The sequence below is a fragment of the Corvus cornix genome, chromosome 6, assembly GCF_000738735.6.
Source record: "Corvus cornix cornix isolate S_Up_H32 chromosome 6, ASM73873v5, whole genome shotgun sequence".
NCBI lineage: Eukaryota > Metazoa > Chordata > Aves > Passeriformes > Corvidae > Corvus > Corvus cornix.
Genome location: NC_046336.1, coordinates 28,819,901 through 28,941,796, shown reverse-complemented (window position 1 = coordinate 28,941,796; position 121,896 = coordinate 28,819,901). Strand labels below are relative to the sequence as shown.

Here is a 121,896-nt window from a genome sequence, read left to right as displayed (position 1 = left end):
GTGTGGAAACCTCTGAGTAATCTGCTGGAGCCAAGAGGAAATCCTAGGGGATATTCATGGCTCTTGGCAGCACAGTCCTGCACCAGCTAGACCTTGACCTACCCCACTACAGCCATTCCCAGGTATGCCACTGCCTGCTTTCACCAAGCAGGGCTTTACAAAGTTAATTTTTTTTAGTACATACAGCTGTATGTACTAAAATTAAAATGAATTTAAATAAAATAGTGCATATTTGTGCAGTACACTGCAGTTATAAACGTTTTCTCTCTCCTCTTTGTATTGCTTTGGAGCACAAATACATTTCTCATGTATTGTCAGGAAGATCTTCCTCTTTGCAAATTCAGGTCTTCTAAAGATGAACGATCTGCTAATCTTTTAAATTTAAAACAAGTCAAAAAGTAGCACATTGTAGAAATCTGCATTAAAATCCGACATTCACACATGCATGCAAACAGTATCTTTCTGTGGTTTAAGACATAACAAAGCCCACACACGCTAGCACTAACTCTCACAATCAGCTTTTATCACAATACTTAATCTACTTTAAGCTTTTGTGCAAACAACAGGAGATCCACGGAATCTCCCATCTCCAGTGCTACATTTGATTCAATATTCACCACTGAGAAGAACAGGGATAAATACACTCAGAACACCATCAACAACTCCCTGTGATTTCTCCATGTGACCAAAGCTAAAGTTATTTAGAACACAATACAACATTTACAGAAATAAAACATTGGTCATTGGCTCTCTAACCTCAAGTCTTTTACCTGCCTTCCCGAAGTTCCAGAAATCATGTGCTCAAATACAAAAAACGAAGCAGCTGTTACCGAAATTCCACAAGCCATATAAAATGCAGTTATTTAGTACAGAAATTTCTAAACTGTGAAAATGTTTAACTTCTCTTTGGTTAAAAAGTAAGAGAGTAATAGTCAACAACACTGACCTACTTCAGCTGCTTAATTTAGAGGATGAAAGAAATTTTAATAAGCACTAGATGATTTTCCTCAGTCTTTACTGGTTGTAAAGCCTGTAAGCATGTAATATTTTTATGTAGTCTTGTAAAAGTACATTGAAAATTCTTTAGTATGTGTAGTTATATTGACCTAATGAAGTTTATCATTTCAGCCAAAGGATGTTGTTTGTGAGGCTGTTACCGGCAGGCTTCCAGACTCCTATAAAATACAGCTGCTTCATGACTCCTGATGAGCCCAGACAGTGCCCCTGGCTACCTGAAAGCTCAGTGACAGATTTAAAAATACAATCCACAGGTCACTGTCCTCAGACAAAGCTTCAGCTAGATCTGCGTGTGTTGTACTAACCCACCAAGTGCAATTTTAACATACTGTAGCTTTACACGCAAAGTAGAAAAATCTTTCACTTTAATGATTAATCAGTGACACTCTCAGGGAGGTTTCTTTTATTGCTTCTGACCTAAATATGAGCTGCAACTCTCCTGGTGCTCCTCTTTGACTCGAGGAGCTGTTTAGCCTCCCATATAGCAGTCTAACAGCACAGTGGATGTGCACTTCTCATTGCACCATACCAGAGCAAACGTGAAGTCCCTCAATTTCAAGGTCCCTAAAATAAACAAACTCATCAACACAAACCTAAAAAGCAAAGATTTGTACATAATAATCTGACTGTTGGAATGATAATTTCAAGTATCAGTTCTACAGATATCACTTAAAAAGAGTGGTAAAATCTTATCATTTTGGATGTGTTTAATGAAAATAGGCTGCAAGAAAACACAATGCATGGTGTAAAATAACAACTAACCTATAAGCTTTCACAAAATTCATTTTCTACCAGCTCTGAAAAATCAAGGCTGTAACAGAAAAAAGTGGGTTCCTTTTCTAGCCCAATTAGACATCATTTTAAACACTTGATGGCAAACACAGGTGACAGTAATTAACCGAATGATGTGCTCTCATATATTTAAGTTTGTTTTGTCTCAGAAAAAACAGAAAGGTTGTGAAGATTCTGAATGTTTTGCAGAGGTTTACAAAATGCAGAAATGCCACCCCTGTGTGTGTGTGCACGAAGGCACAGGTTGGGGGAAAGCCACAGTTCTGATCTCTGGCCTTGGAAAAAGCCATAAAAGGTCTAGAGAGAGGAAAACCTCAAAGCATCATTAGGAGTTTTGCTACATATTTGCGGTGCCTTTGGCACCCCCTCTTTTGGCATTTGTCTCCCTTCCCTCAGCCCTGGCTGCCTCAGCGCTGTCAGCTCTGCCAGCCCCGGCTCACCCAGCAGAGCCCAGCTCTCGAAGCACCGAGCAAAAGCAGCTCCTCCCGCCTTGCCAATCCCTCCATCTGCTGCCGCAGCAGGGGTGCTGGGAAAGCTCTGCTTACATCTCACACTGCATGTTGCTGGAAATTTCTGCCATCTGCTATTGCCTTTCCTCCCATGCTTCACAAAAATATCGGTGACTAAAGAGAAAGCAATTCCTTTATCAGATGTTTTAAAGTGGTGTCAATTTGAACCATGACTTTTTTTGGATTGCTGTTGTATTCATGCGAACATAACAAATCAGCACAGATTAAGGGATAAAGATGCAAGGTCAGATTTATACAGCTAGCAAATAACGAAATATATTCAACAGCCTACCCCGAACCTATTTCTTACAAAAACAATTTTTTAAACTGTGATTTGGATGACTTTTGACCCGTGTGAACAACACATGATTCTCTCCCAAAGCCAAGCCCTAAATTCATCACACAAGTTATTGCACTGGAATGTAACTTCAAACCACAGAGTATCCTACACAAACACACCCTGCCTGTGCCCAGGCAGCACCCAGAGCTGGAGACCGAGCACGCAGCAGTGCAGGGGACCCTCCTCAGGGTGCTCTTGGATTTCATGAATTTGCACTCACGCTGACAAGCCAAGACTTGGATGAGGCCAGATATGTAATTCAAAATACACCTGGCTGCAAAGAAGCATTTTAAAGCAAGGAAAATCAAGCATTTGGAGACTTCAATATCCTCTACAGTCCCTCTGTGGTCCAAATACAGGCAAATACTCAGCCACAAAGTCAAACACTAAAGGCTGTCAGGATGACCCAGCACAGAGACAACCTATTGCTGAGGAACAGCAGACCCAAACCCCTGATATGAAACACCTCATCATGGATACAGCAGACAGAACAGAGGGACCACACTGCCTGATGACACACAGCTTTACAATCACCCTGTTCCTTCTACACAATTTTAAGACAGGACTTACCTTTGTGGGTGCTCCGAGTGCACTGCTCCTCCTGCTTTCCCTCATCTCTCTCCTCACCAGGGCCAGCACTCTCCTTTTCCAGGTGACTCAGGCAGGTGCTTGTGGCAATGGAGGCAGCTGCTTCCCACACTGTCCACAGCCCCAAACCACTGCGCTGAGGAGCTCCATCCTGCCCAGGGATGGAAGGGGTTGGGAGCAGCTCATCACCAGAATGGCTCCATCTTGGCAGCTCACCAGGAGCCCCTCCAGGTGCATCTCGACTCCCAAATGGCAGCTGGGCCATCCTCACCACTGTGTGCTCAGCTCTCTGGCCCGCAGGTGTGAGGGGAGAGGCAGCCCCCCGGTGCCGTGTCTCTTTGGCTGAAGGCGACACCTCTGGCAGTGTCTCCCGTGTCCCAGCTGTCCAGGGCCGATTCCGAACCCCCCCTGGACAGGCCAAGGTGGGATTTGGGGCAGGGGCAGGTCCCTGGGGCAGCAGCGGGGCTGAGGGTCTGTGTGAGGGGAGCGCGGGGCTGCCTCAGGTGGGTCACGGCCGGTTCCAGCCGGTTCTGCCTGGTTCTCACCGCCCCTCTGAGCTCCTCAGGGGCTGAGGCGGGAAAACGCTGCTGGGGGCAAAGGGAGGCTGTGGGGGCAGAAACAGCTGGCAACAGGGTTAATGTCCCTTTGTTTCTCACCACCCAAATGTATTTTAATTGTCAAGAAATGAAGTTAATTTTCCCCAGGTGGAGTCCATTTCTCCTGTGACAGTAGCCAGTAAGGGATGTCCCCATTCTTATTGCCACCCACCAGCTGTCAGCCGGGTGTGGCCCTGCCCCGCTGAGGTGGGCACCTGACATTTGGCCAGAGCTGGCCCACCACAGCTTGGCCACACCGTAACAACCACAGCAATAAAGCCTCTGTGAGCAGTCTCCCATAAGACACCCAAATCACAGCAATAAATCCTGTCCTGTGAGACACCCAGCTTGGGGCTGGGACAGGGATGGATTACCTGGAAGCCCTGCAAAGGGGGATAGTGAGAGAGAAGGTAAACCAGCCAACCAGGCAGCCCATGAAAAGAGTAGAGAATGGTTACAGTGATTCAAAAACTTCCAGGAAGAGGAGTGAAACCCCATCTAGCCAACCCACAGGGACAGAAATCAAAGCATGACTTGATTGCAACCTAAGTATCTCCTTGGGGAAATCTGAGGTATGATGTCATGTAATTTATATGACAAATATTCAGAAGGGGATTGAAACAGATTCTAACTTTATCTGCATTTAAAGTAAAGTTAGACTTTTTGCCTAGAAGTGAAGCTCTCCATTCCAACCCGCACTGAAGATTGGCCAATCACTGAAAATGAAGAGTGGGGATTTTTGTTGTCATCATTAATTGAAAACTTTCCAACACTTTCTCAACAGATGAATGAACCCACACTTCTATAATATAGGCTTAATACTTAATGAATAGAAATTAAAAACAATAATGAAACAGTGCTCTTCAGAGCAGTGATTTGGTGATGTTTCTTAAAAGGTGCACCACACAGCTAATAAGCAGTGCACCACTCCAGCTAATAAGCAGTGGCAAAGCAAAGGTTTGCAATATTTTGTGTTCCTTAAAGACCTGTTGCAGTAACACTTCCCAAAGTCAAATATGGAGACTGTCATCCACAGTTTTTCTAATGGTTGTTCATGTTAACCTTTGACCATCCAACTCCTCACTTTGTTTATAACATAGCAATATTACACCTCCAAATAATAAGAAATTGTGCTGGCTCAATTCTTCATTAGGATTATTACATAAAGATAGTTGTGAATACTGCAAAAGGAAAATAAACCATTAAGAAAGCATTTGCCACTACTGGGTTCAGTTATGGGTCCCCATGGAGTAAAACTCACCCTTATGGAGATTTGGGTAGCTGCCAGGATATAAACCGTAACATTTGGGTTGACAAATCTGGGGCAGTCCACTTTATTTACCAGGAACTGAAAGAACTCTACTTGCACCAAAGCAGCATGAGCAAGAGACAGCTTTTATGGGAAAAGGAAGACCTGAAAATTCATACTATTTTTTGTGCTGCCCTTCCATTCTTGAGCATGAAACACACAAAATAATTGGTTCCCTTGGGTACACAGATTAAAAGCCCATTCACCACGCAGCACAAAGCTTCCCATTTCTGAGCACGTGAACATGTAGCAACTAGACATTTCACACAGCATCTTATCAGGTCTAGAAGCCTGGAGAACTAGTTTCCAAAAACTTCAGACAAGGTCACAGCATGCACTGAGGAAGTATTGCTCTACCATGGATTTCTTTTCTGTGCTTAAACACAGAACAATTTCACCAGACTTACGCCAAAGGAAAAGTTGACCTGGTGAAGAGTTAAGAGGTCAAGCAAGAAAGCTTTCAACATCTTTTTGATATCTCTGCACACCTCCCATGTTGAATAGCACACGAAGACACACTGGAGTGTTTATCAGAAAGTGATTTGCCTTCAGGAACCATAAAAAACTGGATTTGTCTTCTGCCAAATTTTTTTGAGCTTGGAAAATCTCAATTATGTAAAAAATATGCTTTAAAATGGAACACTGACTTATCTGCTTTCGGGAAGGGAGGTGGAAGGGACACAGCCTCTGTGATTCTTTGTCATAACATTCTGGGGTTTTCTGTATAAACTCAAATTCTGAAATGTCTATAAAATTTCACTTAAACCCAAAATAGACCAAGGATACAAAATACAAACGATTCCATTTCTAGTATAGCTTTGAACAGACAATGCATCTTCATGTAGTACTTGATTTAATGCCCATTTTATCACAGATGGTATAATCACCAAAATGGAACACTTGAAAGGAATTTGACAAACAGAACCAGATGTAAAACATCTTGAAGCTTACAAATTCATCACAAAGATTAAGGAGGACTTGAAAATATGGGGTTTCAAAGCTTCCAGCAGACCAACACATCTGTTCAGCCCAGAAACGCTTTCCTACTTCCTTGTGTGTTAACACAGTGAGAAGATGCAGTAGGAACTAGATCAGAAGCAATTCTGTTTGGGGGGTTTCATTACCTTGTCTCTGCAGCAGAGCCAGGGCACAGAATAACCACACATAAAATGCAGCTGAAGAACATGGATGCATTGGCCTCAGGAGAAGTATTACAGGCAGGTGGGAAGCAAGGAAGAAATGTGCTGTTGTACTCCAATAATTAACGTTAAAGTGGAAGTGGATGGACATTAAAGAATCCTTCTGCCTATGAATAACTGTGCTTTTATTACTGGTTAAGGGATGGGCCCTGTGGAGTCACTTTGCAAAATCATTTTTAAACTGCAATAATAACACCATGCAAAAGGATGCTCCTATGAATGTTTTAAAAAAAGAACCAACCAAGCAAACTAACTAGTTTCTTTACTTAATCTTCACAAACAACTGCCCTCCTGAAGAAATTACGCCCTTGTCTACACCAGCCTTGTAACCACAATGTCCTGTTTATGTTGTGCTTACACATTTAATTCCTCACACCGGCCAAGGATGATCATTAGCACCTGTATCCTCACTGCCACAGTTTTAAAGTCCACCACAAAAAGCAAACACTAGTCTGCCTGAAAAGTTAAAATGCCTCAAACTTCCCAAAAACACTTGTTTGAAACTTGAGTGCTGATCAGAAGAGAGCAGACACTTGAGCCAAGCATGGGAGAGCCAAGATCTAGGAGAGGTGAGCAGACACCACCAGCAGCCAGGAAAGGCAGCAGTGCCAGAAGTGTTATTTCCAGTCTCCAGTCATGACTCTTAAATCCTTCAAAAAAATCTTTCAAAGCTCTCATCCACTCTAGTGGTTCTGGATACTGTCCACATTAATCACTCCTAGGAAAAGAAGAAAACGTTATGCTTGTGCAAGCAAAAAGCTCATCAAGCTGCATGCAAAATTTAAAAGTTTGCCCTTTCTAGCATTTGGAGTCCAAAAGTATAATGGAAAGAAAGCACTGAGTCAACAGCAGAGCATCTGCAACCACTTTCACTGAAGATGGAAGACAACCAAGTGCTGGAAGCATGCTCAGGAGGAGCCTTCCTTCGTGACAGATGCCTTCAGCATTCCAGTTTGCTGGCTATTGTCACCACTTGGTTCAAAGAGAAACAGTGCTGGCATAAAGCTAGTTTTAATATAGCTGCACCAAAATATCTCTTGCCCCGCAGGGAATAGTTACCTAGCTGTCTCCCATACAGTTTCCAAGCAAGATTCAAGTCTGTCAGCAATTTAACCTCACCACATCAGATTTGTACTGATTTCTAGATGCTGGGCTACATAAAGAGATCGTGTAGTGTGGGAAGAATCAGCACTCCTAGTACTCAACTGTCAGTGCTGAGCACCCAGTGCTTATTCAAGCTACTTCAGAGTAAGGGTTTTTTTGGTACCATACATTAGCAGCTTCTCTCTGAGGTGAGCTGTGGCATGAAAACAGAAGTATATTCTTGAGGAACCAAAACATTTTTCATCTGCAGGGTGGAAAACTCCTGCTAAAGGAAAGGGTTGTGAATATTTTGTTCTATCTGTCTACAGAAGGTTTCTTATGCTCTCAATCTCAAAAAAACTCACATCCTCTTCACTTCTATATTGTATATACACAGCATAAGATTCCAGTTCCTGTGGATGGCTTTAGTTTTGTGACCATAAACTATTACCATGTGCTTTTCAGGCCTCTTCAACTCTTCTGTCCTTCATGGGTGACAAACCATGTTTTTAATCACAGCAAAGAAGTGTAGCAACATCCATGTCAGTTTATGGTCAAAGGGTTATTAAATTAGTAGCAACATTATTAGAACATTCATCAACCATTGTTAGAAGTGACAAATTTTTACTTCGTTATATAATTATTTGGGGATTTTTTCCCTCATATTATGTTTTGCTTCTTCCATCTGTAAGTTTCCATGAAGTTGCAACACAGTTTTGGCACAAACTGGGTAATTTCCATCACAATGTATTCATCTTTCTTCATATTTTCATCAACATCTGGAATCATTCTGCATTTCTCAGAGAAAATATTCCCCAAATCTTATTCATTAGAAGAGTGGGGAAATTTGACACTAGATGATGCTCTAACGCAAAAACGTTCTACAATGTTTGAATCTGTTTCTTTAACAGTACACTTTCTTCAAAGTGAGAGGAAAAAAATTCATCTTTCTTAACCTTTAGCTCCTCCTAATAGCTTCTGTCAATATTCAAAATTGGCAAGTGTGACTGTTCTGCTACTTTAACTTTTAAAGTCTGCTTTATTAACTCATGAAATAATGTAAAACATTAAAACTATAAACACTATATAAAAGTACATCTGTAGCACAGGAAACAAAGGTAAAACTCAAATTTTCTTTAATACAAACCTATCATCTACAAAAAGCCTTTTGTAATTTCTGGGTTCTTGTTACTTCTGCTCCAGATACTATCTTAACCCAAATAAAAATAAAGGAATTTTATACAAGAGCACAAGTTTATTGTGTAGTTTTCAGATTATAAAATACTCCTCACTCACAACTACACCCAATTCAAAGAGTTGTTTTATCTTTAACCATTCTAGAATACCTCCCCCTACCTGCTCCAATGTCCTTACAGCTCACCACTTTCAAAGCAGCTGTCAACAATATTGCAGACACCAATCATGCATATTGCAAAATTTTCTACAAGTTTCCCAGTTTTGCAACTTCTGGCATCCTCAAAAATTTTGCATCAACTCCAAATAAAACCAAACCTTCCTTCTGCTCAAATATGTGTGATGCAAACGAAGCTGGTTATTCAAGGATAAGACATAGCTCCAAGTGTCCACACTTGCCTGGAATCAAATACTCCTTGGCTTACTTCACAGCACAAGCACAAGTTTCTGAATACCTCTGCCCATCACACCTGTACTGACCAGCTTACAACAGAACTCATAAAACTTGTGCAACTGCGTTTTCTAGGACTTTGGAAAAATAAGTGTCCTCCGGCAACTCTTTGATTGGAGTGGGGCCCAACAGCAATGAGAGATGCCTCACTTTTCATCTTGACAGAGCTTGGAGGCTCCATCTATTTTCTCTTGTGTATCGGCACCATTTCCTAGAACGCAACTTTCTGTTCAGACTGAAAATCACCAGTTTTGTTCCACTGACTGGTAGCAGAGACAGACATGCCCAGTTTGTTCAGGGAGCAATCCAGCTGATGCTGTGCCATGCCAGCTGCTGGGAACACTGCTTGCACCACATGGAGAGCAGCCAACAAGCTCTGATGCTCCATCACCTCCTTCTCTCTCCCACACCAGCTTTACACTCTGCTGACTGAAGCCACTGGAAGCAATATGACCAAATAAATTGTCCACAAAGGAAACTACCTTGCTTCACACTAGCTCACTATTTGTCAGACATCAGAAACACTGTGCAGTTTGCAAGCCCACCTGCCTGTAAATTTCCATGTAATTTATGTCAATGCCTGGTAAACTGGTGCTCAGCACCACACCCTTCAGTTGTCCTCAGCAGAACAGTTTGCTGACCTATTTCCTTCACAGACTTGCTCCCACACCTGCACTTCTCAGCAGGTACTCAGAAAACTCACAGATTGTTGCAAGGTCAGTGAGCCAGGAACAGCCACTGAAGTGGAGAGCTGTGTCTATAAAACAGAGACCACATTAGGCTGGGATAACGAGATGCCTGAAAGCACTGAGTGAGGTAGAGCAATACCGAACCTGTATGAGCACCTGTGGAGCAAAGAGACAGGACTGACTGTATTTGTTGTGTGCACATTACCTCAGTGTGACTGCTGTGCCTCTCGCCAGGCTGACTGGTCATGTCCCAGCAGCCCAAAGAAAGAATTCCTTTTCTTCCCCCCTACTTCTACACTGGAAGTGACAGTACAATGAGCATTGTGAAAGAACATACACAACTCTCTGCTAACCTGACCAAAACAGTCATTAAAATGGGAAGACCAAAGAAAGAATACAAGTCATGAGCAAACTCCTAAAACCTGCTATTAACTCCTCTTAGATTAAGGAGAGGCACCCCAAAAAAGCATTTTCATTTAAAAGCTAGACAAAGACACTGTATGTGATATAAAAAGAACAGTAAAACACATGAAACATTAACATGTGAAAGAAACATGTTGCAATTATGTCAAATACTGCTTTTTATATTTTATTAACAAGCAAGCATCCCTGGAACTGGGTCTATATAAAAATACTTCATGAACCAATCAGAATACAAGGGAGTTATATAAATTTATTTTATGCAACACTGATTAGTTTTGAAAATTTCCATTTTTAATGTTTTAATTTCAACTTTTATTTTTTAAAAAAATCACTAAAAGGACACAACCCACAAAAATACAATCTGTATCTGCTCTATATTTACAGATAACTGGTCACTATTAAGGCACAGATTTTAAACTAACATTTTATGTAGCAAGTCAAATATTTGTGCATAATGTAACACTAACAATACGATACACTGTACTGTTATTTTCCCTTTGTGGAATCAAAGTAAGTGAGAATTTTCTTTACTTCCAGTGTGTTCTTTTTTTTTTTTTTATGTGAAACCCTACTGAAAAATAATGTTGTTCATGGGAAATTTTCCACTTTGGTGTAAATGAAATAAGCACTGCTCAGCAAAAGACCACATCAACTTAATACTGTAAGAAAATCAGTTTCTGAGTATAGTACCGTCTGGATACATAGCACGTACTTAAAAAGACTAAAAATCTGAGTGTAAAGCTTTAGGATGCTTTTAGGTTTAGGCAAAATAAGCAAGAAAGGGGTTGCAGAAAATTCTGTACAAAGTGTTGCTGAATATTTATTTCATTAAAAATATTTCACAAAATAATGAGTCTGAATACAATTTGATTTGTAAGCACTGGGCTTGCAAATGCAAACATTTAAATGACAGCTTATCTGTAAGCACATAAATAGTCCCTGTGAATGGAACTATCTGCATGCTTAGGAGTAAGCACAAGTGAAAACAGCTTTAGAATGAGAAGTTGTGGCTTCCAAGAGGGTTTCCATGAAGTCACTCTTGCCTGTGTGACACACGTCCACACAAATCTCTGACACATGGATATGGACTCTTGGTGTTGGGCACAGGAGCTTGGTGTGAACAACTGTGTGAGTACCAGATACAGTTTTAGCCAGTCACATCTGCAGTACCATTTTTAAACCAGACGAAGCTGCTACTGGATCTACAGGGGAAGTCACCCAGTTATACACCATTAAGTAGATATGGCTGAAATGAGCACTGAGCAGCAATTTTTAGCTAACCACAAGACTTTATATTATTGCTTGGTCTATGCCCTCAAGTAATAGTCTCTTTAAATTCCCTTTGTGTGTGCAAATTTATCCATACATCATTTTGCATTCTCACCTTAAGAGAAAGAATTATCCATGGAAAGTGTCAAAACTCTCTCACCCATTTTTGCATAAACCCCAACTACTGTAAATATTATTCTAATGCCTTCTGTTAAGAGCACTTGACAGTGGTTTATGTCCATCTCAAAAGGCTTGTACACTGAACATAAATAATACATTACAGTAGAGGTAAGGTAATTCACAATATTTCTCATGGGAATGCTTTTCAATTAATGCTTGGAAACTACACATTGCATTGCAAAAAGAGGCACTTTATGGATTCCTTCATTACACTGAAACCCTTCATAAACCCATAACACAACATCTGTAAGGACAGAAGAATAACATTGCCAAATTTTTTGGACTTTCACAGTATAAGAATGCAAAAGTTAGCTCTAGCCACTTACAACATGGACTCTTTCTGTTGAACATAACTTGTTTCAGAAATAGTTCATCTCCAAAGTTTCAAACACTTCTGCAGCTGACAATTACAAATCTAGATCAAACAAAACAGATGCTATTACACCTATTTTATGTAGGTCACTTCATTGCTGCATGCATAGTCATGTAAGAAATACGAGTCATTTATTAAATGGCAACAGTGCTGTCTTGTCAAATTAGATTAGTTGTCTGTTTAATCAAACTGACAGCCCAGAGCTCTAGTTTGATGAATGCCTTTCAGTCTCTACCATAAATCTGCAGTAGATCAGTTTAATCTGTTACGTATTGTAGGTGTATAGAATCTAAAAATAAAAGTCTGATATAAATAAGTGTCCTTTAGTGGCAGGGTACTAAAAATAGCCCTTTGCTTTGAAACAACCATTGAAAACAGTTTTAGCATAACAGGCAGCAGTTAAATATGTTGACTGCAAAGGGTTAATATTGCAAGGTCCATTTTGGTCTTTCATTGCATCTGTTACAGTGAGTATTATTGCAGGCAGCATTAGACTGCTTCATAAGAGCATAACAGGACTGGTCCACTACCAAGTGACTTGATTTTGGAACAATCTCTTCAGATAACTACTGGGGAGACAGAGAGAAGAAAACCAAAAATCTGCGTAAGAACCAGTTTCTAGTACCATTATAGTGAGATGTGACTTAATGTAGGAACACCTGAAAAAATTTGATTAGTGCCAATATAAAAATTGATATGGAAATGAAAGAGAGAAATAAATTTCCACAGGACAAGAAATCAGAACACGTAAAGTGCAGAAAGACCTCAATAATTATTTTAAGCAGTACCAGAAAAAACCATCTTGATAAAGCCAAATCTATGCTCTCTGGCATCCCAGCTCTTCATTCTTCCTTCATTCAACAAAGTACAAAATTCAGTGCATACATTATAGTTATAGGTAATAAAATACTAAACAAAGAACCCTATATTATTATTATTATTGCAAATTCTGTCCAATCTACAAGAGTAAAACATAACCCACATTTGGTGTTTCAAAAGACAACTGACAAAATGTGTTCTCTCTGATTTTTTTGGCACAGTACTGTGCAGACAAAACGCTTTGGTCCTTGACACCCAAACTCCCAAAGTGCAGAGGGTGGTGTGCAGTGAAGGCTGTCCACAGGATTGCCATGTCCATCTTTCCAGCTGATTTCTGAGCCCAAGCTCCTGCTACCAGCGCCCGCTGACACTGGCAATGTCCGAGTGATACTGGCGCGGCAGTCTCCCACTGGCTCCCCCTTCCAGGAACGAGGCACGGATGTTGGATGGGTCAAAGAGCTTTCTTCGGTTTTTGTTCAGTTCTGGAGAGGTCAAGCACACCCACAGAAATCTCCCATCAGAAATTCATTTTAATGTTTTGATCTAAACCAAATGCAAAACTTCTGTTTAAAGGAACAAAGTATTTTAGACAGACACAGTATGCACTGAAAATATCTGTGAGGTACTCCTTCAATTAACAGTTCAACAGGATAATATGAGTGTCAGGTTAAGACTCAGAGGGTCCTTGGGATGCAGGCATCTACTTGGGGCAGTTCTTATTTCTCAATGGTATAGTGTGAAGCAGATCCTTTTTTGCAATATTGATTTAGATCAAATTGACATAGCTGGAACTTAAAAAAGTTTGTTATAATATTCAAAGGCTGCAATCTTCCTGGAGGCACAACCATGCAGTGTGGACTGAGATTGACAGAAAAGCTTACTACTAACTTGATAATTTCTCAATGCACAATTCTTCATTTCAACATAAAACTTAAGCAGTATTTTAACAAGGACTTTGAGAAAAAACAGATGCTCACCTGTCATTTAAACATGCACCCTAATCTTGTGTTAGTAATAACTCATCCAAAATATTTTTCTTTCCCCCACTTTCCTGTTCTTGTAAACTCTGTGCTAGATACAAATCCCCGAGAGATTACATAGATTTTCATGACTGCTACTGAACTAAGTACATTTGCAAACCAAAAACCAGAAAAAAACCCCCACAAAGTCCCCCAAAAGCAGGCACTTTTTCCCAGTAGGATGACTGCTCTGCTAATCAATAAAATGGGGGTAGGGAACCAAAAGGTTGAAAATGCCAGTTCTGACTGGTATGTAGTGCTGTTCAGACCCTGCAGGGCCTGTAATCCCAGAGATTCCTGGACCCTCAAGTTCAGGGCATCAAACTCCTGCTGTGAGCTGAACTTTCTACCAAGTTCCAGCTTTACAGGACTATTCCAAGTGAGCTGTTATGAGGTCATGGGAAAGCTCTGTAAAGCCTGGGTTTAAGCACCTGTCGTGAGGGGCAAGCTAATATCACCTCTGTGGACTAGACCCTTACTTTTCAGTCTTTCCAAGTCATTTTTCCTTTGTCAGCTATAAACACACAATTTGAGTGAGAAGAATACAAACAAAGCTTAAAATCAATAAATGGTACTCAGTGTTTTTTACCTGAGATTGCAAGCAGCATTTTTCTTCTGGCACCAAAAGTGGTAATTCCCAACTCTTTCAAATCTTGATCAGTAAGAGTAAGGAATGTCTGCAGATCAATCTAGAGTAAAAAGAAATAAGAAAATTATGCAAAACAAGTCTTTCCACAAAAGTATTAAGTAATACATGTGGCTCAGAATAGCTTCATTTTTTTTTTCCTGCTGCATTTTACAGTTACTCTGCCAAACTATTCTTTGCATGTAAACAGCAATCATGGCTTTTCAATGGCTTCTTCACACAGTTGCTCAATTTGCTACATTTCTGACAGAGAAGGAGAAATTAAAAAGTAATCAGTTCTGGAAAAGAAGAGAAAATTAGTTACTCATATTTATTTATGAGTCTTGAGACTTTTAAGTATTTACCACAATTTTAAGATTTATGATCCAGCTTTGAAAGAACAGCTCATGAAAATCCTGTCACAAAGTGAGTTCTAAGTGGCTTTTGGTGAAGAGACAGAACAACTACTGCTGGAAAACATCCTACCAACACCAAGGTGCCTCTTGAGGGAACACCAACCTCTTGCTGCTGGAACACATCTGTGTATTTGCCCAAACCAAGCTTGCTGAAGAGCTCAGGCAGATCAGATCCCTTAAACAAACTGTTGAGGTTACAGCCATTGCTTCCTGTCAGTGAGGAGATGCAGTCCATGTAGTTACTGCTACTGAGATAGTGTTCAGCTGAAAGGGAACAAGTGCACTTTTCAGACACATCACAAAAGGGCATCGTTTTCCACCAACATTATATTCAGCTAGCTCATTAAATTTACGAAGTATTCAAATCTTTATTTCACAGGGAAAAAAAAGCTTCTCAGTGCTCTAAGAGAATGAACAGTATAAAGCAATTTTTTTGTTAATTAAGTTCCAGTGTTTGTTTTCTATAGACCTACTTTTGTCCAGCCAACTCATTGCTGTTTCTTTTATCCTTTATCCACACATTTTACTCTCTGGGAAAGCTACAGCTGCCATAGAACATTTTCTTTCACTGCCAGTGTATTCGTGTTTCTAATTTTCTTCTAACACACATGTAAATATAATTTTAATCTTCATTTATTTTAATTAACCTAGAACTTCCATTGTTGTCCAATTAGGTTGAAAACATCAATAGATTGATTTCAAATAAACGTGTCATCTTTTTAGTTCTTCAAGTACTTAGAATGCGACGTGCAGCCATTCACAGCTCAACTAATGTGCTTTTTAAAACCATGAATATTTTCTCTAATTGGAGTTATCCTTTCTTACCATGTACAAATTTTATTATCTGTGTACTTTGGGATTTAGGTTTATTCACCTTTAAAAGAAAATGCAACAACAAAAAGTATAAACAGCCACAGTACTTATTTCCCCATAAAGCAGATAGGTAGTATGGACTTACTATTCTCTACCTCCACTTTTCACTCTTCCAGAAAAGCATCTATTAAGTTATTAAAAAAATGTAAGTTCAACTAAAGTAAAATTTTAATTCGTAAACTTCAAGCATCGTTAAAAAAAGTAATTACAAAACATACAGCCTGTGTCCACAGAAAGCAGTATTTAAAATCATGCTAGGCCATGCCAAACACATGGACAGGCTTCTGTCCACAGAATTGCCTGGGTTGGAAGGGACCTTAAAGCCCATCTCATTCCAACCCCTGCCATGGGACACCTTCCAGTATCCCAGGTTGCCCCAGGCTCCATCCAACCTGGCCTTGGGCACTTCCAGGGATGGGGCAGCCACAGCTTCTCTGGGCACCCTGTGCCAGGGCCTTACCATGCTCACAGGGAAAATTTTCTCGTAACATCTGACCTAAACCGATTCTGTTTCAGTTTGTAGCCACTCCCCCTTGTCCTGTCACTACATGTTCTTGCAAATTTTATCCCCATGAAGAGAATCATGCTTTAAAAATCAGTTTCAGCATGGAATATCACTTCACCAGTGAGCAAATAGCCCCATAAAGCCCTGGCTGTTGCTGCACTGATAACAGAGCAGTATGAGAGCAGTCTAGAAATAAGCCTTTGTAGAGGTCTGGTTTCAGTATACCTTGAAAAACCCACTCCATGACAGCAAAGAGTTTTTAAGCAAGAATATCTGGCATTTGACAAATACCCTTAAAAGTTTTCCTTTAGGACCATTATTTGTATATCATGTTACACAAGCTTGCACTTCTTTGTAAAAATTTGTAAAAAAAAAAAGGTAATTATTTATTACAAGGTGTCAGTAATTTAAATCCCTAGTGAAGTCAGGATACATTCATATCAAAATAAATATTGATATCAATATGATTACTTTTTTAAAATCAGATGATAAGAGCTTATTAACCTGATTTGTTTTGTTTCCGTTTGGGGCTGCCAATTGAGGAGACAAAATCATGAGCAGTGGGTCCAAGGCCATTCCGGTCTCTCCAGTTATCAGATTCACTGCCACTTCCCAGGTGCTCCCGACTGCTGGACCGGGAGAGAGACATGGATGAACCCTGCAAACAACAGGAAGAAAATCTGGGCTGAAAACAGAGGTTTCATTGTGACTCAGATGTTTTCTTTGAAGCAGCTCAGTTAAAAAGCAGCTTTTAATGCTCGCAAACATTCTTTTTGGCAGTTGATCAATAGTCAAATAATTGCAAACCGGACACAAAAACAGCAGGTGTGCTTAAAACATATGCAGTTTACAGTTTTTAAGCAGGAGTTATTTAAAGACCATGATTCAAAATAAATTTCTCAGTATTTCCAAGTTTGTTTCCAAAACAATTCCATGGCATCAAATTCCCACACAAATTCTAGACAAAGCAATCTATTGACTACATCCCTTCACAGGGAAGAGAACATAACAGAACATTTATCTGAAGATAAGTGGATCAAGTACACACTACTTGACAACAGTCTTGCACATAATACAACAACAATTCTGCAATGGCTTGTAAATTTGTAGTTGTTTTGTCTGTGATCTTTTAAAATAGGTTTTCATATTCCTGTGAAATACTTATTATCAACTCTCATCACTGTGGGTGAGAACGTAGCAATACAAGGCAGCAGCATTCAGTGGCAACATACCCAAAAGAAATTGACGTTATAGATATCACATACTTACATGAGCTAAAAATTGTGGAAATGAACAATTTAATTCTATAAACTTGCACCAAATTGTGACTGAAAAACATCACTTAGGAGGCAGCAATCTTTTACACTATTCAGTAAAACTGACACCCCTGAAGAAACACTGTGTTCTTGGTTAGAATCACAGACCCACTTAGAGATTTTAGACATCAAGGCCTGGGAGAAAGGCCCACTCCAGCTCAACCAACATAGAAAAGTAATCGCAGATTTTGGTTGCATCTTTTTCTTTCCCCGGTTACTACTGCATTACATGTAGCCAAGCCTACTGCATGTACCTGAATGGCTCAAAAAGTTGACATGTCAAGTGGAGAACACCAAGGCACATTTTTGTCCTGGCTGAATATTTCTTTTGCATTAACAGACAGTATATCCTAGAGAACTATGAAGTCCCCTTCTTTAAGAAACATACCATTTACATTTTATATAAGCAGGACAGAAAAAGGTGTCTCTGTGGAAGCCGGGAAGGATTACAGCAAGGAAGCACACTAAAAAGCAACTTCAGAATGCCTTTGAGAAGAAGGGAACAAATTCCCTGTAAGATTCCCATGCTGGGACTCTTCTGAAGAGACTTGCTGGACTCTCTGCTTTCTGCCTGGGAAAATTCTGAGCCCAGTGCATAGTGCAAGGAGAGACAGCCCTCCCAGTTCTCTGCACAGAAGGAAAGATGAGCTGCTCGTTCTACTGTTCTCCTCCTCTGTGCAGTGATACACATCATATAGATTATCTGTCATACATACACAGTTTTCATTAGGTTACTAAAGCCCTGCTGCTTGCTTGCAACTACTGGGATGTTTGCTCCTTAAGTTGTTTGAAGCTGCTTTAAACAAAGATATTTTAAGAAGCAGACCTCTATGCTCTATGACTTGCCTATAAAACAGATCTAACTTTGTGTTGGGCTGAATGTATTCCATATGCCTTAATACTTATGTAAGAAATACTTTTCACCATAAAAAATATTTAGAACAGGTATCCGCAAGATTTTTTTTCCGGAAGTTATAGACATATCTCAAGAGAAACAACTTACTGAAAGTAAACTTCCATTACAATATACTTTTATATACCTCATATGTGGTGGTCATGGAAGGCTTGTACGATACATGATTCGCTCTTCTTAGCTCCTTGATAGTTTCTGCAGGCATTGATTTAGAGAACCCCAAACCACTCCATGTATTTGTTGGAGTTCTCACTTCTGTTACCACTGGCTTCTTTAACATAGCTGAAAATACAGAGACAAATCAGTAAATCTCAGCCTTAGTAGAAGTACTGAGAGGATAGGACTGAAATCATGTTTGCTAACAGCTTGAGCCCAGCACACTCTAAACACCTCCACTTGCTACACAGCTTGAATCCTACCCTTCCTTAAGGCAATTTACTCTGCCAGAAGATAGTTAAGTCCCACAGGGCTGCATGGAAGCCAAAGAATCGTATCTGTTTCAAAGAGAGAAGCTTCTGTTTTTCTTTTAGTGAATGGGTAATTTGGTTTATTATTTAACAGGGTCAAAGATATGGTTAAGCCTCTTACCAATTCTACAACTCAATTTATCCCTGAAGCAAGAGGTCATTTAGCTGATGTGACAAACACCTTAAAGTTAAATTTGCATCCAAATAAAGGGAAGTATTACAGTAATGAGCTCTCTGAAAACAATATTGGTCATTTGCTCATGGATTTACTTACACATCCCACCTGCAAGCTGCTTACACTGTATTTTATACTGTGTTGGTATTAAGAAATTTTTGGAACATAAAGCAAATGTTTCACTACCACTTCCAGATTTTATTAAAAACTGGATTACAAAACAAAGTTCAGGAAACCATTTCATCTCAGTATCAACAAACTTTTCAGAAGTCACTGTTCATCCACATACCTTTGGTTGCTAGTAGTTTCTTCTGTTCATAGTCAAATGCCTAAAAATGAAACACGCAGAAGATCATTTAATTGCCATTCTAACTAAATGTCACTCCAGTAGTCATCTCTTTGTGAAAACAAAGGTTTGCAAAGTGGCCACTGAATACATCTAGGAGAAACCTGAAATACTGCACAGTAATTTCACAGTAGCCCAGTTAGAGCCCTAGTTACTTAAAGTGTTCATTGAAACATAGATAAAGATTTTAAATAACTATCTGATTTCCATTTGAGCGAGGCTAAAGCAGTATATTTACAAAATGCTTAGGAGGAATGAATTTTTCTTCAATTTTTTTTTAATGAGACATCTTTCAAGCATAGTTTCTCTCCTTAACCATCTATTCTTGGCATTTAAAACATTCCTCAACAGTACGAAAAAGGTAATATATCTCAGCAAGTCTAGCCACCACAGTTATTTTTAATAATCTTTCAGGTTTACTTCTCCTTCATGCATTCATTTTGTGAAAGGAAAAGAACTTAAGTTTTGAGATAATTCAAAGAACTTTTGTATGTGTTCTACCTGTGTCAGTGGAAAATGTGAAGTTTAAATACCCCTGATTAAACAAGCTACACTTTGTTGAACTACAAATCAGGAAATCTAAACACACAAAACTACAAAAATGCTGTATTAGCCTGAAGTGTTACATTCTCTACTAAAAATAACTAGAGGAATAACTAAGGAAAAGGGCTGCAAAACACTAATCTTTCTCTTGTTCGACTACTCCACACAGTCTGGTTATGCCCACACTCCAATAGATCTATACTGAAAATAATCCTGTTACTGCTTCCTGACAAAGGGGTCTCCTCTCTCTTTGGGGAGAGTTGCAGTAACATGGCAGTAGTTTGTATTTGTAGGCTGTAATTAACCAAGTTAATTAAGTATGAGAAGGTGTGAAATTTATTTTGTAGCTATAATTCTCTTGAAGCAACAATGTAAGACTTCTTACAGGCAAATGATGGAGACAAATACAGCCACCCAACTTTGTGTACTTAAACTTTTCTTACTCAAGAGAAACGAAGAGCTTTTCTGTTCTCAAGACTTTTCATTGACAAACCACTCCTCAGTTGAAGCAGTTGATGGCTTGGCTGTGAATACTTTTACTGAACTGGTAATGACAATTCAGCCTCCAGTCCCCAATCACCTCTGCATTCTATGGTAACTTCACTCTGCAGTATCAATATTTATGCCTAATTGGCTTCATTCAGGGAGACCTACCTGCATATTTACAAAGGAGGGCTGCGGAGCCAGACGCGCTCTCTCGGAGTTCTGCTGGGCGGCTGCCGCCCGCTCGGCCGCCCGCTCGCTGCCCGGGGCCTTCTTATCAGCCACGGGGCTTTCCGGGGCACCCAGCTCTGCCTCGGAGAGCAGCCTGTCCGCAGTGCTGCGGGGACAAAGGCACTGTTAGCTCAGGCTGCTCAGGCTGCCTCTGCGCCAGCAGCGAGCGCTCAGTGCGGTTCTGGTAACTGGGCTTCACCCGGACAAGTCTGGCAGCCAAACTCAAGACATGTCCGTACACAAAGATCTCTGCATTTTCAGCAATATTTCCAAAAGTTTCAGCTCTCCTGTACCTTTTTCTCTGTCAGTGAAGGAAAGCAGTGTTTCTCCTTCCTGTATCACTAAGAAGCATAGTTTACAGATTCAGTTTTGAACTGTCTGGGGTCTGGAAATATTGCATGTAATCCCTACACAGTGTGATTTCCCATTTAGCCTTGCTCAGGCCAGCAGTTCAAACAGGTTCACACTCGTAGGATAAAGAGAGATTGCATAATAGGGACTAAGAAACTTGACATAGGTCCTACTTGCTTTCACAGCTTCAAAAACTGCAGTCCTACATGCCTACATTACCTCTCAATGCAATTTTATTTTTCTAAACCTTGGCCGCATTTCAGGCCTACGCTAGAACAGTATAAACTCTTACTTCAAAGCAAAGTGATCCTGTTTTTGAAGCTGTAAACTACTACCCCCAAGGAAACTGTGGAGCACTATGTCCTCAACAAAAAGAGCAAGACACACAAACAACCGAATTTGGTTAGCAGGATTCCTTGGATTTTTAAACTGTGAAAGCAGAATTAATGAAATACATATCATAGCCTTAAGAGTGTAAATAAATGAAGCAAAAGAAAATATGTGTCTCAGAAGAGTGGTGATAAACAGTTCCCAAACAAACAGTGAGAACATGAGTATGTCAGACAAAAACATTGCATTTAGAACAAAACCTGTGTTGCCAAGATGTATTATGACTCAAATGAGCCTTTCCCACTGCTGGGTCATTAAAGAGCCAACCCAACCAAAATCATTACTGAGACAAGTGTTTGAGAACATGCTGCTATGCCCTGAACGCAGCTTTCCTAAGAAAACAGCCTCAGGTACACACAAAAGGAAAAAGCTGTCAAATTATCCTCTAAGCAATCAATAAAGAAGGAAAGTGCAAAAATGTATACTTTAGAAACAGGTAATGAAAGTTCCTCTGACAAGGATCTCCGTTCTTTTGTGGGAGAGAAAAGACATTTTTTTAAACTCAAAGACAAATAGGATGAACAAAAAGCATTCGAAGTCTGCAGTTATCAGACAAACTGGGGGCTAAATTAATGCCTAACGTGATGGAAAATCAAGGCCAAATTAAATCAGTTCTTTGAGTATCTTATGACTGAACCCTCCCTTCTATGTACAAAAACACGTGAAGTAATTTTGCATTGTGAAAGTTCCACTAATCTGTGTTTATACACTCAGCTTACTGTAAGTGGGAGTTTTTGGTGCCTTGCAGTAATTCCACCGTTTGCCTCTTGGCACAGGCCTGCTTGGAAGAGCTCATCATCTGCTTCAGGTCACTGGTGTTTGCTGAATGGGACGGACTGCGGGGCATGCCCACTTCTACAAAAGCATCGTTGCAACCTACAAGGCCAATAAAAGGAGAGTTAAACAACCACCCTGCTGTGTCCTAGTGAGCTTGCTGCAGGAATGATAACTATGGGAGAAAACCTCCTCCTCCTCCCTACAGGACCATCTTCAGGGATAACTCTTTGGTCAAGGTTAAGAAGTCAAGATGTGTATGTTCAAATGCACAAAAAAGGTGTCAGTATTCACATATATAGTAGTCACACTAAGTATTTCCTTTTTTCAAATATTTATTTTAAGTAATATTAATTAATATTAAACGTGAAGACTGACAATTCAAAGTGACTAAGTATTCTGAAGAAATTTGATTTTATACCCGGTTTTAATAGACTTTGCCAGGTGCTCAGGTAGCTTCTGCTGGAATAAGAGCTCCCCCCACTTCAAGTATCTTTAGAACATGTTTTCACAAGCTTCAAGTGGAACTGGCTTTCCCTCCCTCCAAGAATGATGGGGACAGTTAAGCACTTTAGCTTTTAAAAGGCAGTATAACTGAAATGCTGTTGCAAAACATGCAAATAAAATTGTTTCCCAGTGTCTAGGTTAGATCTACACAATTTCCTGCAAAAACCTTCCCAGAGACATTAATTATTTGCTTTTGTTAAAAAGCAAAAATAAAACATCATTTAAACCAGAAGAGTTTAGTTACCCTCTGAGGATTTTAGTATTTTTGTACAGCAGCTTATCTCCCTCTGCTCCTAGGGAATAAGTAAAATGTTGCAAGTACATTTATGTTGATTTAAGGTGTTTCTATCAACAGCACAGCTCAGTTACTACAGGTTCTATTTACTTTCTTTGACAATGAATCTGAGATCCAGCAATCTTTTCCTTAAACATGGTTGCAAAAACAACTCTCAGAGAATATCTTCACATTTTTGTATCGTGAACTGTACACAGACTGTACAAACACTACCAAACAAAGGAATGCAATATCAAAATCTTACCTTCTTCACTATTTGCCTTGGCAGCTACTTGTTCTGAGGCCCCATGAGCACTTGTTTGCCTTACTGCATCACTGTGGTTTGTGGTCAACACATTTTCTCCCAGCGATGTGGCAGACAGTGCAGCATACTTGATATTTGAGGCCTGAAAAGATTGTCACAAATCACTGAGGTGATTTTTATGCTTAAGGAAATATTGAAACAATTTCCCTTTTCTATCTGTGTAGGATAACAAGGAATCTATTCCTGGAGAACAGTAAGAGAACAGTATGTTTGAATGTTCTATTTTTCAATCTTTAAGTCATGTTCAAATACACTGCTGTTTGTTTTTAAACTTAGAAGCTTTATGAATCTACTAATATAGCTAGTTTTCTCTTTCAGCTTTTCTTAGTAGAGGTCTAGTACAAAGAAATCTGGTTCTCCAGTATAGTATCACTTACCTTTACATGACCATTTAAAGAAGGGGAGCCTTTTTTGCTTTCTGATTGCATGCCATTAACATGGACTTCAACAGGAGTCAAGCCTGGTGGTGGAGATGGAGTGTTTTGACCATAATTAGGCACTCCAGACAGCAGAATACTAGTTAAGGTTGCTTGGGCAGTAGATGGTATCATTAGGTGTGGAATAGCAGAAAAACCTGTAACAAAATTTGGTTATGTTCTGATTAAGTTTCTCATTTAACTTCCTCAGGCATTACACTACTTTATATAAATCTTTATGTAGCTATAATAAATTACTAAAAAGTTTCCATTAGAATTGCATGCCAAAACCATAATGCTTTATCTGGGTAGGTTAACTTCATTTTCTACATAAAACAGATGGAAACACTGCATTTGACAGCATGTCATATATTAAGTTATAACTTTAAATTTGCATATTTATTCATCTGTGCTAAGTAAGTGTAGGAATTAAGGTTCCAAAGAATTAATGATTCTGGATTTGTCAACTGCCACTCTAATGACTTGGTGTTGCACAGTTCATTTAATTCACATTAAACTTCTACCGACCTGTGGTGTTTGTGTTAGCAAGAGATGTTGCCCATAATGTGGGACTGGGCGTGCCTGAACTTGGACTCTGCAAAGGGCTCACAGAGCTATTGAGGGCATTCAACAGAGAGTTTGGAGCAGTTGAGGTGTTGACTGACAGGGCTGTTGGACCTAGAAGGCCTGCAAAAAATCATGCAAGTAAATATTTAGTTAAGACTTACAGGAAAACATTCTTCACAAAAGTACCAATCGAAAAGAAACAGAACAAACCCCCATGAAGTGGCACCAGCCTGTATTTCACAAACAAATTGTAACATTAAACCTGCTGTTCATTTGGTGCACCATGCTTGTTCTTAAACTGGGCATCATATATCCAAGGAGAATTGGAGCATCTTTTATGTCCTTCTACTTCTCTTGTCATAACAAAGAGTCTGCACTGACTGCTTCTCAGCCCTGGCATCCCTTTGCATCCCCTCTGTTGCTTCTGATGGTTTGTTCCAAAGCAGCATCACAGAGACAAGAAAGCACCTGTACTGCACCACCTCACTTTCATTTCACACAATAACGTTTCTCTCAGAAGCTCCTGTCAATTAACCACTACTTGCACACTAACAGCTATTCAATTCCTTTTTGCACCTTCGACACAGGCTGCAAATCATCCCCCAAATGCACTGATCAGTCCCAAAGCATTCCCCCAAACCAGCTCTTTGTGTAAGACCATTCACAAAGCAGTTCAGCACTACACACTGAAAAGGTAAAAAAACCCAACCCCCCAAAGTGCAGCATGACAAGAACAGTCACAGAAGCAGCATTAAAAATCACAGTCAAATGGCACAAACACTTTCTCCTGTGTGACCCTAGGGAAGCATGTGACATGGAACTACACAGCACTCCCACATGGCAGTCACAAGGGACAACGTTGGTTACATGAGAACTCAGAGTTTCAAGAATTTGTGTCAAGATTTGTCACTGGTTTCCTTTGGGACTGCTTGTTTTTTCTATCTATACACTTCCGGTACAAAGGTATTTGCAGAGCTTGAAAAAAAAATAGTAATTCCAGTCTGGACTATGAGCTGCTTCTACAAAATTATGTTAAGATAGGAAGCTTACTCATTTCTGTCCTAAATTTCAACTGATAAGTAAGGTCTAAGCTAGAAGCACGTGGATCCCTCAATTACAGTGAGATACTGAACTGAAATGTGGTGTTTGCTATGCTAACTTTCATGGTATTGTTGACAGGCTTCAGTACCCACCCAAATTCAGGACAGCCTGAGACATCATACACCCAAAGAAGCTGTAAAAGCCATGTCCTGCCTCACCTGTATTTCCCTGCCTTACACTTTCAGCTGAGTGGTTTGCGTGTTTCCATAGATTTTTCTACAGGGATGAGTCCCAAACCTGATTACAAAAGCCTTGGAGAGGTTTTATAACAACCAGAAGCTGTTGCAATTCTCCAATGCTTTAACACGGCTCCTTACGCAAAACACACATCTGCTCTTTTTTCCTAGTACAAGTGAATTAAGTTTCAAACAAGCCTATATCAAAAAAATATAAATATAACGAATACATACCAAGTCCAGTGAGTCCTAGCCCTGCTGAGGACAAAATATCCAAACCAGGACAAGACAGACCAACAGGGCATGAGACAGTAGAGGGATTTGATACTATGGTGACTCCGCTACTTTCAAGTCCCAAGAGGCATTTCCGTGCCTCGTACATATTTAAGGCATTTCGTTCAACGCTTTTTACAATCACAGACTGCAGGGAAAGAAAACAACACCAACAAAGGAAAACCAGTGAGTAACACTTCTCCTTAACACAGATAGTTCTTCATACTCCTTCATGGCTACCACAACCACAGCAGTGTGAGACAGCATGAGCTAACATCCAGTAGCAACTATCCAAATTCAGGAAGTTCAGGACAGTAAGACTAGTGATTTCATAAGGATTTGAAGTGAGAATGATGGAAGACCTCTCTAAGAAAATTAATTACTATCATATCTTGGTCCTTTTTGGTAGACCAAATGTTAAGCACCTCAAGAGCTAGAGAGCCGAATCAATAATTAATATCTTATCTTCTCTTTTCAAGCTTTGTAGCTTGAAGTGGACAAAAAACCTAGTTGTTTGTATTAAATTCCCCTACTAAATTCATAGCTGTCTGAGAATAAAGTAGTAAGTGCCTGGAAAATGAAATTACAAAACCCCATTGCTTCTTGTACATTCTCTACAGGATGTGTCTTTGTATTGATTTTATATATCCCTACACAGGGAAGCTCACATACTGACACAATGGAACGATCATTTAAAATTTTAAAACTTCTCCCTGCTTGGGCATTGTATACAACATGGATGACTACAAGAGTCCCCTATCCATACTGGCCTGAGTATTTTACAATAAACACCTCCCACTGCCTTTATCAGTATATTCTATACAAAAGCTAATTTCTTCATTATTAAGCATTTAATAAAAGTCAAAACACCCTAGAGCAGAGCTGCTGGATCATTTAAACTGATATTTCAAGCATTAAATACATATGGCTTTCACAAGTTTATGATCCATTAAACTGGGGAGGAAGAGCACAAATATCAACTCATCAGCTCTGAAACTTTGCCACGAAAGCCTAAAAGGAAAATATTAGCTTTGTACAAACCTTGCTTGGTTGCTTTGGCTTAGGCTTAATGCTTATGAAGACATCTAACTGCTCCATTAGCTGTGTTATAAACTGTGGTTCTACTTCAATTTCTTCCTTCATATCAAACATGAGCACGAGGGGAAGGCAACCCTGAAAAGAAAGGCACAAAAAATCCTAGCACTTGTAACTGACCATTTTCCCATGAAAATGTTAGCAATAAACTGAACTGTAGATATTGTAACATTTACACATCATGATGCAAGGAAATTTCTGTAAGTTCAGAAAAAAGAGCAAGGATGAAATTTTAGGGAAAGCTATTTCCTTGTATGCAGGCATACAGGTGTATCTTCCTGCCCTGGGATGCTAAACAAACAGTTTGGGAGCACAAGGGTGAAATGTTTTACTGAATATTTGACATTCCAGTCTGCACATACGCACCCTGAGTAGTTATTTATACAGACTTAGAGGGTGCCTGGAAGATTCAAATTCAGAAACCATGATTACTTATTAAACCAGAACCAAGTCTTGTCAGGAACTGATGGCAGGACACTCATACTAAAAGTCTCCCGTCAAACTATTTGAAATAAGGATACATACTTCTACAAAATCTCTAAGTTACCATTGCCAAAGTCTTAACTTTTACCTTTCTCTTCCCCATTCCAGATCAGCTACATAAATATTTTCTAGGGATATGGATAACACCTGTAACACACTTAAAATACTAAAGCTTTAGCATAAAACCCCCCCAAAACTGAATGGTCCTGTCCTCCCACATTTTGTCCATTAATATTCACATGTACAAAAAATGTGCACATACATTAGTACTAAAATAATGGCTAAAGGCTCCTGTGAAGCTTAAAGATCAATATATCAAAAACCTCTACAAATAATGACATTCAACACCAGAGCTATTTTTATAAAAGGCCTCATGGAATTGTCACTATGGTATTATAAAGAAGGTAAGACTGCAGAATGAGTAATTATTTCCTATGGTTTCCCAATTTCATTGGAAACTTGCCTACATGGGAACTAAGCAATTCCTGACATTTCCCCTCAAAAGAAACCTATTTACCTGACAAACATAGAAAAGGCAGGTTGGCAAAATAAAACATAACCTGTCACCCAACACCCACAGAACATTTCAGAAATCTGCCTCTACTCAGAGGCATATTGTTATTGTAAATTTAAATCACTTATGCGGCATTTATATTACCAAGGTTATTTTCCAAGTCATGTTACCAGAGATTACAAATACTTTCAATAACTACAAACACTGACAAAACCCTGACAAAAACTGAGCTGTTTGCAGTGTGAATAGCAATCCTTCCTCTCTGTGGCTAATTTACATTTGACTTGTAAATAGATGCAGAGTGAGCATATTTTCCGTGATCTGGCAATTTTTTCCCACAAGTTTCACTGAAAGTATTTACCATGAGATATTGCCTGGCAAGACAGACAGACTCAATTGTGCCCTGGAGGTAGACAGTGGATTTCTTCTGTGGGTTACTGGGGTCAGGGAAGTGGATCTGAGCACCAGTCCTCTGCATGATATGTTTGATGTTGCTGCCGTTTCGACCCATCATAAAGAGATGATGCTGCGCTGCGATGTCGAGCTGTGTGCTCACAGGGATTGCAGAGGCCAGGCTCCCAGCCAGGTGCTCCAGGAGCATGGCTGTTCCTTCCTGGGGGGAATGGGAGAAACCAGTGAAACAGTGCTTACAGGCACACAGAACAACATCTCTGGTTGCTTCCTTGCTTGTCATGCGCTCCACAGGCAAGATAAAGAAAATATTGTTGGGTTTAAAACCAGGATTGATTTGTTAAAGGTAACAAATGCACCAAACTCTACCCACTACTCCCATTTTATGGCCAAATGCAGCATTTAATTGCCACTCTGTAAAAGGCAGTAAGACAATGCTGCATGGTTTGGTCCCAACAGGGACCATACAGGCAGTTGCAGTCAACAGAGATTTATCTGGGTAGGTACACTTGCAAAACTTGGCCTTTCAGTGTTGGGCTCAGATGTTCTTACTGGCTTCAAATACACCCATCTGGGACTGGATCAATCTCTCATACTGCCAGTTCCTAACAAGAACACTTTCATACTTTATTAAGATGAACAGGCTCCTGGCAGTTCCTTGCCTTGGCTGTCAAATTCACATCTCCCAGTGCTGGATTTGCAAGAGCAGTTTTATTGACTAATTGGGCAACTTCTAAGGTTATTTATTTGTGTGCATGAGAAGAACTCAGCATGAAGAATTTGAGGTGGGAAGTGTTTTTGTTTGCGTTGTTTTTGAATTAAAAGATGGGTAAGATCAGCACATATTCCAGGATTGCTGGAAACCTGAAAGAGTGCACAGGAGATGAGCACCAGATGAAAACCTTACCACAAACAATGCTAAATCCCAAACTTGAAACTATTTTCTGTGCATTTTTACACTTCATTTATATCAATTAATATAGGAAAACATTCAAACCCTCAGGGTTTGCAAGTGATTATAAAATAACATGTACTGATGAGGCAGGATATACCATCTTAGACATCTAAATTATAAATATGTGACATTCAGAAACCTACTCAAGAGCAGAGATTACCTTCACAGCACTAGTGTTGTTTTGTGACCCTCTGACAATGACTGTAGCACCATACATTCGAGAGCGTTGTTTGAAGGAAACTGAAATGTTGTATGTCTGACATATGTGCTGAATGGTTGGAGAATTAGGATCTGGGATGGGTTGGAGAATTCCAGCAATAGGCAATTCAAACATGAGTACCAATGGAAGCAGCTCCTACAACAGTAATGAAGAGTAGATATTGAAAACCAGAGCCATGCACACTAAAAATGCAACAGTTTTATTCCTCAGTCATAAGGTACAGGTCAGTGATGATTAAACTGACATAACACATCCTCTGCCCAGAGTTCATCGATAAAAATATCGTACTGTCACTTGGAAAAAAGCACCTCTTTTTCCAGGGATACTAGAGTGGGGGTTTTTTGCATAGGCTTTTTTGAATTTTGTTTGGTTGATTTTTTCCTCCAAAATAGCAGGAGCATTTGGAACAAGGTTGTGTGACATGTCTGGCTAAAAAAATTGCAGTGAGCTTTTGCTAATTTATTTGACTTTTCATTATCCATGCCAAAATACACTTAAGAGTTGAAACTAGAAGGAAAAGATAGAAAATAGCTACATGTGGAGAATGACACTGAATTATTTACACAAATTATACATGAAAATGGTTAAAACGTAAGAAGCTGAAACTGCCTTTCCCAAGTCACAGATTCACATAGGATGCCTGAGATTCCACAGGCCATCTGTGGTGGGTAAGTTAAGATGTAATTTTCTACACAGTATGGAATTAATTTACATCTTGCTTAGAGTGTAGACTTCGTGTTCAAGACCCACCTTGGGCTAGTTAAAAATTCGGCCAGAATGTGAATCACTGTTATAATACCCTGGGCATGTTTCTCATATGGATACTCACATTTGTTCCTACATTTCTGCTGTCACTACACAGAGGCAGACAACCCTAGGGTTCCCCAAACTATGCATTTTTTCCCTGTCAGATGTTTTCAAGTGGACACTACAAAGAGCTAGAGCATTACCCGAATTCTGACTCTTGCAGACTCCACTCCAGCTGGCTGTCCTGCAATAGACACCTGGAAGAGCAAGAATATAGAAAATATTGCATCATATTTTCAAATGAGGCATGGAAAAGTTATTCAGATAGCTGTGCTCTCCTTAAAAAAAAAAAATCTAAAAAAAAAAATCAATACTTATTTCACACCTGGCAGCACCTGAGAACTATAACCAGTATTAAAAAAATAATCTCTGCATGTTACAGCATCTAGGTTACATATGTTTAAGCAACTAGAAAAAAAGGATACATCAAACAATACAGTGGTTTAGGTCAAATAATGGAATTACTACTGTATATATATGTTCAAATGCTAATATTCAACAACTGTAGGTTTTCTTGAATGTTTTGAAATTACTCTATTTTGCTCAGCAGCCATTAGGATGCACAAGAGGGAATTCTAAGTACAAGGACGAGAGACTTGAAAGTAAACATTCCACCAACATTAGCAGCAGGAAAGATGTACAATTCAGGCTCAATGACTTACTCCAATGAAGCTGAACTCTTACAATAGGACATTCATTTCTGCTGGCTGTCTGCTAAGTTTAGTCTTCAACTAAGTTACACCATAAGCAAAAAGCACCAAAAAAATCAATCAATATGCTGAATAAGTCATGTGTTGAACAGGAAAAAAAAAAATTACAAAAGCAGATTTTTTCCTACCACTTCCCTACCATTCACACTAAGTTGTTGACTTCCGTATGTGCAGAGTAATTCTAGCTTAAAAAAATTAAAATGATTCATGAGCCATCACAAATTGTTTCCATCTGTTTTTAAAGATTTGCTCACTTAGGAAGCTCTGTGCTTTCCACACTGAGTAAATACCAAAAATCTATTTCCCTGAACATGAACACACCATCCTCAAAAAACCCAAATTGATGAGAGAAGTTTAGAAATGTTTTATACTCTCAGGAATTGCGATATAAATGAGCTCAGTACTAAACAACACTTACTTGGTTGCTTTTCTCTGCTTGATTGTTCCTATTTGAGTCTGGAAAATGGATATGGCATCCCGTTTCCTCCATCACTTTTTTAATATTATTGCCACCTTTACCTATCACATGAGAATGTTCTGTATGTGAAACATCCATCTTCAAGGTTACCCGATTGCTCTGGAAATCAAGCACCCACGGTTAGACTTGGTCACAGCAGAACCCGAGTATTTAAGTTTTTAAGAGTAATGTAACTTCAAGACTGACACTCAAAACTGTATTTCCGAAGTATTTTTGCCATTGCTTAACTTCTGCTCAAGGATGTTTTTAATATTAATCAGTTGGATGTTAATTTGGTCTTGTTTCCTTTCTAGTGAGGAAACAACAAATACCCCAAAAGATGCATCTTCAAAAAATGTCTGAGCCATTTAAAATACCCCCAAACTTTCATCAACAGTGACTTAAGTGCCTTTTTGCAATTTATTCTAATTTCTTTTAATTCAGTGTTCTTTCAACTGAAGCCACGCACCCCTGTTTGATCTGAAAAGATCACATTATGAAGACTTTGCAAATCAAAGCCATGGGACCAAGTAACGGTGTTTTTTCTTCCTTAAATTTTTTTGGTACATGAATTTTTAAAATACACAAACACTGCCTACAGCTATTCTTAAAAGCTCTATTTTTAACAGCCCATAATAATGTTGTTAAAAGTTGTTCAACAAGTGGTGCTTATCACTTGAGCGTTCCCTTCGGCAATCTGCTCAGAGAACCAGGAGGGTGTCATACAACTACACAGGAGCCATACACACTGCCCCAAAAGGGCTGCTGATGAATTAAAATAATTTCTGATGAACAGAAGGGACCCCATGCCAAAAATCTAGATGTTTTAGAAATTCTGGTCCTGATGTTTCAGAGTGTAAGAATTAGGCAACAGTTAAACTTTAAACTGCATAAATGCTCCTAAAATTGAATTTCAAAGAGGAACAAAATTTTAGGTTCTCTGACGTGGTTGCATAATCTACTGCTTGCAGTGAAGCTGTATTTCAGATTTTAAAGAAAAACCTCAATTCAATGAACAAGCCACTTATGCTTTTAGCCATATGGCTGGAAATATTATTTCTATATAATTCAGATCTGGAAAAGCTGCTTTAAGCAAGCCTTTTCTTGCAAAATGTTTAAATATGTGGGTATGCACCAATATCAACATCTGCAAGGCATATATTGGAGACTTTGCTTCAGAGCGTCCATAAATACCTTCTCTTGAAATGTGCCTATTAAAGAGATCAATGTCACCACAAAATTAGGGGCTAAGGTGTCATTCTAAGAAAATTCTCTTACTTTTGTGTCCAAGACAGACATGATTTTCTCTTTTGCTTCTTTAACATTTTCTTTTTTCCCAGAAACTTTAATATGGGGATCTATAAAAGAAATAAACTTGTAAGAAAAATACAGTAAAATAGCTATAAAAAAATTTCCTCACCGCTCAAATCAATTTGAGCCCCTTATTTATAACCCACCGATAAACTGTACCACCACAGCCTTTGGGATTCAGCTGAAGACCAAATGTCTTATTCCATCCCTTCAGCCCCACAATTAGGATTACCAGATGAATTTAGTAAACACGAGTACCAACTTAAAATAAATAGAAATCCAAACCCAAATGTATATCACAGTACCATAAACACTGTCTGCAATAAATTATGCAGCTAAGGTCTTCTCAAACAAAAAGTAACAGCGGACAGCTCAAAGCTTTTTGGCAGCCCACCAAACTCAAACTCTCCCTCATCATCACTTCATTATATTTAATTAGTCTCTAGAAATATCCTTTGCAGTTCTAACCTGGCATTAAAGGTGTCTCCACCTAAAGTCTTCTGATTGCTGTTATCAAATGAAATTTAAATAAGACTTTAATAAAACAAATCGCTGAAGTGTAAAGTACAGAAATTAGCAGGAACACCAGCTGATGGTGGGTTTTGACCAGTGAGATCTAAAATTTTGATTCTATAGCCCACATGATAATTTTCAGACCATTTCCCTTAAACAACATAAGGTGTTGGGCTGAGCTACCAGGTGCAGTTCTGATCCCATAATATACACCTGGCCAGAAAGTACAGACCCAACTCTGGAACTAAATCAAGTATCAATTATTCCAAGTGTGAAAATCACACATCAGCCAGTTTAGCAGCACCATCTGGTGTCCAGGAGCACGAAGTGCCACAGTGCAAAATCACTGTCAAAACATTAAATATAAGTTCAATTAAAACAAACAAAGAAATGCCCAACTACCACCCATATTTATTATTAGTAGAAACAAGGGTACGATATTGCAGGTGATGCCTCTTTCCCCTGCTCTTGAGTCATCTGCCCTATTGCAGTGATCTTTTCTCCTGTGATGCAATGGACTGCTCTCAAAAAGAAACTCTCAACCCTCTTCTCACTCTTGAATTAATGTAATTCATTATGCTAGACAAATACATACATCTTAGGGAATATAAAAGTAAATATATTCTCAGTGGTAGGAGAAAACAGCTGTAATGCAATGTATCTGCCTTTCCCATCATCTCAAGTGATTGAAATCACTTCCCTAGTAAAGAAATATTGAATAATACAACTTTAGGTTGTAAACCTGTACTATTCAGCTGAAAATTGAAACTCGAAGTCATGCCTGGATACTCTTTTCATTCCAACAGTAAAAATAAGCCTCTGGTCTTTACCACTGAGAAGTTCTGAGCACATTCAGCTGGGGATAAAGAAACACTCAAGGAACAGAGGATTCACTGCCAAGTTTCATGAAAGTCAAGAAAAATGCAGCATTTTGAGTTCCGAGAAACAGAAATATTTTATTTTTCAAAATGGAAAAACTGTAGTCACAAAAACATCGTACGCACATAGAATCTACAGAAGCTTCAAAAATCTGCTGCTTCAGCCTTTCACAATGGAGCAAAGTAAAACAAAAACCCAACAAAATAGTCTTAAGGGCAAATTTTCTTTTCTTTTTTAAGTTGTCAGGAAGCCATGTGGTTCTAATGCATTTAAGCTGTGAACGATATTTGAAGTGGATGTCGCCGTCAGAAATTCCCAGCAGCAGATTCTAGCACACTGTGTGTGCTCCAAGTGCTCTTTAGATGCAACCAGGAAAAACACAAGGCCAGACCACCACCACCACTGTGGAGCTGCTTTTCATGTATCCACAAACATTCTATTTAAATACACATTTGATTATACGTAGGAAAATTACCTGAAATCAAGCCTGGCATCCTCTTAGTACCAAAGGAGATTACTATCATTCCATAATACTATTTGCTCACCCATGGGTGAAAATACATTTCAGAACACCCGTTTTTTCCATTTCTCATCTCAGTTGGACATCTCTTTTCTGTTGATAGTGACAGCTTCAGCCAAACATCCTGTATTTCTACACTTATTGTTTATTCTTTTTAGATGAAAAAACTCAGTTGCTCACTTTAAAAACAAAGCCAAAGAAGAACACACAAAGCAAGAAAGAATCCACTGATGCCGGTGATAATTCTAAAATATGCTACCAAATCTTTCAAAATTGATCTTAAGTACCCTTTCCTTACTTGACTTCTTCCCAAGGACACAGTGGTTGGAAATGTAAATGAAGCAGGTCAGTTTAAGTTAAAGAAATTTTTCCATTGAGAGCTGTTCACTCTTTCCTTCAGTGAAACACTATTTAAACACAACCTCATCAAACTTTGCCTGAAAACAGTTACTTGTAACTAAAAGATTTTGAAGTATTTGAACTGGACTTGCATGAGTTCAAAGCACTTGGAAACTACGTATGATCTGCTGGGAAACTCAGAAGTACACAAATAACAATCAACAAACAGATCATGTCAGGGATCAATTAAAAATTGAGAGACACAATTAGATCATAATAACCTGATTTTCTGTGTATTACAGAAACTAAATTTCTTAATATAGCTGTGGAAACAAATAGCTTGTTTGCTTTGCAGCTGATTCCACAGATTAACAGTTACATTTAATTTAGAAAAAAAAAATCCTACTTTGTCTTAGTACTAAGACAAGATTCCTTGTTGGATAAAGCTCTACATTTAATATTTGAAATACCTACAGGTGTGAGGGCAGCAATGCACTGTCAAAGCCCCCAGAAATATTGCTGGCACACTCAGAAGTGTGAAGAGGACTGTCAGGCACAGAACTGTAACAAGTTGTGATGCGTGTCCAGTACTGACGGTGCAGAGAAGCACGAACTGGCACTCCAGCCGTGATCTACACTGATCCACGTGGCCACAGCACCTGCACCAGCTGGGGCCACAACAATGCCACTTTTTTCCAGGTGATGCTATGTCATTCCTCATCCCTAAGGAACACCTAAGTTTGATACCTGTTCTTACTGGGGGGGGGGGGGGGGGCTGGGGGGAAGGAATCACACTTTTTTTTAAGCTCCTGAATACAACTGGAAGTATATTTCATGTAAAACCAGAGAGAGAGCAAAGAACAGGTGCCTACCATAAATAAAGACACGAGACACCCCAGCTCTGCAAACTATTTGCAAACACAGAACAAAGGCTTCAGAAGAGGTCTGTGTGCTAGAAGCATACAAGGCTTTAACACTTTAAATAAAGTGTAGTGTCAGACCCTGGAAAAGGTTTTTAACTCTTAAGAAACAACATGATTAGTGTCTTGCAAACTATTAAAAATGCCATTGTATAGTGAACCACCTCTTCCATCCATTTTGAAGGGCAGTATATTTTTCTTAGGAATGGAAAAGAAAAATTTAATTTCAACAGGCTTTTCCCTGTCCTTCTCGAGAACGGAGGAATATTTACACAGAATAGAAAGCTGAAGTTACACAACAGACACTGCTGGAAATTTTTCTCAACAGTCTTCATTTTGCCAGACTCCTGCCTTCAAGTGGTCTTTTATTGCTCCTATCCTCAAATTCCTCACTCCACACTTTGGCAGAGTTTCACCTCCTCAGTCTTTGTCCACAGCTATACCAGCAAGCCTCCAGCTCTATTGCTGCTATTGTGTGTCACACTTCAGCAAACAAAATAAAATTCCTCCAAGCAAAAATATGTCTGTGCCAGTGCAAATGCATCTACACCAACTCTTGCCAGGCAAGAAATATTTCAAATAATTAAGCCATTTAACTGTGTAGGCCTCTCCTGCAGTCCAATGTACATTTAATATCTGGGGGAGCTCTTCAGACCACAGCTATGCATCCAGCTTGTTTACAGGATGAACAGCCTTGACTTAAGCAACACAAATACCACTACCCTAAAAATAGCCAGACAACTGGGCAACACCAGGGCAGATGACAGTCATTCCTAATGAGTGGCTGATTAAAATCTGAATAGCCCAAGAGTATTACTGAACTTGAGCCATTCAAACAAAAAGACAAGAGACCCAGCATTTTTAAGGGACAAGTTATGGAAGTGTCTGACCCAAAAGTACCAGCAAAACACACCAAGTCATGTGAGAAGTTAAAATAAAAAGAAAAAAACCCAAATTAACAGGCAGAAGTTGGTATGTTCTCATCTGAAAGGGCAAGTACATTGTTTGCCCTACAACAAGATGAAGAAACACAGACCTATAAAACAAGCAAATTTAAGCAAAAAAGGTCAAGTAAGGCTTCCTATAATATGGAAAAAAGGATAATTGAATTGAAACAATTTATTTAATGTTCTTAAATTAGGAAATACTGTGTGCAGTTTTAGGAGTGGATATTCACTCACCAAAGTAGATGATTGGTAACAGTCAAGACAGACTTGAAATAGGCTCAGACTATTGCTGTGGAAAAGCAACATCAAGGCTAAAAGCAGGCAGTAAATGCTCAGGAGTAAGGGCACATGCAAAGGAGCTCGACTGAATAATCAAGTAAATTCCTCACTTGGGCACTTGGTGCTGTTGGCTTACCAGCTTAAAAGAATCCTCGCCCTCTCTCCAACACAACTCAGGGCACTCACTTCTCTTCCTGGTGTCTAAACCACAGAAGAAAAAACTACTCATGTGTTAAGGCAGAAAGCAATGAGCCATTTCCTACTGCAGACTCCTGAGTATCCTCAGATATCACTCAATAACAACATGTGGTTTTTTTGTTTGGGGCTTGTCTTTTTTCTTCTTTTTTAGTTGAAATTAGACTGCAGATTTATTGTCTCTGAACAAGATTTCACCCAGCTACTTGGGCACGATCAAAAGGCTACCCGGAGCATCATAAAACTCAATGTGGGCTGCAAGCAATTAACAGTGTCTTCAGAGGAGACATATCCTGAGGCTCTGGGCATTCTGGGGCATCTGTTTGTTGTGGACAAACAACTGATTATGAAATGTCCCTGGGAAGAGCTAAAGCCACTGCCTATATGTGTGCACACATTTGAAAGACTCTGTCTTCTCAGCATTTTCTCACTCTTAACTTTCCCCCCTTACTGGCATCTAACTCCATCTTTACAAGGATTTCTGCTCAGAACACAAGAAGGAAGCTGAGAAAAAGTAAATACTTGTTGCACTGCTCCTACACAGCTCCAGGAAAGGCAGTTCACACACAACTGTTCACTCCTTTTACATTCTGGTTGCTGCCATGCAGTCACCTGAGGGGCATTAACTACCAGAGCACTGCTTTTCAACCCTGCCCTGTAAGAACTGTGTGATGTGAAGCCAGCAATCCCCTGCTCACTCCTCTCCACCATTTATAGTAATACAATATATACATATATACACACAGGCAGACATACACAGATATTCACGAAGCACAGACTGAGCAACACACTGACCTCACTCACACAGAAACTGAGGAATGCAGTGCAACATCTGGGAGAGCAGAGAAAAGAATCTTGCTTCTCAAAGATTTCAGTGTAGCTCAAAAGAAGACTTCAGTATCTGCAACAGGCTACTTAAAAGGGCTCTTAGACTAAAATATCTGTTTGATGTAGACTCACAAATTAGAAGAAATGAGATGCCCTTGTACATCAATTACAGCTGAATGCCACATTTGGGTCTCTTAGCAGCTTTAAAACATCCCAGCAGAACACTGAAAATTCATGTTCATAATGCCCAGAATTAAGTGAAAATTAGCCAGAGACATCAGATAAGCTTTAAAAATTAGATTACCTGTACAACATTATGTTTGGAGAAATAAACTATTGATGACTGGATTTCGGACCAGTGACAGAGGAAATGAAAAGACTTCTCTTAAAGCATAAGCAAAGAGGGAAGACAAGGAAGAGGTAACAGATCATATGGCAATTTAAACAGAAAAGTGATGGGGTTTCAAGGGAGAAGGGGAAGGCCAAGGTGGAGAAGAAAACCTGGAAAGAAGAAATGAGAATGAATTAATTGTAATCACCCAGACACTCCATTTCAGTTACATAATTTCAGTTTCTTACCACTGTGATTAACTTAAATTCCTTATTTTACTTCTTCTAAAAAGAGCCTTTAGGGACATTTTGCAAATGCAGTCAGCCACCAAAAGGCACATGCCATGCAGCCCTTCTGCTGCCTCTTGGGCAGTTGCTCTTCAGCCTTCAGCCCAAGTAGCCACCCAAAGCAAGGCAATCTCTCAGCAGGACACAAAGTCTGTTATGGCCTATTTTTTTCAGCATGGACCCAACAAATTCACAGTTCATTATTTAAGTGTCTGTTGCCATTGTATTTCAAAGCACAAACACAGAATCACAATGCCTGGGAAAGAAAATAAGAAATAAAGAGAAGAAAAAAGCTATAGTATTGTAAGATCAGCTTAATAGAGGCCCTAGAAAACAGACACAACATTCCTATCAGAAATAACACCACTGTATCTCCACACAGCCTCATACTCAGGGTTGCAATTCTGATGCATAAGCCATGAGGTAATTTTAGTTTCTCACACACACGTTTTCAAAAAAGTCCTTGTGACTGTGTTTTTCTAAATAAAAAACATCATCTGACTCGTGAGCCTCAATTCACACCTCAGGCTCAGCCTTCCTTGCAGTGCTCCCACATCCAACCCCTGGCTACTGCTGCACCTTTTACTGTCTGATTGCTCTGACTGACTGCACTCCATCGTGTGAGCCGGTCTGGACACAGCCACTGGAAGGGATGAACTCTGTGGCTGGACCAGGAGGATGCAGTTAGTCTTCAGCAAAGACTAATGCACTATATAGGCCTGAGTGAGCAGGGCAAACAGAACTGCCCTCTTGGGAATCAGGATGGAATGAAATGTTAGCAGAAAGATAAAACCAGCTGCCTCCCAACAGGACATCAGACATCTGGTGACTAAAGGCACAGAGTGCTCATAGAATATTTTTGATCACTGTTACTGCATTTGCAAAATACTTTACCTTCTCTGCTTTAGTATCACACTGTGAAATGAATTTTCCACAAGAAAGTTTTCCTTTCTCAAATTATTATATTTTTAGAGGTTATTTCAACTGTATTCCTGATGAACACAGTGAACAAGGTAGTTTTTTTTGTTTACTTTGAGTTTTCTAAACAAAGAAAAATGGCAGGTCCAATAAAGAAACATCTAAACTGTCTTCTTGAGCATTACTCAAGTAGCAACAGGTACATCAATTAGATGAAAATGATGACAAACCAGTTGTCAAAAATGATGAAAACTCCAATCTAAGCAGATTACTTCTGCTGCCTAGTTTTTCTTCCCATGTACCAGACACTAATTACATTGCTTACAACAGATAGATACTGAATAAGAAAAACTTCCTGCAGTCTTTTTTGAAGCTGTAAGAAGTCATTTTATGAGACAGAGTTACATCATTGACACACCCATCTCTACCTCTTGGGCTTGAAATTTGATATATCAATACATATTTTAAAGTTACGATAATATTAAGCGTATGAAATTTGACTCAAAAATTGATATGCTATCAAGAAATTTCTGCTATTGACTGAACAGGACTATTTCTTTCATTACTTTTTAAAAGCACAAGGTACACATTTTTTTTCCAGCCAGCATGGCAATGTATTGGCTTTTTCCATGCACCACTACTGAGCAGGCTGTAGTCACCAGGAGGAAAAAGACAAATAGAGACAAGGGAAGTAGTGTTTCCATCTTCCTTCTAAAACCCCTTGGGATGCACCTAATCAACAGAAGCATTACCCATCTGGTGACAATTGGTTCTGAATACTAAAACCTTTTAGATGCTTTTATACTAACAGTTTATTGTGTGAATACTGATTCACACATTTTAATCATGTAGTAATTGATCATTTCTTAGCTTTTAGTGTGGCAATATGTATATGGCACTGTAACAGCTGTTACATTAAATCTTACATTAAAAGGTTTTTCTTATTCACAGATATTGAATTATTTTCACCAGTATAACAGGCAGTTTGTAGCTGATTTGGGAAGAGAACCTTCATCTCCTGAAGAACAGTGACCTACTTAAAAACTTCTGGTTTTCTTCTCAGGGAGGGGCTCAGAGCAAGCAAACACTGCCCACACTGCTCCTCTGGAAGGGTAACTTCTTTGTGATAAAGTGAGAAATGAAAACAGCAAACACCTGAAAGATGTCCAGTGTTGCCTTTCAAATCAAGAAATCGTTCCTGAGCTATTCTCAGATGAATTTTCTCTGCATCACTTCTGTCCATCTGTCTCTCCCCAGTATTAGACTAATAGCAAAACTCACCTCTGGGAAATTAATCACCTATTGAGCATCTCTGTGATGTGAATTTCAGCAGTCATTCTGATAAATTGCATTCTGTGTCCCAAAAATTGAGTTTAAAGAGCAAGATGGGCATCAGAGTGGAACACCCCGTCAGTCTCTACTTTACATGGAAATGCAGTGCAGAGCACATTGCAGGGTATCTGCTTGCTAGAAGCTCCAAAAAAATCCAAAACCAATACACCAACTAATTCCAATTTTCACTGAAAGATCATGACAAATTTGTACTCTCAAGTAATTTAATTACAGCAGTAAGTTTATATTACTACATTCCAGGGCTTGGAATTCCAGTTTTACTACAGTTACTGCCAAGCACACTCACTGGATGTTAAGCCCCTTGACAATTCCCTTCATATTACAACTGTGTTTGTATTTTGCCCCTCCCTTGTCTGGCCAAGTGTAAGCAAATCGCTGTTCTTCACAGAAAACACAGCAAGCCCTGATCAAAAGCAGAAAAGCCCCAAATCTTCCTACTCCTACAGGAATGAACAAAGTTCAAATCACTCTTGTGTAAATGTACTTAAAGCACAATGCCCACCTGCTGGCTCCTTTGCTACCTAGCATTTCCTTCAACCATTCACCAGTGTGACCATAAACACATTTTATCCTCCTCTGAGCCAGTACAAATTCATGACTTTAAGCTCTCATGGCTGCAGGCACACACACCCCGAGCACAGAAACACTGGCAAGACGAGCACAAACGAGATAAAAGGCTGAAGCAAATGTGACTTTCTTTCAAAGCCTTCTCGCCTGTCACCTACCCCGCAGGCGAAGCGCGGAGAATTAATGGCCGGGGCTGTCTGCTGAAGTGGCAGCAGGCTGGAGGCTCGGAGAAGTGACTCCAGTAAATGAGGGATTTGCTGCCAGCTGCTGGCACGAGGGATGCTGCGGATTTGTGCGTGTCTAACTGCTCGGATCAGAGAGAACCAACACCAACTCCTGTGGCCGAGTTTCAAATGGCCTGGGATGGTCTTTCTGTCCATTTATTTATTGCAAAACAGGGAGGAGTCATCTGTGCTTGAGTCAGCTGCTCCAGAAACAAAAGAAATAAACAAACTTGTGATCTAAACACAACGGTTCTTTAATTTTTAAAGTACACAGTTGTGGGGTGTGGGGGAATTTTTCTTCAGAATGTAAGAAACAGTATGCACTGACAGTTTCTCATTTGCAGAGAAAGTTAATAAAAAGCAGATGGAGGTCATAATACAGCAACTACAATACATGCTGTAATTAATCTGGCACTCCAAACAATAAACACAATGTCAGCAAGAGACTCACTTTAAATCTCTAAGTCAATTACGGACTGATTGCCTCAGCAACACATTACAGAAATTATTGACCATTTACAAAGTTGCCTTGGGGGAAGCAATCCTTCATCTGTAACAGCTACTCTGTAGGTTAATTAGCTAACCTAGCAGCGAGTACCCAAAGTGAATACTTGGAGAAGTATTTAAACTAAAGAGATGCTTTCCCCTCAAAATATTCACAAGCCAAACATCACAAGCACAGAAAACAGCAGAATTTTTCCACCTTTACATCTCACCCTGAGAAGAGCAGCCACTGGCCAAAGAAAAACAGGGTAATTCATGTGCATGCACGCATTTCAAATGGCAAAATATGCAAATACAGTCACTCTTGGCAAATTATAAAAAAAAAACCAGACTAGAAGAGAGTGAGGCACAGGAAGTTTGTGCCTCCAGACAGAGAATATGTCCGCTCAGAAAAACGGTGGTAGTGTTGTTTCATTTGAAATGCTGAGAAAAATCACAGAAAATCATCATTCTTTCAAGTTCTACCTCCACATTTGGAAGGGAAAAAAAAAAAAAAAAATCCTAGTGTCAGTTTCCCAGTAACTGCTTCAATATAGAAAAAAAAATAATTACATCCCCTTTCCAGCATCTCCTACAAATATTTCATGTCCCACCAATTTGAACCAGGAAAGTGTAGAGAAACTGTTGTGGACAAACAATGTAAGTCAGCTGAAAATTGTCCCCACAGTTTAGCTGTCTAAATACTTGTGGGAGAAGACAAGTTTTCCAGTAACTGCAGCAAAATCAAATTCTAGCTCATGAGTATGACAAAAAAACCCCTAAAAAGTGATAATTCAATCAATAATACATTTATATCATATTCAAAAAGTTGCCTTCAACTGATTTCACTTGGGTAAATTTCAACCAGCATTAAAACAAAGGAGTTTTGTAAATATTTGTGTATTATCCCAGGCATGAGAGTCACTTCAAAAATTACCAGCAAACACTAGACTTAAAAACCAGAGAATTGCTTGAGAGAAACTAAAAAGTATGACCTAACACTCCCCATACTCCACCACACCAGTCTAACTCTTGAATGCCAGCGCTGGGCATAGGTTTTTGTCAACATTTTAGTAAGCAGCTATGGTCTCACACACCTCACACTCTGGATGACCTTTAGCCTGCCCATGTAAAAAACAAACAAACAAAATCAAAAAGAAAAGCTGCATCATTAGGCTGATTAAGGCACTGGCAATTGAAAGAGGTCAGCAAGACAAAAATTCATCTTAATATCAGGAAGTGAAGAGCATCACTTCTCCCCACAGCTCTTGCTCATATCTTTTCCCTACCAGGGGATGAGAACAGAACAGCAAAGGGTGCCACTTGCAGACACAGCTTTAGGAGCTGCAATTTAGGCACTCAAATCTAAGTTAGCAGATGTTCATTTTCAGCTGCTGCTGGCAATGACTGGGGTTAAAGTTTTATTTGCAAAATTAACAGGAGATGAAGAAAAAGAAAAAATGCAAAAAATATCTGTGTCTGTCATTGTACATTAGGGAGACAAGAAAAAAAGAATTAATGGCCAAGAGTCTCTTACTTCTTGACAATTTCTCCGTTTGGGCTGATATGCTGCTTATACTGCTGAGAAGTAATTTTCAATATCATGAGTCAGCTGATTAAAAGCATAACCCATTTTGCCATAGCTTTCTTATCTTTGTCTGGCATTTTACCAATAATTCATGCTATAAATGGCCTTCTCTATAGTAGTTTCTTTTGGTTTATTTTTCTTCCAACCCCATCACTCTGGAACTAACTCCATCTTTACTTATGGAATCCAAAATCTGCTCCCCTCCCAAATGCACCCATGTGCACTCTCATAGTTTTTCTACAGGTATCCCTTCTTGCAACATCCTTCAGTAAGCAAATCCACAAGAAAATAAAAGGATACTGCACCCAAATAGCCACTTTCATTATTCTTTCCCCTCAGAGAAAGCACATGTTCAATCTGACAATTCAGATTTCTTTGATGTGACCAAATGTGCACCCATGAGCACCAATTCACCTTTGCAACCCTCCACATGACAGCACCCAGAGGCAGGAGAGCTGAATATGAGCTTTACTGCTCACTGCACTCAGAGCAGTAGGAGCAGGAGAGGGGAACTGTACACAGGAATGCATTTTGCACATGTATAGCTACAAATTTACTGCTGGAAATCTCAGTGGGAGCTGTTTGGCATTAGAGTACTTTAAGCCAATTTCACAAAACAGCTTGCACTTTCCTGAAGCCCAGTATTTTCTCAGCTTACTTTCTTGGCCACTACTCTCCTCCAGCACTGCAAAACAATGTTTACATTATTTGACATTGCACTGGACACAAATCCCATCAGCTAGATGAAAGCTGCACTCAAAATTAATCCTTTTTATTGCCATCTTGGTTTACTTGCACACATTCTAATTCTGTTGTGTGATTTTTTAGTAGAAATTGCCAATATCCTCAGCTCCCATGGACCAGAAATTCATGTTTTGCATTCCTGGTATTTTAAGTCATATGTATGTTTTGACACAAGACAAGACATCTGTTAAATGTTTAACAAATTTAAATTGCAGCCATCAAAACTACATCTTTATGGAAGCTGCACAAAGACCTCAGATGGGAGTAGTGACATATTAGACACTGAATCACTGGTCTAGGACAGCAATGAAAGTACACATCAATACTGTGGTATTTACCAGCTTTTCCCTAGGATATTAATGAAGTAAAAACCTCAGAATTGTGTTTGATTCAATTTCCAAGACTAGGATATGTATCGGGAGTTCATGCCAGACACCTCTGAACACAATCCTCCTCCACTTTTTGGAATATACATTTTCACCCAATCCTTCCACAACATCTTCCTCTTTTGCACATCCCATCTGTTTTCCCATTATCTCTACACCACCTTTGTCACTAACTCTTTATTATTCTATTCTTGCAAAACCCTAATTTCTTTCAAGACCCTCACTCTATTCTCACATTTGCTGCCATCCCACTTACTTCTTTCCAACTGGCTTCAGTCTCCTCATCAACCTCTCATTTCCTCTCCATGTCTCTCACTTTCCCCATTCCACTTCATTCCCAACTTTGTCCTTTCCCACAGCTTTGTTCCCATTAACAAGAGCTCATTTGCCTTCCCCTTTCACTGGAGTTAATACAAGGAGAAGATGTTGCCAGCAGCTCTCTGTGACTGGCCTTGGTTGGTAAGCTCTGCCAGACGGTTTTGGTCTTGCTAGTTAAACTAACCCAATTCCAAAGCCAAAACTACTGGAGTGCTCAACAAACATTTACCATAAAAACACAAATATTTTTTAAACATTAAAGATCTGGACCAAGAAGAAAAAAACTCACCAGAACACTAGCTATGCCCTGGATTTTGTTCTCTTTAGATCTGACTTGCTTTATAGAAAATGTTAGTCTTGCCAAATAATCAAAGAATGAAATGACCAGAAAGCTTTATACAAGGTTAAGTTTGTACAGATGAAAAGCTTAAAATTCAGAGAACTGTATTACAGCCATTTTTCAGATATTCCCTCCTACTGCTATTTCAGAAAAATCATATGATTCAAATTACAGTTTCCAGAGGAAGTCATTAAAGAGAATTTCTATCAATGATGGTTTTGTAAGTTTGCACTCGGTCTTTGGCACAGACTCTGTCTATATTTAGAATGCACAATATAAAGAATGCTTGAAATCAAAGTAATTACACAAAAATATCAAAATTTTATTTGTAATACATCAGATTCACCGGGAGAGGATGATACTCACATACACTGTAATTCCAGAAGGTTTCTAGGACCTGATCAGGGTTGGAGAGGGGAATGCAGTAGCCAGCCCTACCTGCAAGTGCTCCTGTCCCCAGGAAAGCCTCTTCGGGGATGGCAGCTACAGAAACATCATATCAACAAACTGGAAAGACTCTAATTTTTTTGGTCAGCTACAGAATATCACACATTAGGTATCATTGCTTCAAAGTATAAAAAATGTAGTGTTCTCACCAGTAATATTCAAGGACATATGATTTTTTTTTCCCTCTCCAAACTGTGACAAGACTCTTAAGAAGATTTCTGTTATGCATCTTAGTTTCTCTATGCTTTTGAGCACTGGAGGGTTCTGGCCTCCTCCACTCAAGCCATTTTTTGTTCCAAATCAAAGCAAAAATTCAAATCATGTTTACTAACCTGACATATCACTGCCACTCACTGAACAATGCTTAATGCATAACTGGTGCGTTGAAATTATCACCCTCAGTTATTCATATTAGTGTCAGATATTTGCACACAGTAATGCATTATTTTGGCAGCAAGAACTTCCCAACATCCCTCTAAGCCTTCTCAACCATTAGGATTTAAACACATGGAAGCAAGAATATGTTATACTTAAAAGAAGATGAAACATGACACTTGACCTTTCTTAACACTTTTCCAACCAAACCCAGGAAAAAGTACATGGTGATAAAAGACCAAAAATGTACTATGGACACTTGACACCAAGGGCTCATCTTCTCTCATGAAAAATACTCAAGAGGATGAACAATCCCTTCTCTAAAGGAAAAAGTACTAGAGTAATGCAAATAGCATTAGTTTTACTGTAACAAGGTCAAGCACAAAAATAAGTTTAATGCCATTCTAAGGAACAGAAAAAACTTGTAATTTCCCAGACCATGTACCAGATCTGACTGAAATTTTATTTTATGAAGCAACTGCATAGATAAGAAACCATCTTGCTCTCCCCACCCCAAATCCTGCCAGCATTCTCAAGAAACATTACTGAGCACCCTTTATCTCCTGGCATGAGTAACTTTCAATTCCATTGCAGAATCATATGTGCAATTCATCTACTTTTAAGATATGAGCATATATTTTTTTAAAATCTACTTATATACATAGTTATTAGGTGCATAATTGCATAACAGGGTGAATCTTTTTTCCTGTTTTTAGTGAGACCAAATAAGAGCTGCAAGGGAATTCTGCTGCACTCAGAGAGAGCTGACACAGAATACCCAAACCAATGGTTTTGTTGTCATGGCACCAACAAGGAAAAGGCATTTAAATGCCAAGATTTTTAAGAAAACCTTTACTGAACTGGTATAAAGTCAGACCCACAACTTTATACTTTGGGAACCAAAACTAAACAGCTTTAGGAAAAATTCTGCTGACAAAAGAGCACTGGCCCCCATAACCCAGCAGCCCTGAATGCCCCCTGCGTCAGTGGGACTGGCACCAGGGCATGCCAGGCTGCAGGGCTGAGCTGCCTAGCAGGGAGCTATGGAGGCAGGGGACAGGCTGTAAGCATGCACATGACAGGAGAGGGAGAGAAGACCACAATTGTGCTGTTTGCCAGCAGTGAAAACAATCCTGTCTCCCCTGATTTCATTGCTAGCAGAAGTAGTTACCAGCCTTGCCTTTCCAAGTGCTTGGAAAAGGCACGCATGAGTGCACCTTTGTTACTCACAGAATATGGAATGAGGCTGTCCTGGGGTCTGGTGATCAAAAACCATTGTGCCCACTGCCATCACATGGAATTGTCTCAAACTGGTGCTCTGGGATCCCTTTCTGCTTACAGATGGGAAAGACTCATGAAGTAAATTCAAGAGCTCATTTACAGCACCTTTCTGTTGCCCTCTGTGTAACCAGGTGAAAAGCTCCTCTCCTGAGGGAACAGGTGCCCACAGCAGAGTCCCCAAACCACCACCTTCCTCATCCCACTGCAGCAGTTACGGACAGGGGACTATTTCCCTGCCTCTAAGGGTGGAGATCCACATGAACAAGGGAAGCACCCAACAGCTCTGTTAGGGCCTAGACCTTGGAGCAGCAGCAGCCACTGAGCTGCCAGCAGAGTTCCAGCTGGGATAAAGCACATTGCCTTCTCTGCAAGAATAACTCTGTAGGATGACTTTGGCCAATTTGAGCCCCCACTTCCATTGATCTGCACACTGAGATCAGTGCTTAGACTAAACAAATTAAACCTTGATTGTGAACCAATACAAAAGTTACCTCTGTTTGAAAGTGCTTAACCATCCAGGAACTTCAAAAGTTTAGGTGCTCTCTTCTCTGCATCACTCTACATCCCTAGCTAAAGGCCACAGAACAGGAAGAGTAATCACTCCATACATTTTAGGCTCCTACCAACAGTTAGGGTACAGCCTTTCAGGACAGTTGGCACAATTTTCAAAAGCATCTTAGTGGGTGAGAAACTCAAGTTTGTCAGAAAAACTCCACATTATCACTGCAGATCTCCAAGGGCCTGATTAATTCCCTCACCCCCTTTTTTTTAAATTGGAGCTTAAGGCTCTAAACCAATTAAGTGGCTATTCATAGCACTGAATTTAAGGTAGGAAAATTAGTTGATTATATCCCACATTTACTCCATCGTTTTGGTTTTGGGTTGTTTTGGGGTTTTTTTGTGAGAACAGCAGAAGCCACAATTACTGTCACTAGAAACAGCACACAAAGATTCGAAAGTAGGTCAAGAGCAGGAGTTGACCTGAACTATGTAAAACTACTGTTAGAGTCCTTGTTTCATTAACAGCTCTGAAGCATTTGGTAGTCCCTGGGATGCTGTGTGACCTTCTCAGGTGAGGCTCATTCAGCATTTAAGACTGACTTGCAAAATAAAACTCAGCACATTGTTGCATTTACAGAAACATATATTATCAATTGCTTTTACAGTAACTTACAGTAAAGAGTGTTTTTTTCTTTAAAATTGATAAATCAGCAACACAGATAAGTAGTGGCAGGCACACAAGCAATTCTAGCACATGAAGTTGTTTTGTACTATTCATGACATTTTTATGTACTTTCAGAGGTTACATATGGCTACAAATGAAGAGATTGCAATTTTAGAAGTGAATGAAATTATAGGAGGACTTGTAAATCCTATTCACATGAATACTTTTACCCCACAATTTACATGGGGGTAGTCTTTGGAAAAGTAGCAGGATTCACTTCTATATTTAAAGAATTAAGATCAAATCAAGTGTAACTAAGAAAAGTAGCTTCTGTAAGAAAATGTTTTCATGCAACTTAAATCGTCTCTGAAATATACAGTACTTAATTTCTGGAGTTTTTTCACAATACAGCTAGTTCCAAATCACTTTTTAACAAAATTAAAATCAGGCACAATATATATGCATTGTGAAAAAGGGAAAAAATTAACTAATGTCTCTTCAGCCCAGAATAGGGAAATTGTTTAAGGAAAACACTTAAAACCTCTGTTATGGCTGCAACTATATTAAGAAGGAGGAACATAGATGTAAAGCCTTAAAGAAAAGGAAAACACCAAAGACCTAAAAAATAAAGGAAACCTAACAGTCATTATTCTATATAGAATCACAGGATCTTTAAGGTTGGAAAAGACCTCCAAGATGATCAAGCCCAGCCTTTGACTGAACACCACCTTGTCAGCTAAACCATGGCAGTGAGTGCCAGGAGTACTTGTTTTTTTGAACATTTCAGCAGCTCCACCATTTCCCTGTCCCAACTCTTCACTATTCCTTCAGTGAAGATATGCACAAAACCACATAGAGCACATCTACTTAGGAGTTACATAAGACAAAGAAGCAGATAGCCTAAACTATTAGGCAATTTTTAGTTGCTTTTATGCTTATTTGACTGAACTCAGACTTGGCCAATTTCTTGGGGAAAATTTCAGGTTATATAACTGCACTTTGCAGACATGCCAGCCTCCAAAGAACACCAAGCCACCTGGTATTTAGAGAAAGATTAAGTGTGCAATGTAAATTTAGTGGCATAGACCAAAATCCTCTCAGTATTTCGGCAATCCCAACGATAATTGAAAGCAGAGAAATCTATTAATTCCCCTAAACTTTGCATTTACTATAAAATACCATCAATGTAACAAGAATCTCCTGAAGGAAGGGTTCAAAACCACTTGATGCTACACAAGTCCTTTCACTCTACTCAAAGTTTCTCAACATCTGCCTCACTGAGCCCTTTGCTTTGCTCAGGGGTGTTCTGGCTTGGTGGAGTTTTTGGGTTGTGGTTTTTGGTTGGCTGAGGGTTTTTGTGGCAGGAAGGAGAATCTAGAGACTTCCAGACACACTACAACAGGTTACAGTGCTGTTTAAAGCTCATGTGACTCCTAGAGAACAGTGCTGTGCAGGGTTATTAACTCTTCCATTGCCACTGACATTTTATAACAAAATACTAGGTTTGGACGGAAGCATTGACAAAGTCCTACCTGCATCCATTAATCCGAGGTGGTTTTTTTGCACTGTGTTTCAGGAATGGCAGTCTCTCCGTTGTACAAATGTGGGATTCAGCTCAGTTGCAGTACCAAGAGCAATATTGCCTAATGCTTTAAGCAATGCCTAATATTGCCTTATGCTTTAAGCAATGATGTAATCCCTCCATGGAACACGTGTGTAAATGATGAAGTGCTCGCACATGGGATGCTGAACTGGCAGGCACAGCTCTGAACTGCTCACATATTAACCACTCCTCGGATATTTTACTGCTAGAGGTTTAGCATTAAAAGCAGTCTGCACTCCTTTCAAAAAAGACTATTGAAAAACTGAGTTGAGAAAATTAAGTCTTTTTGAAAAGAAAAGTAAATTATCTGAAAAGCCTACAATCAGATTTAAGATTTGTCAGAAAGCCTAAGGGAAAAGAATAAATAACCTGGTGTTTTATTTGCACACTTTCAGAAGCCTGCATGGCCTGATGCCGCAGCTCTTTGTTCTCTCCCTCCCTGTTTCATCTGAAAATACAAACTTCAGCTTCTATCACAGTACTGGGAAACAACTGAAAGTTGATTTAAAGGTCTGAAACGACAAACATTTTAACTTACTCTAGATATCCAAGGCAGTAACTCACATCCAAGTTTGGCCTTGAGTTCATTATGCAGTGACATTTGTTTTAACAAGAAAGGAGGCTCTAGCTTTTATCACAGTGCCTCCTGGAGCGGGCAAAGTGCTTCCCTTGTACCTAAACAACATTCCAATAAATGAGAGTGAGGTTTTACTAACTTGGCTGAAGTCTCTCTGTAGTTACTTGCCTCAAGTGTGGTATTACAGTTATTAACTTCATTGTGCACATTACCTTTGCAGCTTAGGATGCACAGAGGGAAATAGTTGCACTTGGCTTGCAAGATAAGGTGCAAAACGCAAAGTTTAATGAAAAAGTGTGAAACCAAATTGCCAGGCAATGAATGCCAGCAGGACCCTGTTCTAGTTATTGCTGCCTACCTTCCAGTGCCTTCAGTACCTCTATGTGCCTTGCTATTCTCCTTGGATATGAATTTGACATGCTCTGTACCTGTGTTTGAGATAGACTAATGAAAAATGGCATGCAGTGAATTGTTTTGGTAACAGAAACTAGTTTAAATTTTTTAAAGTTATTAGAAAATATGAAAGAATTAGTAAAAAGTAAAATCAGATGAAAAAAAGTACAAGCAGAACATGGACCAGATTTTTATTGACCAACTTAAAACGCATCAGTGATAAGAGAGGAAAAATAGAAAAACAAAAAGCAAAACAAAAGACCACAAAGCCAGAAACAGCAAATAAGAGGTGAAATAAAATAATAGCAGCTCAAGAGAGAAAGAAAAGATATAAGATGGTAACTTCAAGATATGATATAGATAAAAAAGAGCTGGCAACTAAAGAAAATAGAAGAGGAATGAAAATATGGGAATAATAGGAAGAAAAAAGAGCAAGAGAAGTCCTTTTTAAAAATGACTGGTGGAAGAGACCCCACAACTATACCTGTTCTCTAAGTTCAATTTATCTTGAATTTCCCCTTACCAGCTTTTTTAACTTCCCAAAATATTCCCTGCTCCAACTCTCTGAACATCTTCCTGCTTAGGGCCACTAAGTTTCCAAGAGCTGAAGGGATTCTTATGGTGGCTGTTAGCCAAAAGCTATTTCAAGGCTGTCTGCATTCTGAGCACACACATATCCCATAATATCTTTATGGCTGTTGAAATACAAAGGGACACAGGGGTTTGGGGAAGGGAGAATTTGGAAATAAAAAGGAGTAAGGAACATAGGTGAAATGTGAACTTCCATATACCCATTTCCTAAACAGCTTCAATACCCATCAACAAGCTCTGCTGGTGAGTAACATGACATTCACCTGCTCCCAAGGCATTAAGCATTCCAGATCCATACAAACAGATGGGGAAACATATGAGCACATAAAGTTAGGGTTCAAACAGATAGCAAATGCACAAGGAACTCCCCCTCTCCAACATTAAGAGTTATCCACGGCTAATTTTAAGCCATCCTGGTCCCCCATCAGAGCACCAATGACAGCCCCACAGAAAGGGCTGGAAACAAGAACAAGACAGGTCAGTATTTTGGGAAGAGAGAGGGAAAATCCCATGAGCTTATGCCTGTTTGGAAAGTGTTTGTGGAACTACAGTATCTGACCATTTAGGATTTGGCAATCTACTCATGCTTTTATACCACTGAATAAATCTTTAAAAGACAATTAACAGCATTCCTAAGGAGAAGTAACTACAACACAATGAAAAAGCATGTTGAGAGCAAAAGTAACTCTCTCTCAGTCTGGTCTTTAATTCACCAGACTGGAGGAGATCTCAGACCTCCAGACCATGAGGCTTTGGTATACTCTGAGCTCTACAGCACCAGCGCAAAGGAGAGCAAACCACGCCAGTGCCAATTCTTTCATTACTGATGGAATCAGCCATGAAGTGCTTTAAACTGTTCACTTCCCTCCCTAAATCTTCAATGTTATGGGATCTCTGTGCCAGCCTGAACAAATGGCTTGCTTTAAGATGCTATAGAAGATTTATATGTTTGTGTATTTTCTAAACGTTTATTTCAAAATACTTTAACCCTCCTCATCACTAGAGCAAGGCTGCAGCATCTGGTGTTCATTAAAACCAGGAAATTCCTGTTTTGCTCTTATGAAACTGTTGAGAGTTGATAATTGTTTTGGTTGGTTTTTTTTAAATTTAGCTTTGCATTGAGGTATTTTAGAAAACTCAAATAATAAATATGATTGAGCAAATTTTTTAAATCTGCTTATGCTAAATTCAGACATCAGTCTTCCGCAATTCAAAAAAAACAATCAGAAAATATTTATCAAATGTAACTTAATGAATTACCATTATGATACTTATTAGGTAGCATTTTGGACTCCTCAATTTAAAAGCTGTAATCCATATAACAGAAAAGCGATACAGAAGTTCACAAGTCATTTACTCTTGGTGCTTCAGCTTCATTACAGCATATTTTTTTTCTACAAGATCATGAAAGATTCCGCATCTTTTACAGAACTTAGTCTTCGTATCCTTGCTGAACCTTGCTATGCACAGCTTGGCTGTAAATTTCAATACCTTTGTGTTTCAATTCAAAACAAAACATGGTGTATCCTTATTGATTTAGTATCAGTGGTGTCTAATTAGAAACTGTCAACAGCAGGGAGAAGAATGATACATTAAGCCCTAAGCATTTCATGACAGATTGACCAATATTACAGCAAGAAAAGAAATGTTCTCCTAAAGACTGTTTTTCCCCTGTATTTGGAGGAAAGCTGTGAATGACCTAAGGCCACAACACACAGAATGCAAAGCTGCTGAAACTGCAGGCAAATTATACTGCAAAATAACACAAAAAATCTGGTATGTCTTGATTATGATCGGGCCCCGTGTAAGGCTGGGGTAAAACACTGTCCACCCATAGATGCTGCTCCCTCACGGAATGACTCAGGCACTCAGTTCCCAGCCAAGGAGACAGGCAGAGATAGCATGTTCTGAGTTCAAGTCCCCAGAGAGCTGGCCAGTTATTTGTTGCAGACTCTCCTCTCAATCACCAAATGTCATTAAGTGAAGCTAAGAGTATGTTAAACGCTTGGAATATTTCCCCCTATATAAACAGCTGCCGTAGCTGCAAATGGAAACTTACAGAATTGCAAACAATTGGTATTAAGTGTAAACAGAACATATAAACTACACTTTATTTCACAAGAAATAGGAACCTCGGGGTTAAGGGGGTTCTTTGTACACATGCTGTAATTTACTATCTTAGGTGTATATATACACAGCTTAGCACACCAGAGCTGGCCACAGAGTACAAATCTCTACAAGAACTCTACAGCCACCCTGAAATCCACAGGCATTTGAAACACTTTTTTTAATAGTACAGCATATTGCTAAAATGTCTAGTTTACAGCCCATCACTATCTCACTATCTAAGGTTTCTTTTGGCATGAAGACTTTCCAGGATAATCATTCCCACTGCAGATCCACTCAGTATGCCCAGCTGTAGTATGTGTTCCCTTTCCTCAATTTTTATCAGCTCGTAACTCTCAGCTGTTTAATTTCCCTTGGTATTCAAATTTGCTCCATATACTGATAGAGCTTCCCCACGTTACCTTCCACTTGAGGTCACCAATAAAGAGGTTAAATTAATCTACTTTAAACCTGCATCTCCAAGTATCAATGCAGAAACCCAGCCAAACCCCTCTCTTACCCCTCTTTTCTTGGCCTTTCATACATGCTTTTCATCTTCAGAACTAAGTCCATTTAAATTAGGGAAAAAATTGTGCAGGCACCACTTTATGTCTTTTCTGTCCTTGGAAGAAAAACAAACTCTCATGCCTGAGTTTCCTGAGGAGCTTTAGGTGTGCATCAATTCATTGCACCTCAGGCACAAAGTACACAGAACTCCTCAGGTCTGCACTGAGACCTTGTCACTCTTGCATTGCTATAAATGTTAGTCCCACATATTAATGCCTACATACATAACACTGGCATTTTTCCGAATCTTAATTCCTTCTCCAATTTTCCCCCCTTAAGTGAGAATCTTTTTCCACACAAGTGGGGATAAGAAAAAATGAAATCAATTTGGACTTCAATACCATGTGGGAAAGTACTTCAGAGACAATCTCACTTTACACCATAAAAATTGTATTAATCCTGCACCTTTCTAAAGAGATCAATTTTCTTCCCATGAGATGTTATTCATTTTCTAAGGGTTAACCCACACCTCCACCTATACATTATGTACATAACAGAGAAATTATCTGAAGTTCACGTTCTTGGTTTTTAATATGGATCATCCTGAACAGAAGAAACATATGCAATGTTAAAAATCACTCCCAATTTAATTTTTTTGTGCAGAAGACAAATTAAGTGATGCTTTCAATCAGTCACAGTTATGACTCCTTAAGAACAGAGCAAGAAGGTTTATTTCAAAGAGAGATGTTCCAGACTGCACACTCAGTTCACACGAATAGGCTGGACTTCCAAAAGAAGCACAATTTAAAACATAATACTGGTCATTCCTAAGAAACAGCTCCACTTAGGTTTCTTGGAGAACTCAAAACAGCATGCAGGCTGTCCCTGTCAGGGACACAATGAGTATTTACTGTTCTGCTGGGCTTGGCCAACACTCATCTTTGTACTCTACAGAAACAAACATAAAACTACACAGAACACCCACTCATCTAAAATGTTACCAGAAACACCAACTTTGGCTGCTGTAAAATAAAGAAACTGTTCTGATTAGATACACAATTATACAGCAGAAGGCACACATGCTTAATACATTAAGTACAACAGTATTGATTAAATAAAGTACCCACAGAATTGCAAGCTCCTTAAAATGGCTTTTATATATCAAACACCTATATAAAGCCAAGATAACTTCAATGTGAAATTTCTATAAGAAACAGTAGACTGAAATGAAAATACTTCAGATGACCAGTATTGATGTGTGACTAAAAATCCAATTCTTTATTCTGCAGTTTTACTACTCCAAAAACTAATCCCACCTTGTAAGAACAAAATAAAATACCTTTTTTCGATTTTGCTCCAATCTTCAACTTTGATGGCCAAGCAATCTGTGTATTTGTTTCTTCCATAATCTATTAAAAAGAAAGCATTTTCAAAAAATTAAGTTTTTGTTTTTCTCCTGCAAAGGCATAAGTTCATTTTCTGAAAATACGATGTTTACCATTTCTAAATCTGTTGATTATTATTACTTTTAAATAGCACAAGCCATTAACTGCTTCTCTGGTTTTCCTGAGAACTTTCATCTGTTAATAAGTGTGGCTGAGTTCTGATCATCCAAAAGAATTCCACAGAGCAAACCCAAGATGCTTAACAGCTTCCATGAAGTTCAAATGACCAGTAATAGCTACAGCAGGCTCTACTTCCATCTCAGAGGGAATTTCAGACCTTTACAATTCAACACAAATATTTCTTTGGTTACCTTAGAATGGTTTTTAAGTAAAGCCTATCAAATTTAAATCGAGTCTTTCGAAGTCTCTGTAAGTCAAGATATATTGATTTGCCTCACCTCTACCCAAAAGCAGCTTTTCATTATAAGCTTATCCAGACTCCAGAATTTTTACTTCTTTGTTTAGCAGATCAGAGCAGACATTTGACAGCATTTATTTATTATGACACAGTGTGCAACCTATCTGTCCATCTCCAACCAGCCAACAGGGAAAAGCTATGCACACACTCCTGTACTGTGAAAACCATGCAGTCATTCAGCTCAGGGTCAACTCTCATTCTGTTGCTGCCTTTGGCTCAGTGAAAATTCCACCAGCCCTATTACAGGCATATTGTACTGAAATTTCATCCTGGCACAGAGCTACAGTGCTTCACAAACCCATTTAGTAGTAACACAGGAGAAGGAACTGGTTGACTTCAGATATATGAATGGAAATGCAGCTCCTAGAAATGCTGGGCATGTCTACTGAGACTAAAGGACTCCCCTTTTATATTGAGATCTCACCAACAAGCATGATGAGCTCATACCTCTCATCCCACTTGAGATGGAATGAAAAAAATTAAAATGTCAAAATAATTAGCAAAGCCACTTCCAAGAAGAGAACTAATGCATTAAGAAAACAGCTACCATACCAGTAAGTTTTCCATAACAGTATAATTCAGAACTAAGGCAGATTTCTCTAACAGTTCTTAATTCTTATCTTCTACCTCCAAATCCCAAGGACACAACAATTTCCAGATTAGTACACCATATGGAAAAACTGAAAGTGTCAGCCAGACTTCATTATACTATATTTTTAGTTTCAGCAACTATTGGATAATAAGTTACAGCTGAAATAAAACATTTTCAGGAGGGTGAAATTCTACCAGAAACATATATATACTTTTCACCATTTTTCAATCCAGATGTGAAAAAAGCTATTTCAAAGAATTCACTTGTCTCTGATAATAGGCTTTGGGCCAGGGTTTTTTTTTTTTTTTAATTGTGCAACAGGCAGTGAAATACATACAAAATTGGAAGGCACTAGCTAAAAGGAAAAGGGAGATGCTAAAACAAAGAATGGTGTAGGACTGAGTTACAGAAGATCCAACATGAAAGGAACCACAAGAGAGGAGATAGAAGAAGAATGCATGCCATTCAAGACAAGTGTTACATCTCACCCGTCCTTTACGCTCTCAATAAAGGTTGGAGACTTCAGTCTTAAAAGAAATTAAATCCTCCCTGTTTCTTACGCTAAACTAAAATAAAAGGAAAGCCCACAACTTCAGAGATGCACATTCTGGGGACATATGAAAAAGATGCATATGAGATCTTCAAAAGAAAAGCAGTCTGACTGCCAGCCACTGAGATTTGGCTATCTAATATCCTTAAGCTCTTTGCAGAATGCAATGCTAAAAATTGCCACACTGGACCCAAAAGAGAACTTAGTTTGGTCACTACAAAGACAAGTTAATCTCCTGTCTTAGTCAAAAAAAAAAAAAAAAAAAAAAAAGTCAGTATGCATTTAAATGAAGTACATTTGCTGAAGTATCAAAATGCTCAGTCTGTGCTGGCTTTCAACTCCAGGCTGTTAACTTTACAATAAACCAGGGCTTTCATAGGAACTCTTAAAAAGAAATTAAATTACACCACTTACTTCTTAAAGCATTATTGTATTTAATTTACTATTTATGTATTGCATTTATTATAACAGCAGAGCACCAGAAAGAAAACAAGGAACTAAGCTTTTACTAGAGCACTTAAATTTGAAAGTAAAGATGATACTGAAAACTCCGTAGATCACTGTTGCATCAACTTTTTTGTTCAGTTTTACCATTCAAACCCAGGCAGTTTTAAGTGCCAAGATTTTTTTTCCTGAAATAAATTTGGAATCATTCCATGAAAACCTCAAGTGCATGTTGCAGTGGAACAGCTTTACTAGTGAAAGCTCAGTGTTATGCCCCATACCCTGAAAACAGGGGTTCTGCTCTCACATGAACAAAAAAAGAGAACTCACAAGTACTCCAGCTATAATGCATGTGTTCCAATTGTATAAATACTTGAGTTACATAACATTTAGAGGAAATTCAGCCTAGGGATGACTCAGAGTTCATGATCTCTGCAGAACAGCACCTCTGCATAGCTTCCCTTATTTTCATATAAAATAAGTGACAGAGTGAGTACTAATCAGTGCTCTCCTGGCCTTGAGGGATCAACTGACCACAGGGATCAGGCATATCTGGCAGCAAGGTTTAATATCCTAGTAAATAACCTCAAGCTTCTTCTCAAAATGAGGGAAAACATAAGAAATTGTCTTTCTACAACTTTCCTTCCTCCCCTTTCCCCAAGTGTAATTGTAGTGTTTATGAGCCAAAATATGTAAGCTATTCTCAGTGGAGAAAAAACAGAAGAGGACAAAACACTGGAAGACACCAACAAAACAAATCAGACTGTACTCTGACCCTGAAAAAAACTGGCTCTAGTTGCAAATCATTGGGCCTTCAAGACAAAAAAAAGTCTAACTGTAAAGCAGCTGGAAGACAAGCTTTTGGCTTCCTTGTATTCCAGCTTGAAAAGTTTACAGTTTAAGCACTTTGGGGAGTTTTTACATTAAGACAGTAAGAAATGATTTTTTTTTTATGCTGTATTTTTTGTTTAGCTGATTTTGGATGGAAACTGGAATGTCCTGAATGCAACAGAACCAACCAACCAAAACTCCCCCAAAGCCCACAAGTATTTCAGAATTCAAAGGAAATACTTTACACACAGTAGATGAACAAGAACAACATATATAACAGACCTTTCTTCATTTAAAGCAAGCACATTAAACCAAAGTATTATTCTTTATAGTTAGTGTTGGTAAGTTACCTATTTCTGACCTTCCCACCTTTGGGATTTGGGTATCTTGGCCTTTTCTGGCTCAGTTATTAATCCCAGTGAAAGGAAAAATGGGTCAGACAGGAACCTGTATCTACTACTGGGTTTCTGCAATTTCCCAGCCTGAATTCCTTCCCCACTTTCCCCCCTTAAGTGAGATTCTTTTTCCACACAAGTGGGGAAAAGAAAAAAATGAAATCAGTTTGGACTTCAATACCACCTGGAAAAGTACCTCAGAGACAATCTCACTTTAGACCATAAAATTGTTATGCCCAGACTCTGAATACTTGGTTTCACAGACTTTAGGTGCTTATCTTGACTCTTCAGCTTTCAGAAAAGTCGTCTTAGTCCCCTTGGCTTGTATGCACCAACAGCTGTATAAACAAGTTTATTCTTACTGTTTATTTGAATCATGGAATATAACTTATATGAAAATTTTAAATATATATATTTCCATAGGAGCAGGAGAAGACCTGATGGGAAGAGTCACAGCAGACAAGTGACATTCTGCATGGGGTGATCCTTAGCTCTTCCTCTTGCAATGCATAAGGGGTGATGCAGCACAATCTGAGAGGATGACTAATCCCTGAACGTGACTTTTGGCAGCAAGAACAGAGCAATGGGTGTAGCTGGAACCAGAATTATTACATTTAATGGTTTGTTGGTTTTTTTTGGTTTGGAGGGCAGGAGAAAGCAAGGCAAGAACAAGGATGGGAAGGAAGAACAAGACACAAAAGAGGGTTGTGTGAAGTTACCCATTGTGAGTTCCAACTCCAAAACTGGTGAGGCCAGAGGAAACACTTGTATTGCCAGAGCACATCAGTGGGGCAGCATCAAGGACTACTGATTTGGTGAGGAAATTTGAGGAAAATGAGGAGTTAAATAAGAGATTACAAAACTTAGCCCAAGGCCTGGTGCAAGTATGTAGCTCTTATGGAAGTCTGGCCAACATTTGGGTACAGCAATGGATTCACATCCCAAGCCCTGTTGTGGTTTCTTTTCCCCTGAGGTGATCTCCATAAGGAATTCCAATCAAGAATTCACTGTTTGTCACAGCTACTACTCCAAGTTAGACAGTACAGCCTGACTCCACAGTGTTAGCACTAATTCTGCAGGTGAGGACAAGGGCTTGTTCCTGAGGAGCAGCAATGGCACGTGGCCCCAGGCCCCCACACATTCTAGACTACACCACCCAGAGTTTCCAGCCCGTGCTTCTGCATGGCAAAGAACCTCATCCCCTATGCAGGGTGACATCAGATCCAAAATCAAAACCAAAAAACACAGAGAATTCTTCAGCAAATTTTTTCTTACTTTAGACTGTCAATACTGATAGCACACACGTAAGTGTGAACTGTTTAAAGTACACAACCCAACGATGCACGGGGAGGACAAGCATCAAACTCCAGCTGTGTGTCTGTACAGAAAGGAGCAGTAGGACAACAGGGCTTTCCCACACCCAAGGACACGAGTGCCTGTGTGTCTTCAAGGCAGGGCTCCTGATTTTCCCATTTTATACTCCAACTGTCAGAAACCCAGACCCATTTTCAGAAAAGTACCTGCAGGTGACTGCTTGGCTAGTCCTCCTTCCCTAATTTCACCTGTCTAGGAAAAGTGTAATATGTCATTATTTTAGATGATACCCTATGGAATAAGCAGTGTGGATAAGGATCAATACTCTCACATATTTTTTTGTCCACTGCAAGTCATTTGCTTCAATACTGCAGGAAATTGATCATCACCTACTCAGTTGTCCACCTCTATTACACTGATTTTTATTTCAAGTTTTTATTAAATGCTAAAATAACTATCAAAAAACATTAAAGTGTTTCTGATTGACATATAAAAAGGGAATAGAAGGAAAACTTGCCTGCTTCCCATTCGCATACTGCTACCCAGCTTCATGTCAAGCTAAGCAAAACACCAACATGCTTCCCTACAACTTCTCATGGCCAATACTTTTGTGCAGACTGAGACTTCCACAGAGCACTGAACAGGCTGTTTTGTTGTTAAGGACTAATCCTAGCCCCTACTGACTCAACAAATTCACCATCTTCACAAGGTATTCACAGCTATTCCTAAAGACCTTATCAAGAGCTAAGGCAAGCATGTGCAGGATGAAGAGGTATTGAAGCTAAAATGAGAGGTCAAGGTTAACATCATAGGCAACATATTTATTCATAGCTTTGATCAATGGGTATCAAAACTCATATACTAATGAACAGATTAAATAGAAAAGCAATAAAGGCAGCAGAGTAAAAAACATCACCTTTACAACTCAAACTTTCAGGTTTACACATAAAAGCCCTAAATCACTAAAGATGGAATTGGGAAAGCTGCCTATGTGGCTATGGCTTTGGAATTTTTATTGTTTCCCTTTCCAGTAAGGGATTTTTAGCCTAGAAGGGGTGAGAACACACGCATGTATGCATATACACACTGCATCTTTTTTAACCTTCACTTCACCTGAAAAGAACTGAGATGATTCTTAAAACAAGGGTCTTGTTTAAGCAAATATTGCAGTATTGCTGCTGCATCCAAAAACTGCACTAAGTGAACCTTCTGCAACAATAACATTTACAGATCTTTGTACTTAACAAATACAGCAAATAAAGTTAAGTGAGAGTAAAAATCAATCAATCAAATGCTCTTACCTATGAAGAAACAGTGAAGCCCTTCACTTGATTTGAATGTGTTGTTTACTCTCAATGGAAATATTAGTCAAAGGTCACAGGTAACACTTTCGTTTTAAATAAATGACAAAGCATAGTCAAAACCAAAAAAAAAATACTTAAGCATGCAAAACAATGATCTATAAAAGTATTTGTCTGAACAGCATTAAGAATTTACACAATACAAAAGAATTCTAAGAAAAAGTATCACTGAAAAATGAAGTCCCCACAGAACACTGTTAGAATACCAACATGCATCCACCTCTCCTCTCTGAAAGCAAAATCAGCAATTCTGTTCCTTACAAGCCAGAAACCCAGTGTATGTTCTTGACTTGTATCATTCTCATACTTGTCTCCTCTTTATTAATTTTTTTCCCCCCCAAGGTAAAATGTACAAAAATTTCTGAGAAGGAAATCCCTCCTCTATTTTAAGGGAGGGTTTAACTCTCAGAATTAAAAGCATCAAGCACCTCAGCTGAGACTATGGTGACAAACCACTTAACCACTCCTTCTCTGTTGCTTTACAACGCAAGAGATCTTGCACAGTGTTAAGTATAGCAATAAAGTGGCATAAAGTTGAACTTTATCAACTAAAACTTCATATTACAGGTCAAATCTCAAGACAGCACCCATTGTAACAGAAGCAGCACAGAGGAAACTAGAGACGAAATGAAAAAAATAAAAATCCTTGTAATTACTCCATTACTTTAGCAGAACAGCCACTATACTGCAGATGGGACAAATGCCATTTTCCACAAAACCGAAGCCTTCCCACCACTTAGCTCTGCCTGAACCAAGCAAAAAGTTAAGTAAGCATTCTTGATTTACCTTTTTAGAGACACTGATCCAACCCAAATAGTCCCCTTTCCACTGGGTGGGGTTTTGCCAAAAGGGAGACAAATGTCTCAATCCCAAGATTTCCTGCAAATGTTAACTTCCACTGACATTCTTTCAGCCCTCTAATCCACGCTGCCCTCTCCAAGCAGTTGCTTCCTCTTCCCGGGAAACTAAATGAGAGGAAGCTCAATGTAAATTGGATGCCAGCATTCCCATCCCAGCCAGGCACTTGAAGCCAACTCTGGAAACGTATGGCCTTAATATATCCTTGTCTCATGCTATGAGCCAAGCTCTCCATCAAGAGGTTATTTTAATGCTAGTGCAGATACTGATTTCCACCCAGAAATCTGGAATGTGTGGAACCAGTTCCTGCAGCTCCAAACTGCTCCTGTGGTTGAAACAGAGACAAGACCCATGATAATGTCTGATCACCACCAGCTCACGAGGTCTCACCACCAAGATAAATAACACGGGGAGAAACCGAGAGCTGAGTGGTTGCCATCAGAAATGGAAATACAGCCCTAGGGGAACTACAGTTACAAATAGCAGCTTGGGAATAGTCATGGCTGAAGACACATGGAAAGCCCTTCAGAAGTTACTCCTGAACAAGAATAATAATTAGCTTGAGACATCTTAGTCTCAGGTCAATGATTAATATTTTTAATGCCAGAAAATGCCCTAAGCCCCTTGCATTTGAAGCTCTAAATACATTTCATGTTCAGAGATTAAAATGGAAGACTGATCAGTGTTCAGTCTGACCTGCTGCAGACAGAAAATTAGCTTTTAAATAGGTTTATTTGTATCAGAATATTCCAGCTATTCTTACAAAATGCATACACCAACACTGTGTGAATATATTCACATGTAAGAATATTGCAAAAGTTAGGTTTGTCCCAGATCAGCATAACAGGTATGTTTCAAAGATACAAGAGAAAACACAGGATGTTGCAAACCAAGCTCTTTTATTGTCTCAGATAAGCAAACAGGACTTGAGGAAGTTTCCTTGCTGCCTTTGTTGCCAGAGCCTCCTAAACAAATAAGAAGTAATGCACATTCATTAATAACTATTGCATAGAGGATATTAACAGAAATATGATTACAGATGCAGTTAGATATACCTGTGTTTCACATCTTCAAATAATTGCAGAGGGGTTGGTGGTTTTGTTTGTTTTTGGTGGGTTTTGTTTTCTTTTGCTTTTTGTTGGGGTTTTTTGTTGGTTTTTGTTTGTTTTCTTTTTTAGAAAAGAAACTACTACTGTTTCCAAATACCTGTACTGAAAGATCAATTGTTTTTAAAGGACAGTTTCACCACATCATGCTTCCAAAATGGCCTCAGTAACTCCTGAGGTACTAATCATTTAATAAAACTCGAAGCTACAGTTTAAGCATGTTACAGGTAAGGACAGGAAGGAAAATGAAGAAAAGAAACCACTAGTCTTCCTTTACACTCCAAAGCTCCTAATAATTACCAGAAGAGATTTTGGTACACACATGAAACATTTGCTCAGTTGCAACTTCACAACTCCAAGCATACTTGTCTCCTTCAGGGAATAACAGAGTCTGCAGTCAAGAGAAACATGAGCACTTAAACAGTCTTTTTGCCTAAATCCAGAGATACCTTAAAAACCCCCAAGTATCAGCAACTGGACAAATGCATACAAACACCACTTCTGTTTGCTTAAAAAAGGTACAAAAGAAACACAAAACAAAAGAGTGTCAAACACCTGGGAACAGTAAAACACACAAGTTACAGCTGGCTGGTAGTATTTTGCGCTTCTCACTCTGCAAATGAACTCTTAAAAGCCAGGAAAGCCAGAGCTGAGGAGCCCCTCCAGGCATACTCCCAAAGCCCCTACCATGTACCCACTGAATAATACTGAAATGAAGCACGTGGATGTGACCTGGAGTCAAGCACTTGTGCAGAGCACCATGAGTGCATCACTTCCAGTCACTACCTTCTGCATGTGCAGTCCCATGTCAGCCCAGGAACTCCACCCAAATTCCACTAAAGCCATGGTCTTCATCTATCACCCACCCTTCTGCTCACAGTCCCTTGAGAAGGCTACAGACACACTCTTGTCCTGAGAAGTTTCACAGTGAAAGATTATCATCAGTGTCAAGAATCCCAAGTGTTGAAAGAAAAAGAATAAAACCCAACTTGATGACGAGAGAGCTAAAAGCAAACCAAAATGATGCATTAAATTCCTCTCTGTCCACACGGCCGACCCTCACCTGTTTTGGATTACAAACTCTTCAGGAGAGAAACTCACCACCTTCTTACCTTTTATATAAGAGTGCCCTGCGTATCTACAGTGCTACATAAATTATCTGTTCCCTGGAACAATGTCCTGGGCTTTGCTGGGGAAAGGGCCTTGCTTCCCATGAGGCATGAACCAGATGTTGTGGAACTTGGTGGAAAAAATCCACCATCAACCAAAAATGGGCTTTGGATCAAGAACATGTAATAACTTCATATTATGTATTCCTCTCACAGAATAAATTAGAACAACAATTTAGAGAGCAAGGTCCACAAGGATCTTTTACATAAATAGTATGTAACACAACAGCAAAGCAATCCGTGTTTATTTAGGATTACCTGTCATTGAAATGCAGATCCGAGAGCTCTACAGAGAAAACTATGCCGTTATTTACTTATTTTTTGCTAAATTAGTAGCTCCCAGTGATTTTGAAAAATCCTCATTAGATGATGTTAGCTTTTCCCTCATCTGAAGCAGTACTAAAACTTCGAAATATTAGAAGAAAGTATGGTAAAGTCTTCAGACTTTTAAAAATGACACTACCAAAAGACATTTATCTACTTTTCACTTGAATTCGGGACCAGAGGAAGGGACACTTCATCACCAGACCTTCCCTGCCACCACAGAAATACTAGCTGAATTTCACCAAGACTTGGGGCTTATTCTGCAACTGCATTATATGTGCTTATTTCTGCTAAAATGCTCAATGAAATAATGCATTTTGACATTTACATTGTTATTAAACTCTGAAAGTTGATAGGAACAGTTCAGATCCACTGAGATTCTGCATAATTATGAAAATCCAAGTAATACTGCTTTCTCACATGTTTCAAGACCAGCAAAAGACTGCTTAGCATCAAATCCCTGTATTAACTTAACTTCCTTTAAAAACTTCTCTGCATCTTAACAAACCAGGCTGAGTCCCTGCCAACCCCCCAGTCCCAGCCTCCTCTCTCCATCCTCCTGGTCTGCATGCCTTGGCATATGGAATCACATTCCCGAATTTTTGCCTTGTCATTTGTCATTTCAACATTCATATGAAAACTTCTTCCACCTCACACACACTTCCACCCAAGAGCTAACCTCAGCACACTAAGGCTAGTTCATCAGAATACACCAAACATAGCATTATTTATGCAAATAATACCCTCAGGTTCTACATGTGTCCCTTCAAGGATGCACTTCCCCCTCCCTGTTCCACTCAAAATCCTGCCACTAATGTCCTGAAGTCTCACTTTCAGAACTGCTTTAAAAAATGCCTCTGCTGCAGTTTTGAGTTCATATGGAATTTCTGAAAGTGTCCCGCTGCCTTCATTTGCAATGTGTTTCCAATGCTACAAATCACTTTCTTCCTCACTGCAACAACCTGAAACACATGAAACGAGTCTTCATTTTACCTCCACATACTCTGCCTTACTCATTTCACATGAGAAAGGAAAAGTTTAACTCTGATTAAAGGAAATTGCGCAGACAGAGACGGTGAGTAAGCTTATGAGCAACTGTCCAAAGATTTCTTCCAACAAAAGAGAACTCAAAGGAGATAGTTTCCATCTGGTTTTATTAGCTGTAGTATTGTGTGTATGTGCTTAAAAACTTCAGAAATCTACACTGTGGAGTTGCTGATACTGTAAGAAGAATGCCAGTTAAAATGAAGCAGCTTTAACCCATTGCAGCACGCACACTGTGCCTATATAATAATTATGCACAAATATGACAAGATCTAAGTGCCGAGATAGCCGCTTGGATGAGTGTGGATATGTAGTGCACTCATTCACGTGCTTAAAGTTTAGCCCATTTTGCTTTCCTATTAAAGGCAACACAGTATTTTCTGCTATTACACTAATAGCTATATAATTGTAAGGTACATCATATCTACAGTAAATAATCGAGTAATCAAATCCATGCATCAGATAGACAAGCCACTCCAGAAGAAATATTTTATCCACATCTTTAAGAATTATGAGCAGATTTATTCAAGTGAGAAAAAACACTGTGGAAAAATGAAGAATGTGCAGAATGAAGCATAGGCTACTATGGCTTAGCTTTGTTTCAGCAAGTAAAAAATCCCCAAGCATTTTGATAAAATCCTAAGGAGGAACTATTGACACACTCTCCCCTGTGCACACCAGTATCAGACAGATAAGCACAAGTATCACATTTGGAAAAATAACTCTCATTGTCAGTCAAGAACAACAGAAATCTGAAAACCCAAACATTTTGGCAGCATATATACTCCTCCTCACCAGCCTTTATCAAGGCATCCCACAGTCACATGCAACCTTTCACATCTTCCTGTTTGGAAGTACTACTTAAAATTATACGGAAAACAGGAAAAATACAGCAAACTGCTTCAATGAAGAAGTCAAAAAGGAGTTTCAAGGCATTTCAACATACAGCATCAAAGTTTACACTGTCTTCTCTGTGCTAAAGACAAAACAGCTCTTATTAATTTTTTATTAAAATTTTTTCTTAGCCTGCAGCACACAGATTTTTATTAACATAACTCATAAATAATGTTCTTTACACTATTATTGAAAAAAAAAAAAAAACACAAAAGACCAACCCCTCCTCCCCCCAATACCATGCTGCTTTGTAAAAATAATTTCCAAGTCATTACTCCTGACCATGTTCCTCTTTGTAGTTTAGTTGCTGCAGGACTACTTTTTCCAGTCCTTCCGTGCCTCTGTCCAACCACAAACTTTGTTGAATCATTTTGTGGATTGTGCATTTCTTTCTTAAAAGGCCTTTGCATTTCTCAACCAAATATTTATGCTTTCAACAATATCACAGTAAGTTGCAAGTCAGTTTTTAATAATAGGATGCAGCATTTATCCACAAATAAAATCCTTAAGACCACCTCACAACATCTTCTGGGTTAACCCCCACTATTAAAAGCATTACAAATGTTCATCATGCATATTTTAACATTTTCAGTTAAAGAATTGCTAAAACTCTTAAATTGTTTTTCTGCATGGATAACAGTAGCATAGACCAAAGAGAACCCATTTCTCATCTCATTCCATGTGTGGCTGGTGGCAAGGAGACACTTTAAATGACAAAATAATTTTTTTAAATTGGTCAGTACAGTGGAAACTGCACATGAAGTTTAATTAGTTGATCACATGCATGAGCAATAGGTATATGTTTTGCCCTCTAGTCAGGTGCTGTTATAGAACTGAAATATCTTTCTTACCTTCTGAAAAAAGTCTTCCCCACTTTTCCCTTTGCCCTCTGCAGCAGCTGTAAAACAAAAGCAGGATCTGGTTACTAAATACACAGGAGAAAATTTGCAGGCTTACATATAGAAATCCTCAGTGAGTACACGCTACTGTAAAATAACAACTCTGGGTAATTTTTTCTCATGCAATAAACATTTGTCAACAACTGAGTAATACGCAGACAAACCTTTTACAAGTCACTTTCCATGGCTGAAGTCTGAAGCGTTTGTATTTGCGTACTGGAGCTCTAAAATACTGATACATATTTTAGTTACAAAATACACATGGTCTAAGTGGAACAATTTAGTCACACTGAGTACTTTGCCCTCCAATTCTACCAAGAGCAGGATCAAAAGAAAGCTAGGAGGGCACAAGACTCGCTGTATCAAATACCACATTATGCAGGGATCTCAAGAGCAAGACCTGGATTATCTCCCACTTGTATTTAAACCCATAACTGTAAGTTTAGTTAATGCAAATTGCTGCACTTAAAATGATACAACTGTTTGCATATAGCTTATGTTGTAGTTCAGCTGTGTTGAACTAGCAACCAGTTCAAAACACAGTAGCTCAAACTGATTATGAAGAGGATAACTTCCTTTTTCCTGGAGAATGGGATGCCTTCAAAAAGAACTCCAGGTGCAGAAAAAAGTTTCCTGGATGGTACAGGATTATCGAAGCAACTTATACTGATGATTGCTCTGTATTTCTCATGTACAAAACAGACCCCTTGAACTAACCCCATTACTCTGGCTTCAAAGCTATGCTTCAACTACTTAGTTCTGCCCACTCCTCCAATTACATAAGCAATTCCCAACTCTTAAGAAACTGTTAACTCAGCTAATGCAATGTAATAGCAAATCCAAGTGAGCAGATACAGCCTGGAGGCACGAGATGACTTCTCCTAGCCCAGAGGAAGCACTGCCACTACATGTGAAACAGGCTTCTCAAAATCTCAATAACACCACTTAAATACCACAGAGAAAGAGTATACTAGCAAGTTTTATCTAGAACAGTTCAGAAGTTCATGATTCAGCTCCAGTGTCACCAGAGCAGAGGAAGAGAATGACGACCATCAAGCATTCATCTTGCTGCAGGGCAATTCCAGACTCCCCAGTTCCACAAGTCCGAGCAAACAAAGCCCTGCTTGCCTTCAAAACCCATAGGTGCCTGTACGAGAAGAGCACACTGGTGCATATTTCACCAGAACAAGGTTTTCTGGAAGCAGAGAAAACAGTTGGGGAAGATTTGTTTTCCAGATTTACAAGCTAATGATATGAGCAGAAAAAACACAACTTCCTTGAAGCAGCCCCTTGATAGGTGCACATTGCTTGACATGTTTTCCATTAACTCAGGAATAGCTACAAAATGATTTTGGGAAGCGAGGAGTACCACCACTCTATTTCAAGTGGAACATAGGACCAACATGCTTTTAATCAGAGGGTACAGGAGATAAACTGGAGATGAGAACGTGACAGATGTGTGGCTGAAGTTGCAGTTATGAGAATAAACAGATTCTGATCCAGCTGCAAATGCACGATTTCCAAACTGAATACAAGCAAGAGATGGCTTAAGATAATAGCAGTGATGCTCTGCAGGACATTAAAGTGGAATGCTGACAAAGTGGATTCCAAGCTTTTTACTGTAGGTTTATTTTTAATATGAATCATTCTGGTGACCTGATTTACAGCTTGGCCCCACCAACAACTGATGGCACAACAGATAGAATCCAACAAGTACGGACAAAGTGGGAAAGAATAGGGAATGAAAACATCCCAAAATGGCTTCACAGGAAAAAAAAAAAACCACAACAGGAGAGACAAGAGGAAAGTTGGAGCAAATGGCACTTCAGAAAAATCTTTAGTTAATAACTAGTAGGTTTAGTTATTATTGTTTCATCAAACTATAAAGACAGTTTTCATTAGAGCTTTTCAGCACATAAGATGCTTTATGATACCCCATTTGTCAGGTCTCATGATATCTATGAAAAGGCAGGGAAGACTGTATGGTGGTTTTTGGAAAGAGACTGAAGTTGAAGGTCTGTACCTCAAAACAGTTCTTCACATGAAGAGAGATAATGCAGTCTGTTGGTATTTTGTCACTTTGTGTCCAAGATACAGCATTATTAAATCCAGGAAGAGGTATGCCTCTGATCATATCTCATTTTTCTATATTAATCTAGTCATTACCATCTCCATTATGCATTGAATTAATAAAGAAAACATGCTCAGAATTGTGGCTTATTGTGTTACACTTAGAATGACATATTTCACTATAAAGAACAAAAAAATGCCTAAAAACTTGAAGATAAACTACACAAATCAACGTATGCTTCCTTTTAGGTCAGCTATTTTCCAGCTATTGCCTCCCTTTCCCCTCCTTTCTTTTATAACTCTTGGTACCAATTACCTACTTACTTCTTCATTTTACTTCCTAAATTTCCTCTTGTTTTTATGAGGAGCAATTACAGTTAAGAGAATTTACATTCTATCAGTAGTTTATGAATTTTGTGATGCTACCCACAATCACCTACATCTGCATCTATGTTTAGTCCCAAACAAAGTACCTATATTTAAGAAAGCTTGTAACATCTGTCTGAAATGTTTATGATTCATGTGAAATTACCTTGAAGCCTTTCTGCTCTCCAAAGTAGGAAATACAGTCCTAGCACTTCTGAAAACAGCAGGAATAGCCAAAGCCAAGAGGAAATTTACCCATTTCTTTTATAACTGAAAGGCTAAACAGATTCTGCTAAAGCAAGACAAAACCAGCATCTTTTGTAGGGAAATGGGCAAGAAAAGCATTCCAGAATTAGGAAATTTATGCAGAAGCCATTAAAATGCAAACCATTTACAGTGTTCTCTACAAGCAGATGCAATTTAGAAAGTCATTGAGGTTTACCTCAAATCAGATAAACAGAGATAAAAGCAAACTTGAATTCGTGTTTAGGAAAAAAATCTCCTAGGTCATCACACCCCAAGATCAACTTTTCTAAACAAATCTTGAGAGTATTAACCCTGACTCTCAAAATAAACTTCAGCTTTGAAATATCATATTAAGAAGCTCACAATATTTACATATGACAGTGCACTCTGGCAAATTATTTTTGTAATCTTAATGATAATAATTAGAGTTTTAGTATAAAATCAGGATTTATTCAAAAAGCAGTAATTTTTCAACTTCCCAAACCCCCAAGACAACAAGCCTTTGTGGGAGGCTGAGGGGGCCAGCAGTGCTGTACCTGTGCTGCAGGGAAGGCACAACAGAACCCATCCCTACTAAATTTGAAATAAACTTTCAGATTTTAAAGGACAAAGTTTCACATTTTCTGAAATTAATGAATTCAAAATAGTACACCAGCAACAAACAACATAAGGGAGTGACATTATTGCCTGGCATGTGCCTTAGGAGACCACTCCACCCTTCTGCTGGTGGTCCCTGTCCCCAAAGCAGGTTTGAGAGAAACCACAAGCCAAACGCTAATTAATCCAGTTGTACCTGACCTCTGACTGACAAATTGATTCGTTTCTGCCAACTCAGGAAATACTGTTTTCTTAGAAAATAGCATTTACTTTATGATATTAAATAATCACTTAACCAACCCTCACAAAAACTAGGATTACTTTTACACAAGATGGCTCCATTGGTTTCAGAAACACAGATGAAACCTATGTAAATGTGCATAACAAGCATTTTATATTTTAAGCTATACTCTGTTTATTGTAATTTCTTCCATACCATGAAATATTTTATATTAGATTTTTTGCTTTTCAAGACATATTGGATTGCTGAGGTTTCATCCAATACAAATATAAAACAGTTGGAACAGGTGTTAACTGTTATGGTACCCATGAAGTGCACCATTTGTCTACTTAATCACCAAATCATAAAAAGGCCCAATTGTAATTTCTTCTAGGTTCACGTGGAAAAAATGAATTTGAGCTTTCACTTCAAACGTTATTTTAATTATTAAAAAAGTTATTACAATACAGGTCATATTTTACAGGAACAGAACCCAAGATACACTGATTAAGTCAAGTCTTTAAATGAATTACCGTAACTTTGCTGATCTCACACATCAGTTTTGTGTCTTACCTTCCAAACTCTTGAAGCTGTTATCAAAAACTCAATGTACCATATGTTGATGACTTTGCCTTTACAACGAATAGTGCAAAAACTACTTCCTCTGTCTGCACTGAAAGACTACATTTTTAAGAGAACAAAAAAGCATATTCTGCTCTTCAGGTCAACTATGAGGAAACAAAATCATTCCTTGCATCAAAGTAATATTTAACATGACAGATAACTAGATATTATTTTCATAGTATCAAGACAAATCAACTTAAGAGGGTTTCAAGAAACTGTAGAATAATATATCTGAAGGTAAGTGCTCAATTATCCTTCACTTTCCTATCCACTGAATGAGAAATATTTCATAACACTAATGTCAAGAATGTCCTCATGTTATTTTGGTTTGGTTTTTTCTGAAACTGCCACGGAAACATGCTAGTGTACATAACAGTGTTGATTTTTATTTACTGCTAACTTTTTAAATGAAATGGACAGTTATTTATTGAAAGCCTGAGCTGTTTCTCCAAAGTTACCAAGCTGCTGTTATACACAAAGAAACCCAACCAAAACCTTTTTTCATTGAACCAGAAACCACCTGACAAAATGATTGTGTTTTCCTGTGCACCAAGTCAGACACTAACCCACACATGCTCTAAAAGCTTGCTTATATCAAGCCAAGATAAAGAATTCCACCCCTATGACCACAAAGTTAAGCCAAATTGCTGAAAATATGCCTTTAGGAATAAAAAGATAGAGCGTACATTGTTAAAGAAAAAAGTCTGACCTTAAATTGAATTTGCTGAAATCCAAACGAAACAATTTTCCATTTTTCTTGTAATTGCAAAGCCAGTCTTACTTAAAGTTTTCAGCTTAGGAACTAAAAAGTCAGAGACAACTCAGCTAAAATATACAGCCTGGCAAGAGAAGTAACAAGGCTTAAACAAGCAAGAAATGTGCATGAAAAATTCAAATATTTGAGTCTGTTAACTGGCTTTTCAGTAATATAACATACTCTTTTTACTTTGTTATTAACTATAATAAACTTCATCAAATAACCTGCTACACATAGCAATCTCACTATTTTGGAGCCTTATGTGGCTTCATGGAGTTTTCCAGAGTTGATGAATGAAAATCAGACATTCAAATTTTCTTAAACTTCTATACAGAGCAATCTTCAGATTTTGAGGATGCTCACTATAGACAGATCAGAGTCAGCTGGAGGTACCAGTAAAGGGGACTGAGCAAAGGGACCTAAAAAGCTCCAAAATTCTTGGGACATTACTGGAACATTTAACAAACAAGAAAAAGAGCAAACTATACCTGCCTGTACAGCATGCTGACAAATAGTAATGACAAAGTCAGGGCCTGCATGGTAACTGGAATATTACAGAAACTATCCAGTATCTACATATTTCGTGACAAAGGGACTCTTGGACTGAGGGTGAAAGTGTCAACTTTTATTAACGAGTCAGGTAAAAAATTTTAAAAGTCCAAACAAAAACATCCATGATACAAACTTAAAATGTTTATAAGGGAGCACTCCCCCTCTGTTAGAGCAGCCAAAGAAGAACTGGAAGAATTTCAGCACGCTCAGTAAATGACAATAAATAGCCTGTCAGGTATCTGGACAGTTTTGGGTGGGTTCCACTGTATCTCCTCCTGCTATCAGGAACTCAGTACACAACTGCTGAGCTATCCACAGAGAGTGGAGCTAGTGGAGCAGACGTGCTCCAATGTCTGACAGACCAAAGCAGTGCTGGGAACGAAGCAGGCTGAGGCTAGGATGCTTTTCCCTGCTGCTGAAATACAGTATCAGTGAGCCCCCTTGGCCAGCCAGGGTCCATGGCATCTTTCTGGACCCTTTGCCAGCTGGAGGAGGCTCTTTGGATCAAGGTCTGTGTCATCAGAATGTAATTGTAAACACAGACAGGTAACACGTCCATAATCTTCATTCTCCCCTTAATATTAGGCATATTCACTTATGAGAATATTAACTTTTCAGCTCCCCTGAATACTAAATTAAGATGAAATCATTGATACTAAAATTAGGATTGTTGGCAGATAACTAAAACCAATTTTACAACCAACACTCATGAAGCTTCACCCATCCATCATTTGTGATGATTAAAGACAACAGCAACACAGAGAAAAAGAGAAAGCTTAAAATAAACTACACTTGCTTCCATTAGCTCTGCATACAGAATGCAAAAAAAAACCCCAACACGTGCTCTGAGGGCCAAAAAGACATTGATTTTGAACAAATATTCCTAGAGATCTGCTTGTAGTATTCACAGGGACTTGACAGATTTGGTGACTAAATGCTAAGGGGAAAAACAAATAGAAAACAAACAAAAAAACCCCCTTGGCTATAGAGAAGGCAATTCACCTTGTTCATTCCACCATCAATATTTTTAGAGTTGTGTAACTATAAAACTCTAAACCCAATAATTTAATACATAACAACTGTAAATTTTAGATATCTGACAGATTTTTCTAATTTCACAAAACAAATTTATCCCTAGGGAGAAAGCTGTCTGCCAAGACTCCGCATAGAAATAAGTCTGCTTGTTTATTTATTTTTAGAGACAAGTCACAGCTTGAAGGCAGGCTGTGAAGCTGGGGTTGCTTTGGGAGCCCCTTCTTCCTTGGTGGAAATCTCTCCTTTCAAAGGCACACATGGGTGCAGCTCACCCCCACAGGCACAGAACGCTTCCTGATGTGATGAGGATGCACGAGATTGAGGATTTTAATGAAGATAATGAAGTGACTGCTTTGCTTCCTGCCAGTCACTCCAGAACAAAGCCAGGAAAACTGAGTAGCTGTCAGCACTGTATTATTACCTGATTGAAACTACTCTATTAGCTGATGCACTCAAGGACTTCTGCTGCTTCCTACAGAAGATATGCCAGCTGATGAATCCAAACAAATTTTCAAAGCCCTTCTGAAGTCTCGATTTCCATGACTGACAGAGACTAAATCAATGACCCTGCTTCTGGGATTAGCAGAGGGCTTCTTGGAAATTGCTTAACTAATAAAATTCAACTTAAGTCAACAAGTAAAACAAAACCAAACAAAGCACAACTTCACTTAGGATTTCCTGAAAGCGTAAGGAGTCTCAAACGAACACAAGTTTTCCATTTCAAGTTTGTAACCCCTTTGATGGTACTGTGAAAGGAGAATATCCATCCAAACAGTGTACCCAGCTGCCAGACTGTAGGAAAGGCGATGAGAATTCCAAGAAAGACAGACTTGTTAAACATTTTTCACCAAATAATTGCACTACTATCACCAGATTTTTAATTACAAGCAACATTTTTCTTCCATTTTAATCAATGGAAGATAGCTTTTTGACACCTAAATAACAGCTGAGTTGAACACTCTATTTCTAGGTCCTCTTAAGACAGAAAATTTCCATCTGTGCTACTGATAATCACTTTTTTACAAGTGAGCCTATCAAACAGTCAATTATGAGACAGTTTTGCTAAGATCCATTAGCATAAGTGAAACCTGATTAAAACCTTAACATTAAGTACATTAAACCCCTGTAGCTCACCCCAGTATCTTTCCCAGTTTTGAGAAAAAATCTGTGAAAATATACTGGAGACAGTAGTAAAAAGGGAAGAGAACAATTCTATGACTGTCATGTTCATAAAGCATTTTAGCTACCTACATAAAAAAGAATAAAATATCTGTGACCTCAGTCTTCCTTCACTCTTTGCCAAGCAGCTCCCCCTTGAGAGATGCAAAGTGGAATCGGTCACATCCAAAAAGTGTCAGCTATACTGAGATGTGTAAAGGAAAGGTGATGTGGTTGAGCTTCTATTATTTCAATCAAGGAGTTAGTTAATTGCCTTCCCTTCCTTCAAATAGGCCTTTCAGTATTTCAGTTTTCCAGGAAATTTGGAACCCTGTAGCTGAAATGATTGGCTGGCCAGGAACAATTTTCACATTGTATTAATTTGTTCCAAATCCTTTGTAGTCAAAAGCTGACAGCAGCAGTGTGCAGCCAGCCGTGCAGGCTGAGAGAGCACTCTCCCACTTTAACAGTTTAGATGTTATCAATTCCCTTGACCAGTTATCCAAAGAGAGGTAGTTTTGGAGGAGACAGCTGGAGATGGGCAGCTCTAGTAGCTCCAGGAAAACCTCCCCAACACACCATACTGCTGTTATCATTCTAAGCACAGCAATAAAAAATATGAATATTTATGCCAGCAACTCACTTTTTTCCACTGCTCTAGGCTTCCCCTCTGACACAAGGGAAGAGACCGAAGCAGTGTGGTAGGGTGAAGCCAGTCCAGCCCTTCCTTCACCCTGCCTGCCTCAGCTGATTCCCCCATTATTATTAGTGCATGAGGTGCCATGCACATAAGCTGCACTAAATATGGAGGTTGTGGTTCCCTAGGAAGGTATTTAGTAGGAAAAATATTGAAGACAAAGACCCAGGATGTAGCACTTTGCCCCTTGCCTTCAGTGTGGCCACTTCAAACACTCCAGAAGGAACAGGACAGCTGAGTGAGCTGCCCCTGTGCTGTCACACATCTGGAAATGGGCCAAAGCATTCATGGAAGGGTCAGAGAAGTAAGAGATGTAAAGCCTGGCATTTTTTCTTAAAAGCTCTGCAGTGGGACTGCCTTGAGTCACTGGATGTGACAGCTCAAAAAAAAAAAAAAAAAAAAAAAAAGCCTTTGAGTGCCTCAGGAGGCAGAACCTCCCTTGCTGCCAGTGCCTGACAGCTCCAACAGCTCCAACTCAGCCCCCAAGCCAGAGTATCCATTTAACAGAACTCCCTGTTTACAGGGGGAAAGAAAATCACAATATCAGAAGTGCCCCAGGGGCTGACAGAGGATACCTGCCAAATACAAAAGCTCTGCTCTCAGCAGATTGATTGCTGGGGATATTCTTTCTATTTGTTTAGCATTCAACTTTCCCTCAATGCACAACCACTTGTCAGGTATGAGTACAGATACTGCATGATTCATTGCATGGGAGGGGAGAACGTAGCAAGGCTGTAAAAAAATTAGAAACAAAAACCCTACAGATTTGGATAAAAATGTACACAATCTTTTTCTGATGGTCCTGCTTGTTATGAGTCATTCACAGATGTGGAGTTACAGGAGAGAAGCCAAGATTAAGTCAAAGACAAAGCTTTATACAGGAAACCAGTTTAAGTCTGTTGCAGTGCAGGTTACACACTGAGCTACAAGGCCTTTTCCAACAGCAAGGAGACGCTGACTGTATCTGGACCCATTGTGCTGAACAAGATTCTGGAATACATCTGACAGGGACAAAAAACCCCCATTATTTGGAACTACAAAATCTCCTGCTTTTCTAAAATTTGACCAACCCCACACTCTTCAGCTTCATGGATGGAGTTGGAATATTTTGAGAACAAAACAGAGTTTCCTTTTTTTGTCCAAAACCCACTCTCTCTTCATTTCTGTCTCTATCAGAAGAAAAAAAAACCCAAAAGCCTCGGAATTTTTAAAGGACACATATTGTGAACCCTTTTCTAGGCATCTGTGCTCCTGTTTCTGCACGTCTACACAGCTGGTAACACTTGCCAATCCACACATCCAGGCTGCTTGGCATCTCCTTTGCCCTTAACCTGAGAATTTCAAATTTCTGCCTTTTTCTATTTTGTATTCATCAGTTTTAAAATCTATTGATCGCCTTAGATGTAAATTCTTCCCCAGATAAAAATCCAATTCAGGCTTCTCAGTATATTTTAGTTCCAGGTTGTGAGGCATGTGACAATAGAGGAATTCTAGCAGAGGGCTGCTCAGTTTAGAACAGCCAATTTCCAGTTCAGGGTACAACTGAGAGTCACTGCTGTACACTAAATTTATAATATGTTAGACTACTGACAATACTACTGAAGCAGCAACCACTTGACATCAGCTGTTGCCTTGAGTATTTGCAAAAAGTAAATAGGGTCCTTTTTGTATCTTTTACTTCCCCTAAATGAAAAAAAAACCAAGTTTAAATTTACATCCAGAAAAATGTAAACCCACTTAAAGACTTCATGAGAAGGATAACTGAGCTATAAACCAGCTTTAAGTAGCAAAGGACAAAAAGCTTAAAAAGCCAAGAAGAAAAGCATAAGATAAACAGATTTATGTAAGTACAGGCATAAACACTGGGGCAAGGCACTGATGCATTCAGCTAATTTTAAAAAATGAAGACAAAGGTAAAAACCACACTTAAACATATAACCCCATTTGCAGGAATACACTGTATGTCTCAATTAATAGCTTTAAATACAAGAAAAAATGGTGCCAATTTATTCTTAGACACCATCATAACCTAGATAACATTTGAAGAATGCAAGCTCATTTGCTTGACTCAAGAACCAAAACAATTTATTCAAGTAACATCACTGAGGAAGTTGCAAAGCAGATGTGTAAAGAGAGAGTGGGATGGATCCCCCCAGAGGGTGGAAGCAGAGGAAATAAACTCACCCATGCATCCAGTTTAGAGCTGTGCACCACCACAACACAGTGTGCACCAACTTGTCACCCATTTTCCCATGTACTTGCTAGGCAAGAAATCCAAATTATGTATCAGCACAAAAATACAGTGATATAAGTTACTTTGCCAAACTCAAGTTTACTCACAATACCAAGATCTTTCTGCTTTTAAGAAACTAAGGAAATGAAATAATTGTTTAGGTAAGAAGATCAAAGCACAACAGAAGTCTAGACCCTTCTGGTAAAGGTGAACAAGTTTTATTTTCACAGCTGGTTTTATGTGCACATTTTCATCAGCTACATGAATTTTTCTTATGAACAGTTCCCATGTTAAAAAACACAACTTCTGTATACAGCTGCCAAATTATTCTGTTTATGTGCATGCATGTAAATAAAAAGATGCACATTCCCAGTGAATGAAGAATGTCAAGCTGTAGAATTATGATTTCTAGACACAGTTTACAGTAAAATAAAAGGACTGGTTTACATTACAGTGGTAAAACTTAGCCAGAAGCCTGGCATCCATACCAGCTCCAATCACACCACATTAGGAGATGTGGACTGCATAAGGTGTTAAGAATAATCTATTAGCTTTTAATTTAGAATTGTGGACTTTTAGCAAAAAAAGAGGACAGCTAGCTTAAGACAAGCAAAAGCATTCTGATTTTAGGGTGTTAAACAAAAATAAATTAAACCAATTATGTTAGTTTTAATCTCCCAAGTTAAACTACTCCACCTGGGAAATCCTACCTGCTTCTTCACTGAGGCAGCACTACAGATATAAACAGCTCTGGACTCAGACTCAGCAGATGTACATATCCAGAAAAACAGTGCTCTAAGCTGGCACCAGGACAAAGCCTCTTCTGGACAAAAAGATACAACTCCACAGGAAATTCTGCACTTCCACTAGTAGCATTTCTTTTTATTTCCCATGAGTTTTTCAAAGTAAATCATCTTCTATGAGAAGTTCGCTGAATGTAGCAAATCCTTGCAAAATGCATGTGAACAATAATTACATTCTTTTACCATCTATTTCTCGTTAATTTTTCATCAATAACTACAGAAAACCTACAACAATTTTCTCTACAGTGGAAGAGGAGCTGAACAGGAGGATAAATCATGTTGATACTGTGTTTAGTTTGCTATACACTATTTCAGAAAACCTGAGTATTCTTGCCAAACCAAGGGTAAGATGGCATATACAAGTGGAATTTCAAGTTACACAAGCAAGCAGCAAAGTCACTGTTTCACTGAGAAGTGCTTTACACTCCAAAAAATGCATGATGGCACAGGTATTATGAAATTGAGCTCATGCTGTGCGTGACAGAAGCAAAGGAGAGAGACCACAAGTTATTCACCTAAAGGTTTAAAAAAAACCAAACAACCAAAATCTTATCCAGCAGAACATACAGTGATATTTATTCAAATACCTCAATGCCATGAGATTTGTCCCTCAAAGATCCCAAAGCTCTTTCTGAAATTGAACACAGGCATGCTGGAAGCACACATCACTAAAGGCTACACGTGGATGAGAAGTTTTAACTGCCTCTTGACCTTCAAGCACTGATCTAGGTTGTTAGCCCTCTTCACATGGGGACTGCTCCTAAATTTGGCTGATCTCAAGAAAACAAAATTAGTCAAGGATGCAAATTTAGCAGTACTTAAATAAAAATAAATGAACGTCTTAGAGGAATAAAGATTATTACCAATTTTATGGCTCAGCCATCAAACCCTGTAGGTATTTTTGGGCCATGCTTTCATATACATTAACATGCTCAAGTTAATTTTTCTTGGTTTTCAAACTACATCTTCTGGCTGCATGGGAGACACACAGCTCCCCCCAGCCCAAGTCAATAAACAGATGAGTTTTTACAAAGCCAGCTGCATTAACCACTGGACTCCTCGTGATTTCCACCTCCTAGAGGTGAGGTCCTGCCACAGGGTAGCTGAAATGCTCCCAGGGGACTGCAAAGTCCTGGCAACACCTTTGAACTGCTACACTTGCAAGGCAAGAGAAACCTTCATTTGCGCTTTTCAGCAGCCAGGAAGCAGCCCTGCAGAGGGGTGAAACCCCCAGTAGTCGCCTGGACTGCTCAAACCCATCCGAAACCTGCTGTGGGCATCAGACTAACTCTAAATAAACATCACTTAGGAGTGTGTGTACCAAGACTTGAAAGCCAGCCTTTGTGGGCTGCTGAACCTTTTATTCAAACCTTATGAAACTGAGCAAGGCGTTTGAGGACCAGGCAGGAAGTGGAAAGCTGAAGTTATGTTGCCTACACAAACAGGCCCAAAATATGTTACTCAAATCCTGAGATTCCTTTCTTTTCAAGCACAAGCAAATCACTGACTACACTGTACGATCTCAAAGACTTGCATCTGGCCCCCTGCTATCTAATTTGTATTTTTATGGACTCAAAACTATTTCTACAACTGCTGTTTACAAGAAATATATAAGTCAGGAAAACTCTACAAAGCTGCATTTACACAACCTTGTGATACAGTGCAGGAAATGCTTAAGCTAAATTAATGACCACAAGTAAACAAGAAAGCATTGTTTTGTGGTTAGACAACTGGAATTCTGAGTTACACAACTCAAACTTATCTAGAAACCTTGACTATTTCTGAAATTAAATTCCCCTTTTTTATGTTCAAGACTCAGGAAAGTCCTGCTTAGAAGAGCTGATACTATACAAACCCCTTTAAGTTCATGCAAAATAAACTGGAAAGAAACTTGTAAACTTAAGGGATATAAAATGTCAAGTGTGGGGACGTGAAAATTTAAAACAAAGAATGTGCAATTTCTGCCAAAATCTAGAAAAACAAACAATAACAAGTAAGGAATTAATATTAGGCCCACTTCTGCCTCCAGTTCCTGCATGGGGACTTTAGCTCAAGAAATATCATATTTTTGCAAACAGAAAGAGGCTTAAGTAGCAAGATGTTAGAACAGATGATTTAATGCAATCCTGTTTTCAGGACTTTCTTACCATTTTTGCTCAGTGTTACTCAATTTGGATCTTTTCCGTAAAAGTTTATGTCAGTGTTTTTTTCTCTGTATTATGTCAAGTATCAACTCTTTTTCCAGTAACAAATACACAAACAATTCTTTATCACCAAACACAGAATGACATTACCACCTGTTCATAAAAGCCACTATGGGCTGAGCATTGTGTAACATCTCTCAACATGTTGCACTTGCAAAATATCCCAGTTTTTATAAATATTGCCCATGTGTCTCATGCTTACATAAAGCTTTTGCCAAAACACTCACTTTCCAAGTGACACGGAAATCTTAGTAATCTGGAAGGAATGTCAGTGAACCAAAGAGAAAAATCAAGTCTACGTTCAAACCTTGCTATTTGCCCTGTTACCTGGCAGTTGGTGATCTTAGGAGCAATCATAATTAACTGATGTAATTAATACATACATCCAGATCTGTTGAGGCTGAGCTGACATAGGACACTTAGCAATTTTATAGTATCTTTTATAATCAAGGAGCATAATGCCACTCTCTGGACTCAATAGCGAATAAAACCAAAATCACAGCCAGTTTTTGGACAAAAAAAATCTTAAAGTGTCATCTGATAATTAGATAAAGATTAGATTGTTATGGCAGCATAAATTAGACTGGAAACCACAGGAAAGCAAGCTTTTACTAAACCAGTAGAGAACTATTGATGAGGTTCTTTTTAAAACAGGCCAAGAAATAAGTGCCATAAAGCATCAACTTAAGTATCAAGGAAGCCTGGCAAAAGGAAAAATATTATCCAAAAGTCTTTAAAATCAGCCCAGACAAGAGCCATACACAGGGAACACTAGCAAGAGATTGCTCTTGAGAATAATTCTAGCTAGGAATGATAAAGACAGCCAATACAGGAAAAAGGGCTCTTTTATTTATTTATGGAGCCATGTTTGCTCCTGAGAAGTCCCTGTGTGTGATTCATATGATATAAAAAACAAGCAGGCACATACATAAGGTACTTCCAATTCAGTTACACAAACAGGGTATTTTTAATTTGCAGGAACCACATCTGTATGCTGGTATGTGGGAAAACAAGAACACCATGCAAAGGCCTGATTTCTCAACTCAAACAACAGTTTTGTTTCAAACAGGCAAGGGGGCCTTGAACAGCAAACCTTCCTAAGGAAATACAGTCCACTTGAGAGCAGGGGGAAGTAGCTCAAAGTCAGCATTCCCAGACATAAATAAGCATGTACTGGGGTCAGCTTGCTGCGAAAGAAATGAGCTACCCATCAATAAAAAGTGAGTGACTACATGTGTGTTTGCAACAGCCATCAGTAGTTTCTTCAACCAAAACCAATGTGTTTTATGTTCAACAGCATTAACAATAAACCAAGCCCTAAGCACTCAGTTTTGCTGAAGAGTAAAAATATAATGGCACTGTTGCCACTTGACAGCCAAGGGGATCTTAGCTTTGTATTTCAGTGAGAAACAATCACCACCACCACCCTGGAGCACAGATTGGTCAATACCCCTTATGTGCCCACATTTGGGTACTGTTTCCAGTGAACACCAGCTAGTAGTTCATTTTAAAAACAAAAATAAAACATGCAACAAAGCCTTGTTCTAGTCATAAGCAGATCCAGTTAAGAAATATTGAAAAAAATTGCTTTAGGTTTTCATTCTCTATCAAAATGTGTAGTAGATGATGAACAATGAATAGCAGGAGCAAAACCCCCCCAGTAAGAAACACACAGTTTATGTAAGAGGTGAACAGGCTGTAACTCAGCCTCTCTCTCTGATGACTATTTCAAGCCATGTAATTTTTCAACACCAAATTGCAATGCATACAGGAAAGTATCACAATCACAGAAAAACCTGTCATTTTCCAAGTCCTCTGTTACTTCCTCTAAGCTTTATCAGGCCCTCAGGAAAGAAGTCTTTCACATATTGGGTGAGATTTAGAGTTCTTGGAAGTTCCACAAGTTAACTTACAAGTTAAAAAAAAATAAAAATAGGTAATAGTAAATATATAATATATAATAAAACCAACATAACGCCTAATGCTTTTAATTTAACAAAAAACTCCCTCCACAGAACAACCTCTTAAACTGTGCTGTTCTCAATATATTGAGCCTCTGACCTTCATTTCAGCTTTTTTAATCACACAGAGCAACTCAGGATGGAAAAAGCCAGGTCAGTATTCCCACAGGTTTGCAAGAACTATGCAAAGCCTGGAATAATGCTGAATAAGCCACAAAGCCATCCAGGAGAAAAATAAAAACAAAACAAAGCAGCAGTGTACCACAAGCTGAAAACTGAAAATTTAAGGCTATTATTTCACTTAAAATTGCCAACCCAACAATTATTTTCCTGAGAAAGGAAGGAGAGGATAGATCACGGAGCCCTTGAATATGAAAATGCCTGCTACTGAAGAACAAAAAAGTTTAAAAAGCTATGACAGCCTTTGCTCTTCGCCATCCAGAAAGCTCTGCTTTGAGAAAAAAAAAAAAAAATTGTCCACAAAAGATTCCTAACATTCTTCTTCCATTACAATTATATAGATTTCAAGATGTTCCACAATGTGAACCAAAGCTTTGTGCAGAAAGCAGCCAACAGAAAGAAATACGTTCTTCCTGCAGTTAAAATGGATTAGCTTTAAAACCAAGGAGAAAGGGAAAAAACTGAGGACTTGCTGCTCTAGTTCCCCTGCTGAATGTTTGGAAAGTTCATGTTTCAGGAGTCTTTAAGCAGAGTAAACAGCAGGAGACTGCACTGGAAGAGGAAGAAGGTTAAACACTAAGTTACACTGGTAGAGTCAGAGATCTTGAATCATAAATGTGTTGAGAAAGGGTAAGAACAAGTCCCCATACAGGGAACTGAAGCTGTGCTCAGCCCTGCTGTCACACAGTACATGCAAACACCACCAGGGAAAATGGGCATTTCCAGTTCAGAAAAACCCTCCCTACAGTGGAAGCATCCACTCAGAATAAACTACACTGTGCCTCCTGCAGAAAAATGGCAAACACAGCCCTACCCACACATGATAGGTATTAAGCAAAGCCTCCTACTATTGACTTTATTTAACTGGGTCTTCCTAGAGTTGCAATTAATCCCTAGGAATTTTCCAAGTCCCTAAGTTTGCAGAGACTGTGGGTGATTTTTATATCAAGTCTGCCTTTACAGTTGAAAGAAGTCGATATACTCAGAGAAATGCAAGCCCAATATTCAGAACACCATCTCCTGATATTGAAATCCAGATATTCTAAAAACAGTAAAATTATAAACACATGCACCTTATTTACTCTAAAGACAATATATACCATCAATAGCACTTAATCTTGAGCTCAAAAATAATACAGGAGTGTAACTATCAACTGCATATAGTTTATTGCTTATATGCAATAGCACAGGGATAACCCATCAGATGTGGCTCCAATCTTCACAATTCATGCTGTTCTTCAGATAAACATGACAGTACTGTGCTTTCTACTGTGCCAACAATGACTTTATCACTTAATTTATGCTTCTTCCTTCCTGCTGTTTTTTTCTTTTTTTTTTACCAGTGCTATTTCAACAATTTGAGCTGTCCCTTTAAAACACAATTTGGCTATTGTTTGCTTTTTTTGGCACATTACTAAAAATAATGAGGCAGTGCATACAATTAGGACTAATTAATTTGTATGGAGACCAGTAGATTGTTCTGTAGGGACAAGCATGTAGGTTTATAAATTACTCTTGTGGAGTAAAGTTCATTGTAACAGCCAGAAGTTACAAAGAAGCTCACAAGACTCTGAAAGTCTCTGCCTATCTCAACCACGTATAATTTAAAAAAAATCCCAAACCATAAAGAATTAACAGAGGTGAAAGTCTGGATGGTGTACTCCATTTCTGGAGTTCATAAGCCATTATTATTAAGACTGCCAAAAAAAGCAACGTTTCCTGTTTGCATTTTTTTCTTCTGTTTTGATTTTGGTTGAATTTGGGTATTCTGTTACAGGTCAACTGGATTTCACCATAAAATGCTTTTCAGCTCTTTAAGTTGTTACCCTGAAATCATGAAACTGCTCGGCTACCACAAACCCACAACCTTGGCAAAACCAATGTGCAGAAAGTAGTACAAATCCTTTCTGTAAGTTGATGAAAAATAATCACCAAATTTAAGGTGTCAGAAGAAAAACTTTGTTTTAGAAAAGAAAAGCAAATTTAGTGCCATTGCCTAAGCTGTCACAGTGAAATGTTAGCCAGCTCTCACTGTGCCTACATGAGCCCACCTGACCACAGATCAGAGAGGCTTCTCCAGAAAAGGAAATTATTCTGAAGAAATATTGCTGAAGGAATAGCACCAGGGAGCTGAGCTAGCTCAAGCACCTGTCCCCCAAGGTGTTCAGTGCCCTTCAATCTCTATATTGCAGCAATTAACCAGTTCCTGCCAGAAACATCCCAAACTAGTGTGTAGTTGAGCAAAAGGAGCTGACCTGGGATCCACCTGCAGCAGTAACCACCACTTACAGAAGAACAAACAAGTGTCATTACAGCACATTAAAAAAATTGAATTCAAAGTTATTTAACTTACCAGAAAAGGTGTCTTCCTCCTAAACAGGATCTTCACCTCTACTTCTGTCCTCAATAATGTTCACATACTATCTGTCTAAATTCAATAAGGTTTAACTCATAGACTACCTCAAAATAAAAATTGACTTTGTATTTCTGAACTAAAAGAAATACAGCCCAAGAGCAGAATGTTTGAGAAGACTACATCACTTGGGAATCACAAGAGACCACAAAGATAATTTTATTTTATAATTAAAACAGAGAACCATGTTTTCACTTGTGCTGATGTTAAACTCTTTTGCAGGACATAAAATTACTTAGACATTGTTAAGAGCACATTCCTACTCCTTTGATTATTAAAATGATGGAAGATGGGTTAAATTACAACAAAATGCAAAATACTAAGGACTTTCATGTGTTTCAGAATGAGAAGCTTCATCTAGAAGTTTACCATTACCTTCACATCACCAGGTAAAATTGATCTACTTTAAAAATATGTGTATTCCCCCAAATATTTTTTAATCATTTGCTAGACATTAAGATGATGAGTAGAACAGCACAACACCAATCCCTTACAAAGTGATACTCAGCTGTATGCAAAACTACACTCCTAAAGTCTCCACTGTCATCCAGAAGACTGCAAAAATTATTTTGTGGCTGTGGCTCTTCTCTTTAGATTAGAACAATGCAAATCCAGGCTGACTGACACCTGACCAGCAGCTCTACACCAGAGTCCTCCAGTTCACATCTTTAACGTGGAAGTCAGCATGCACTGAGCCATCTGACTTTGATTTATTGCAGCAAACAAAATGCACCCAAATATCAAATATCCCAACCATCTTGCCACTGCCTCCATGCCAGTGAGGCAGGCCTGATGAACCAGAGTAGCTGTTTTGAGACACACATCACACGGAAAGAACCCCAGCCGAGGTGGGTACACAGCAAAGCATCTACACCAAAGCCTACACTCAAATGTGATGCTCACCAATGATCTATGCTATCTGAAAGGGCAGCTTAGGAGAGGATGGAACACAGCTAAGTGTTCATCCAGCCCCTGCAGCTTCCCAGCTCTCCCTGCCTGCCCTTGGCCTGCTCTCACTCACATGAAGCAGAGCAGCCCCAAGTCTGGGTACCAGCTGCAGAAACGCCGAATGTGCTCCAAGGGATCTCGATCCATCACGCTGCTGGGAGGCAGCAGAACAGAGCTGGTGAGTAGTTTCTCCTCCTCTCCGCCCATAAAACAGTACAAACAGAAAGAGAGTGGAAGAGAGGCTGAACAGAAGCACTGAGCAGCTCCTCTCCCGACAACGTGCCTGGCTGCCGTGCGATGTATGGGGAGATCCTTCCTGTGCACATCCAAAGCTACTGGACTTTAATAATCCTCTTAGTCACGTCTCCGTTTGCCTCTTGGGTCCCGAGATTTCCCACTTTGCAAGTATTTCCTATCTGTCTGAAAAACTTGGCTTGGACACCCTGCACTAACCCTCTGGTCTGGCTAACCTGCATGGGCAGTTGTGTAAATCTTTCCTTTAACTCAGCCACTCGCTGCTCCCACGCCTCACTCAGCCCTGGAGTGGCCAGACCCAAGCCACTGCTCCACTTGGAGGATGAACATTCCTTTAACTCACGCAATGCAGAAAGCAGGAGCAGGGAAGAGAGACACCAAAAGCAGCCTCAGGCAGCACAGAACTGTAGCACGAAGCTGACAGCATTTAATTCTTTAGCACGTTATTAAAACCAGTCTCAAACTCTCTGCTGGCTATTCAAGCCTGGAGGGAAGGCAGTGCCAACAGAAGCTCTGCAGTGATACAGGAGAGACACCCAATGAAAAGATTCCTGCAAATATGCAATTGATATCCTCTAAGGAAAAAAGTGTATTAACATTTTATGTTTTAATTGGTTTGTATTACACTCTCAAAACAACACTAACCCTCAGCTCTCTACATAAACACAGGAAACGTACTTCCAACTACATACAAACCAATTAAAAAAAACTTCAGTCAGATACAATTTATCTGTTGTCTGAGTTTGCATCTTTCAAGTGGTAAATACCTAAAACTATACTTAAAATCCAGCAGAATAATATTCTAGCACTCACTCCCTTCAAACATTTACAAGAACACAGAATATAAAGTTTTGTAAATGATTAAATATATACAAAACTTTACAATAAGCCAACCCTACTCTTTTTTTTTCCACAGCTTAAACGATTCCTCATGTCTCAAACACTGGAATGACTTTCTTATTTCTGCCAAGTCTCTGAACAATCTAAAGATGTCACTGAAGACCACTTAAAGTAAAAAACCTGAGTGCTGCTAAGCAACCCAGAAAACATCATTACATGTTCAATTGTTTAGTGCATTGAAAAATTTCACACATATTGAGAATCCATGTATTCTGCACTCTAATGATGGTAATGTCTTCCACAAAGAGGAAGAAAAGAAAATTCTGCAGAATAAGTTCGTATTTCAGAAAGGAATTGCTTATAAAGAACTAAAGATTTGATCAAATTTACTCACTGTTTCTGCACATGGAACAGATTAGAAACAGATTCTCTCTTATCCACTATTTTATACACACTCCGGAAGTAAATTTACTAAGGAGAAACAGCACTTGTGTTTGTTTAACTAAAAAATTAAAGACATAGCAGGATTCTTTTCCACTATATAAAACAGTATCTTAAAAATGTATTCCACATCCAGACTCTTTAAATCAATGCTATTTTAACTGCTTCAGCTGCATATAAACAAAGGCCATCTAATGTAATTTAATATTTCACCACTCTATAGCACTTCTCACCCATGGATGTGCTTTACACATCCAGGAAAAGGGAGACCAAGTCTCATATTCCTTCGATGAAACAAAGGACTTCCATATCACAGCAAGGGTGACATGCAAATGTATCCTTCATTTCAACTACACATAAATACATATGTATATTTTTCCATTTAAATCTAAGTATTACACACACAGAGATATGGTTTTAAACACAGGTAATTTTAACCTCTTTCTGTTCGGCACATGGCTCATCTTTCACTCATCATGGCCCTGTACCACAGTGTTGTGTTCTGTACAAGAACTCTCTTACAACAAAGCTCTTGGTTTAATTACCCTGCATCCCACTTTATAGACCCTCAAGGAACACAAACCTCACCGTAAAGGTCATGGGGAATATCTTCAGAAGACAGCAATCTAACTAAATGTAAGAATGTTTCACTGCATCACTTATAATTGACTTAATATTTATTTTGGAATTATTTTTTCCATCTCTCAAGATGCTTGGTCTTAAGTTACCAATCTCACATATTCAACTGCCATAAATTTATTGCAGGCACAGCCTGAACAGAACAGAGCCAATCAAAATAGACATAATCAAAGCCCTCCATTGACACCAAGGGATTGGCAATAAGGTAAAAGGCAAGCTTAAAGGTTAAACCACTAATTCAGAGTGGTTAACACAGATTTCCCTAACCAAAGTTTGCTTAAAATGTAAAAAAAAAATCACCTGTATGTAGAATTAAAAAATGCTTTATAAACAAAAAAGGAAGAGGTGAAAATCTATTTAAAACTTTGGAATACATGGTAACATCACCATGGAACCTTAGACTATCAAAACAATCAAGAAATTTAAAGCTTTACATAGCAAGGTAGAACAAGAGACAACAGCAGATGCTGATACCCAGGAAGTTCCACCTGGACATGAGGAAGAACTTCTGATGCCTTGAAATGGCTACCTGAAAACAGAGGCCAGACAAGATTAAGAGAATAAAAGCAGGTATTTATTGAAGGCCTTCAAAGGTACACCTTGGGCAGTGAAGAGGCTACACCCAACAAGTACCCTGGGACACGGGTTTGTCACATTTTATAAGTTTGGTCTATTTGTGTATCAGGGTTAATTCTCCAATAACAATTTCAGGCAATGAAGTAATTACCTCAAGTGTGCCCCCTGTTCAGAGGCTTTAGTGCACATATTTCAGGGCCTGGGACAACAAGGCATCCTTGAAGTGCAAACCTAGAGAGGGTTTGTTGTGTCCAACCAGAATGAGAGAACAGTAGCTAACAGGCTGTATGAAGTTTCAGAGTTACATAATAAGCAGCACAGGATCTGAAAAATATAAAAGTTAAAACCTAAGGCATCACTTCCTTTCTGTGCAGTGACCGAGCACTGGGACACACTGCTCAGAGAAGGTGTGGAATATCCCTCACTGGAGATATTACAGACCCAGCTGGACACAGTCCTGTGCCATGTGCTCTGGGATGAACAGGGAGGTAGGAATAGATGACCCCATGGTCCTTTCCTGACCCACTGTGTGACTGTGAGGTAAGGACAGCACAGATGTATGTACATGTTCCAGAAAACAAAAACAGCACTTAAAACAACAGGATAAGCCACTAGTGTTACCAATTTCTCCCTCCAATTATCTTTTAACATTGCTTCTTTCAGACCAGATTTACTTGGCTTCATACCAATTTTCAGATATGTTGTACTACAGACCATTTAGCTCAACTTGATTATAAAAATGTTGCAAGTTCTCCTCACAAGGAAATCTAGCATAATTCCTTTCTAAGAACCAAGTTTAAACAGATGAAGCCCATGATCTGAGCTGTTCCACAAGCAGCAGAACGGTATTTTGGGTTTGTTCTGCTTGCTATCTCATCACTAATATGGATAATTGTTGAAGCTTTTACACATACTTTGTGCCAAGTAAGTGAGAAAACAGCTCAATCTTTTAAAGTACATAATTTGAATATGCAGATATATTTCACTTGAATGATCTGGAATGAGGCTTCTTTTTTTCTTTCCTTGATACTCTTATTTATAATTTTTTGCTTTCAAAACCTCTGTAATATTTTAGCAGCTAGAGAAAAACCCTGTGGCATTATAACTCCTACAAATAGAAGTTATTTTTTGCAAGTTAAAAAGCTGTAGAGAAGGACTGATGAAAGACCTAAAAAAAATTATCAACCCATAGCTTCTTAATATGTTGGGCAGGGCCACAGGAAAATAAACCAACCAACCAGAAAAACTTTTCTATGAGATGAGGGGAAAAAAAGTACCTATAAAAGCCCCAGTATAATAAACATTCCTCAGCATCTACATACTTCAAGCCTGACAATAACCACACAAGCACAATGATTGCTGCTTATTTTTCCTCGAAAACCATTCTTACAGACCTGATTCGTCTTTTTAGGGGGAAAATGGAATCAAGATTTTGCAAAGCCTCTGAGTCCTGGCCTGCAGAGACATTTAGTAAATGGAAAATGGATGGCTCATGCCTCACTTGCATCTACACGTGTTCCCAACAGGCAAAAAGCCAGAAGAGGAATAGGGACTCACTGCATACATTCATATTTATGAAAAAGCTTCTCCATACAAGTTTATCTAATTTTATACAGAAGAAGTATTTTTCTTGAGTTTTACTGCAACCTTTACACATCAGGCAAGCCCTGGAATTGCATCAGAGTGGGGAATGCAGATACCTTGTGGCTGGCACCAGCTACACTGACCAGCTTCCTATCTCTGGGAAAAGGCTCAGCAGTCAAATCAGATGGGGCAAAGAAAAGCAATTTTTTCGAAGTCTCAAAGCAGCAAACCAGAGACTATTCCTTCCAGTCCAGTAAAATTTCTACCAGGCTGCAACTGAGCCCTTCTAGAAATGTAACGGCTAAAACATTTAACTGCATACAAAAGCATCGCTAATCAAGGGCTAACTTCATCTTCAAAACATCTTCAGATGGCAGATTGTGTGGGTGTCCTGGAAAGCACCTCCTCAAGTGACCAGTGTGCCCCAGAAGTTCACAGTCACTAAAGGAGTGGTGCAAAATCTGATTTTTAAAGTTCTAGGAAATATCAGCCTGGGCAATTAAAAAAAGAAAAAAAAAAGCTAAGTAATAAAAAGAGTTTTACAGTTTTACTCCACAGCATTTATAAACTGTTGATCTCAAGATGCCAAATTCAAGACACAGCTGCTGGCAGCTGGCCACTTGGGAGGCAGTCAGAATGACTGGAAATCTCATGCCTTTTAAATGCATCATCTATTATTGTCCTTCTCACCATAAGCAATACATTCATAAAGATATTTTAAAAGCCTTTCAAGCTCCAAGGAAAAGAAACCTGAAGAACAAGTTACCTCCTGTTCTCCCTCACATGCACAAGGAAGACACTTCCAGGAAGGATGAATTGAGCAACATGTACTTCTGTGGTTTACACAATGGCATCCAAGCAGTAGAGATAACAGGACTGCGCTCCAATCCCAGCTGCACTCCCAAGTCCTGTTTTCACAGCTTGCTCACATACCATCAGCAGGAACACAAAGTTTAGTAGGATGTAGTGTGATCCAGAGCACAGAGTCCCTGAACTACACCACTGGAACCAGCAAGGCCACTCCAGCCCACAGCCAGCTCCCACTGCTCAGTCATCACTGAACGTGCAGTTAGTTTATCCCATCCCTGGGAACAAACCCTGATAAAGCCTCAGCAAAATCTCTGGCAGGTGAGAAGCACACAGAGCTAACCACAGCTACATCCTTGCATGATGATCATTTCAAAAGCTGTCTGAAGGCAGCAAAGCAGCAGCACTCAAGTGCTGCCACAGCAGATCTGTGTCCCAGCTCAGCCAGCCAGGCTGCAGGGACCTTCCAGTAGTGCTCCCATGGGCCAGAGCACCCCAAAACTACGATCTGCAGCCAAACACAGCACCCAGCATCCCTCGTAGGCATGAGAACCAGGACCCGCCCTGGCAGCTGCCTGTCCCAGCCATCGCCTTCCCTTCTTGGGGGCCAGCACAACCAAATCCTACCAGGACTGTTAAAGCTGGGGTGCACAGACCATTTTTCCCAGCAGATGTTTCTCAATGCCCTGAGGAAGGCAAATTGACCCCTAACTCAATCACAGTTTTATCAACCCTGGAGTACACTTTCAGGCTGCAAACTGCTATTTTTAATACTGGTATCTAACCAAGGATTTACCGAAAAATGTATTTTTAGTCATCTTCAATACCTAACATTAATAAGCACTGTGCTTTAATATTACAGTCCAATCTCAGATTTAGTATTTTAACTCAACAATTTAAATTGTAGTTAAGAATCCTTTGATTCCTTTGCTGTTCAAAAGAGACAGCAGTGACCTCACCTCAGCACTGAACACTGCAAAACCTGAAAAGTCTGCAGATTTAATGGATTATTTCCTTTTCAGAAAAAGGGGAAGAGTCATAAAATGACATTTTTCTGCTTGTCCTGTCAGGCACCACTGAGAAGACTCTGACTCCATCTGCTTATATCCTCTGACACACACAATTCATACGGTCTTCCCTGTGCCTTCTCAAGATTAAAGATAAACAATCCCAGACGTCTCAGCCTCTCCTCCTGTGTCAGTTGCTCCAGTCCCCCCTCAGCACTGTAGCCCTTAGCTGGATTTGTTCCAGAATGCCCATGTCTCTCTGCCACTGGGGAAGCCAGGGCTGCACTCCTGATGTGTCACCAGCACTCCTGATGTGTCTCACCAGGGCTGCACAGTGTGTCAGGCCCCAACCTGGGGCAGTTATTTTCTCCCTTGGTGCAGCACTTCACATTCCCTTTTGCAGAACTTTGTGAAATTCCTTTGGGCCATTTCTCCAGCTTGTCAGGGTCCCTCCGAATGGCTGCCCTCCATCTTCACATCCATGATTAATTTTTCCTTGCAAGCAAAAAGCCCAGCAAACCAGCTCCTGCTGTGACCTCCTTGATCTGGAAGCTGTCACAAAATCATTCCAGAAACCTCCTCCATGGCTTGTGTCCTGCCAGGCTCTTGTCCCAGCAGAGAACAGAGGGGTTAAAGTCCTCTGTGGGGATTGAGGCTTGCTAACAGGAGCCTCCCTCCAGTTGTTTGAGGCCCCATCTGCTGCTTCTTCCCAATCAGATGGTCTGTAGCAGCCACCTGTAAAAGCACCCAGCACTCCTGACCCTGCACTCTCAAACAGCTGGTGGTGTGCTCCAAGACAGAGCTCCCTGCAATCCTGCCACTCCCCCACATCCTCCTCAGCATCCCACTCTATGCACCCTAAAGACCCTGTCACTGAAGGACTCCAGTCCCGAGAGCTATCCCACCACACCCCTCCAGCCTGAGGGAGACCACAACCCTGCAGTTCCACTGTCTGCTATTCAAGGATTACCATCGCGTGCTTCAGGGATGTACCCACACACGTGGGTTTCCCAGTAGAGGTTTTCCTGTAGCAGTCCTGCAGGCACATGCCTATGGTGTGCCTTCCCAATTGCTACACCCTAGTGTCTATTACAGTAGAGCTGCACAGCAGGACAACATGGGACAGACCAGTGTTGTTACGTGCCCATCAGCCTCTCCATGAAATCTGGCTTGCAGCAGAAAAATCAAATGAAGTTACGCTACCAGGCAAGTGACCTATTCAGACACTTAGTGTTCACTGTTACGTGTTTGTTTTCAACCCCCTATCCATCACACCCATCTCTTCCTGCAGAGACATCAAGAGTATCCAAAAACTGCTTTCACACATGAGAGAACTTGTTGGTTATTAAGATTCCTTAGACTGTATTATCAAGTGAGGTAACACTCTCACTCAGGAGCGTTCCTTCAAAACATCAATAAAACTTTAACATGAAACTATTTCTTTTTAAATCATGTATTCCTATTCCAGTAAAGAGGGTATCACTGCAGACATCTTTACATAAATCAGCTATAAAAGTCACCGAAACATGAAGAGTTCCTTTGCCTCATGCAATACACTCATATTGGTCCGGGCCAGAGACAAGAAACAAAAACAAATACTGAACAAAAGCTGAGGCTATGTGCAAGGAATGGTTTGAATTACTTAAGTCAAAATTATTTTAGAAACTACCACTGATTAATAGGTAGCATCTCAAAGAAGAAACCCCTAAATCAAGTGCTCATTCCTTCAGATAGCTTATTAGGTGTGCTTATTTTCTCTAGCTGAACTCCAACTCGTGTAGTCATACTAGTTTTTAAGCTCAAAGTGCATGAAAGTCACCACAGAGTCTTCTCAGTCAAGGTCACTACTGTAAAAATGTTTTAAAAAAAAGCTATTAGTTCTTCAACAGAGAGGTTTGAAATTAAAGAAAACTAGCATGTTTCATTGTTTGAGAGGCATAAAGCCAAGAGCCTGAAATGAGTACTCAAAATAGGACATATTTTCCAATGGAGGTAAAGATTACAATATAACCAACAGGAATGTGCAAGCCAGCAATACTTAACTCGGCAGCTCATGCCAAACCATGATAGTCCGTTGTACTACTTGAACACTGAAACTTGAGAAAGTGGTATTATTACAATTGTTAATAATGGAATGCAAGAACTACAAGTCACACAAATGCATTTCATGTATTTATTTTTTGTAGAAATAGACTATTCAGCACTTCAGGGATTTGAAAACCTGACAAAACTTGGATTCTTTTTTCCTGCTACATATAAGTTAAAAACCAAATGTAAATGCTATTAGGAAGGTTCCAATTTCCCCACAACTATGTCCTTGTATAGGTTATGCTGACACATTACAAGGAAAAAAACATAATAAAAACCACCAACAGAAATCTCACAATGTAGTAGAAAAACCCCACATATTCTTCCTCTAGGAAAAGCAACTGTGGTTAGGAGCCACTAAAATAAAGGAGGAGATATTTCAGTATGAATCTGGTCAGAGACAAAACATAGTTCACAACCCTTGGAGCTCCAACAGGGACATGGGAACTGTAAACAGGAGTATAAATCAACAGCACTGAGTATTTTTAACTTCAGTTGCAAGCAAGGTACACTAGTTATTTGAAGTACCACAGTACACTTAGTTTTATTGTGCAGATTTCTGCCACCATCACAAACACCCCCCAAAAATCCAGGGGAATATCAGTTATTCCCGCTTAAACATAAAAACCCCAAATAAATGTAACACAGAGCTTGCCCTCCCTGCACAGAAACCATCAGAGTCAGGGCCATTATGATTGCCTGTTAGGCAGCCAACTTGCTCAAAATTCATATTGTTAGGGTCCAGCTTCTAATAAAGCCATTGTTTGTAGCACTCAGTAGAGGCCTGGGTTTCTTAGATTATCTCTGTCTTCTTCAGCACATTCAAATAAAAGTGCTTTTCTTCCCCCCACTCCTCTTCCCCCAAGATTTGCCTGCCACACTTATCGATTTATCATTCTCTGTAGACGAAACAAACTAGTGGAGGAGGCTGGGAAAAGTACTGGAGTAAACTTTCCAACAGTTATGCATTAAGTATGGAAAATACACTTGTTTAAACACAAGTTTCACCTGATGGATCAGCAAACAAAGCTGGTTATCATCCAGGCATCAGAAAGAGGCATTGCATAAGTACAATCAAGATCAGACAATGGTCTCAGGGGTGACCTTTAGGCAAAGGAATTAACAATCGATTTACAGTAAGTTTCGCCTGGATGAAACTGTGCAAAAAAGTTATCTAAGTATTCATGTCACCCCCCCTAAGAAAAATAGAGCTTGTTTTGGCAGAAAATTAATAGCTGAGCATTTTTCTGGCTCCCCATGACAGGCAAAGGGCACCAAAACAGAGGGAGTAGAATGGGGGAGAGCTCACCCAATGCTGCAATGGCAGGACAGAGCTACGCAAAGGCCTCTCAACGAGCTGCTTGCACTGGCTGCTCATAGGGAATTTGTTACAGCACTTCTATCCTAACTGCCTGGAAAGTAATCAGTGATCCACTATTATTTTTAGAAATTGAGTCTACATGACATAAATTCAGATTGACGTGATTCCTGGAATTCTGGCCTACTCCAGCTACACTGTGACATAACCAGTATAGCCAGTACTAAACCCACTGCTATTTTCAAAGGTGCCCACCTGGTAGCAACACAACCTGCTCTGTAAGATGGGCTCAAGAGCAAACTGGGTGCTTGTGCTGCTGAGTGCTCCTCAGAGTTCCCTGGGCATGTAGGTCTGTGCTTTTCTTAATGTGTTTGTTTATCAGTAAATAGTCAGACAAATGCTGAATCACCTCATAAGGGAAAAAAATCCCAACAAAACCAATAAAAACACAGAACAAAAAGCCACCACTCATAAAGTTTTAGATCCCTAATTAAAATTACTCTGAAGAGTCCTCAAAATGAAAAACGATGCATTAAAAAAATCCAAAACAGAACAAAGAAGAACAGAATTTTAACAAGCACAGTTTTGTTTTTTACTGAAAGAGCCATATATAATATGGGGCCACACATCATTGTTAGGTTTAGACTCTTATTAAAAACATCATGGTTTTTTTTTTTTTTTTTACCAAGCTACTATCGTGTGATAGTGCATTATAAAGTCACAAAATATTTAACCATGTGTGCTTAAACCACATAAATCACATATGTCTGTTAAAGAACATAACAAAGAAAAAGGATTATTTGAAATGCAAGATTGGCATAACATTCTGTAACCAAAAATGAGACACACCACGCAAGCAAAAAAAGGTGTTGCTTTCTTTGGTTTGAGTTATATTAGTGTTCATGGCCAACCTGTCTAAGCCTACTGATTGCTGCAACATTAGCTAATAGATTATACTTTCTGGACAGCTTTCCTAAGTTTACTGTTCTGCATTTTTACAATAATACTCAGCTGCTATGGTAACAGGCACTCAAACATGCACTAAGTAAATCATCCCACAATATGAAGTCACCTGAGCATTTACCAGAATTTTTGCAGAGCAGCTGTAATTAATTGGGCTGCTAGGAAATACCATCTTCTCTCGCTGCTGAGAACAGCTGAACTGCTTTACTCAGATTGGTCTCCTAGAAGAAAAAATTATTCTGGAAATATCTGTTTAACAAACTCTGATGAAGACATGCAGCATAAGAGAGCTTACACCCCACTGTAGAGACTGAGATTTGTTTAAGGGACATGATTCCAGTCACCTATGTGCAAGTAATAAAACAGTGGTACAAAGAAGATGGACACAAGGAAAAAATCGTATTTTCAAGGGTTTTACCACAGCTTTTGCAATTTCTGATATTCCAAACAGAACCGTTCAGAAAATAACAGCACAATTATTTTTTGGGGGGGGGAAGGTAGCAAAAGCACTCTCAAATCTATAAAAATTTTCTGACACCTCAAGTCAGATTTGATTTCTGCTTCAGATACAACTGGTAGCAAACTACCTGCACCTCTTTTTTGAAAGAGGAGTTCTTGCTACAGCACTTACTGCAGTTACTCTGTATCTCACAGGAAGGTGCCCCAGTCCCCTCCTGAGCTGCAGAGTCTGCTATTCCCAGGTGAGCCTCGCTGGGATAAGCCCCAGCCCCCAGGAAACTGTCCACAAACCATCAGCTGTGGGAAAGATGAAAATAATCACAGCAGCAACACATATAAAATTCAGCAAAGCAAAAAGTAACAGAAGCACCGAGCTGAACACAGAGCTGCTGCATATCCTTTCTCCCAGATAGTTTTTCTTACATTTCATGATTAGCACAGTAAACAACAGAGGTTGATGAGCCAAAAAAAAGCCACCAAGGCACCTCTGTTTCTTCAACAGATGCTCTTTCAAACTTGGCTTTAAAGACAACTGAACTAAAGATGATGCATTCTCACTCTTCCAAATTACAAGAAAGGTGTGGAGATCACTAGAAGAGATTCTAAGTTTTTTAATCATTTAAAAAGTAACTTTCACAAATGTAAACAAGCTCTCTAACAGCTGATAAAAGCAAGAGGAGCCTTTAAGCATCTAATATGAACAAAAAGCTGTATTTATACCAACCTGAATTTAAAAAAAAAGTGTAAAAAATTGGCTAACTTTCGGAAATAAGAAATCTGCTCATCACCACTTGGATTACAGAGATGTTTCTCTTCCATAATGCAACTTCTGCATATTTTAAGAACTTCCAGTGAAGGATCTGGTATTAGAAACCATAGGGAACACAACCCTACAAATTATCTAACAGAAGTTTGTTTCTGGAGATAGTTCACACTACTTCCTTTCCATTGTCCCTTTCCTACGAAGACAAGTCAAAGTTTCCACTCCCAAAAGATGGAGACAAACAAAAGGTGGGGAGGGTGGGAGAAGTTAAAAAAGAAAATCAAGTTTGGCTTGTAATCAGCAGCACAACTGACTCTGAATTTCTGGTTACCAGTTACAGATCTGGCTTCACAATGAGCTGACAGAGGTACTTGGTGCTTGAGGTGCTTGTAAGCCAAGAGATGAGACAAATACTTACAAAGTACAGAGAGGAAACAGAGGACAGTGACAGAAAGTGACAATGTTTAACAAACAGTTTGGTTTTCTGAGAGAAAGGACTACTATGTCTGCTTCTTGTTTCCTAATAAGCAGTTTTTCATTAACACTAAGCCAGACAGTTCAGATTTTCACATAAAACCACTTATTACCAAGTCCAACAAACTTTTGGTCACAACAAGGATAACTATCTGATGCAAAACCTCCTCAAACCATCACCTGAAGCATGTGTATTCTAGACAGGGCACACAGCAACCTCTCATCAAAAAGCAGGCAGTATTCTGCTTGCATTTACTCACTGTGCTCTATCACTCCTATACCTTTTATTACTTTATTCTTCTTATAAAGATAAGAAAATTTGAAAAAGGAGCAAAGAAAGTCTTCTATTTTGACACTGGCTTCTGCTGGGTCACACAACCTATACAGTATTTGGTTTCTGCTTGGGAGCTTTGTTTACCTCTTCATGCTTACTACCTTGGGCAGTAGAAGAAAGGACTGCGTGAGGGATGAGATAATGGAAATTTATTTAGCTATTAGAGGGAAAAATTAAGGCAACCTTCATCTTCTTACTGAACTCTAACTTTTGACCCTTCTCTACCACTTCTTACACAGAAATACCCATGTGGTTTTGGTTTTCAGACACTTTTGATGAGCACATCTTTACAAACAGTTGTTGCTGTTCTGTTTCTCCAAATTCCTTTCTCTTTACTGCATTACATAATGAGATTTTTCTACTAGCACTAAAGTATTAACTGATTAAAGATTAACTCACCCCCAGGAGAGAGCATCTCAATTAAAAAAATTCCAATCATTGTAGTCACCAAGTCAAACCGCAGCTCTTCAGTGACCAACCCAACTCACCAGCTCCTGTTCCCCTGCTTGCTCCCACAGCCTCCCATCCACCGCTGCAGGGAGGAAGGCAGGAGCCTTGACAGGGGATGCTCATGTAGGGAGCACCTAAAACTTCCAGTAAGTGACTGAAATGCCTTCCTTGTGACATACCACGTGAAACATTTGTCAGGTCTGTTTGTTCTGAAAATGTACATAAATATGTGAGTTACCACGTTAGTGTAACATTAAATGTTTACAAAACAGTAGTTAGAAAGGAAAAAGCGCCCTCTTGAAATCACCACCGTCTCTTCTTGTTGATCCAAACGCACCTTAAGATTTGACACTGTAAGGCCTGAAACTCATCCTCGGTTCTCACGGGCTCCTCAGACCAGACAGGAATACCCCGGGGGAATTACCCCGCTCAGCAGCATCCTCAACTGGTTCAAACCTACTCATGTGCTCTTTAGCAACAAAACCAGCAATTACTACTCCTGTTTTGTCAAAAGCTGCCTACGTAACTTCCACTGAGAGTCAGATAATTCAAAACATACTGGAGCAAAATATGTAGCCTCAAGGAAAGAAAAAAACTTCAATAAAAAAATCCCAGAAAGCGGAGCCAAGGGCCGAGCCGGTCCCACGGCAGCGGCGGCCGCTGTCAGCTCTGCGGAGCCGTGCCCGCTCCTCCAGCCGGGACGCCCGGCTCCAGCGGCTCCCTGCCCGCTAGCCCGTTCCTCGAAAGCCGAGAGCCCGCACCGCCCTGCCCGAGCGGGATGTTATGTTCGTACCGCTGGAATTCTGAGGGACCGGGACCCTGCGAGCCGCAGCCCCGCGGCGCGGGACGAGCCCCAGCAGGGCAGGGCACCGGCACCACCCGCGACGCCGGCGCGGCCCCAAGCGGCACCGGGCAGCCCGGGGTACGGGGCCGGGGCGCTCGGCTCCGCGCCGGGGGCACAAGGAGCCGCCTCCCCCGGCAGAGCGGGAGGCCACGACAGCGCCCGGAGCCGGGACCGGCCCGCGGGGCTCCCGCCGACCCAGGCCCGCGTCCAGCGCCCGAGGAAGGAGCTGACAGGATGGGGCTCCCGTTCCGGCGGGGAAGGGGGAGCCAGGACAAGGCATGGCGGGGACCGGGGCCCCCTCTCGCCCCTCCCGGCCGCCCCCACCGCCTCGCGCCCCCCGGGCACCGCCGCCGCTCCCGCCCTCACCTTGGAGCATGGCCTCCAGTTTCTTCCTGTCCACCCGGAATCGCTCCTCGCCCCACTCGGGGCTGTGCAGGGGCCGCGGCGGCCCGGCCGAGTCCTCCTCGGAGCCGGGCGCGGGCGAGTCGGCGCTGCGCTCGCTGTTGGAGCCCGGGTCGGAGAGCGGCTGGGGCAGGTACCCGCTCAGCGGGTCGCACTGCGCCGCCATGGCGCTGCCCGGCGGCCGCCGCCCCGGGCCCCACTCGGCCGCCTCCCCGCGGGACGCTATCTGCCCCCACAGCCGCCCGGCCGGCGCATCCCAGCCGCCGCCGCACCGAGCCCCGGCGCCGCCCGCCTCTGACCGCGGCTCCCCGCCGAGTGAGCGCGGCCCCGGCCCGGCGGCGTCCGCGGCTCGGCGGCGCCCCCAGCCCGCCCGCAGCCCGCACAGCATCCCCACCTCCATTGGGCCGCCGCCCGCCGGGGAGGGGCCGGGGATATCCCCGGCGGGAGGGGGCAGCGCTGCGGCCCCGACCGAGGGCGGGGAGGCACGGAGGGAGGGCAGGGGAGGAGAGGGGAGATGCCACCGCCCCCAGCGGCACCGCCCCCGCCTCAGGGCGCTGGGCAGGGGTCTCTGCCGGCCGAGGTCCCCGGCCAGCTGGGATCGACCTTTCAGCCGCGATCCCCCCGGATCCGGCGACCGGCCGACCCTGTGAGCGGGTCGGCAGCGACCGTGCGGTGCCGGGCCACACACAGGACCGGCGGGTGGCGGTCCTGGGTTACCCCGTGCCCGGAGCCGATCCCGAAACGCGCCGCTGTGCGCGGCGGGACCAGCTCGCCGCAGCTTTGCCGAGCGTCCCGGAGTCACTGTGTGGTGCCCTGGCTGGCACATCCCGTCCCGCGGGGGAGGAGGGCCTGGCTCCCCGCTCGGACGTTTCGCTGCACGGGGCCTCGTGACGGAGAAGTGCCTTGTGCCGCAGCACAAGAGACTGGGTTATGTGTCCCTCACGTTCCAGCAGAACTGTGTTTATCCACACCCAGAATCCCAGCTGGATGTACACCGGCACAGTTCATACCACTTGGCAAACAGTTTCAGCCCAGAAGCACGCAGTGGTGTAGAGGAAACATCAGCATGGGCTGCCACACTGGCCTGGTGGCAGTGGTGGCGTTTTGCTGTTCCCGCAGCCGGACACTGCCCGGGAAGCGGATCACTGCCCAAGCGTGACTGCCCAAATCACCTGGACAAGAGTAAGAATGGACACCCTGCTTTCTTTGGGTCTGTGTTGTTTCTACTGAATCAGAGAAATCCTCTCTGACAAAAAAAGTTACACAGCACTACCTCCAATGTAAGCTTTCTGTTTCAATTAATTACTGTTTTGTGCTGTTTTCCAGTCTGCTAGATAGAAGATGATCCAGCAGCACTGGGTCTGGAATCCCACAAGGTGTCCTACCCTGCAGTACTGCAGACACCTGTCCTCTCCAGAGCTGGAGCGTCCATGCATTTATGGTGGCCAAACCAGGTTGCTGGGCGCACTCTGGAACCCAATACAGAAATTACAGCTGACGTGATGGTGAACTCACCTCATTGATAACATCAACTTGAATTGTTATCATGTGAACATTTGTGAGGAGATTTGCTGGTACTCCAGCTAGATGGGACCTGCACTGTGTCCAGTCTCAAAATGCACTCATTTTTACAGAGTTCAAGTTTTGCCTTACTGAGTCTTCATGTATTTCCCACTTAGTTCCATGACAGTATGAATTCTACAACACCCAGGATTCCAGTTCTACATTATGTGCATGGAGTGAGGTATTCTTAGTGGAAACTTCTAGTATTTAATTGTACTGTTTAATTCTCCTTGTGGTCTCAACCTCTGTGGATGGTAGCCAGCAGCTTGCAGGCAACTCACTGCTCACAAGATCTTCTGATACTTCTCATGGCCCCGGGAAATAAAATGTCTAAAGTCAAAAACAGTAGAACAAAATATGCATGCAGGTCATGAAATCAGTGCAAACTCCCTTTCTCTTAATGTTTTCTTGTAGTGTGATCTCATTTTAGGTGTGTGGGGCAGTCTCAGGAAAGACTGAAAGTCTTTTCCTTCCCAGTTGAGAAGTTTACAGTCATTAAGCACCTTTTTTTTTTTTTTTTGCAGATGGTAAAGTGAACACTGCCCTTATCAAAACAACTTGAAATTCAGCAAAGTGTGCTGCCTCACCCCAGACCAACACCAGCTGGAGTTGTGTGTCTTCTAGATACCAGGACCTGTGCGTTGCACAATCCAAATATTCACGAGTCATGAGTGTTGACAGCACCAATTACAGTCCACAACAGCTACAGGTGCTTAGCTCCTCTGAGCAAAACAATTATTTGGGTATTTTCCACTCAAAAATTAGTGAGATTTACAGTCAGAGATCCTCAAAGTAGGAAATCCAGGAGGTCCCTTTCCTTGTGTTTTATCCGTTCCTGCAATACAACCACAGAAATCTTCTTTCCCATCAATTGGTTGAGCCCAGCAGTAGTTCTTTTTCAGCAGCCATATAAATAATACAATCAATCAAAGACCTCTTAAATATAATTATGTCCACAGTTTAGTTTTTATTCACTGAAAAGAACCCTTTCTTACTGTGCTTTTAGATTAAAAAAAGAAGTAAACTCTTTAATTTCCTATTTAAATCCATATAAATGCTTTAAGAAGGATACAGTGATTAGGCATTATTATAGTTAAATTCAGTACTCTACCACTTCAATTGAATAAATGACATTTTATTTTCCTAGTATATTGCAGGGGAAGAATAAAATGCCTGTTACACAGAAAACTTGAACTAAGTAGAAAAACACATTTTTAACGGCTACATAATATTAAATGTGGATAAAATTGGGGAAATGGGTGGAAGTTGGCAGATACAAGATCAAATGGCTAGAAAGAACATCAGCTGAAGTTGACTTTGGCACATATAATTTACGTTGGCCATTTTTCTGGGGCCAGGAGCTTGATCAAAGAAAAGAATAACAGGATCTTTCTCATTTTGGTGTACCATGCAGAGAGCACCGTTGGATGTGTTCGGGTCTGCTTTGGGGCTGCTCCCAATGCATGGAGCTGATGGCTGGGTGTGTCTGCACTCCACGGGCCCAAGAGGTAGAAGTTAAATATAAATGGACCACTAAGACAATGTAACTTATCACTAATATAGCACAGCCTGTATTGCAGAGCTTGCATTTATTTATTTTTCTTGATCTCAAATTTCTCCACAGCACCACAGTGAAGCAAAGTGCTCTTTTCTGTAGTTCCCTAGGTGGGTGCAAAAAGGGTGGTTTGGAAAGCTGCAAAGTGAGTGTGGGGAAGGAGAAGGCAGCACACAGATTCTTTCATCATCTGTAGTATCTAGAAATGCTCTTCTGGAAAGAGTGCTAAATTTGGGGGTTGTTATTTGGGAGAGGTTTATTGCTGGTGAAAATTAATGCTGGTGGTGTTTTGAAAGGCTTTATTGCATTCACTATTTTGCTGAAGTAAGAGCCCATAATATTTTGTCTTTCATGATGTTATGCCATATTCCCCAAGTGAGTCCCATTAACTTAAATTTCTCAGAATAATATAATGTGGCCTACTGTGTTCTAAAGTACTGTGCACTTAAGACCCACCAGCAAATAAATAAAATATCCTCCACAGCTGTTATAAAAACTTTTCCACCCCTAGAAATTCCCCAGATAAATTCTTTTTCTAACCATAAGGGCAGAGAGATTCTGAAACACCTTTTTAGCTATACTGAATCATGGAACCATAAAAAAGATTGAAAGAGATCACAAAAAGTTTATCTCATTCATCTCCTAACTATGCTGAGTTCATTCCTGATAGATATTTGTTTATTTACTCCTTTACAATTTCTAAAGATGAGGTCTTCATGACCTATCCAGGAAATTCCTATGCTTCACTTACCATCAAGAAGTGTTTTCTCCCTTTAATGAGTAACTTGAATTATTCTTGCTGCAACTTAAAGCTATTAGTTATTGTCCTGTCCACCATGGACACAATGAATGAATTATATCTCCTTTCTGTCAGACTTTGGTGCTTAGGAATACCTTTATCAAGCATTGATTAATCTTTGAGAGTTACCTTCATTAAGCTAGACACTCCTAAGTCTTTCAGCTGATTCTCAGAGGTCATATTTCTCGTTGGTCTGCAAGGAACTCTTTCCATAGTAGGCTACATCCTTCTTGAAATACAAGCACAAAACTGGAGTGGATACCCTGGCCGAGGCCTGACTAATGCTGGACAGAACTGCATGGTCTTACCAGCTGCCTCACAACCTGTACTCCTGATTATTCATTTTTAAGGAGTGCTTACCCTGTCTGCACGGCATTTTTGGCTTGTGTTCATGAACTGGAACCCCCAGGTCTTTTTCTGAAAATGCCATCGTTCAGCAAATGTAGTTCTTTGATGTATGTTTTTGGTGTTGATTACTGTTGCTCAGCATGGTCTCCTGGTCTTGTCCCAAATGAATTTAATCCTTTTTTTTTTTCTTAAAGATTGTGTTCCTGGCTTTTTGACATCTATTTGCACTAATGCTGTACTTCTGCAGCTTCAGTTTTTACTCCCCTCAGAAGCATAAGTCCAGTTTTTTCATAGAATCATCAATGAAACCGAACAGATATGGGCCCAGGATAGAATATCTATTTTGATACATCCTTCCATCTTAATGGTCACAACATTAACTCCTGTGTGGGGATGCTTATTATACATTTTTATGTCATTGACAGTTTTTGGTATATTTTATGGGAATGATACAGGAAATAGGATTTAAACTCTGCTGAAGTCCTGAATTATGGCCTCTGCTGCTGCTCCCCTGTCTGTAGACATTGCTGGTTTGCTACAGTAGCACATTAGTCTGGTAGGATTTATTCTTGTCATAGAATATGACACTTGCTGTGTATAACTCTTGTTATTAGGTTACCTATTCCAATTACCTGTTCCAATTACTTTTTTTCCTCCAGAATATTTCTGGGAGAAGAAGTTCAACTGACTAGTCTAGAATTTATTGGTTCCTTTCCTGCATTTTTAAAAACAGTCACTATATTTGACCTTTTTCAGTTTTCTGGTACCTCACCCATCACCAAAGGATTTTAAAGAGAGCCATTAATGCTTGTGAGAATGAGCAGGGAAATAAATACAGCCTTGGTGAACCTGACAGAAAACCATTGAACCTCGGCTTAATAGTCTGACTGAGCACACACGAGGTGTTAACATTTGGTAACATTCAACGTGCTGTACAACCTTGTATGTACACTGTTATTTATTAGAGCCACGCAGTTTTAAACATCTTAATCTCTGGAAGATTTTTCAACAGATGGACTGTGTGAACCTTGTCTCTTCTGAAATGTTAGGAGAATTAGAAACAAATGTACAAGGCTTAGAAGTCCAGGAATTTTCACTCTTGGAAATGGCACAGGCACTTTCTGGCGAGAGTGCAACCTGTCTGTTTTGGCTCTCAGAAGCAAAGTCATAGTTCACATTCTAAATCTAATTAGAGAATACTATGATGAGAGATATAAATATTACCAAACAGAAAAAAAAATTATTGATATTGCCTAATTTGTCAGGAGAGTAATTAATAAATAAGAGCATGAGTTAGAATTGAAGATGGCACTCTAAAGAACCAAAAAGAATGAGAGCAATAATCCTGCACTGGCAATCTCCTTGTCATGTCAGGTAACATCCTACATTGCTGTCAAAGGAACTGCATTACAAATCTGTAAATAAGGAAAAGTTGGTTTGTGACCTAAATCCTGAATTTGCTAACCATGTTCTTTCCTTAATTAAGAACAAGAAAAGTTGTCTCTCTTCTTGAGAAGCCACTGGAAAAAAGCTCTCCTGGATTAAGAAAAAATACTTCTGTTTTGAAACTTGCCTCTTGCCACTGTAATCTTCACAGGTGATTTTTAGATGTTTTATGTTCTTTCTAGTCCACTCACATAAAGTGTCAAACAGGAAAAAGTGGTTTTATTGAAGGCAAGGGTATCTGAAATAAATTCTGATGTAAGTTTGCAATTGAGAGGAGTTAATACTTCAATTTAAATTAAATATATAGTGAAGCAGTTTTCCTCTACATTTGTAAACTAATGGAAATAAAATTACAGATAGGTAAAGGTGTTTTCTGGAGTCAGGTTCCAAATGGATCAACCTTCTTTATTAGAAATATTCTGGTTATTTTTGTTTGTTATTATTGGTATATGTAGTGTACATTCTTCTTAGCATCCTGCATAGCTAAAATGCTGCATTTAACAATGATGCATTTAGAAAAATCTACTCTTCTGTTTGTCTCAGCAGATAAGATTTATTCAATCATTATAGTAGTCTCTCAACTAAGTGAAAATCTCCTTTACGCTGCACAGGTTCCTTCAGTCACTCAAGGCTTTCATATTATATAAAATGGCTGAAGTAATTAATGCACTTCCCCTGCAGTAGTAAAGGCTAATAGCTGCTGAGATCAGCCTTGGGGTATCTATCAGAAACGGAACAGAAAAATGGGATTTCAGGGTTTCTTGTTTTGTTTTGTTTCTTTCATACAAGTCTTATAACTGACTTCATTACTATAAAATTGTTTGCACTTGGTGAGTCACTATTCTGTAAAAAGCACCTGGATATATTTAGCACTTAGAACATGGTGGCTTTTCTTTCTCTCAACTACTCATCCCTGAGCCCTGGGCAGCCCCTCTCCCGCAGTGCCCGGGCTCTGAGTGCTAACAGGCTTGAATTGCCCCAATCAGCCCCACCTGACACCCTCTACCCATGGGCCCAGGAGCTCCATTTAAGCTTGACCCTGAGCTCTCATTCCTGGTTTGAGCTTCTCTGGGTCTCAGTTTTGTGTTGTGTCTCTGCCCTGGTGGGAGGGTGATTCTGTATTGTAGGTAGGTGGTTTCCTGGCCTGTCTCTTGTTCCTGTGTGGGCTCCCTGCATGGCTCTTTCTGGTATGGATATGCTTGTTCACTTTTTTGTGTGTGCTTTCCTCTGCCCAAGGCCTAGCAATACACAGAGGCATATTTGAGCCATTAGAATGCGTCAGAAGACTTCATACAATTAAACATAAAGACTTCTTTCCATTTATTCTGTTTAAATGAAGGCATGAAAGGATAGAGTGCTATAGCCATGTTTCTAAAGGCTTGGGAAACAACTGCTCATCTGTGGGGGTTTTATCATAAGAGTCAGAAAACATTGGCCTCAGGCCCTCAACAACTAGAACCTTGTGTGACTTCGAAGAATTTATACTGACAACTGAGCTTGAATGATTTGCATCTGACAAAAATGTAATTATTTCAACTAAACAGCTAAATCTGCTCAAATAGAGAAATGGTTCTAGCACACAGCAGAATTAAAACCAGGGGTAGAAGAGGCACACTGGCAGTTCCTGCTATCCTGAAGGCTGCAGCCAAACCAGCAAAGATTTAAGGAAATGACTCACAGTACTCACAAGAAAGAAAAATATCATAGTAATAGCAAGGAAAGCTAGGTTAATATAACTAAACTGTTCAAGTCAAGTTTACTAGCCCACAGAGGCAGAGACAGGAAGCACTGAAATGACTGAATAGCATTCCTAAAACAAGTCTGTAATAGTGTTTTATCAGGTTAGTGACTGTAAATGTCCAAGAACTTCAGTGGAGATGTTGGAATGCATTTTGCTCTTGGACATTTTCACACAGATGTGTTGGAGTAAATGATTTTGCACATATAACAGACAGAGATTTGATCCAGAGATCTCAGTGCAATGAATGCTCTTTGACAATGCTATGAAGCACGCTCTTCAGTTTGCCTTATAAATACCTGAGTCTCAACATGTAATTTTTAAAGTGTTACTGGGGAAAAAACCCCCCTGTGCTTTGTTTATTTTTGGGCAAATTTTTTGTACTGCTCTTAAAAATATAAATCACCTCTAAATGTATTAGTAAGGCTAATTATTTAGGAATGCTTGCTATCTTACTGTGTGAATAGGCTACAAAGAGTAAAGAAAAGGCTGATATTCCAGAAGATTCTATGTCAATTTAAAATTAATCTGAAAAACTTATGCTATAATATAATATTTATTTCCAAACAGTTATTGTAATGGTGTTTCTCTGGAATAATTGGTGCTGCCCTCAGCACACTCTCCAGTGGCTCAGGATAGCAGGGCTGCCTGACTGCCTTTCTTTTTCCTTTTTCTGAAAAACCAGTCAGCTGATGACAGGATGGAGGTAGTGGACACATGATAGTATGCAGTCATGAATGGATTTTATCGAGAACATGATCACATGAAGTGGGCAGTTACTGTAGCAGTTGTACAGGGGAGAGTGTTACCTTCTATGGTTCAGTCTTTCTGCAAAGCTGTGAACAACATTGGGATTAAAATTTTCTTTTTGGACAAGGAGCTGGCTGGGACTACCAGTCACAAGTCCCCATAGGTATAAGGGCTAAAGGTGTGTTTATCACTTATAAAGTAGTGCAAGTAACTTTGTAAATGCACTGTGATGTGTACAGCTTGCCTGTACTCTGAGTGCCATACTGTTTCAGCTGGTGCAGTCACCAGAGCAGTTTCAGACATGCAGGTATGTCTTCTATAGCAATCTGAGAGGCTCGGGTGTTTTCAAGGTGTGTGGCTTGCTGCACTCTGTCACAAATGCCGAAGTATGGAGCAATACTGTCCTTCTCTGGAAGCGTATTGCACTCCTGTATGTGGTTCTAATATGCAGCTCTGCAGGGAAATGCAGAATAATCTAATAGTCTTCCTTTTTTGTCCTAGTGTGTGCACTTTAAATGAGATGAATAACTAACTTGACTTGGTTAACCCTAGGGGAAGGCCTTTTAATTATTAACTTAAATAGTTGTGGGAGTTTTGCACATTTTGCTCTAAGAATGTTTTGCATTTTATGCTGAAATAGGCCGAGTGTGTCTTATCTGACTCTGTCAGGATATTTAAAATAAATCTTTTGACTCCAGTACAAAGCCACTTACTGAGACCATTGAAGTAAATCAATCCAAACAGGTGCAGCAGGGATTTCAGCTGACGAGAGCAGTGCCCTTCCATACAGCCATCATGCCTGAGAAGGAGCTGCTGGAGTTAGGGAAGGGCATTGCTATTTTTGCAGGTGATGTAAGGGCAGGGAGATGAGGACTCTCAGTTATGAGATGAAATATTGTGGTCCAAGGGCTTTTGTACAGGTGCTGTGCTCCAAATGAAACTCACTTGACTAATCAGTACCCTTCCTGAGCCTGTTTTGTGTGACAAACTGGACAGTGCTGGGGTGGCAAACGGGATATAGGACTTGAGGTGAGAAGATAAGTACGTGATCATTGTATATTGAAAAAAAAAATCAAAAAATACCCTGTAACAGACAATCCTCCCCCAGCAGATGAACAGCTCCTGCAGTGGTGCTGAACACTGATGGAGAGAACAGACTTCTTGAATGTTCTTGCAGAGTGTAGTGGCCTAGAGACACCTGCAATATCCTGTCCTTCAGCAGGTAAGGGAGAGCAGGCTTCAGATCCCTGGGGATAGGCAGCCTGTGGTACCACAGCATCAGTGTTTGGCTAATACCACAAAAACCATGGACACAACTGCTCTGAAATGGCTCAAGCTGACTGGTTGTGTATGCCTACCTCAATTAAGGTAGCTGGATGGTTGTAGGCTGTGTGAGATGATAGAGAGGCCATTGTTCACTTTGGTGCTTAAGCCTGGTTTCATGTGTACAAAGAGGTTGACCAAAATCAATAGGCTTGTGTTACTGAATTCATGTGTCTGCTTACTTGTTGCTGGAAGGGTATATTTCCAACTGTGGTATGTAAAACAATGCACATTAGGAGGCAAGCATAATCCCCAACAATATAGCATGAGAAGGAGATAAAAATTTGTATTTGACTGTTGCACACAGCCTGAGAGAGACAGTCTGACAAGTGGAACATAACATGCAGTGGGGAATAGTGTTTTGGAAGGTGGATTGTTGCTGACTTAAAAGTAGGTGTTTTAATTGGGGGGACAGTTTTTGAATACTTTTCCCACAGTTGACTAGGAAAAAGTTGTATTAGGACACTTAGGAAAACATATTGGCTACTAATATTTATTCTGTTTTTGAGGCACCATTGCCAGTTAGATGCTACTGGTGAAAACTCACCTTTTTCTGTCATGGAGCTGATAAAACAATAGCTAATCATTGAAAAGCTTCCATGTGCTCACACCAGGTTAAGTTTCACAGGCAGCATTCCTGGGTCTTAGAAATGAGCTGCTGTGGCACTGTGATTCCTGATCTATGAGAAAATGTTTTCTTTGGTTTTACAGGTGGGTTAATATTGGAAATGCCTATGAACAGTGCCAGGTACTATTTGCTATGATAAGGAACAACAGTTTAGTTTTAATCTTGTGCTTGGGAGAAAGACATCAGTCATATACACTCAGCATGGAGAGAGCAAATTTCAGAGTGACTTTTTGGTTTTTTGGATCTTCATACTGTAATTAGAGAAATGTAGGCAGGTTCAAAATGTGATTCTTTACCTCTTGTTTCCTTTCTTATGATGCATTAATTAGCTCAGGGTTGTGTTTTTAAAAAAAATGCCTGCTTTTTGTGCTTGTAGCTCAGGTACTAGTCTTAAAGATAGTATAATAAAGGAAGACTTTGTTAAATCGGTGATTTTTCAGTTTCATGCAAGTGAAACATGAACTGTTAGGAAAAGATTGCATTTCTAGACTCTTAAACATCTTTTGCACATGCAGTTATTTTAATGTTTAGTCTGTTCTAAGTATTGGGGGATCACTTTCCCTGGGTTTTGCTTACTTTGGTTGGAATGGACCAGTCTCCGTCAGGATCGGCTTGTCTGGCTGGAAATCCTGAGGAAGAGGAGGAGGTTCTCAGGCTTTGCAAGGCTTTTAACTCTCCCTTTATCAGTGGCATGATTTCTTTCAGGCTTTTTGCTCAGCCAGTGGCCTGTTAGGGGTTCTCCACCAGCCTCTACTCAGGCTCTACTCCCCCTAGAGCAAGCCAGAGGTCTGTAGTGTAGTGAATGAAATTTGCTCTGGATTGAGCAACTAAACCCAAGAGGACCCAGGGCTGAGGCTGACCAAAAGGAAAGCATTCCAGTCACTGGCTTGCCTATGGATAATTGGCATTTTGTATGTTTTACTACCACACATGTCATAAACCTTGAACATTTGCAGTTGCTGGAAGCTAAATAATAAAGGACCTAAGCAGTGGCTTTCAACATGGTGAATTCAAACATAAATGCACCATGAAATGACCTGTGGATGTTTGTCTTCCTTGCAAGATGTGTGATTAAAACAAAAATTAACCCAGAAACATTCTTAACTTAGTGAAGAACATGCTGACAGTGACCTGGATTGACACACTGACTCAGTACAGTGGGAATAATCCCTGAGAGTTTTTATGGCTCTTAAGATGATGTAATAAATTTTAGTACAAATATGAAATATTGTTTAGTGTATGAATGGGTTCCTCATGTTTTTTTCCTTAGAGGTTTTATGAGTTCTGGTCCATTGTTGTGAATATATCTTTGCTTTTCCATCTTGCTGTCAAGTAGAATGGCTGGAGATTCTTTGGTTCAGGCACGGTATGAAAGCACATTGTGTCCACAGGGTTTGGGGCTAAGGACTCCTGCGAGTAAGAGCACAGCACTGGACTCAGTTACTTAATCAGATGTATCAGAAATATGCGTAATGCACCAGTGTCCTGGTGTTTATCCAGCCAGATGAGGATGTTGTCTTAAAAAGCAATCTGCAGTTAATTTTTTTTTTAAATTGTCAACTATTTGGTATATTTTTGTTTTCTTATGTAAGGAAGATGTATTTCTTTTCCTCTCTGACAAATGAAATAAGCTGTTGCAGGAGTTTTCTGTAGTGCTGGAAAGTAAATGTACCTCTAATAGTTTATGGTGGCTCGAAATCAGCGTTGGTAGAATGCCTAAAAATTCCTGCTTCCTGTTGAAAGTACATTCAGCACACTGGGACACATTTGTCTGGATGTGATCTGTGGGTCTACTTTTTTTATTTACACTAAATTTGCAGTGATTCCTGTTATTTCAAACCACATACACCCACACAGCTATGGTTACTTGGAATCTGTCTTGACTGGAATATATCAGGAGTAATTGGGTTGGTATGCCATCTTTTGTTGATAATTGGAAACTCTTGGATCTGACACAAGAAGTTAACAAATTCCCTGTACTTAGCCATATGCTTTAGAAGTTCTTGCAACAGCAATTTTCAGGTCATTTGTCTGGCTAGAACTTGAGAAGAAACATATGGCTACTGCTTATGTCCTGTCTTATTATTCTTAAGAGTATTATTTCATAAACAGAAAAGAGCTCATTAGCTGGTAAATTATTCATAGACCTTGCTGGAATTGCACCAGGTATGCACAGGGACTCTTAAAAGGGTCTTTTTTAACAGCCCACATTTGGAATTGTCTGGGCAGAGATATATTTTTCTTTTCAGTAAGACAAATAAAACCCTACAAAGCTGTTCATCTCAGTTAAATCCAACTGTATGGCAATTTCATGTTAAATATTTCCCATGTGTGATTAAGAATAAAAATCACCTGCTAATAAATCGTGGCTGTAGCTGTAACTTGCATTCTGATGAACTGTGTATCACTTATAGTAAGTAATTAAAGAGCTCATATGCATAGCAAAGAGGACTATTTTTTAATTACGTGGTTACATCTGCCTAAGACTATCCCAGTTCCAAAGGGCCTTCCTGCTATTGTTCAAATATTCTCTGGTGCCACCTAATGGTAAAATGCTCCCGTTGCTCTGGAGTGAGAATGAACAGTGGATGCCCACCACATTTATTGCTGCACTTAGGCCCATCGGGATCAGTTCTGTGGCCTGAATATGTATATAATAAAAAAGGCTCCTGACCCTAATTGCTTCCAGTCAAAACATTTCACTGTTCAAGGAAAAAGTACAGTAAACTCTATAGTCCTTCCTTTAACTGTTCTAACTGAACTGTTTTTTAAAGGGTTTGGACACAAGCCTGAACCAAACCAACTAGAACTTAAATCAAAGCTGTGTTCTGACAGTGACCCATAATTTCCTAAAAGCCAAATGCTGTTCACCCTTATTCTACTGGGAGTACAACATTCAGATTTGTGATATAGCTTTGTGTTTATTTTTTTTCTGTATTCTTGCCATAATGCTGCAATTTCCTTGAAATGGAGAAGTGCCTCTTTGGATGTGGGAAAAGCAGTAAGATAGATGTGAATAGTACCCGTCATTCTCACCCTTTCCATAGCCCCTGAGTGTTTCAGGGCTCTGTGCTCTCTGCACACCTTACAGGGCAGGCAGGGTGCTGAAAGCCAGTCTCTTTACCTGCCCAAAGTCACATTTAAGAGACATGGATCTGGCTCCTTCCAGACTGCAGGCTGTAGGTAGTTCTTTCTTAGTTTCCCTTTTAGGATTTGGTCTTTCCATTATCTTTTTGCTTCCACTACCTACCTTTAGATATGCTCTAGCAGTGGGAAGTGAGCGTGCTTGCAGTTTTACCTTTGGATGTCACTGGGGCCTTGCTATGACAATATACATTCTTTTCTTGGAGTAGGTAGGGAACTGTTCTGTTAGGGAAGAAAAAGCAGCTTCCTGCTCTAAATAAAGCAAAAATGCATGTGGCTATTTAGCTCCGTTGGTTTGAGCCTGGTGCTAATAGTGCCAAGGCTGTGGGTTCAATCTCTGTATGGGCCAGTCACTTAAGGGTTGGACTTGATGGTGGATGATCCATGTGGGTCCTTTCCAACTCAGAATATTCTGTGATACTTTATCTCAAGTCAGTAGGGAAAGCAACTGTAGTGAGGCAATAATAGATGTAATTCTATGATTCTTATAAGAAGCTGGTGGGAGGGACAGTGTAGCCAAAGGATGTTGCAAAAGAACTACTTAAATGAATTATTTTGCAATCCTCTGGAAAAGAATGTTCGGTATGTTTTGACTGATCAATTCTGCTATCATACATTTTCTGAATACCTGGTTAAGATGGAATTAATAGAGTTGAGGCAAATAAACAGCAATACCCGAGAGACAAGGAACAGTTTTATCCAAATAGCTGAAATATTAGGTTTGCTGCCAATTTCTGAGACTAAAAAGGCTATTGAATAATGTAATTGTCATTTATTCTAGTCAGAACTGACTGTGCCCAACACAATGTGAGCTGCAGATTTCCCCTCTAATGTCCTGTTCAGAACCAGACTTAGTTTTTTCATGTTCTGAATCACCTTTCAATTCCATTGTTGAGTCCTTTCTTCAAGAACAACCACCCTTGCAAACAAAAGCCATTTGCATGAGTGGGAGTTCTGATATCGCTTTTAGAGAAGTTTCATTTCAAAGTGAATTGTCCTGCTGCTTAGCTATAGAATAGTTGTATTTTGGAGCTGGAATTGGCTGCTTTTTGTGGGTAATTATATTCTCTTTTGAATAAGAGGAGGAATAAAAATAAAACACCTTTCTGCTTTCTTCTGGGTATTCTAGAAAGTAATGCTATTGTGCATTAGTACATGTGAATAGCATGGATAAAGTAGTCACTATTTTTCCCCTTTGCATAAACATGACTAGGGAGGAAAATATTGTGGGCCAAATTGTTTGCAGATGTAACTGTTGTGGTTTCATTGAGTTACAGGCAGATTTGAAAAGATTTTGTCCCAACAGGAGATAATATGTGCAAAGCGCTGCTGATGGTCTGGCCAATTTGTGGGTTCTCAGTCTGAGCTGAGAAACTGGCACTCTGCTTTTGAAATCTGGCTTTGAGGACTGTACCATGTTACAAAACCAGAGGGTTTGGCCCACATATGAAACTAACTGCCTGAATAGAAATATTTACCTTTTTTTTTTTTTTTTTGCCAACCCAATAATAAAATTGTTTCCTTCCTTGAGTTGTAGATAAAGAAAAGAATCCCTCTCTGTGGGTGGATGGCTCTTGTCCTCAAAGGCACTTGTCACTGACTGTAGTGCTTAATGCTGGCTCCCTCTTTGACTGGGATTCTTCTATAGGGAAAAAGGCCAAAGAATTCAAGTTAAAACTTTCCACCATGTACAGAAAACATCTTAATCCTTCCTGGTTGTCATTGTAAGCAAACTGTTCTTGCTTTCAGGATCCCTCTTGAACTGCGATTCACGAGCCCCAGTCATGGGTAACTGTCAACTCCAAATGCTTAATAATCATGAAACTGGCCCCAAGTCATGACACTGAGATACTAAGTCAAGTAGCTCATGCTTATGATCACTTTCTATGTATCAGGGATGGAGAAAGAGAAGAAGGAATTAACTCCCTAATTATGGGGGTTCAGTGGGTGAAGCCTCAGGACACGAAGGCTTGTCAGCACTGCAGTGAATAGCAATAGCTCTGCTCTAACTCTGGTTATGTTTTCAGCCTTGGGTGAGACAGCTCATGCCCTAAGCATGTGTGCAGATGCATTTAATCTCTTTAAAACCATCACCTGCCTCCACAAAAAGTGTGGGACCCAGCACTGGTACTTCCTGTCTTTCAAATGGAAGTTTTCCTTAACACTAGTACCACCTCAGCTGTGCTGGGTAGCACCTCTTTGGGTGTTGCTGGGCTGATTTTGAACCATATGTCCCAGAGGAAAATGAAAAGCAGGCCAGCTAGACTTTGGCTATTTAGCTAGAGTCCCTGTTTTGGTTTTGTGGTGTTTTTCATGTAGCAGATATGTCAGATGTGAGATCCAGGTCTAACAGCACATTACCTTGACAGTGGGCTGTGTGTGGTTATTTTCAGAGGCCTCTAAAGGAGACTCAGATTGAGTATTTCCTTAGGATCATAGTCTTGGGACAGACAACACAGTGCATGCTGAGTTCTCTTATGAGTCACAGGCTACAGGAATACTAGGGGCTTAGTGGGTTTATATGCTGGCAGAGAGCTCTGGAGATAGAAGTTAATCAGTAGTGAAGCTCAATCAAATATAATCTTCTTGCTGCTGGAAAGAGAATGAAAAAATTGCTGGTGTCAGTTACCACTGTGGTGCTGGTGCCTGGAAAATGCTGCAGGAAGGGCCAGGACAGATGTATCCCACTGGCAGCCCTTATCAGGGCTCCTGCAGAGCCCTTCTGAGGATGAATGTCATTCCAGAGAAATCTCTGTCCAGGCAAAAAGGCTTCCTGTGAGTAGTAGGCAACTTATAAAAATGGGAGCTGGATGCAAAATGTGGATCCATTTTGGGCCCTTCCTTTGCTTAGAAGCTTCTAACAAACTCAAATTTTACCTCATTACTTTCACTATTCATTGTTTTCTTCTGCTCCTGGAGGTCTCCTTTCCTACTGAGTTCTGCTTTCAGGGCAAACTACTATGGGAATCTGAAACAATCTTTTTGAAACTGGACTTTGAGGCACCTTCCTGAAGCCCCTCTTGTGTCACTGATACCAGCACTTACAAAAAGAAACAGTATCTCTGATTCTCACCTTCTTGGTCCCTTCTGCTGTTACCTCTGTCCTTGTTCACATGCTTTTGTAAACTTGAGGTGGAGAAGCAGCATTTCAGAGAAGTTTCCTCAGTGCAGAAGCAGTATAGGTCTGCAGTTTTTTTGGCGATGGCTCCTGGCCTCTGTAAGCAAATCCTTAGTCTCTCATAGAGGCTACAAAGTCAGTGACCAAATTCCCCCCAAAATAAGTCCCTGACAAGCTGCAGTCTGTTTCCTGTGTCCCAGAGTATAGATGAGACATCCAGTGGGAGGTAAGTCTTTGAGTGTTGTTGGTGGGACAGGGAAGCGATACTCCAGAGAATCTCCCTCAGTACAAGGGCATTACAGGAGAAGAGGTGAAGTTATCATGGGGTGCCTCAGATAGGAACTTGCTGAGCAAGCTTTGCCTGAAATAAGACTCCCCACTTGAACCTCATGGAGTCTGTGACCATCCTCTGTACCACAGTATTTCTTTGTTTTATAGGAGCTTTAGCCCCATTAGTGATTGATTGAACGTTTCAGAGGCAGTGGGAGCGCTGGTGTTTCAGCCCTGGCAGCAAGTGCCTGTCTCTTACTGTTCCTTGGCTGTCAGGTTTTAAGCACTTTAATTTTAACAAACCCCCCTCAAACTTGGAAGACTTAATGAAAATTAAATGTGTGCTCTGGATTTTTCTTCTATCTGTTCTGCCTAATAATCTTATCAGAAAGATGCTTGTCTTGTTAAATTTGCTGAAATATTTGCTCCTGATAAGGTGTATCAAGCACACTTTGTGCTTCTCCTCCAGCCTGACAGTGCCCTCTCGTGTTGGCAGTTCTGGTGGCAGCACGGCATTCCATGTGCTGCCTGAGATGGTGTTCTGGCAGCGTGGGCTGCTGGAGGCCCTGCGGCTCCTGCCATCGGCGCTTGCCAGCCCGGAATCCTCCGGGCTCATCCTTGAGCTACATCACGTTTCTGGGCAGAGGAATTCAATGCAGCAGTGAGATGCACTCGTTGTTTGCCTCTTCTAGTAAATTGATCTACTTTTTACTATGCTGTTATTTAATATTCCTTGACAGACTTGTCCAGGAAATCCCTGTTGTTGTTCAAGAGAGGCACATTGACCTGTCTGCTTTGTTACGCTGTTGATTTCTCCATCCTGCATATACAGAACAGGTAACACTGATGAGCAGCCACGCATCATTTGTTCACCCTCTTCCCCCAAAGCCACCATCTATTTTGTTTTGCCTGGGCTGGTTATTTTGCTGAATGACTAATCTGCTGCTAAGTCATCCATTTTTCTCTAAATGCCAGAGAGCTTCAGCTGCTCTAACAGCACCTGAAAGCCTTTGGCATTTTGGGGTCACTGGTCTGTATTTGCTGTCAGTGCTAATACTGTTTGATTTTCAATATTAGATTTTATGCCTTGTGCAAAGCTGCATGTGGCCGGGATGTTTAACTGCAGTGCCCATGGCTCATAAATTCTTAACCCACGAAAACCAACAGGGAATAGTAAGGAAGCCCAAAATGGGGGTTATGTGGGTACATGTAAACCAACACGTCAGCTCTGTGTCTTTCAAAACAAATAATGAGCAGGATTTCACCTCAGCATCACAGGCCAAAGTAGGAAGAATATCTGAATATGTTGTTTAAGTTAGAAGTGAGTCTTCCAAGTGAGAAAGCATCAGCCAGAAAAAGAAATTGCAAGATACAAAGATGAAATGGAGAAATTTTTTTTAAAGCTGTGAATGCATTCCTGAACATGAGCAGATAGGGAACAGTTTATTAAACTACCAGATCCACTTGGAAAGGTATTTAAATTTATTATTCAAAGTAACAGGGAATGAATAAATGGGCTGTTAAATACAGGAAAAAGGAATGACAAAATAGATGATTCTTATTGTCAGTTAAATATTAACTAATAAATGCTTTTAGTCCATGAACCCAGTGTCTGAAACCTCTACACTGGTTTTAGCAGTATCTTTTAAAGTGTATAAATTAAACAAGCAGTTGTTACAGACTTGGGTCACATTTTGAAATTTCTATGAGTAGCAGTTGTATGAAGCACTGAAAGGAGATGCTGAAGAGCCCCAGTGTTCTGGTTTGTGGCTAACAGCAACACACAATGGTAGACTTAGGCCCATGCTCTATTATTTCACTGTTTCACATACCAGCACCTCATTTTGCCAATTCAAATTTTGATTTGTGAGGCTGAGCCCACAGGGGAAGTGGGTGTGGGATTAAACCTGTTTTCTCTTATTTGCCTGCTCTGCTTTTGGTACCCTGACCCTCACTTCCCAGGGGTGGCATTGCAGTGGGAGCAATTCTGTAAAAATGCTGGGAGGGGATGCATGGCCTTTGATCTCAGCTCTGACAGGACTTGAGATACATTAGCTGCAAGTACACAAAAAAGCTGGGACCCACTACTGAACACCAGAAAAAATACTTTGGCCTGATAATGATGTTGATGACTTATTCTAAATGATCCACAAGACCAAAACATTGCTCTAAAATGTTCTCCGTGAAAAGATCTGTCTTCGCTTCTGATGTGACTCAGATTCAGCAGGGCTGGGAAGCACATGGGAAGAGCTGATGACAGCTTAGGATAGGCTGAGCTGAAGGCATTGAGCCTTTCTGAAAAACTGAGCAGGAAGGATTGCAGAAAGCATGAACACAAGAAATGGGGTGGTTTGGGAAATGTTTATGGGCAGACATGGCCTAGTATGCCAGGACTGGTCAAATGGGAAGGAGGGGGAAAGGAAAGATGCCAAACAACTTGGAAAGAAAAGGACTTGTGAGTGCTGAAGATGGGGAGCTATGCACATGAGTCGCTGCCTGTGTAGGGGTGGGAAGAGCACCAAGGGTGTAACGCAGCCCTGTTGGGGCCCTTCCCCTGCCATGGAGCCCTGGGAGAGGGGCCCTGAGGGGGAGGCAGGGTGTTTCCCTGGCCCTGGTCAGCCTCGTTCCCCACTGGTTGTTTTGTGTTCCCCTGCGTGGGCAAGGACCCTCGGGTCCCGGGATTGCCGCAGTTCCTGGGCAGATCCCGGCCATGTGACTGGAGAAATAAACATCTCTGAAACAGCTATCAAGAATCAGTCCATGTATATTTTTTTTCCACGGGCCTCATTGTCTGATACATGTGTTGCGGTATTCACACTGTAACACAGCACCTTTGGTTTTGTTGTGGATAAACCTTTGAAACTTTCAGGACAGCAGTCAGCACTGAGACTCAGCTTAAACCAGTGCACCCAGAGGCCACCTCAGGAGCAGCGTCTGGGCATGAGTGAATTGAATACAGGTTTGCAGCCTGGTGCACACAGGCACAATCACAGTGGAAAAATCAGTGGAGGGGAACATTTCCTCCCATTACAGAGCATGGCTGGCTGCACACACGAGCAAAGTGGGCTGCTACCTGGAGGGCAGGTACCTGCTCTGTGTCTATTAGAGGCGATGGGTTCGACAGAACAGCGCGCTCCTCTCTACAGCTGAGCTCTGTCCTGAATGCAGGGGCCTTGGCTGATGGAGGACCTGGTGTGGGTGGGAGAAAGCTCCTTCTGTGAGTGAGGGACTGGCATCAGCCCTTCCAGCAGCACCAGTGGCCACTGCCCTGCTTGGCTGCCAGCCTGGGCTGTGGGACCGGTAAGTTGTGTTCTTCAGAGCTTCCCACTGCGCTCTGCCTCAGCCACTCCTCTGCATGGGGCAATGGCCAGGGAGAGGAGGAGTGAAGAGGAGCTGGT

At 40.0% G+C, this 121,896-nt stretch overlaps 1 protein-coding gene across 1 annotated transcript; it reads right to left on the bottom strand.

Moving 5' to 3' along the window:
* Positions 1 to 10,335: 10,335 nt before the first annotated feature.
* Positions 10,336 to 102,057, bottom strand: BICC1 (BicC family RNA binding protein 1). The gene is made up of 21 exons (XM_039554054.1): positions 101,781 to 102,057; positions 68,461 to 68,507; positions 56,204 to 56,273; positions 32,828 to 32,907; positions 31,511 to 31,669; positions 30,526 to 30,579; positions 29,516 to 29,710; positions 28,351 to 28,602; positions 26,939 to 27,070; positions 25,859 to 26,045; positions 24,309 to 24,467; positions 23,742 to 23,938; positions 23,305 to 23,446; positions 22,204 to 22,360; positions 20,684 to 20,849; positions 19,430 to 19,469; positions 18,626 to 18,780; positions 16,774 to 16,927; positions 14,995 to 15,155; positions 14,440 to 14,539; positions 10,336 to 13,313 (listed from the first exon to the last, which is right to left on the bottom strand). Exons 1-21 carry the CDS (start codon positions 101,980 to 101,982, stop codon positions 13,183 to 13,185), a joined length of 2,940 nt encoding a protein of 979 aa, XP_039409988.1. The 5' UTR covers positions 101,983 to 102,057; the 3' UTR covers positions 10,336 to 13,182.
* Positions 102,058 to 121,896: the final 19,839 nt, after the last annotated feature.

Bases quoted from the DNA above. Each gene is read 5' to 3' on its own strand.
- BICC1 (XM_039554054.1), bottom strand. From the start codon at position 101,982: ATGGCGGCGCAGTGCGACCCGCTGAGCGGGTACCTGCCCCAGCCGCTC. The intron at 32,908-56,203 runs GTATTTTATTTT...TTTCTTTTATAG, and splicing joins TGGAGCAAAATCGAAAAAAG to ATCCCCATATTAAAGTTTCT. The intron at 15,156-16,773 runs GTTAATAAGCTC...GTTCCCTTTCAG, and splicing joins ACGGAAACAAAACAAATCAG to CTGAACACTATCTCAGTAGC.